The 144,179-nt window shown below is 29.2% G+C and overlaps 7 protein-coding genes and 1 long non-coding RNA gene across 10 annotated transcripts in view; 2 read left to right on the top strand and 6 right to left on the bottom strand.

The window, feature by feature from the left end:
* The window catches only part of LOC136989008 (growth hormone-regulated TBC protein 1-A-like), a 34,487-nt gene extending 1,482 nt beyond the window's left edge, over window positions 1-33,005 (bottom strand). Inside the window, exons 1-8 of the mRNA XM_067287026.1 lie at window positions 32,869-33,005; window positions 20,842-20,993; window positions 17,995-18,041; window positions 15,322-15,433; window positions 14,531-14,652; window positions 11,165-11,325; window positions 6,194-6,302; window positions 5,217-5,402 (exon numbers count right to left, since the gene is read on the bottom strand). Coding sequence (XP_067143127.1) covers window positions 5,217-5,402; window positions 6,194-6,302; window positions 11,165-11,325; window positions 14,531-14,652; window positions 15,322-15,433; window positions 17,995-18,041; window positions 20,842-20,993; window positions 32,869-32,891 — 912 coding nt within the window. The 5' untranslated portion in view covers window positions 32,892-33,005. The remainder of the gene's footprint in view (window positions 1-5,216; window positions 5,403-6,193; window positions 6,303-11,164; window positions 11,326-14,530; window positions 14,653-15,321; window positions 15,434-17,994; window positions 18,042-20,841; window positions 20,994-32,868) is intronic.
* A 1,983-nt stretch (window positions 33,006-34,988) lies between these two features.
* On the bottom strand, window positions 34,989-41,845 carry LOC136989118 (monocarboxylate transporter 12-like). The gene is made up of 7 exons (XM_067287217.1): window positions 41,738-41,845; window positions 41,388-41,614; window positions 41,167-41,310; window positions 39,949-40,388; window positions 39,391-39,787; window positions 39,198-39,323; window positions 34,989-35,130 (listed from the first exon to the last, which is right to left on the bottom strand). The coding sequence occupies exons 1-7, from the start codon at window positions 41,755-41,757 to the stop codon at window positions 35,000-35,002; spliced, it is 1,485 nt and encodes a 494-aa protein (XP_067143318.1). The 5' UTR covers window positions 41,758-41,845; the 3' UTR covers window positions 34,989-34,999.
* A 3,023-nt stretch (window positions 41,846-44,868) lies between these two features.
* Window positions 44,869-48,387, bottom strand: LOC136988975 (monocarboxylate transporter 12-like). The gene is made up of 6 exons (XM_067286992.1): window positions 48,298-48,387; window positions 47,842-48,220; window positions 47,223-47,366; window positions 46,067-47,137; window positions 45,863-45,988; window positions 44,869-45,755 (listed from the first exon to the last, which is right to left on the bottom strand). Exons 2-6 carry the CDS (start codon window positions 48,086-48,088, stop codon window positions 45,571-45,573), a joined length of 1,773 nt encoding a protein of 590 aa, XP_067143093.1. The 5' UTR covers window positions 48,089-48,220; window positions 48,298-48,387; the 3' UTR covers window positions 44,869-45,570.
* An 11,946-nt stretch (window positions 48,388-60,333) lies between these two features.
* LOC136989144 (guanidinobutyrase-like) lies at window positions 60,334-67,533 on the bottom strand. 2 transcript variants are annotated; one of them, XM_067287240.1, is made up of 7 exons: window positions 67,284-67,533; window positions 66,107-66,232; window positions 65,781-65,965; window positions 65,512-65,712; window positions 65,307-65,463; window positions 62,507-62,601; window positions 60,334-60,524 (listed from the first exon to the last, which is right to left on the bottom strand). In XM_067287240.1, exons 1-7 carry the CDS (start codon window positions 67,450-67,452, stop codon window positions 60,405-60,407), a joined length of 1,053 nt encoding a protein of 350 aa, XP_067143341.1. In that variant the 5' UTR covers window positions 67,453-67,533; the 3' UTR covers window positions 60,334-60,404. The 2 variants fall into 2 exon arrangements, with proteins under 2 accessions (XP_067143341.1, XP_067143342.1); XM_067287241.1 differs by having other exon boundaries at window positions 65,307-65,451.
* Window positions 67,534-74,710: 7,177 nt separating this feature from the next.
* Window positions 74,711-78,755, bottom strand: LOC136988967 (protein MMS22-like). Its single transcript, XM_067286984.1, has one exon. The coding sequence runs from the start codon at window positions 78,519-78,521 to the stop codon at window positions 74,958-74,960; it is 3,564 nt and encodes a 1,187-aa protein (XP_067143085.1). The 5' UTR covers window positions 78,522-78,755; the 3' UTR covers window positions 74,711-74,957.
* A 3,155-nt stretch (window positions 78,756-81,910) lies between these two features.
* On the bottom strand, window positions 81,911-87,467 carry LOC136988985 (protein MIS12 homolog). Its single transcript, XM_067287002.1, has 6 exons — window positions 87,102-87,467; window positions 86,963-87,030; window positions 86,794-86,892; window positions 82,439-82,579; window positions 82,224-82,344; window positions 81,911-82,134 (listed from the first exon to the last, which is right to left on the bottom strand). Exons 1-6 carry the CDS (start codon window positions 87,211-87,213, stop codon window positions 82,040-82,042), a joined length of 636 nt encoding a protein of 211 aa, XP_067143103.1. The 5' UTR covers window positions 87,214-87,467; the 3' UTR covers window positions 81,911-82,039.
* A 284-nt stretch (window positions 87,468-87,751) lies between these two features.
* LOC136989048 (fanconi-associated nuclease 1-like) lies at window positions 87,752-142,535 on the top strand. 2 transcript variants are annotated; one of them, XM_067287134.1, is made up of 16 exons: window positions 87,752-87,888; window positions 93,573-94,153; window positions 99,631-99,771; window positions 101,290-101,482; window positions 103,030-103,167; window positions 113,610-113,708; window positions 124,143-124,277; window positions 129,974-130,118; window positions 130,191-130,271; window positions 135,256-135,414; window positions 135,486-135,645; window positions 135,743-135,942; window positions 139,128-139,223; window positions 139,318-139,446; window positions 141,353-141,458; window positions 142,123-142,535. In XM_067287134.1, the coding sequence occupies exons 2-16, from the start codon at window positions 93,607-93,609 to the stop codon at window positions 142,146-142,148; spliced, it is 2,355 nt and encodes a 784-aa protein (XP_067143235.1). In that variant the 5' UTR covers window positions 87,752-87,888; window positions 93,573-93,606; the 3' UTR covers window positions 142,149-142,535. The 2 variants fall into 2 exon arrangements, with proteins under 2 accessions (XP_067143235.1, XP_067143234.1); XM_067287133.1 differs by having other exon boundaries at window positions 87,766-87,866.
* LOC136989114 (uncharacterized) lies at window positions 104,116-105,559 on the top strand. The gene is made up of 3 exons (XR_010882860.1): window positions 104,116-104,364; window positions 104,574-104,675; window positions 104,974-105,559. It is a non-coding gene; the product is annotated as an uncharacterized lncRNA (long non-coding RNA).
* Window positions 142,536-144,179: the final 1,644 nt, after the last annotated feature.

Below are 144,179 nucleotides of genomic sequence, written 5' to 3'. Positions count from 1 at the left end.
GCAGCACATGCAACAGTAGCTATGTTGGAACACTTTTGTTAGGAAATAATGCATTGCCCTCCATATCACACTGATTTGTCACCAGCACCACATTCAGTATATATTTTGACTCTTTAGCAAAAATGCATGAAGTGAAATTGCATGCAATGAGGGATACATGTACTGTACTGTACATATAAATATGATTTATATTGTAACATATATGTTTTAAATAATTTACTGAGGAATAAGATTATTTTTGCATTGTAAAGATATGGAAAACAGATTTATACGATTTATTTACTAATTTCATCATCAGAAATACATTTTTAATAAAATGAAATGCAATCTAATTTTCAATCAATTTAATTAGTCAAGTGTTGTAAATCTGAATTTTATTTCATTTCATATAAAAAGTTGTTATAATGATTAAATTATCCCATTTGCATTTGAGATATGTCAACATCATGTATCCTAAATTCCTTATAGTTTTTTGTCAATAATAAAGGACACCCAATTCTGTTATTACTTGGATTTTTACATGATTTTGATTTAACATGGCCTGAAAAAATTCAATTTTCTTTTTACACAGTTCGTTTCAATTTAACAAATTTCAACAAATTTGTCTTTTTAAAAATTTCCATTTTATTTTAATTTTAAAATGAATATTTATTTCTTGTTCCAGAAAATTGCTTTTTATATGAAAATTCATAGGCTTTTTTTAAGGCTGCTACATATGCTCAAGTAATTTTAAGATTTGACTGTTTTTTTTACAATTTATTTGAATGTGTGAATTGAAAAATCAGTCTTTTATTTCAGCTCTATGCTGCAATTGAAGCAGTCAGAAAAAATTCAATTCAAAGTTTAACAATTTCTATTTATGATTACATTTCTTCTAAGTTATTTCAATGTAGGGCCCACCAGTGGCCAATGGATATTGGTTCACAGGTTCACATCCAACCAACAGCTGGTCACAGAGTTTTTTGTTTTCAGATGTCTAAATATTTAATAGAGGCCATTTTTCTGGAAAAATCCCTGTGCAATCTACCAAGGAAGGATGCCTCCCAACATGTTGCATTGATTATTTCAATCCAAACCAATCTTTTCAATACAGAATAGTTTTTGTATACCATTTGGTTTTAAAAGCTAGAAGTATTTTCATGTTTAATTGAGAAAGTTAAAAAATAAAATTTTTGATAATATCAATAGCCAAAAAGTCATACTATTCAATAAATTAACTTACCTTAAAGAACATCTCCCAAAGTATAATATATAAACTTATAAAAATTGAATAAACCAAAAGAAAAATATTTTGATCAACTCCTACATTACAAATTTATAATGGTTTAATTCCCCCAAAGAACACCAGAAACAGATCTTGCTTACATCAACCTGATTAAATCTATAACTGTGTTCCTCCTCCTACAGGATTTCCACCTGTCTATCTTGTTGAGAAATACAGTAGAGTGTTGTTTATCCAAATCAATTGGGGACTGGGATTGTTTGGATAACTGATTATGTACAAAAAAATATATTAACCTATCCCACGTTGAAATTTTTCTCTATTGCGTGTCACTTTGCGTTGAATTTTCATCGATTTTAAGCCGAATGAAAAGTTTTATAATAATAATCGTGGCTATTATATCGTTATAAATTATTTCTTTATTTTGTACAAACATAATATATTGAAAAATATAAAAACAAAAAAAAAAAAAAAAAAATTATATTTTGGAAGTTAATCTAGTATCAAAAACATTCAATTCAGCATGACACAGTCCGACTGGAACGCTTTCAGTTGATCGGCTTTCAGATAAATGATGCTCTACTGTATCTAATATAGGCAATACAAATTTTAAAACATTTTATAAAAGAATTTAATATAACTAATTATACACTTTTATTGTGTATTTAAAAATATTTTATTATATTTATTGTTGAGTTTATATTTTACAAAATTCTTTTATGTATTATTATTAAGTTTTTATTGTTTTAAAACAACTGTGTATTTTTATATTTTTTGCCATGTTTGTATGCTCTTTCTAGTTCATTTTCTTTTTACCTTTTTATTTAATAGGATTATTATTCATTTGGTGTCAGCAATCATCGCTTATGGCAGTGGTTCCCAAACTTTTTTGATTCTTGATGCCCTTGCTAAATCCAGATTTTCCTTATGTCAAATTCTAACAAGTACAATTTGTGAAATAGCAAAATAGTCAGTATCTTTTTAATTAAAGAATTAGGATGTTAAGTAAAAAATAAATAAAACATGTAATCAAACAAATTCAATTAATTATAATTAGTGGGATGGATGAGCCTGTTGATCACCACACATTTTCTCAAATCTTGGAATCAAACTGGACACAGCCACTCTCATTTCCTTCTCCACATTGATTTTCATGTAATGCTTAGTTTTTATCACAACGACAAACTCAGCTTTGCACAAATAGGAAGTTGCAAATGGAATTAAGATTCTCTGAGCTGAGAAGGGATATTCATCTTTTACTGATATCCAAAGTAATTCAATTAACTCCATGCTGCTAAATTTTGTTTTCAATGTATTGTTGCAAGAGAACTCAATAAGATTCTCTTCATCTGCAGCAGTAAATTCAGATGGAGCACTGGCATTAAATGGATCTTGAATCCATGCAAATTTATCAATATCATTTTGAAAATATTTCTCAAACCAGGTGATAAGCTGTGATAAATGTTCTTCAAAAATAGAGTTCATACCTCGAGAGAAATCAACTCCATTGGAAGTCAAACACTGTTGCAATAAGGGAAAACATCCTTTCCTTCATCTTCATTTATTTTTCTTTTCCATAGTTTTAATTTTTTTTATAAAAGCTGAAATTTTCTCAATTGACTTTAAAAGGTGCATGTTACTTTCCTGCAGGGAGAGATTCAGAGCATTCAGATTTTCAAAAATATCACATACGTATGCTAGTTTTACCAAAAAATCTTCAATCATCATATTTTCGGCATATTTGTGGTCTTCTTTTTTTAAGAAAAATATAAATTTCCTGTTGCAGTTCAAACAAATGAGACAAAACATTACCTTGAGAGAGCCATTGCTCTCTAGTGGTAATGTTTTGTACTTTCTTGAAGTGCTATAGTACAACAAAGACATGTGCTCAGATCCCACATCCTCACATAGTTTTTTGAAAATTCTTCCCTTCAATGGCCATTTTTATAAAGTTTACTACATGTACTACATATCCTGGTTCAATGCAGGACTCAGATATTTTGATGCATGTGCTTCCCTGTGAATAATGCAATGGGTCCACAGTGCATCAGTCTTTGCTTCGAAAGAGTGCTTGCAATCCGCCATAACATCCAGACATAGAATGAGTACCATCAGTAAAGATACCAAATGCATTTGGTCCACTCCAAATTATTTTTGGAAATAAAAATATCAAGGATCTCGAACAAGTCATGAGCCTTAGCACCAGCAGTGATACTTTTACAGAAGAGAAAGTATTCTACAATGTTATTATTATTATTATCTATAAACTGTACATAGCAAATCAAGTGAGCATCATTATCATCATCAGTGTCCTCATCCAGCTGCAACCCAAATTCCTTTCCTTTTATTTTTTCGGTAACTGAACATTGGAGGTCCTTTGCTATGTGCTGTATTCTGCAACTGATAGTGTTATTGGACAAAGGCACTTTTGAAAGCTGCTACCCAGCAGACTCACCAATCATAATGTTCACCATATCTACAGAAGCCGGTAGAATGAGTTTTTCTGCAATGGTATGAGGCTTTTTACATTTTGTGATTCTATATGCCACCTTTATTACTGACTTAATGATTTGCATCAGGTCTGCTAGATGTCACATCTTATCACATTGAATTGAAAGTGGAAGTAAAATTATGAAAATTTTACAATATTTTGCAGCACCCCTGTGAGGAAGCTGCGGCTCCCTAGGGTATTATGGCACACACTTTGGGAACCGCTGGCTTATGGCATAGTCTTTGTAATTTTGCAATAAATAAATTTGCTAATTTACAATTGCCCCTCTTCTGACTTATTAACTAAAATTGGAATACAGTAGTCTCCAAAGTTTGAGGCACTACCATCTTTAAACCAAAGTACACATACTCAACCAGAACATATAAAAATTACAATTTGGGTAATTCAAATCAAGTATGTAATGAGACACCATACACCGAAACTATAAGCATACCAAGGTTTAACATCAGCTTACAATTTATTGCATTGTGATATGATATGGTTGCCAGATAATTCCGGATATGGTTGTTACTTGCCCCCATTATACAAAACATCATGTATTTTGAAGTGCATTATTATTATTGTTGTGTTAATTACTTAATGTTGTGTTTATTATTACAAAGTAAACATGACATTATTTAACACCTTTACTTACTACTGTTTTCCATCATATATTGATACATATTCCATGTATTTCAAATTTTCCATAGTTTGAGGTTGCCTCATTCCCAATCAACTCAAACCATTGAAACTACTCTATTTTGTTTGAACACATCCTATTATATTAATTGGTTTATTGTATTATTTTTTTACTGGTTTTTCAAGTACTGTCCATATGGACAAATGGAATCAATCTTCCATTTCAGTATCTTTTTTTATATGGTTCTTTTAGACAGATTTTTTTTTTTTTCAGAAATGTATCTACAGTGTAAACACAGAATTATGTGTATATACAATATATTTGTTTTTTCTTAAAATAAAACTATTAAAAAACATAAAATTTGTTTTCCCCCCTTTCTTTTCTCTGTAAACCTTCCAAGTTTGAAATTCTCATGTTTAAAATAATTTTAAACACGTTCAAATTCCAGTTTTGAATTTTATACTGGTCAATAGCCTGACAAAGACAAAGTTTTGGTCAAAAACGTTAGTTTTTATCTAAAGCTATTCGTACTGGGATATAAAAAAGGTTTTTAGTGTGTTGATTTATCCTTCCCAGGGATTGTGCAAGAAGTTGGTTTTTTTTTTTTTTTTTTGAAATTCTCATACTTATTTGGAAGGTTTACAGAGAAAAGACAGAATTTCAGCACCTCTTATCCATATAAAATTTGTTTATTTTAGATTCTAACAGAATGTTTATAAAATTTCAAAGAAAATGTTAACAAAACATATACAAAATATTTTACGTAAAAATTTAATTTCAGTTGTTGTTAGGTATTAATTATTATTAATTTAATTACTAAATATTAAATAATTTTTGAGAACTATATTAGTTGATTTTGTTACCTGCATAAAAGAATGGCACTCTATCACAACTGATTCTTGAGTTATGCCTTTGAAAACTTCTGCTATTTCAGAAAAATTTCGTGCCTTCAAGATCTTTTCTTTATTTTTGATTATCATTGTAATACCAACCCGGAATAATATCTTTGAACCTTCATAAAACAGACAATCCCAAATCCTAAGAACAGTCTAATGAAAGAAGAAATATTATGTAATTTTATGTTATATTTATTTAATTTGCAATGAAGAAATAAAATCTTGAAAGGAAACTTGTATTTAGAATCTTTATGGTTAAATTTTAAAAATATCTTTAAAATAATTACTAATAAAACTAAAATTACATTTAATAATAAAAAACACAATATTTAAATTTTTAAATAATAATTCAGAAAATCACTTGCTTAACATATTCAGTGCCAAGGATGTCTTGGAAAGTCTTACACTGCCTCACCCAATATACTGAGGACACTCATGTGAGTCCTCAAAATTTGATTATATTAATCACTTATAAACAAAGGATAAAATTTCCCTAAGAACGTTTATTTTTATTGTTTATTGTACACTTCAAAGAATATATTTCATCTATTGGTTTTATATTAGTATTCTGTACATTCTTAGTTTCTATATATTGGGGTGCTCATAGATGTCCAAGCATCATGCTATATTTCATTTTGCATAACAGCAAAAATTCCTTTGACACTTTACATACATATAATTAAACAAAAAATTAAAAAATTAACTTTTTTGGCATATCAATAGTGAAATTGGTAGTGACTGTATTAACCAAGTTTAATGTTTAAAAATTTTAAATAGGTTTTTTACATTTTAATTTTTGGATGACTGACTAAAAAAACAGAGTTTTGTTTTCATATTGCAATTAATAAAACAAAATTAACAATTAAAGAATGAATGCATTATTATAGATACACATGGTTGCTAATGTGTTTAAGTGTTTTTAATAAGTAAAAAACAAAACTTACTTCAATTGGTAGAACTTCAGCATATAAACATATAAACCATTTTGTAATAACAATAGCCCATGCAACATTGTGTAATTTCATGTGATTATAAACATCAGGTACTTTTATTCTATAAAAAAATTAATAGTTTTATTACACAAGTAGCAAATATAATTTAATAGTTTTACAGTATAAAAAAGAAAGAAAGATGAAATGAAATGTTCTTATATTAAAATAATATAAATTCTTTAGAATTCAAAGTTATTCAAATATAAACACCAACTGAAACCCAATGCATAGCAAATAAACCTCCACAACTGCCGTAAATAATTAGGCTATAATATTCTTAATTAATATTTCCAAATTATAATCAGATTATTTACAGCAGTTGTGGGTGTCTATTTTCAAAGTTATTAAATGACAAAATGTTTTTAACTTTTAATGATGATTTGTAATTGATCAAAAATAAAGTATGATGCTTCATATAAGTACACTTATTGTATAACAAATATGCTGAAATCATTTAGATCCAATAGAGATTTTATAAAAAATTTACAAGTTATTCTATTTCAGATAATGATTTAATTTTCTTAAGTAATAAACTTATTACTGTTTTGCAATAAATTAATAAATTATTTTATGATAATTTTAAGTTTTAGTCATTCACATTGGATTAGTATTAATGGATTATGCAAAGATAAAACTCAAATCAAAATACTTATATCTTCAGGAGTCGTGCAGCATAGTGCCAAAATCACCACTTGGAAATATTTTTATTAAAGTGGTGATAAAAAATATAATACTGGCAATAACAAGTGGCGATAAAAATCCTAATCAACTTGTTTCAACATTCAGTATGAAACTGAATCACAAATCACACTTCAGGGAAAACAGCAAAATGGGAGTCCTATACACTACACATCTAGTGATTTCATGACATCAACAGTTCAGGCAGAAAACAAGGAAGTGATGATGAGAACTGAAGGCAGTTTTATGCAATTCTGCCCAGCATTTCCAGATTGGGGATTCTTTATTGACAGACAGAAAATTTGGGATGTCTCTTTTCAACTTTGATCTTTTTCAGTAGACTAAAACAAAAATTTTGACATGATAGAACTTGTGAAATACTGTTTAAACACTGTGATCAAATGTGTTATTCATTAAAAAATTATCCCAAAATGATTCCTATAGCTAACAAGAAGAGTACTGAACATTTGGGTCTCCAATTCTCCAATTTAAACAAAACTTGGTGAGCAAGTAGCCTTAAACAAACAGTTCTTGTCCAAATAATAGGACCCACTTCTCAAGTATTTTCCAAGAATCCAAGAACCTCTGAAAATTTAGTGTTTAGCTTTTAAGTCTTTGAAAGTTTTATGTCTCCAAGTGGTGATAGCTGAGTGGATAAAATGCTCCGCACTGGAGCTAGATGATGTATGTTCGATCTTTGGAAGTTTATTTCTGTTTTGTTTGTTTTTATATAACATTATTATTTTACCATATCATTATTATTATTATTATTCCTCATGTTTAAAGCATATAAAACAAGAAATTTAAAATTGTGACATCATTTCCTGTTTAGTGAAAACAAGCCTTTGTAGATTTAACTCTTTTATGTCATTAAATAAAACTTTTATTTCATCATATTTATTTTCACATAATTTCATTCATGATTACATACTATGTCCTCACAAGCGAATAAGCTTCAGACATTACTGCACATGGATGAAAAAGACAAATGATATGAAAATAGGATAGCATAGTCACAGCATTTTATTTTTTTAATTGTTAATATTATGGACAATTTTCTCATGCGCTTATGTTTGTTACATGTCAAATATCACAATACCACCATGTCTTAAAATAAATATGAAGAAATAAAAATTTTATTTAACAATGTAAGAGAGTTAATCTACAGAGACTTTTTTTATTATTTTATAGCTATGTATTTTTTGGCTAATTAATTTCAGGTATTTTTTACCCTTCTTCAGTTGGAGCATTACATTTGAATAATACAACTGAAGGAGGGTAAAAAAAACCCAAAATGTACATATTACAGTTTAAAGTTACTATAAAGTAAAAAGAAAAAAACAAGTTAAGAAATCATGGTATGATAAGTTCAAATTAATAGCCAAAAAATGCACAGCTATAAAAGAATAAAATCCTAAAAAGAAAAAAGACTAGAAGCTATAAGAGTGAAAACTACAAGACTTGTTTTTGCTAAATGAGAAATGATGTCACAATTTTTAATCTTGTTTTATAAGCTTTAAATGTGAGGAATAATAATAGTAATACTAATGCTAATGATGCAGTAAAATGATAAAGTTACACATTAAAAAACAAAACTAAACTAAAATTTCAAAGGTTCGAATCTATATCATCTAGCTCTAGTGCATAGTATCCTATCCACTCAGTTATCACTGCTCAGAGATATGGAAATTTCAAAGACTTATTAACTAAACACTAAATTTTCAGAGGCATGTTTTTGGAAAATGCTTGAGAAGTGGGTCCTATTATTTGGACAAGGAGCTATTTGTGTTTAAGACTACATGCTCACTAGATTTCATTTGAATCAGAGACTCAAATGTATGATCCTCTCATTGTAAGTGATAGTTTAATATGTTACTTTTGCTTTCCAGACACCAAACTGATAAGGCTACCAGCATCTGCATTAATAAGTAAGAAAAACTGTTGGTGATAAGTAATTTGAAGTGGTGTAAACAATTTAAAAGTGGCAAATGGTTGGCTATATTTTTAAATTTTCCAGAGCAAACCCTGACATTACTTACTAAGTATATAGCAATTACAGAAAATTTAATAATAAATCCAAATATAATGAATACATATTACCATATATCATATATTATATGTTATATTTTATAACATTATTCTGCATACTTTCTTTATCCCTATTTCATCCTCTTTTTTAAAAATAGAAATTTTTGGTACAATCCTAACTTAATTACACATTTTAGTGAGTTTTAGTTCTAGACTCCAACCAAATGCTGAATACTATTGGGCTAGATATGGCTAAATACTAAATAAATTATGCAACCAATTTGGCACTAGAGGGAAGCGTTAGATGCCATCTCTTATTAAATTTAATAATTATAATATTTAATTAATTAATTTAAATAATTTAGAACCACTGGAAGAAAAAAATTGGCCCAAAGCGGGACTTGAACCCACAACTCCTGCTTACTGTGCAGATGCATTGCCAGTTACACTATCCAGACCTCCAGTCCGATCTCCTCTTCCTGCACATACAAGCTAACGTTATAACCATCAACGGTTATTACAACATCAGTTGGGGACACATCAAGTGCCCACGTCCTGTAAACATCTTCCAAGGCACTCACAACTGGCCATTGCAAACCCTGGCAAGGCATATATAAATAACATCGCTAGACCCGATATACTATAGTATATTGGGTCTAGCGATGTTATTTATATAGCGTTTTAGTTCCAATTATTCTCTAATAGCATAGTGTGAGGATTAGTTGGTTCATCATTTTCTGTTTTTAGATCATTTTATTATAGTATAAATAAATTCCTTATTTGTTAAAAGTAAATTCTTTATTATTTCTAAAACACATTCAAATAGGTTATATTCTAGTTTTTTATTTATTTTGATACATAAATTTATAAAACTAATACAAAAAACAGATATTTTTATAACTGCCCTTTCTAAAATATGTAAAAATGAAGAAAAATGAAATCAAATGAAGAATTTCAAAGCTGCTGATGAAGAATTCACATCTCAATTCACATCTTGACATCTTCAATGCCATCTGGCAACATTGAAGGTGTGTCAAAGATGATTTATAAAGGGAGTCAAAAATAATGTATTACATAAGTATATTATCATTACTTTATGACCATTTTCATCCATTATTTAAGTACATTTATTTAACACTTGAATTTTTTCTAGTAAATACTGTATTTTAAACTAAATTCTTTGACTCTTCTTTTTTTGTTTCTATTAGAAATTTTAAAAACAAAAAAAAAACTTTATCAAATAACTTTTATGGAGGAAATATACTGTCTTTTGGCATTAAATTTATTTTCTTGACAAATTGAATACATGCAAGTATTTTCAACATCTCAAAATGCCATCCTTGGGTGAACAAAAAACACATGAAATTTGAATAGTGATTTAAAAAAATTCTTTACCTTGACAGAACTTAAGAACACATTCTAAACATAAATGCATAGTTACTGCTAGAATTTGAATGTCTGTGATAAAAGTTTTGATTTAAATTTAAAATAAATATGGAAGATATTCACAACATATATAAAATGTGGTTAAATCAAATAAATAAAATACAAAAATGGATAACTAAATTAAAATATAGTACGGGTTTATTTGTTCTTATCCATCCCACTCTACAGGACACTAACAGTATAGAATTAAGTAAAATAAACATAACAAAATTTAATTAAAAACTAATAAGAATAAAAAAATTAAGGTTTTAAGTTTTGGTAAAGTGTTAGCCATTCGTATCCTATTTGCCATCACATGTCAAATATAGGATACCAATGTCAGTATATAAATTTTTTCAGACAAAATTCATACTATATTTGGATTTAAATCTTTAATAATTTAGTCTTCTAATTTTATTTTTATGTCATTTAAACAATTTTCATTTTCTGATAATTTTGTAAAACTTATTAAATTTTTATTCAACAACAATTTTAAATAGTTCATATCATTGCAAACCACATAAAATAAAGTTCACAAAAATATTAATTGTAACAATATTAACTATTATTAGTAATTAATACCATAATGAAATTTAAATTGGAATTAATAAATTTTGTCTAATATATTACACAAAATATATTGATAATTTGTTTTTTTTTATCTCTACAACTAAGCCAAATTATTTTTTTACAGTTTAAAATTCAAATTCATTTAAATCTCAAAATTAATTAACAAGTTTAAAATTTTATTATTATAAATAATATTTAATTTAAAAATGGCAAATTACTTACTTAACTAATTCAGAAAAAACTTCTAAATCTGTTCTTAAACCCATCATTTCTTTGGTATAATAGTCTGGCAAAATGTTTTCAACTAATATCCTTAATAACCAAAATGTTATTTCTTCATCTTCTGTTATAAGCAAAAGTATTCCAGCTATGTAATTTAAACCCTATTTAAAAAAAAAAAATAATAATAATAATAAAGTATTTATTATTATAAACAAATATTTTCAATCATCACGAAAATATAAATATCCTATCAAAGCACAAACACACAAAATTGAAGCTGGGATAATAGTACTTAATACAGTGTCTTCCAAAAAGAATACTGTCATTTTTAATTGCTGTAATTGTGTTAATTATTATCTGAGAACATTATAATAGACAGTTTTTCAATGTTTTAATGTACAAGTTTCACATTTGTCCATTACAGTTTTTCAATGTGTGTGCACTTCATGTCACCCAACCAATACTCAAATTCTTCCTATACTTGCTACAGCATATCCATTGTCACTCCTCCCAGAGCAGCCAAAGCTCCTGCAGATTACTCATATTGCACAATGATAAGTGATTCTCACTTTGCATACTGCAGAACACAATGCCTTCTATATTGTGGAGTTGTCATTTTTGTTTACAGTGCTTCCTAGAGGTAGTATAACAAGATGTTTATCTTGTTATACTATATATCTTATATACAGATGGGAAATGAAACTTAGGCAGTTACTCTGTCAATTGGTGTACATCACATACTTCTTGAATAATAATTAACATAATTATAGTAATTTAAAATGGTAGAATTCATTTTAAAAAATCCTGTATTTACTAAGCATATCAAAGACCGGTAGAGATAGTCTAAATTCTTATATACTAATAATTTAATAACATGTATATTACAAAATAAAATCATTGTCATATTTAAAGTTATTTACAATATACTCAAAAAATAATGTTATTTTCTTTTATTTATCTATGTTGGATAGATAAAATCTATTTCATTTGCTAACAAAAATAATAGTTTAATAAAAGATAAGTGTTTTTCAAGCTATAAAATATCATTTTAATACATAAAAATAAGATTTTATTTAGAATTAACTCAGTTTTTTACAATATAAATGTGTTATATAACAACACAATGATTCGAACACAAGAAACCAAGATGTTGCATTTTTTATAAGTATTTATTTGCTAATTTCAAAAATTCATGGTCAAGTAACAAACTGAATGGCCAGATTGGAGATGAAAATAATATTCACTAATAGATAATTTTGAGAATAATTAAATAAATTATTTTCAAACATCCTGAGAAAATATCAGCTTAGAGCATGATTTGAATTTATAACTTTCACAGGCATAAAGTTAGGTTCATTTCCTGTTGTGTTAAGTGTGATTAACACTGGATGCAAATAGCACAAGATGTTAAGTGAAGAGAGCTATCAAAGAAATGTGAGCATACATAATCTTGCAAAGCCAGTTAAAAATTTTCATGTCAGCCAAAGGAAGTAGCAACAGCTAGGGCACATTGGCAAATACAAGTATGACTCAGCAGGGAAAAAAATGGACCTAATAATTAAAAAGATCCATATTGAAATAAAATAGTGGTATATAATTTAATTTTGGTCGCCTATACAACACAGTAAACAAAAAGAAAAATGTTAATGTGGTAACTGCAATATATATATCAAATTTTTTGAATTGTCATCTATTGGTAAAAGTGCGAAACTACAAATCACAACCATGCTTACCACTGATTGCAACATGAATGAAATTTACTTTACTCACTTCATTTGATCTGTTTGCTTTCTTTGGTTTCATGCCATTTGCATCCAGGGTAAATCAAGCTTTTTCCAAATATTTTCACATCTTCAAATCTAAATCACCCAAATCTTTTAAACATCAATCTGGTTTTAACATATAATCATAAAAGATTATTTCTAACATAACAAAAAGAAAATTCAAATGCCTAATATCCTCAATGTTGATTAAATAATGACAATACAAAGCCTACAGTTTTGTTTTATTTTATTCTATGTATTCAAGTTCTATTGTTAAACAGGGGAAGGAAATCTCATCATACATGTGACATTTCCTACTTTAATTGTAAAAAATAAATATATTCTATCAATTTCATGGCTGGATAGCCAAGTGATTAAGATGGTTGCTTACTGCTCTGGGAACCCAAGATAAAATCCAGATGGGTCAAAAAACACCAAAAATTTTTCAGTGCATCCATCTAAATATATTGGGCCCCATCCCTTACTATCTGGCTACCCCATTGTGGATTTGATAAAAAGGCTGTCTTAGTGCCCAGAGGGCAAGGAATAAAAATGTAATAGAATATAGCTGAATCACAATATATTAATTGGATATCCACCTAGAAGATTAATACAAGAATAATTGGACAGTTAAATTGGTTTTGTTGAAATTGCAAATTTAAATTTTAAACTAAGCTTATCTTTCATCTAAGTATTTCTAAATTATTTGTTATTCTAATCTAAAAAATGATCTAATTATTATATTTATTGTGAGATGATAACAACTCTAGCAATTTCTGATAACAAAATTTATTTAGCCATTAATTTCTGCATTATCACCACCCAGTTAAAATTTAATCTAAGTTTCTTATTTGTTTAACTATCTATAAATAAGTTTTCCAATGTTCATATACTGATATTTTAGGGAATAGTGTTAGATCATAATTTGTTGTGTTAATTTCATTTGATTTTACTATGGCAGACATTGTTCTACTGCAGAAGGTAATCATGATACATACTGTATGACACTGTCTACATCAGTGTTTCCCAACCTTTTTTGTGCTATGCCCCACCTAAGCCTTTCTAAAGTTCTTATGCCCCCCAACATATACATTGAACTCTTTTGGAAGGTCTCTCATTGTCGTGTTCGTTGAAGTTTTTCTTGCACTTAATTGCCACACTGTTTTATTGTAACCACAATAAAACCCAATCCTTTCATCAGTCTTTTGCACTTTCCAGTCATTGCCAAACGTGACCTGGAACACCACAACTCATGTCTGCCCACCTCGAGGTCTGGGCAAAGAATGTCCTTTCTCCTCTTTCACCGGCCTCAGGGCTTTGTTCATCTATTTGTTCTCAGTGGTTCCCAGAATTGTTAATCCCACCCCAAGGGAAAAGGGTTATAACGGGAAGTTCTAGAAGAAAAGGGAAACAAAGAACAAATAAAATTAAAACTAACTTAAATCAATATTTACAATAAATATGGCATACAGGCAGCTATACAGTTAACTTAAACTCTAGATGAGTCCATTTTCGAATTGCCCCCCTTAACAATCAAATTGCCCGTCTGTGGGGGCATGGGCCCCACGTTGGGAAACACTGGTCTACATAAATAATTCCTTACCTGACAATAACCAACATTTTGATTTTGATGAGCAAATGCAACAAGTACATTAAACAAGAGCTGTCTTTTACCATCAGGACTATTTTTAAAATAAATGTTATCAGGAAAAGTTCTTGGTATATCTAACAAAAAATGAAGTTTAATTATAATATATTAAAATCATCATAATAATTTAGTTTCTGGTTAATAGATAAAATTATTTTACAGTATTATTAAAAAGTTGTTTACCATTTAAATTATGAAGATAATAACTAAATGGAATAAATCACTAATTTTTTAAAAAAGCAATTGAAAGTTATAAAAAAGTTATAAAAAAAGCAATTATAAAGAATACTAATAAAAAAAATAAAATGTTTGCTAATTAGTGAACTAAATTTTATTTCTAGAAATTTATAATATTCATAACATTTTGTTATAATTATTATACATTTGATATATAAAAATAAATCAGGGTCTTAAAATTAAAGAAATTTTAAGCATAAACTTCATTCTGTTTAAATAATGTTAAAGATTTATAACTGTTATTTTTAATAGATCTTTCATAATGTTACAATTTAATGAATTACTATATTATGAGATTTGTTTTATTTTTCTTAAAAATGTTTTTCTTGATATGAAATGTTACGATAAATCTTTGAAATGTGTGTTTTGAAAATGATACAAAAACAATTACTAAACTAAAACCATTAAACAATTGTATTCAAAAATCTTTAGATTATTTCATAAAAACCTTTAAAATATTTATAAAATACTGTCACTTTTTTAAATAATAAGTTTTAAGATAATCTTACCTAATTCAATAGTATCAATAAGTTCTGAATTTTTTGGGCCTGAAAGTAATGAAGAATATAAATCTGGAGTTTGATCTTTAAGCTCTTGTCCTCCACTTACAGCCATCCAAATCTATCATTCAAATATTTTTTAGTAAATTTTAAAATATATTCAAACATACAAAACTATAATCAAACTATATATTTTCACCTAAGGTGGTTAAATTGTCATAAAAAATATAAATAAATAAATAAATAAATAAATAAATTTAATATTTTACAATTACCCTACCAATTATTATAATAAAAATTCATTAAGTTCAATAAAAACTATTTAATAATAATGTGAAAATATTAAAATATATTTTTTTAACTTCAGTTTAGTTTAAAAAAGGGTGAATGTTTACTATATAATAATAAAAGAGGTTATAAATATTTCTAGTGTAAATACACTCGTTTTATTATTATTAATTATTATTATTTATTTAGATGATAAAATTAGAGTGTTTATACTCTCATTTTATTAGCTACTATAAATTTTACTTGACAAATCATTTTTTACATGTTATTTAAGGTACTCAAAATATAGCTTTAAATAAAACTGAGAGACCAGGTTTCTGGTATGCCCTTATCTCACTAGATGGACAAGAATCAGTAAGATCTCTAGAAGTCAGTCCTGACACCAGTTAGGATTAAAATTGGTTGTGTCCCAACTCACAATTCTATCTAATTTCTTCGAGTGGCTAAAGAAATAATCTCAAGTGAATGGAATTTGAAAAGAATCATCATATATGATTTGTGCATGTTCGTGGGCTGACAATGGGGTTAGGCCAGGGGTGGCCAACATATGGCCCGCATAATGGGTTTATCCGGCCACAATTAATTTTTCAAAATTAACTACTTAACTTCCAATAATTGGTGGAATGGATTTGCAATACTTCTTCATGTTTTGAAAAAATTCCATTGTAGAGATTTACAACTTTTGCATTCCTCTGTTATAAATTTACACTATTTGAAGAACAAAAGACCCCCACACTCACTGAAACTCATCTGCCATTCCGCCATGTCACTCTGTTTATGCTGACCTGTGACGCACGGCACTGCCTGCCTAACAACCTTTTTTTTTTGCTCGTACATTTCTTTACATCGTAAAATGACATTGCGCATGTATCAGGAACTTGTTATTTAACATGTTTTAATATTTCGTCCGGCCTGTGAAAGAATTTTTCTTTCCAATCCAGCTCGGGGGCAAAAACTGTTGGCCACCCCTGGGTTAGGCCTTGAATTAACTGACAGATACAGTACATTAGGAATATATCTATTTATTAAATGAGCTTATAACTATCTTACATACTGATACATGGAGATTATGATATAAAGGAATGATTAAATTTAACAATCAAATGTGTGGATATCTACTTCTAAACCTCTACTAAAGTTTATGCCAACAAGAGAGAGTTTACATAAAATGATGAAGAATAATGTGATTTTATCATTATAAAGTCATATTATTTTATGAGGAACTGAGTATCGTAATCTCGAAAACAAAAGGAAGTTCCCATTTACTTAATTTGTAGATAAAATCTCTATCAAAATTTAATATTTTAAAGTAAATTTGTTAAATAAAAAATATTCTCCCAACTTCAGATTTTCACAAAACTACTCTCAATATTTTTACAGTTTTAAAGTGGTGATCTTCAAGAAGTTTTAGATTAAATGATTAAATTAAATTTATTTGTTTTAAATGAGACTTCAATAAAGTATAACTTTATGAATTAACTGATTATATAAATAACAGAAGAAAAAACAGCAACATTTCCTGTTAGTTAAGACTTGTTTGTATTTATTATTATTTATTATTTTAAATATCTTTCCTGTGAATCAGATGCAATAATCTATACCAAATTAAAAATTAATTCAGAATAAAAAATATTAAAATTGTGATCTCCAACTAGTATTCAGTAATAAACAAGCTGCATTTTGTTAATCTAAGTAAAAGTTTTAATACAAATATTTGTACTAGTTGATACAAAGTTTAAATACAGGCTTATATAGCTATCATCAGGCTTTGGAACAAAAAGCATTCAAATTTAAAGTTTATTTACTTAAATTTTGTTAGCTTAATAACTAGTTAAAAACAATTTTTAACTAGCTATTAAGATGTAGATTGTTTAGAACTAATAATGTAAATTTATTAGTTTAAACACAAATTTGCAAGTTGCAACAATAATTAAATATACAGTAAAATGTTGGTTCAGGAAACACTTGAAGTTAGCAGACAAAATGTCTGCATATCAATAGAAGTATTAATATATTTCTATCTTGATTAAGTGAACACTGACTTCTGTGAACAACAGAAAAATTTCCTATTCTTAATAAGAACTTTTTTCATGCTTTATAAAATTTGAATGAGAATTTTTTTTTCATTTTTTGATTATTTTCACTCTGTGGACACGGAAAGAGCCTTTTAATTATGGGATTTACCAGGAATGGAGTGGCTGATTGGTGAGTGACAGGGTCTGACATGTCCAGCACAGCATACCTCTCTAAAAAATTTCTATGATTTTTCAACCGCCCAGATTTGATCTAGGTGCCCCAGAGTGGTAGGCTGATGTCTGAGGCAGTTTAAGGCATCTTACGTTATTTATTAGAAATTATTGAATGTACAGTACATGTATGTATAATGATACTTACTGTTCCTCTGTGTTTCCGAGGGATTCCCTTTCTCACATATCGTTTTACTGAAATAAATTAAAATTTATTGTTGAACTATTATTTTAAAATATAATTTTTAAGAAATTTACTCATAAAAAAATAATTAGCAATTAATTATTTATATAATTAGTATTTGTAATAATTTATTTGCATTGTTGTTTTTTGTATTTGTGGTAATAAACAAATATGTAAACAATTCCAAAATATTGTACATTATAAATAAAAATATAAGAATAAAATATAGAAAGAAATATAAATCTGCTTCAATGGAAAAAATACTGACAGACAAATGTTTAACAATTTTATTGCCATTAATCAAAAAAACTATATGATGTGTAATCAACATTTCTATCTACACTATTTTATCCAAATAAGAAACTGTCACTTTTAACAATAGAAAAATAAAACTTTGATCAAAATTTTATGTGTGTGCAATGGATATAAAACATCAGGTTTAACAGAAAAATAAAGCACATAACTATCAAGATATAACTTTTAAATGAAACTTTAAACTTTACATCACCAACCTATTAAATAATATGAAATTGAAAATGATTGCTTATGCAAATGACATTAAATTATTAAATCCAAATCCTTCTGTTTTACAATTTGATCTAAATATAGTATCCTCAGCATTTTCCAAATCTAACTTAAAAATTAATATTCAAAAAACAATAATAATGTGTTACTCATTGATCCAAAATTCAAATCTTCCTGCATTTAACATTAACACTCATGGTTTAAGATACTTAAACACGTATACCTAGGAATGATATTTGATAATAATTGACATTTAAACATCCCATAGACAAGATAAATTCTTCGCAATTCACTGTGGGATATTATGGCAATTCTGCAAAACAATTTCCTCTAAAATAGTTCTAAGAAATATTTTCTTTGCAAATTTTCAATCTATTATAGATTACTGTTTGCCCATATGATCAGGTCAATGACTGCAGCTTTGCATCTTAATAAAGTTAATAAAGAAATTCAGAGTCTACTTCCTGTTAAATAAATTTCATAATTTGCCATATACTAAAAATCTTGACATTGTTCTTCAGATAAGGCTTACCTGAACTTAAAGAATAAAATATTTTGACCATATTTTGTGTTCTAAGTATTTTAACAGTTTAATACATAACTGCTGGTTCAAATTATGAACATCCCCTAGAAGAACATATAATATATCATGTATGTACACTCCCAATTACCACCTATCTATATCCCATAGATTTTATTTTTGCCTTAATGCTGAGCATGAACAGCTATTACATTATGATTTTCTGCATTATAAGAAAAATGTGTCAATGCATTCTTTACAAAACTTATTTATTTAATATTGTAGCATGAGTAATTTATAATTCCTAATAATTTAATATATCTATATGTAAAAATAATTACAAACTATAATTTTAAAAATTTTAAACATTGTATAATTTTATCAGTTTCATTTATATTTTATTGTAAATTGCAGGTATATAGTTGGAAGGGGTGTGTTTATTGTATAGGGGTGGAAATCTACTGTTTTAAGACACTTCCAATTATATGTATAATAAATAAATAAAATGAAAATTTATTACTCAACCAACTACATACAACCTTGTACAGCAGCAAATATGTTTATTAAAATAAGGTTTTCAGTCATCTTTAGCAAACCTGTTGAAGGTCATTATTCAAAAATCAAACTCTACAAAAGCTAACAGAAAATAGAGCAAAAAACATTGGAACACTGAACAAGGTTTAAATACAAAAATTAAAATTATTTTACAATCTGTTACACTGTAGTGACATGCAGAAAAAGTTTTTTAATTTTTATTTTTTTGTACTCAAACCTTATTCAGTGTTCCAATGTTTTTTTCTTCTATTTTCTGTCAGGTTTCGTGAAGTGTTAGATTTTTTGAATAGCAAACTTGATGAAGGTAAATAAAAATGACAGAAAACATTTGTTTAATAAACACATTTGCTGTACAAGGTTGTATGTAGTTGATTGAGTGATCTACTGAAGCAGTTACTTTAAGGATTAAAATTTATTTTTAAATGATAATTTAAATATTAAATACATTCTTTCAAATTTCCTTATTAAATTTCAAGCAGAACCATTGTTATGAAATCTAATAAGTATGATACGCTTTCTTAAATTAAGATATTTTTTCTTAATAATTAAATTTTAAACTTGTTTTGTAATTTCAAGTATTATTTGTATACTTGAAAATTATTTTGAATATTTATTTGATCATTCTATGTAAAAAATAATGAAGAGCCTGGATTACTTGCAAACAAACAAATCCAAACTGCAAGATTTCTATTAGGCAATATTTAAGTTATACATAAATATCTCAATAACTTCAAAGTTAAATAGTTTTTAATTTAATAAATAATTTATAAAAATTATAAAGATCAGCTCAGCATAAGACTCAAAGTCAAGCTTCTATGAACTAGAGGTATTATACTATCTTTATATTAACTGAGTTATTTGTTACAAAAGTAAGAACTTAAATATTAACATATAGGTTTTGTTTCTTCATACTGGGTAGAGCAAACTGGACATAGATGATAACTGTTCCCTAACTGTCCCATATTTTAAATCAAATCAGAAATTTTATGGTTCAGTATATTTAAGTCTCTTTCTGAATTGACTAAATTCAAAATTATTTCATATTATTATATTAAAAAATCATCTAATTACTGAAGTTATATAAAATGACTATTCTGTCTATTGCCGTTAAAAAATTTGTTAATTTCTTTGTAAATTAAAAATAGCTCAACATAATGATTTTATAATATGACAGAAAAATTATGTAATTTTTTATTATGAGAACTGAATACCTTTATATCCTTTTTTTACATTTTTCTTTGCATCTAATAAATCTTCCCATTTCTTTGCTCTTCTTGCAAGAATACTTAAATAACTTGCCATAAAGTCTTCATATGTAGAATGATCAAAATCATCTGGTCTTTCAAACCCATATGGATCAATACTGTAATAGAAAATATACTAAATTAATTTTAAATAACAATTATTATTCACATTTTACAAAATATATTGTAAACAATAATATAATTAATTTTCAATAAATTAAGAAGACAAATAAAATACAATATGATTTGTTTAAAATGTTTTGTTTAGACACACACCTCACTTAACATCATTTCATTATAACATTATGAAAAGACACAAGAATATTTGTAATCATTTACAGTTATTATCGTTGAATTTTCTTTATAACCAGTAAAATTGATTTTATGAGATGTAAAGTAAATGCTGGAGGTTGCAAACACAAACCAATTAGATCATCATTAACCAATTTATATTTTGTTATTATTTAGCCTATGGTAAAAATGGTAAAATTGGTTTCATTATATGTCTTGTTACTTAATGTCACAGTTACAAAGAACCTATCAACAATGTTAAGTGAACATTAAGAGAACATTGTATGTGCAAAAACACACTTACGTAAGAACCAGATAACCAGAGTGGTTGATATTAGGGTCGCTAACGTTTTCGTAGCCCCGTTTGGGCTCTTCTTCAGGCTTTGTAGTAATAAATATAAGCTGTATGTTGAATTTCGAATATATTTTCCTTTTCGAAAGAACAGTGTTTCGAATTCTGCCACGTGTAAACGTTCCAACATATTTTTAAATGAAACGATCGCCGGTTTGTGCACCGTGCATGCGCTTTGAAACGATGTTGATGTTAACTTTTTTAAAAGTTATCTTCTAGCAGGATCTGCCATGTTGCTGAAAGGGCCAATTCTTCTTTAAAATTGATGCACGTGGTATTACATCCTGCTCTGTATATTTCCATAGCTTCCAATAATTTGAGATATTCCGGATGGTTGGTAGTGAGGATAATGCAGGTTGAGCTAAAGTCCACCGTGACTTCTTGATCGGTGGCATATGTTGAGAGAGCTGTTGTAAGCCTTTTGTGTAATATGTCTGCCTTATGTTCTTTAATTCTTATCCCCATTGTATGTTTGGTGGAGCCAATGTAAACCATATCTCTGTTAAATCTGTGGTCTCTGAGGGGGATGGTGTATATTCCCGGTAGTCTGACTGGGTTCGAAGGATCTTTTCCATTACGGAGTATTTGGAAAATGGTCTAGCATCTTCTGTAGGCTATACGGACTTGACGTCTTTTGGTTATTGTAGCATATAACGATTTTAACCGTGGGTTAAAAGTAATAGGAATCCTTTCAGTACTGTCTTCTTGAATATTTAAGTGCCTCTCCGATGGATTGTTACATGGTTCCTGGCTATTTCTGTACTGTCTACATAATCCACTTACAAGGTTGGTGTATTCGTGGTCCACTGCTATTTCGTTTATACGTTTGATCTCCTGATTCAGTGCCTGGTGAGAGGAGGAGTGCGTAAAGACCCTCTTAACCAAAGCTCTGAAGGCCACTATTTTATACTGAAATGGGTCACAGGATCCTATCGGAATATACATGGAGGCAGTACCAGTTTTGCGATACACCAAAGTGTGTATGTTCAGCCCTTCAAAAGCGATATCTATATCCAAGAAATGGATTTTAGAGTTACTATGTTGCTCCACCTCAATTACCAGACCGTATGGATTTTTGTTCATCGCTTTAATAAATTGATCTATATTTGGTTCCGTCCTCCAAAGGATGATGACGTCATCAATGTATCATTTATAGAGCAGCATATTGGGTAGGAAGGTAAGAAGAGTGATGTTTTCTAATTGTCTGACTACCATTTCGCAAAGATCCCCCGACACCAGGCTTCCCATGGGAACACCCTTACTTTGCATGTAAATAATCCCATTGACCCAATAACTCCAACATTGTATGTGTGCGTGTGAAAAAATATATATATATATATATATATATATATAAGCGAAAAAAATGACCATAAAGTGAAATTTGTGTCATGGCTTTCGTGATATTTGACCACGACACATTGTGGTGATTAAGAAAAGCCATAACGCGTTCTGAATGTTAGCTGATGCAACCACAAATACAAAGGATAGGTTGTAACTTGTCAACGGGCACATTGCAAACACTTGCAGAGTTTGTATTGTGTTCATTCTTGACCAGTGCTACCATTTCTAAGGTAATTACCCTTTTCTAGAGTAATTTCAACCTCTCAGTAATGTACAAATAAACATCGTACTAAACCCGATAACATTAAGCCAATACATCGCCAACTGCTGTAAATAATCAGGCTAACTTTTGGATATAAATGATTAAAGATTAGAAATAAATTTGGCACTTGAGGTAGGCATTAGGTGCCATCTCTTATTAAAATTAATAATTATAATAATTTAAATAATTTAGATTAAACTGGACTGAGTGCCTTGAGTGGATGTTTCTGGCCATGGGCACAGTGTCCCCAGTCGGCACTGTAATAGCCGTTGATGGTTATGTCTTATATATGCTGGAAGAGGAGATTGGACCGAAGGTCCGGGTAGCGTAACTGGCAACGCAACTGCACGGTAAGCAGGAGTTGTGGGTTCGAGTCCTGCTTTGGGCCGATTCTTTTCTTCCAGTTTAATCTAATTTATTTAAATTATTATAATTATTAATTTTAATAAGAGATGGAGCCTAACGCCTATCTCAAGTGCCAAATTTATTTCTAATCTTTAATCATTTATATCCAAAAGTTAGCCCGATTATTTATGGCAGTTGGTGATGTATTGGCTCTCAATAATGTTTCGGGTAGTCTTATATTTGGGGTAAATCTAGGGTAAAACTACCCTGTGTTCTGATGTTATTACTCATCGCTCCACAAGTTTTGCTGGAAAAAGTTTTAGCATGAAACCATTCTGTTTTTTCCCTACAACTGGAAGGTTTTAGGATAGGACAACAAGAGCTAAAGAAATAATGCAGATTGATGCTAGGTACAGTACAGTGATACCTCGGTTTTCGTCAATAATCCGTTTGAAAACAATCAACAAAAATAACTCTTCAACATTCTTGATTCTCATAAAAAAAGACTGATTTATTAATAAAAGTTCCTGACAAAGTAATCAGTTTTAGTAAATTAGTTGTTAGAAAACATTGAAATCTCTAGCACCGCAACAGATTCTCATGAATAATTAAATGTTGAAAAGTAACCACGTCACATTTCTGTATGTGATGAATAATTTTATTATGTACTTATATAAGATGATAGAAGATAAATAAATCATAATGAAAAAGAAAGTTTTATTTTCTTATCGTCACCTCGTTATTAGTTAACATCCAGAACATGTGGGTGGCTTTTAACCATAATAAATCTGTCGCACAGTGGTTTTTAACTTTAGCAGTTGATTTTTATTTCATCATGTAGCCTATAGTATATCAAGCACCTACAAGTATATGTAGTTAGACCTTTAGCACTTTTTAGCAAAACAAAAGAAACAAATGTGTATTTTTCTCCATACATTTTATTTCTTTAAAATGTTTTTAAGTATGAAAATTAAAAATTGTAAATATAAATGTTTTGAGGCTAGAATCCATATTTTAAAGTTACAAACCACTGTGCATCGTATGATCCTCTATCATGGTTGCATCTGCTAATGTTAAGAACACATTATGGCTTTTCTTAATCACCACAATGCATCATGGTCAAATATCATGAAAGCCTTGACACAAATTTCGCATTGTGGCTGTTTTGAATTAGCAACAACATGTTGTGGTCATTTTTTTCGCTCAATGAGTGATTTCAGTCTTTGAGCCTAACATACATATATATATACATACACACACACATATATATATATATAAACTCAATAACTTTATTCTTTAAGAAAAAAATAAAACTCAAGATCTTAATTCCACTGCTTACAAATTCTACACACAAGTCATAAGGATACATGAAATTTGTAAAAACATCTAGATTAGTGGTTTTTTAATCTGGTTTTCACAATACATAATTATTTGGTACAAAACTCCAGATGTAAGATTCCCTGATCCCAAATAAAATTTATTTAAAGTTTGGATAAATTTTTAGGTATCAGGTGTCTCTTTCATACACAACAGTAAGCCAGTTAGGATGCTTGCTTCAAGAAAGCTATTACCCTAGATTAATTTTATTTAAAATATTCAATTAATATTTAACTGGCTATCAAAAGCTCATTCTAAAATTAAGAGATAGAATCATAACACAGTTACTTTCAAAAATGCATTAGTTTCAAGTCAAAAACAACTGCATCATTATTGATAAAACAAATATAAAATGAGTCTACATAATTATAGTATTTTTTCTAAAAATAAAATTGTTATTTTATAGATTTAAAATCTGTTATAAAAATTTTATGAATTTTTTGTATACATCTTGTAATATTACATTTATTCTTAATTTTAATGATCAAATAAAAATTTAGTAATTTAATTTTATTGTTCAATGATATATTCAATCCTTACATATAGCCTATACTCAGCTTACCAAATCAATTGTGGCATCAGTTTCAGTCAATCACAGATAATACAAACTGTTAATTCCATCCATTCAAAACATTAATTCCATATTTTCTACAACAAAATTTTTTCTTTAACTGAGATAATATGTAGTAATCTTTCTTTCTAACAAAAAACAAAAATCATTTCAATAATGAATAGGAAATCCCGATGCATATAATGCGATTTTTAAGGCGATCGTTGGTTACTTCAATAGGAAATCAAATATTTTTAATGGTAAAATATAAATGCTGCTATTTAGTTTGTAATACCTCAGTGTGTTTATAAAAAAATAAAAAAAACTAGAACACCATTACAGTGCAACAAACATACTTTTCAGTATTTTTTAAATATATCTAATCTAATAAACTTTTACAAGAGAATAAAAGTATGATGGTAGGTAAGTAGTTCCTACCTAACACTTTCCATTCCTTGGTATTCATAATCAAACATCTTTACTACACCAGATACATGTAAAGCTATCCACCAACCAAAGCTGAATATAATCGGGCGAGAAATGGCTATAATATTAATAATTAATAGACAATTTGGCAATAGAGGTAGACGTTAGGCGCCATCTCTTAATTTAGAATTACTGGAAGAAAAGAATCGGCCCGAAGCGGGACTCGAACCCACAACTACTGCTATCCGTGCAGACACGTTACCAGATATGCTAGCCAGACCTTCGGCCCAATCTCCTCTTCAAGCATATACGTGGTATGATCCAAAAGTTTGGGGACTGCAGTAATCTATGACAACAAAAGCATGTATTTGAAGTTACAGCATATGAAATGGATTCTATCAAACCACCTCTACGTCTTCAGGTTAATTTCACCCATGTCATGTGATTAAACCACGAGTGCTGCTGTTTTTTTCCGGAGATAGTTACCTTTGTTCTGTGACGTAATAAAAGTGGAGTTTCAAGAACAACCTCCAACATTAAATTTTGTCAGCGTTTAGGTAAAACACCTAGGAAGACTTTAAAATTGCTAAGAAAGGTGTACGGTGATTCTACCATGGCAAAGTCGAAATGTTGGAGGTTGTTCTTGAAACTCCACTTTTATTACGTCACAGAACAAAGGTAACTATCTCCAGAAAAAAACAGCAGTGTTCACGGTTTAATCACATGACATGGGTGTAATTAACCTGAACACGTAGAGGTGGTTTGGTAGAATCCATTTTATACACTGTAACTTCAAAATACATGCTTTTGTTGTCATAGATTACTGCAGTCCCTGAACTTTTGATCATACCACGTATAAGCTATAACCATTGACGGTTATTACAAAGCCGGCTGGGGACGAATTCATCGTCCACAACATGCAACCCAAGGCACTCAACCAGCCATCGCAAACCCCAGCAAGGCGTATATAAATAATCAAACATCTTTACTACACCCGATACATGTAAAGCTATCCACCAACCAAAGCCGAATATAATTGGGTGAGAAATGGCTATAATAATAATAATTAATTATGAATATTATAGCCATTTCTATATTATATATTCTATATTATAGCCATTTCTCACCCAATTATATTCGGCTTTGGTTGGTGGATAGCTTGGTATTCATTTTCACGAAATGGAAAATTTCATATTTCCCTAAATATTCATAAAGTGAAAATACCTTATTGTTAAAAATGTTGCTAAACAGTTTTCAATGACTGCCCCACAATCAAGTTTCAATTAAATTTTAATTTATAGTAGTACAGCACTTATTTTAATAATAGTGATATGAAGTTACCAAAAGAAAAAAATTAAATTTTAAAAAAATCAGTTGTAAATTCATATTAAATATAATCAGAAATTTATTATTCTTACTCAATTATAGTGCACAATATATTGTGTGCAAATAAATTAAATGCAAACTAGTTGTATATTATTGTGACATTGTTACGATGCTGGGTTGAAATTTTTAATCATATTTTAATTTTAAAAAATCATTAACTTTCAGTCCATATCAGAAATTTGTTTTGAATAAATTGGCATTTTTGGCTCTTAAGCTTTCCCTATCTGGTTTCTTATTTTCATCTAACTTCATTCTCAAGATTAAGGATAGCCAGACAGATGACATGGAAATTTGAGTCTGCAATTTGAAAATTGTAACTCAATAACCGAACTTAGGCTTTAAAGTCTATAAAAAAAAAATTAAAAAGCTAGTATCTTTTATCTACTTTGGTTTAGTAAATTTTGAACGACTTATGTATAAACTTTTAAGCTGGGAAAAAAATTGCTGATTTAAAATTACATTTGACAGCTGTCAGGTTTTTGTAAATCTTGTATAAGTACTTTGTATACCACAAGTTGGGAAATATAATGGTAGATCACGACTTTTAATTTATGATGGATACACTTCATTTTAAGCTGGCCAGGCATAATATATACCAGGGGTAAATTACATGACAAGAATCATAAATATCACCCATCAGAAATGCACAAGAGTTACATCCTCTATTATAACAGTATACAGGGTGGGCCAGTGAAAACGAAACGGCAGAGTGTTCGTGTTCATCCAAGCAAAGCGCTCGGACAGGTTGATTTTACTTTCGACGGGACATCTTTTGCAATAAAGTTTTTGCGATTCTGAATACAACAGACAACAAAAAATTTTAAAAACTCATTTATTTTGTATTAACTAAACAAACATTTATTTCAAAAAAAATGTTTGTTGTCTGTTGTATTCAGAATCGCAAAAACTTTATTGCAAAAGATGTCCCCTCGAGAGTAAATCGACCTGTCCGAGCGCTTTGCTTGGACGAACACGAACACTCTGCCGTTTCGTTTTCGCTGGCCCACCCTGTATACATTGTTCTAGTACTAATGTTCTGTTCTGGTTTATATATATATATAAAGTAAAGTACTGTTCTAATTTTAACTATATTTATAGTTAAAATACTATAGTTATATCACTATTATGTTAGGTTAAAAAATGCCTTTCTTACATACCTACTGAATGTAAGCTATCTAAAAAATCTTTGAGAAAATAGTTTAATTATATATCAGTTCCCTTTTTTTTAATCTAAATACATTATTGATATTTCTTCTCTATTACTACTAGTAGAAAGTTTGTGGGCTTGTAGTTGTAATTTTAAACTGTTAGTGTCCTAACAGTTTAAAATTCAGATCATACAAACATATCCTTGTCTTTTCATGGTTAAGTTGCAAGTTACACTTACAATTTATTAACTTATACATATGTAATATTTTTTATTAGTATTATTGTGTACCAAGTTTTGTTTTTATTAAAAAAAAATTGTTTACTTATACAAGAGCCAGAGCAAAGTCTAAAAGAGATGCAGTTTAAACATACATTTTTACTATAGTATAAAATTTAGAAAAACAATTCTTAAATCAACTTGTGTATGAAACCTAAAAGTTGTAACTACTTTTTGGAGATCAACCTGAAAAATACAGTTTATTTTCTAATGACAAAGTACTTTTGACTCAAGATTACTGTCATTCAAGTTTGTCATCAGTTGCAGTTAGGCACCTGAGGATGAGCTTGACCAGATCAAAAGTACTTAGGCATTAGATGATGAACTGTTTTCTCAGATTGGTCTCCAAAAAGTAGTTTTTTAATTTAGAAATGCTTTTCTTTTTTTTTAAATTCCATTTATAAAATGGGCTGTAAATTTTTTATACGTTATGATTCACTTTTAACTTTTTAAGTTAATATATAACTTCTTGCTGATAAACTTCATTCTAATATCCAATACAACAAGTAAACATTTTTAAAATATTGTGTTTCAACAGATTCTGGAATAGTTATGCATCAAGACATTTCATATGTTAAAACATTAAATAAATCAAAGTAGCATTATTTTTGTCCCAATCCTAAATAATACAAGCAATGCAAATATTTGTTTAACACATTTACAATTAACATTTATATTATGCAAACTAAAATTAATTTCATATGATTTTAGAAATTAATACTAGAACTTAGAGCTAAATTATCTTATATTGTGTAAATGTAACTAATATAAAAAAAGATAACATTAGCTTTAACTAAAAATAATTTAAAGTACACAATATTAAATCATTTCTATTATTAATGCTAATTATGATCACATAAATATGATCATAAAATATAAACCATGTTAAAGTTAGTAAGTAGACAAGTATTCTCTCTCATTTTTTATATAACATACATCAGGCAAGAATATAAATATTTTTCTTAATACACTAGACTGGATGATCCTGTATTTCTGGGGACTCTCCCTAGTTTTGTACATTTTTAATATTCGATTGTAGAATCAATCTTTGAATAGAGTAATTTTATTTACACATCAACATATCATCATCAATTTACAGATCCATAAATATATAAATTTTAAAAAATAACTAAAAATTCAATCAGTTTTAAACCTAAATTTCACTGATTCTGAAATTTGTCCCCAGTTGGATTGTAAATGATATGGTCAGACTGACTAGACTCTTGCTAATCTGGCCATACCTTGCACAAAGAGATGTCAGATTAGTGAGTATGCTGTATTACTGTATGTGTACAGGCCTAAAATCTGCCTAAAGAAAACAAATGACATGACGTATGCTCTCATTCTTGTGAAATTATATACAATGATAATAATTATAAATAATTATTTATTAAATGTAATGTTATAAGTTTATTGTATATATGCAGTGGTGATATTCGAAGTAGTTAACAAAGGGTTCGCTAGCAGAAAATTTTTCCCTGACAATCACTGACAAACGAAATGGAAGTTTTGGCTAGAAATAAATACAATACCTTTTCTTGCGATATATCTAATAATCAGTGGCATATTTGGAACGTAACAAGCCTTGGGCGAAGACCAGGTAACAATAGTATATTAATGCTGTAGATCTTTTTTTTATTTTTAGGCAGAGAAATTTTTCACCCCGAATGGCACTCCTGATAATAGACAGATGTCATCATCTCTCGAAATACAATATCTTTTTTATTTCGCTGTCCATAGCCCGACACGTGTTCCACAGCCCCCTTGTATTATTTTGTGCGCGTGAGATTGTGGGATCTCTCTTATGACTGGATCTAGTTTCAAAAACTCTCTTGAATCGATCGCAATTAAACCTCGTTTCGGTCGAAATTGAAACAGTCGAGAGAGATCGCACCAAGACATAGTCTCCGACCTTGCTCACAATCTAGATTGAAATGTTCGGTGCAAACGGGGTATAAGGCTCTAGTTTAGTAGTATTACAGAGTATAATACGTATATTTTAATATATTTAAAAAAAAAAAAAACAAAACCACTGAGAAATGTTCAATGTGTTTAACAAGGTTCGGAAAACTGAAAATTTTAACAACGGATTTGGCCAAACCTGTGCGAACCCGCTGAATATCACCACTGTATATATGTACACAGTTGCCAAACAACAGTATTTTGTATGCTCCATCAGTGGACAGGCTGCTTTTCCCTTGTCAGTGTTTTTAAATAATTTGATATTATCACAAACACTTTATTTAATGAGCCTAATATCAATATATATATATGCTAAAGACATTGTACATATTTTATTACAAATGACTGGATCAAACCACAAAGATGTTCCAAGATTCATTCAATTGGAAAAGAACCAAGAATGGTATTTTTATATATATTTTGGTATAGGTATGAGAATCTTAACTCAATAAGAAGTAGAACTCACTGTGTGCAGCATTTGTGCACACAGTGAGTTCTACTTATTGATATTACTTGGAATGAATAGCATACTGGACTATAATCTTAACTCAAATATGATAATTTTAAATGGCAGATATAAACTGTATGTTCAGGTCTGGTGGTTAAATCAATCATGGCCAACTCATCAGCAGAAGGAAACAAGTTACTTTTACAATTATATCAAATTATTGAGCAGTGCTATGACTTCTCTGCCTAAAATGAAGAAACATCTGATTCATCACCTAAAAATATACAGAATGTGTTATGAACTTTCTCATGAAAAGAGACCAGATAGTTCTTTGAGATTTGTGGAATTTCACAAAGATTTTTCATATTGTAAAATAGTAAGGCTGACAGTTTTGCCACACAGGCACATTGCTGTGTAGCAAAAGGAAAAGATATTCAATATGATAAAAAAAAGTAAGACAGAGATAGGAAATAAATCACAATCAGAAAAATCACTGTCCTTAATAACTGCAGTGAAAGTCAATAAACTGACCGATAGCAACTGTCACAAGTACACTGTAACGAAAGAAATTATTAACAAAGCAAAACATTGCACAAAAGCATAACAGAAGGCAATATCATGCAATATCACGACTCACACACATCAAAACAGAAGACATAATAAATCCGAGTGTGGAATTTACAACTTGTCTCTTAAAACATTTGACCTTTTTTAAATTGCGACGTTAAAGAGTACGAAGCTATTACCATACTCTCGACAGTGTTTATAGCAATAGCATTACACGATATCACATGCAGAGATAAATACCTTTAATAAACAAAATTTAATTCTAACATACGTATTTGCAACATCAATGTTAATAAAGAATTTTTTTTTGCTTTTTATGCCGTTGACACTTCTCTATCGATGTTCCAGCTATTCCTCATTCTAAAGGTCGCCAAGTACATACATAAAAAAACAAAAAAAAAAAAAAAAAAAAAGATACGCCGAATAATCGAGAGTCCGGATTAGCAAGAGCATACCGTAATATTTTTTACGTTAAAAAAATAAACACGAACTTAAATATTTGATTTATTTAAGAAATTATTCTACTTCTCAATAACACAATAATGTAATATTTATGTGAATACTTTCTCTCAACAATAAACAAACTTCTTTTAAGAATATTTAATTAAAGCATTGTTTTCAAAAACCATATTTATTTATGAAATTAACATGTAAGCACTTTTAATGGCATATTTTAATTCTTTCCTTATACCATTACGTTAACAAAGAAATCAATTGACGAAAGTTTACATGTGTACTGTACAGGAAGTATATTAATTAAATACGGTACTTCCCGCATCAACAAAAATAGACAGGCATTTGTCACACAAATTCCTTTTTATTAATAATAATAATATCAACACGATTTAATCAAGTGTAAAATCCGCGTAAATGCCTATTAATTTTCATTAATAAAATTTCATTTAATTTAAACGATCCAGATTGTTAAATTTATCATCATAAAGATCTGACGCTTGAAACAGACGGTAATAATAAGAATTTTATGGATTATTTCAAAATTTATTTCTCTGATAATTATTTATTTATAATTATTATTATACGAAAAGTCACTTTTAATAATACGTTGAATTGTAATAGAATAAAAGGGGCGTTTACTCCCGCTTCGATATAAAAACTGCAAAGTACCCGTGCTTAAATACACTTACATTTTAACGACAATGGTGTAAAATGAGAAAAGTTTTTCGCGTAAGACATTTTAATCGGTTATTCAAAATTTATTTTATATCGATGATTAATTAAATAGTTTTATTTAGTTTCTTACCTCAAGCGGCGTTCTTGAGCCATCGCTATTTTACTTTAGTACAACGAACGACCGCAAGATGGTATCGATTTGAATAAATTTTCGCCGACTTTTATGATTATTTTGTTTAAAAAAAAAATATGGTTTATTTTTTATATTACCCCGTAATAATTGGAGTAAGAGAAAGCAAAAATTATCGTAGCAAAATGTAATTTAAGTATTACGACTATTGTCGACAGTTTATTATTAATGCAAACTTTGAAATTATATTTTGAAAATTTGTTATATGCCCGCCTTCCTGTTTGAATTGAATATTTAATATTTAAAATTGAGATTAAAAATTTTAAATGAAAATTTCAATTTAGTTAAAATCTGTAACTCGTATATAACAGAAAGCATTCATATACTTCAATGTATTTCATATAAAAAATTTAAAAAAAAAAATGAAAAACAAGGAGGATAAACCAACAATAATTCAAGTAAAAGTTCCATCAATTTTTATTTTCAATAATATCTTTTTTGAAGTCTTTCCGTCCTGTAGACACATAGAGAGCCTTTTTAGAAATCCCATTATGGATTCAGACAGACGCACGACGGAGCAGTTGAATAGTGAAGGATGGGCCCGACGTAGCCGGACGGACTACACCCGAAAAAATCCTGGCGTTTTTCGACTGGTCTAGATTTGATCCCAAATCTCCAGAGCAGTAGGTTGCATCTTTGGTATTAACTACGGCCATCCGGCTGTAGTTAGTAGTCGTGTAAACCAAAAATCCGGAATAACTTCTTCCTTTTTTATTTTTTAGTTTATTTTTTGCACACACACCCTGAAAAGAAATTTTCTAAACGTGCAGATTTTCTATTGCACTAAGAGTTGCTTATTCGATTCTGAATGTTTTTATAGAGCATTCGACTTTTAGAAATGGGATTGGATTGATGGAATAAAGCAATGCAACATTTAGGCGATGCTTCCAGAGAAGACTCGATGGAAAAATGATCCTTATTTTGGTTTTAGACACATAAAGAAAGCACGGAAAATTTCACGTGACTAGTCCGTTGGCGAAGCGCTAAACCGCGACCAACTAATGCTCACAGGGCGGAAAGAGTTTTAGTTTTAATTAAAATTCCATATTGGATCTCAGAAAGCGTCAGACTATCGCTTCGGCAATCCAGTCGATATATAGATCTCCAAGAACTTTTTATGGTTTGTTGGTCTCGGGTCCTGGTCCTCACGTGGCTCCGAGTGGGTTCGCGCCTCGCCAGGACGGGCTGGCCACGTGGAGTTTTCCAGGTTTTCTCCACGTCTGTAACGCCTGAATAGGCGCCAGTTACCCATAAAAAGACCTCTCGAAAGGCATTCTCCCTAGGCAGATCGCCCAAGTGTTGTGTTGCCGTAACTTAATAAACAAACAAAACAGCATCTCATAATAAGCTTGGATAACCCATGATGACATGAAAAAACGGCTGTTTTTGTGCCCACAGCGTGGAAAGTTTGATGTGTATGAATATGTTTGTGTGAACATACATATGCAATCATCTTATGAAAAGGTATACTATTAGAATAAAATTTTGAATTTGTTTGGAAGAAAATTTATATCTTATCATTCTAAATTGTTATCTTCAGAAGTTTCAAGATAATCTGCAGATAAATGATGATAAACTGTTTTGCATATTACTGCATGAAAAATATGTGATAATGAATGACATTTATCAGTTAAATATATTCTAAATTAAATATTTCTGAATATTTGTATTATTCTTCAGTTTTAATTTTTAAAGACAATCGCAAGACCGAGCGGTCAAGGTGACAGCCTATCGTTCTGGGGGACCCGGATTCGAATCCGGACGTCTGTAAAAGGACATCTGAATTTTGTCGGGCCCTGTCCTTCACCATTTGGCCGCCCCATTGTAGGCCTGGTCGAACCCCTAATGAGCTTGCTAAAAGAGGCCCTCTTAGTGCCCACAAGCTGAAAAAAGTTTTAAAAAAGTTTTAATTTTTATATATTAACATAAATTTAAAAGACCAGATTATAAGTTTAATGTTTGATTATTGAATAAATATTAGAAGCTTTATTTATCATTATGAATGAATATATGTAAAGTTAATATGATGTAGAAATTAAATTCATATTTCTTCAATTTCTTTGCTTTCAAATTAGGGTAGATCGAAGATATTTCTGTTTTGAAAAACTGGTGTTGCAAACATGACAAAACTACTTAATAAAACGGAGATTCCAGAAAATAAAAATCCAGGTTCGAAAGATCCAGTTTGATCATATAACCATCCTGAAATAAATTAAAATATAATTATTTTAAAATGAAATTAATTTCTTAAAGTGAAAAAATAGTTTAAGAAAGCAATTAAAAATGTATAAAAAAGAAATCCTATCCTAATTTATGCCAACCGAAAATTAATTTAAACGAAAGCTTTGAAGTAGAAATTTAAATTAAGAATTTTAAATTTTCCCATTGAAAATGCTTCTGAATTGTTATTTTTATTTTTTAGTTTTAATTCTTTCTGCCATATGGGTACTAACAGAACCATTTTTTTAACTCAAAATTTTTTCAATTTAGGCCATCCAGCCAGTATCTATCACGCGTTAAGGTGCCAGATATATCACGGCCGGATGGCCGAGCGGTCAAGGTTAGCAGCCTGCCGCCCTGGGGGACCCGAGATCGAATCCGGACGGGTCGAAAAATCCCCAGGAATTTTTCGGGGGTGGTCCGTCCCCGTCGGTCCCCGTCCCTCATCACCCGGCCGCCCCATTGTGGGCCTGGCCGAACCCATAATGGGCTTGCTATAGGAGGCCCTCTTAGTGCCCACTGGACAGAAAGTTACAAAAAAAAAGGTGGCAGGTATGTTAAAGAGTCTGGGTGGACAGTTTAATTTTTTTTTTTTTTTAACTCTTTCCGCCCTGTGGGCACTAAGAGGGCCTCTTTTAGTAGGCCCATTATGGGTTCGGCCAGGCCCACAATGGGGCAACCGGGTGGTGAGGGACGGGGCCCGACATATCCGAACGGACCACTCCCCGAAAAATTCCTGGGGATTATTCGACCCGTTCGGATTCGATCCCGGGTCCCCCAGAGCGGTAGGCTGCCACCTTTACCGCTCGGCCATCCGGCCGTCAGACAGTTTAATTTAGACATGTTACTATAACTATGTGTTAAAGTGCTGCCAAAGTCCTTAGAAAAAAGCAATATAAAGATTATATAGAAATGCAAAACATGTAACAAGGACTTTAAGTTAAATAGGACACTTTAATATTTGAAAATAAAACAGTAGATTAATGCAGAGATAACATTGGATTCAGCGCGTTATGAAAATAAAACCTCAAATATGAAAACATTTACTAAAAAGTTATTAATTCAGCATTCATGTCATTGTTCTGGAACAGAGATATTATGTACTGTAAATATTTTATCATAAAATGTTTTTTTTATCCTGTTTACTAATTAGATTTTTTTTTAATTTTTAAAAATATCTTTACTTCACTAATTATATATCATTTAAAAATGTTAACTTGAATTATAGTTAATTACACTAAATATAAATCTTCAATATTATTTATATACAATAGCAAAACAATTTCTAACCAAATACTGTATTTTACTAATGCAATTAATTTCCAATGCTTATCATCGCGAATATGATATAATATTCTGTCATTTTTTAAGATGAACCATTGTGCTTAACATTTGATTATTCTATTTTCGTTATCAGTGGCACAAAATGAGTAACTCATGTCCCATTTGCTATTCTGTCACGTTTCTCAAAGTCAGTTACCAAGTTTTACTTCTGGACTATACAAGACCAAAATCAAAACTACTTTTCCAAGGTCTGACACTTTAATGGCTAACATAATAATCTGGGATGACCCAATGCGCTTTCAGCCCAGCATATACAGTAGGAAAGAACTCCAAAGTTTTCCTCCCTCGAGTCTCTTCTAACCACCTACTATTCCATATTTTAATTAATTCATTTCTAATTTGCTGAAGAGCTAATCCACCGTTCGTAAGCCAATCAAATGCTATGGCAGTAACGCGTTACATCGGCATGCCTCTAAATTATTGATAATTATTATCAGTTGACAAGTATCACTTCTACTAACAAATTAAGTATTTAATTTTTGTATACGCTGTCTTATTAAATAATTCAGTTTAAAACTGTAGATAAATTTAGAACTTACTTAAAACACATTTTAAAATGTTTTAAAACAATATTTGAAATTAAATTAGAATTTTAATTAAAATCCAAATTAATTTTTTTTATTCTCAAGCTGCAAGCAATTTTGATGTTTTATTCTAATTTTTATTTACAGTATTTTGAAGTGTTTGTCATTTCAAAATACTGTAAATAAAAATTCAGAATGAAATTCATCAAAATGTATTCATGTTTGTCATTTTTGAACTAAATAATAAATAAGATTCTTTTTATTTTCTAGTTTTTATTAAACTAATGGATTTATGAAATATTGACAAATTCATCACATTTGATTTTTTTCCTTATTTTGACTCTACATCTAATGGGCACAAAAAGAACTTTTTTCTAGTCATCAATTGAAATCAATCAGAGTTCACAAAATGTGACAATGTGCCATAACGGCTGTAGGACAAAAGCATTTGTTATCGATCAAATGTAAGAATATTACACATTGTCCATGTTCCTTCATGATTTCAATATATAAACTGCGAAAACATTAAAGTTATTCGTCAAATTTTCTTAACTAAATTAAGAGCTTATATATTTTTTAAATTACTGCCATAAACATTTTAAATAACGCCAATGAAATTACAACTCTCGTTTCAAAGAAGAAAAACAAAAATCATGTTTAAATTTGAATTTAAATATCCGATTGGCGTAGAACAGAATCGTTTCTTTAAACATCGTTCGAAACATCGAATTTCGTTATTCTGCTTTCGTTCGAAAGAAGAACAACATCATCATGAACGATCGTAGGGAAACGGAAAAGAAAAAACGCGATCTCACTCCCTCCGTGTTAGAGGAAGATTCCTCTCGAGTGAAGAGACTGACTCCCGCGGATCGAAAACTGCTTCGGAATATAAACGACGTCGTTAACGCCGCCAGCAGAAAAATTAGAAACGACATTCTAAGAAAACGTATAGGAAAGAAGAGAATTGGAAAACACGGAACATCTAGGAAGCGATCGAAGGCAAGAAAGGTCGGAAGAAGACGATCAAAATCGAAAAGGATGAGAGGGAGTAAAGAAAGAGGACGATCTAAGAGGAGAAAGGGACGAAGCGGAAGATCTCGAAGAAGGGGTAGTCGCGGCAGAAAGAAAATAGGGAGTCAGTAGAACGGCAATCTTCACCAATATATCCGAGAACTGGAAATGGAATTGCTAGATTAATGTTAATCTAGTAATCAAACGGCTCTTTTCAGAGCCACGTTTCTATTGGTAAAGAGTAGCCAAATTTATTTTAATAAACAACAATTAGTGCTTTATATGTCATACATTCAATTTTACTTTAAATTTTGAATCGTTCGGAACGTTTCGAATATAGTACAAGTTCGAACTGTTTAGCCTCCAGTGAAGATTGGCTTTTTCACTACTTAATACTTTAATTTTTATATAAATCTCAAATAATCTTTTTACTAATTAAACTTGTCTCGTGGATATATAATTACAAGTTAAAGAGTTATGGCGTGTTTCAGCAACAATTTTTATTTTCTCGGCTGTTAGGCCCTATATATAACAGAGGGAACGTATGGCGATCTGTAAAAAATGGTTCCCAAGATTTTTACATTTTTGGACTTATGATATATTGAAACGTCGACAGATAAAAAAAATTGAGAGTAATTTTAATTAAACTAATTTAATTAATTTAAGCTTAATAATTTTTGTGTTTTTGTCGAAAATTTTTGAAATTTCGCAGGGAGGTTTGTTATTAGCGGATTGATACTACTATATTTTGGTGGTTAAAGGTCGAGGGGGTGGGAAGATAACGGGGTTGTGTGTATCTCCAGTAGGGTCGGACTTAATGACGAGTTTACTCGTTATTAGCATTTACAATTTTTTTTTTTTTTTTTTTTTTTCTTTTATAAAACTCATCCCTACCTTCAAACTTAAGATTTTTAGATTTTTGTCATTTTATAATAGTTAAAAATATAAAAAGTTTTTAAATAAAATATGATAACAGATGGCGCTATCAAAATTTTAAATGTCGCCCAGAAAGTTGAGCAACTCGTTACTGGTTTGTTATATAATTAATTTAATGTATGTTTAAATTGCAAATAATTAAATTATATTTTTATAATGAACATATAGATAACATTTATTTCATTCTAAATTTTATTATATTAATATAATGTTACTTTTATTAAATATTTATACCTGTTATTGGTATACCAAAAAATGACGCTATTCCTTGAAAGAAAAGGACAAATCCAAAAGAATCTGTTAATTTTTCTAATCCAAAAAGGTCAACAAGAATAATGGGTAACAACGAAATATAGGCCCCTGTGTTGTAGTTGTGAATTAATTTTATTTTAAAACAAAAATTTAGAACAGAATTTTGCAAACTTACCATAAAATAAACCAAAAATTGCTGAAAAGATAATCATTTGAATGTAATTAAAGTAAAAGGTGCTAAGACTTATAGAAAACCCACAAACAGCTAATGATCCAATGTATAACCAAAGTCGGTTCTGTCCGCATTTGTCTGAAATATATCCAAAAATTATCCTTCCTAACGTGTTAAATATTCCAATGACAGATATAAGATAGCTTGCTTCTCTTTTAGTTGCTATGTTTTTATGTGTAATTTTTTCAACTGTGTAGATCGATACCGTTTCAATTCCCAGAAAAGTTAAAAAATTTGAAAAAATGTAAATAATAAAAATAGAATCTTGAAATATGTTAAAATTAAAATATCCTGAAAATTCGTTTCGTTGTTTATTGGGTACTTCGTTTATAATTAATATCTGTAAAACAAATAAATAATATTTATGCACAGTCCATTAATTTATAACTAATTAACAAATAAAAATGTTTAAATAAAATTGTATCGGGAATTAATAATGATAATAAATAATATTTAATTTATGAGTATTGTAATATAGATTTTAACAATTGGTTCTTGTACCTCGAAATTTTCTTTATCGTGAATGAGAGATGGGTCGCTGAAATAATTATTTGATATTTTTGAATTATTTAAAATGGAAAACGAAGAATATTCACTCAGTATTGGAAGAGATATCGATTTTCTTGGTAAAATTAAATTAATCTGTTTATCATTGTTGTGAACTGAATGAACTGAACCGAATTTCCAATTACTCTTTTTTACGCGTGAAATCGGGCTCAAAAGTGTTCCAAATATATATCCACTAAACAGAAATCCAGAAGCAAAAAACATCGCTCCTTTCCATCCGTAAACGTTAATTAAAAACTGTAAAACTGGAGCAAGAATAAAAGTTCCAATTCCAGATCCACATGCAGCCAAGCCAGTTGCAAAAGATCGGTTTTCGTTAAAATGATGATTTACAGAAATTATTGCAGCAAAATACATAAGCCCAATTCCTGCACCTGTAAACAAAAATTGTGTTATAATAGGTTTTTCTTTAACTAAATAATTGCATATAATGAATTAAAAATATATAAATGCAACTGATTGAGATTATACAGTATATGTTATTATTATTATACAAAATTTTAATTCATTTGCAATAACTATTAATAATGAATATTTTATATATAATAAAATCATTCATTTATATTTCTGTAAGAATCCAAAGTTGTGAAGCAATCAGAAAATAATCTGCACTGAAATATAAAATACATATTATACTTTCAAAACAGTACATAAAATAAACTTAAAATATTTTAAATAATTTCGAAATTTGAATGGTGTTGACTCCAGACATTTTTCTCCGGGGAGATTTTTTGTAGAAATGTTATCTTATAAAAGATTAGTGTGGGGCCCCCTGTTGGTGGGGGTCCAAGGCAAGTGTCCTTTTAGCTCATTGGATAACGCGCCCCTGAAAATTTACTTGGGATTCATGTATCGTTTGTCCAATTGCATTTACTCTATGTACAAGGTATTTTGGAGAGGTTTTGCTGAGAGGTCGGGAGGATTTTTTTGTGCCTGAGGTTTCCTTTACGTGTCTAATACCTAAATAGAGCCCAATTTCCCACAGAAAGTCTCCCGGGAGGTGTCCTTCTTGGCAGATTGTCCATGCATCGCGTTTTAAGAAGCCGATTATGGGTTAGCGGCCTTCTTAGTGCCCACAGGGCAGAAAGAGTTTTAAAAAAATCAGTTCTACTTGATTTTGAATAATCGTGCAAGCTTATTAATAAAAGTTACCTGTACATAATCCAACAGTTAAGTATAAATATGTTATATTAAAAGCTAAAGAGCCAAGTGCATATCCAGCAGATGATACCAAAGATCCTAATATGCACACAAATCGGCAACCATATTTATTTGTCAGAACTCCAGCTAATGGTCCTAAAATTATGTTAAAATTATATTTATTATACGAAAAATTTAAAGTTGATTGAATTTACTATAAAATATGAATTTACCGACAAAATTAAGCATTCCGCTCATAGTTGATGGAATCCAAGCTGTTTCACCGCTATTATATCCGTTATTGTGAATAATTTCGGAATAAAATATACCAAAAGTATAAACTATTCCATCGGAAATTATATGAATCATAAAAGCTGCAAAAACAATTATCCAATTGCATCCTTGTTCTAATTTTTCAGTTTCCAGAACTTTGCGAACTTTGTCTTTTAGATTCTGAAAGCTGTGATGACGAATTTTTCAAAATTTAGTTTAATTTTCACATTGTAATTAGTTTAATAGTATTTAAAAATTGTAGAAAATTATGAATACTTCCAATAAAAGTAAAAGGAAAAAAGAAGTATACCACTTGAATTCCACGTTCATTATTATTTCTAAGGACAAAATATTTCTTAGCAATATTTATTTTTAATAAATCAATAAGTAAACTTTGCAATAAATAGATTAAAAACCATTGTTAAGCATTCATTATTTAATATTCAAGAAATTATAAATAAAAATAGATATTCATTTTTTTTTTTTTTTTTAGGGACAGATGGATTCACTGAAGGGATGTAGCTGCTTTCTAGCCCACTCCATTAGCACAAGGCCTAACAGTGCCCGAATGGATAAAACCACCTAACACTGGATCGCGGATTCGCGCCTCATCAACGGGCTGGAACTGTGGAGCTTTCTGGGTTTTTTCACGTGTTTAACATCTAAATACGGGCCAGTTTCCCGTAAAAGTAATTCGAGAGGCATTCCTTGGTATATCATCCACATATTGCGTTGCTGTACCTCACCAGACCAAACGACACACACACATACACACACACACACACACACATACACACACACACACACACACACACACACATACACACACACACATACACACACACACACACACACACACATACACACACACACACACACACATACACACGCAAAAATTAAAGTTTATTTGTTCAAACTTTAAAACGTTATTTTAAAAAACATTTATGATAGTAAATATGGTTTATCGGACCATTCACAATACAATCACCTTGCACATGTTAATAAAAGGCATTTATAAGTTTTCAAATATTTTTCATTTTTGAGTTATTCCCAACGAGCTAGAATATACTACATAGAGTGGCTATAGCGATGCCGTGATGGAAAAAAATTGAATACAGGTCCGCCATTTTCCTTTTAGTCAAGAGGGCGTGGCATTTGTATTGTATAAAGGCAACGAGCTAGAATATTCTAACTCGTTGTGTAAAAGTGTGCAAAGGGAAGGAGGAGTTTTTTAACCCTTAACTAAGATGATGCAAATCAAAATGACTATACTTAGCTTTTTTTTTTTTAATTTTTAAAGTAAATAACAAGACATTTCTTTCTTTAACCCTTTATTTAAACGTTTTTAAACAAGACAACATATTCTGTAACGATAAGTTAAATTAATTCCTAAACATTCTTAATTATACTTTCCCGCTGTTATATATACATAATAAGCATTGGAATCGTGTCAAATTTGACCCTCAGTCTTTTGTAAATCTTCACGTTTTGAGACCTCCTGAACCCAAAAGTAAAAAAAAAAAAAAAAAGAAAGAAATATTCCGTGCATGTGTGTGTTGGCGTCTATAAGAAACGAAATTTGACATGATAACTTGTGTATAAGAAGCATTGATGCTCTTTATTAATATTAATATTATTATAGCTCCTTAATATTAAAGGAGTGGCGAGATAGAGAGTTGTCATGTGCCATATCGTGGAAGAGATCGGACTTAATGAAGATGTTATTCGTTACTAACATTTACAATTTTTTTTCTAAACTTCGTTAGTCTGATCTCATTTTCTTTATAATAATTAAATAAAATCTAAAAAATAGCTAAATTCGAGACGAAACAATCTAGATCACTGGGACTCTTGGATTTCAATTATATTTTACTAGTTGCCTGGAAATTTAGCGTGTTTATCAATGTTTGATATTATTATTATACAGGATGTGATCAAAAAGTTAGTAGACTTGAACTACAAGTAGCGTCAGAATCTTTGCCGTGTAGTGTGGCACTGTCATCTTCTTGCTGTAGATGCTAGAGTTCCGCAGCGATTCATCCGTTAGTGTACGAGCAGGTCTAACGACTGCGTGATTTTTGTGATTTTCGATTATAAAATTTGTGACGTTAAAGAACAAAGAACGTTCTCGTTACGAACGAAACTTTCGTTGACTACTCTCGTTTACTGAAAAGTTGGTGCGAGCTACCTTTGAGCAATGCCGGCCCGAGCAAACTCAGCTCCCTAGGCAAATGACTTTCACGTCGCCTCATTTAAAAAAATATCGCAACAATATAAAACACCAATGTAAAATAGAGTATCTAATTTTTATTAAAATACGTAATAAAACAGCATAGTACCTATATAAATATATTTTCTTATTTAAAAAAAATCTGCTGTCACTAACGACACGTCGTTACACTTTTTTTTTTTTTATAAAACGATATTATTTTTCTATTGTTTTTACAATTTCTCTCTTTAAAAGTTTTAATTACTAGTTTACAACTAATGTACAATAAACCAAGGGAAAATTAAACATACGAGTATGTTATTATAAGCTTTATTTATTTGAAGCATATAGTTATATTACAATTACATAAATTTCATTATCATTGCCTTGCCGCCCCCGAATTCAAGCGCCCTAGGCCATCGCCTAGTTCGCCTATATGAACGAGCCGGCCCTGCCTTTGAGTCTAGACGACTATCGAATATATACTCAAATTACTATTTTATTGAAACGTAGGCAAGATTATTTGTTTCGTTTTAAAACTATATTGTTTGATATTATTTATAGCAAATATAATGTCTGTATAATTAAGAAGTATGTCAAAACAAAAGCATCTGAGATGTAAAAACATTTCGCCAAGTAAAAATTTATGACAATTTAGACGACGGTCAAAATTTTTCTTAACAGTTTTCCCTTGGTTAAGATAAGCTTGGCGCTTAGAGGCGAAATGTAGAAAACAATAATATAGGTAAAAATCTTGTGGGTACCGCTAATTAATGTTTAAGATCTGGACTCATAGGTATAAAGGAAACGTTTTTGAAATTCTTTTACAAAATCTAATAACAAAAAAGTATACAAAATATATCAATAAAAAGTTAGAAGATAGAAAAATCATAAAGAAAATTAAAGTTTATATTTCAAATTTAATAAAAATCTAAAAGTCAATTTTATCAAAATTAAGATTTTATAAAGATATCAGCAATCAGTTGTATAAAACTGTCATTATTAATATTTTAAATAAGTCAATAAAATTCTAAGAATTTTAATTAGTCCTGTTGATTAAAAACTTTTCATTTTATTGATTATTAAAACATTTATTTTTAAAATAGTATAATTTTATTTATAGAAACATAAATGTGACGTTATTAAAAGTTATTTATTTATTTATTTATTTCAAAAATTGAATTTTGTATTTCATAATTATAAGAATACTTTTTGTTTTAATTTTAAAAATGCAACAATTTTATTATTGTACCAATATTTGTACATAGAACATAAAGTATAAGTATTTGTACATATACAATATGTCTAATTCATACGAACAGCACATTGATCATAAATTCGATGTTGACGAACACTTACATTCAAAATGGTAGTGAAATTTTACACATTTCATGACACTGTACAAATGATTTTTGCAAACTGACATTGCAAGCTCTTAAAACAACAGATAAATATGCGAAACTCAAGCAAAATTATTCTTTTAATTAGGTTAACAATGGATTAATGAATATTCGAATAAAAATTACTATACTATATTTGAATGATGTAAATTAATTAGGTAACAAAATGTATTTTTTCCATAAGAACTGATAGTTCTTTTAACTAGTAAAATTTCGTGATTCACTTTAATCGTTGCCAATAATTTAAAACCCCAAAATTTATTTCATAATTGATAATACTTTTTATTAACAGAAAATACCTACTTGGTTTCATATTATTTTTATATGTACTTTTATTTTTAAATAAAGTTTTAAGTATGATGTTTTCACTTCAAATCAGAACATAAAATACTTTATTTACATGATATACGTTGCAATGTATGTATTTGTATTTTAATTTATATGAATCTAGTGAGAAAGCTTTTGTTGTTTTTGGCTAAGTATTGTTATCATACTGTAAAAGTTTAAAATATCTACTTTTCAATTATATCACTATTAAGAGAATGTTTTCGCTATTTCTCCATTCTGAACAAATTCTTCTTGACTGCTTTTCTGACTATATCTGGCTTGACATCGTTTTATAAATGGTATTCCAAATAACATCAAGCCACTCACTGCAATCATAGCTCCTGAAACATGATATCCTGGATCATAAGAACCCGTCCAGTCATACAGCCAACCTATAAATTATTTTTAGAAAATTACTTAAAGTTAGAAATAAAAAAATAAAGTATAATCAAAAGAATAATAAAATTTCATTCTATTATATCAAATTAAAACTACTTACCTGTAATTGGTGGACCTACGAGACAAGCAATACCTTCAAAGACAAGTAGAAGGCCAAAAGCATTTGTTAATTTATCTAAACCGAGTAGATCGACAAGAATGACAGATGTAAGACTAACGTAAGCACCTGTACAAATGGAGATAAATTAAAATGATTTAAAAAATATTTTATGAATATTTAATCAACGATCTTTTATAAACATACCCGCTGTTGCTCCAAAAACGATTGAATAAACGGCCATTGATTTATAATCGGTACACAGAAAACTCAAGGACGTTGAAAGACCGCAGATTGTTAAGCATGAATTATAAAGCCAAAGTCGATTCACCCAAGGTTTATCCGATAGATAACCAAGAAGTACACGTCCTAATGTATTTGCAATACCAATTATTGATAAGAGAAAACTGGCATCTTCATTTCCGGCAATTCCAGTTTCTAGAGCTCTGTCTTTACTATATACATATGGAACGTTAAAACCGATGTTTGTAAAAAAATTAGAAAATCCAAACATGAGAAATATTATATTTTTCATTAAATGAAAATCCATCATTTCTTTAAAAGTATCTTGCATTTCTTTGGAGCATCCAAATAATTTTGTTAATGTAGATTTTGCAATTTCGGTTGTTTCTTGTTTGGGAATGGAAATAATTTGCGAATGATATAAATTAGGATTAGAACGATATTCTGGTATATTGAGTAAACTTCCGCTATAAAAAATATCTTTGCGATATAAGGGTCCAATATGAGGACTTTCGCCATTGCATTGTAGGTTTTTGTTACTTCCGGTTTCTTTGTGTGGAGTTGAATCACTCATTCTTCGACGTTCGGATACACATTCTTCTTTCGCTATTTGCATCAATAGAGGATGATTTGGCATCAAATCTGACATGGAATGACTTGGAAATGAAATAGCTCTTATTCTTCTTACTTCTAAATTTGTTTTATCTCCTTTGAAAATTCCATTTTCCAACGAAAGGTGTGGATTTTCTTTCATAATCAATACTGATTTCATCGGTTGTTTTTGTTTTTTACTTTTCATTTCCAGAGGTCTAAAAAGACCTCCAAATATACAACAATTAAGAACAATCCCGGTTACAATTAGCATAGCACCTTTCCATCCATAACGATCTACTAAAAATTCAACGAAAGGAGCTAAAGCAAAAGTGCCAATTCCGGATCCACAAACGGCAATTCCAGTAGCAAAAGCTCTCTTTTTTTCAAAATAACAGGTAACACAAACAATTGCTGGTAAATACATCAAGCCGAATCCAGCACCTAAAAATACATAAATATAAGAATTATATAAATTATTAAAATTCTAAATAGGTCTTCAACATTCAACCTTGGTGTATTTACTGACCTGTACAAAGTCCAATTGTAAAGTATAGATAGATAACATTTGGAGCAAATATGCTCAACAACAGGCCAAAAGAAGCTAAAATTGATCCTATTATCGTTACTCTTCTGCATCCATACCTATTGGTTAGCCCGCTAGCAATTGGACCTATAAAATGTTTATTGTTTATATATTATTTTAGACAAGTAAAAAGATCATCATCTAGAATACATTATCATTCTAATTCTATCGTGTTTGTTATATTATCAAGATAAACTTTACTTCTCATTTAGGTTAAAAAAACAGTAATAAATTATGTAACTTATTTTATATCTTTAATATTTTATTTTAAATTTTATATCATAAACAATAATCGTTAAAATTATTAAATTTATATGATTTGTTTTGTCATTAAAGTATATAAGAATTATCACTTTTATTAATAAATATATGAAAAAATATAAATATCTAAATAGCAGTTGTATATATAAATTACATAAAATATTTTATTTATAATTTTAAATTTTAAAAATTTATAAAATGTTTAGATTCATTAATTTAACGTGGTAAGCATTAAATTAATACAGTATAATAAATGATAAAATAATATACGTTAAATATTATACGAAATGAAAATATTTACCAATGCAGAAAGTCGTGCCAACCATAATTGACGTTACCCAAGCTGTTGTTCCTTTAGAATCGTTGAAATACTTCAGAAATTCAGTGTAAAATATTCCGAAAGTATAAGTGACTCCATCAGCAATTACGTGAATCATAAATGACGAAAACACTACAATCCAACCCCAACCTCCATCCGGAGGAACGAATTCGTCTTCACAAGAAGTATCCTCGTTTGTTCCACTTTTTTCTGATTTTTTACCACTCATTTTTATGGCAGATGTCTTGTTTATTTTTCTTTATTTCTTTATTTTATCTTTAAAAATGTGATTAAATTAAAAAGTGATGCAAAAGAATTTAAAATATTCTCTTCACTATCTTCGAAATTTCCACATTGTTCCCTAACAATAAAAATAAACACGAATTAGATTTTTAAATATAATTAAAAATATAATCTAATTCAAGTACTTAACCTTACTTCCAGAAAATCTTAGTACTGTATATCAAAACTTTCGGGAATTTATCAATGTGCTGCCGTATGTGATATCTTAATAAGAAAGATTATTTGTGACCTGACATGGTCTATTTATAATCGACATTTATATAAATATATGGTCCCTTAGATTGTTAAATTGCTGAGATTGACCAATAGTATTGAAGGTTACATTGTTACTATCCAATCAATACAATAATAACGAAAATGCGACGATAAGACGGAAGTTACATTTTGATTTTGAATAAAAATTTAAAAAGAAAAAGTATTTCAAGAATTTCTCTAAATTCTCTTAAACCTGTTTAATATCAAAAGATAAATAAACATTTAAAAAATATTTATCTTTAAATTCAACTAATAATTCTAGTTTAAAAAATTACATAACTTTTGATAAAACTTTAAAAATTATTTTATAAATTATAAAACATTAAAAACGAGAATTTTTAAATATATTCTTTAATAAAACAATAACTATTTCCATGTTTTTTGTTCCATAATATAAAACAACACCTTTATTTTATATTATTTTTAATTATTTGGAATAATCTTGATACATAGATTAACTATTTAATTCAAAAATATTGTATTCCACAAAATAAAATTAAAATATAATTTTAAAAAAACTCAATATTTAAATACTATTTACTGAATTATAAATAATACCATTTTTTAGTTAAATTATATCCACTAATACAGCGCATTTACTTTAATTTTTAAAATTATATAAAATTTATATAATATCTGACTTAATTTATTACATTAAAAGTTTTAAAACAAATACTTTTATATTAATGTTCATAAATCACATTAATATATTACATGATTTATATTAATGTTTTCTATTGAATATATATAAAAATTTCTAATTTAATCTTTAAAAATGTTTTTTCAATAATGTAAATAATGTTAAGACAATGCTTTATAAAGTAAGTAAACAAATTTATATGTAATATTTTACAATTTAATACATTGTAAAATGCTTAAAAAGATGATAAAATCACAAAGGAATTGTCAAGTTTTATTAGCAATTTATTTTAAAAGGTTAATATTAACAATAAATTATTATACTATACATTTTAATTGCATCTTGAAATTTAAATTATCGCAAAAAATGACTTATTATTGCATTTTTATAGTTTTCGAATAAAATTCAAAATATTATCTGAATAAAATAATATTTAGTTTAATATAGAAGTTATGTTTTAAAATATCTGTTAAATTACGAATTAATTTCAAAAAAATCGATAAAGCAGATATTTTTAATATGCGTTAAAAGATGATCTTAAATCTAAATTCTTACTGCTATTTATCAGTATTTTGAACAATTCGTCATGGCAAAGTCTAAGATATAAAAATGTTTGTGAATATCGTGATAAGTGTTACTCGGGGCCTGCTAAACCTCAAGGTGAAGTAACTTGTCATCACTTTCTAAACATACAGTACAAGGTGTAACGATATGACCTTTCGGCATACCATAAATGATTTATTAATTCTTAATGTAACAGAATTCTTTGAGTATAAACACAGCTGCTTCTAACAATCTTTAACTTTGATTAAAAGCTCCATTATCTTTCTAAGATAACGATTCATTCTTTAACAATCATATTGTAAACTATTTCACTAAATGATATTTGGTAAAGCATTTTAAAGTGAAATTTTTTCTTATTCTTCATTTGTTTTCTCTTCTGTAAATTATCAGGGTGATTGAAATTATTAAAAATCGATCTAATTGACTATTTATTTACCATCTTGTGTTATTAATTTGATTATTAATTTATTTCTTAATATTAAAATGTAGTACAAGGATTTTTTTAAGGAAAAAACAAGGGGATTACTTATCCATCTTCACCAATATCGTATTGATCTTATCTAAATATTTATTAATTAATTCATTAGTTATTTTTAAATACAAGGCCAAAAGTTTTTTTGAAATATTAAGATTTATCATTTGTTATTATTCATCTTAAAGCTTTAAATATAATTATTTAAAATATTAAACTGCGTTATTACTTTTTTTAATGTTAACTATATACATGTAAAGAGAGAAAAACTGAAATCAGTATCCGAAATAATTTTCTCAAATTGTTTGATTTTAAAGCTGTAGGCCTATTTATTCAAAAGATTTTGTGAAATTTACGAATTTACTTCAAAATATATCACTGATATTTACTAAATAAATAGTAACTAGAGAAATTTAGATTGTTCGACTGATAAGTGATGAAAAGTAAATTAATAATTAATGTATCTAAATGTATCTAGATAATGTCATGTTCTTCCGCATAAGACGTAATGATATTTTACACTTAATTCTTTTCATTCTTCGAATAGTGAAGCGAAAACTATTTATATATCTATAATAAAACTATTTAACGTTTTCCCTGTAATAGTTTTAAAAAATAACTTGATTTTAAGGGTAAATGCATAGCATTTTAAAATATCGAGAATCATAAGAATGTTCTAAACAAGGTTGATAACCTTACAATTAATTAAAATTATATTATCAGAGGTTATGATCTTTTATCAATTAACACTAAGTTTATAACCTTCATTATATATACAATTTACCATTTAAACAGCATTCATTCATTAGTTAAATGAAAGAAATAATTTATTAACACATTACATGTAAATATGTTATTTTAATATACACCATTAACGCTTTGTAATAATTTTTAAATCTACGTAATGAACTTATAAAATATTTAAATTAGTTTATTTAAAATTAAATTATAAATAATATATAAAATATCGTTAAAAAGTCTGCTCAGAGATGTTGGTATGAAGAATTAAAGAGACTAAATTTATCAGATTTTAATATATATTATTGAAGTAGCTCTACTTAAATCGTTCTATTAAACCAATTTAAATTTAATTATAATAATCTATAAATATACATAACTTATAAATAGATCGTATATAGGTTATATTTAAATGTGCATGTAAACTTAAGGATATAGATCCTAATTAATTGCTCAATAAGTCGTCGAAGAATGCTTTAAGTATCAAAATCTCAAAAATAATTAATGCTAAATTTAAAAAAAAAAATAATTAAAAATAATCTGAATATTATACATATTCAAACAAAAAGGAATTTGGAATAAGATATATTAAATATAAATTTTATTTACTGTTATAACTTTAATATAAAATCTGAATAATGATACATTTTCAGAATCATGTAAAAATTACATGCCTGAATATGTACACTTATTAAAATTTTGTATTTCAATGCATATTTTTATACTCAAATTAATAACAATCATTTTAAAATAAAATGTATAATATATGTTTATGTATTATTCAATAAAAACTTTGAAAATTATATAAATTTACAAATTTCCAAAAAAATTAAAATTATAAACAGGTCTTGTAATGGGTATTTTAAACTCTATAACATACATTTACAGCACATTGTTTTTCATGCTGTCTTACCTGAATCTGCGTCACATCAGTCTAGCACAAATTGATCTGAATTAATTGGAGTTTCCGCTAATGTTATAATTTGGTAAGGCCAGAGTGCCTTTGACTTATATTTCCGGTCTTAGCTGATTGATATAGGGTCGAAAGGCAAGAGTGCAGATCACAATACTGATTTCTATTTAGTATCATTATGAGAATTCTTATTTGTAGTTAATTTAAAGCTTATCAAATTGTAATTTTCGTTTAAAAAATTAATCATTTACTTTAAAAACTATTATTTAGAAAAGTTTATATTGTTCTTTCTTGGTTTTTAAATTTTATTTTGTATGAGGACGAGAAATTAATAACAAATTTAAATGATTATTTTTTGTTTTTAGTTTGAAAAAATTTATAAAATACATTTTATAATTACAATATCTAGCTTGTGCTCTTAAAAATTTTTTTCTTATTACTTTATTGAATTAACTTATATTTAAATGCGAAACTTAATTAATCATTTTGGAATGTAATAATTAAACTTCAAATAAAAATTTATGCTTTATTGTTATTATTAACATTTATTTAAACTTACCCTAGTAAATACATTTAGGTTATAAATAAATCTAAGTTCAATTATATTCTAAATTTTAACATACTTTCTCATAATGCTTATTTATTACAATATAGATTTAATTCATCAAAAATGTCTTATGTCACATATGATGTTAAACTGTATGTGTTTATAAGTTACATATATTACGTATGAACGACGTTTTCTAATTTTAGCGATAAATAAATAATGTTTTTTTAATATTTATTTTAATTTTCTCAACATTTAAGCACATTTATATGCCATGGTATTGAAAAGATCGCCATTTAAAAGACATGAATTGAAATCTTACTTTTAAGACTATTCATTATCAGACAAGATCCCCTGCTCATAATATTATATTTTAGAATATTACTTGCCATTGATTCTGAGGAAAAATATAAGTAACTAATCTTTTATTGAATACGAATGATCTGATAGGAATTGGGTTCGAATATCTATCAAATTTTTATTAATATGATAATAAAATAACCCTTTGCTGTTTTTTATATCTAAAAGAAGCTATTATTTAATCGTAAAAATCTTACGTATTTTAAAAGGAACTTATGAAGGGCATTTTTAAACAATATTTAAATTATTTTTGTACATTTTTTTAAAATCTACTTTAATTCAAAAAAAAAATAGTTTCTACATACTTTTTAAAAGTTTATATTTCAGTAATAAATGAACCATTTCAGGTCAAAAAGGCACTGAAGAAATGTGTGCGTGATGTCATTCTCGTAACTACAGATGATGATAATCTGGATGATGTCATTAAATTATAGTTTCCTAACAGTATTTTGTAATAGCATGATCCCAAAATTACGTAACGCTACACGTGGTTTGTTTGAGGAGGATAAATTAATTCATTTAATGATTAATAGGTTAAATATAAATAAATAAGATAAATTTTCTCTGGGAACGATTTTTATTAATTTACTTTGATTATTATTATTATTTTTAACTCTCTTCCCTGTGGGCATTAAGAGGGCCTTTTATAGCAAGTCCATTATGGGTTCACCAGGCTCATAATGGGGAGGCAGGGTGTGAGAGATAGGACTCAACATTGATTATTTTTATTAAAAAAAAAAAAGAATAAAATATTGAAAATTTAATTTTTAATTTTTTTACTAACAATATTTTTATATAATAATAATAATAATAGGAAATAATAGTAATAATGATAAATTGTAAAGATTTATTATTTAACGAGATAGGAGTTTAATGGTAAGAGAATTTAAAATTAATTCATTAAATTCTGTTAGTTTTATTTTTATTTATTTATTTAATTTTATTTTTATTACGTAACTATATGCTAAAATTAGATCATGTTACAATAGTATATTTACATGAATTTTATAAAAATTGTAAATAAATAATTTTAAAAATGCTATTTAAATTTAAACAGTTAAAATAATTAATTGGTTTATAATTAATTGCAGATTTGGAAAGTATAACAAAAATTAAACACTGATAACTTTTATAATTATTAAATATGGAAAAACAAAATTTGTATATGTTTCGTCCGAAGCTTGTTTCGCGACAACGTCATTTGAAAAAAGGAATCGGAAATTTGCATTTTGCACCTTTCTTAAATGCTTCTAATAAATGGATGTTAGAACGATTCATTGCTGAAGATATCAAAGATAATGAAATACAAGGTTTAGACAAGGCACTTGTAATTTCCGATATGGTCAATTTGATACGAATGATTCAATCGACTAATCCGCTTCACTATCAAGAAGAAGTGTGAGTAGGTTGTTTGTAATATAAATTTTAATATTACCTTTGTCTAATCTTTCTTATTATTACTCGCTTCTTTATTTTTTGCAAAAAATATTAATATAAATGGTAAGTCGTTTTACCATTTAAAAATGCTCGGCATTGGCAGAGTGGATAAAACCACTGAACACTGGGTTTGTATCTCATCAATGAGCTTGTTAGGTGGAGTTTTCAGGGATTTTTCCGTGTCTAACACCTAAACAGAGGCAGTTTCCCACAGAAAGTTCTCCCGGAAGACACGTTACCCTTGACAGATCTGTGTCTTATTTCATTAATCCAATCCATTTAACTCGTAAGACTTGAATAAAGTTTTTGTTTTGTTTAATTATTTTTATTCATTCTTTACATAATAAAATACAGAAAGTAGAAATTTTTAAAACTATATATGAAAAACAACATTACGTAAATGATCTCCATTTTTGCTTCACAAGCATGAACTTTTTATACAGAATTTTCATAACAGTTCAAAATTTCAGCAATTTCTTCCCAAATGTTGTCTTTAAGTTGCTGGATGGTTATGGCTTATTGACGTATTTCAGGTGCTTCCTCTAATTTCCCAAAATAATCTACTCTGTCAAATCGGGCGAGCGTACAGTGCGTATGCTCTCTGCGTTAGAACAATGGAGCAATAATTTTAGAAATATATTTCAAAGATTTTTAAGCGTTGCTTCGTCGTTAATGTTTCGGTAATAAATTTCCAGAAAACATTTTCAAAAGCTGAAAGAAAATTTTAAAATATATAATAGCAAAAAGTTACGTTTTTAAATGGTAATGCATCATGTGGTATATTATAAAAAAGTTTATTTTTATATAGACAATATTTTAATTATTTTTGTATATTTTTATTCACTTAAATATTCTTATGTACTTCTTTTTAAATTTATTTTTAATAAAATCTTTTTAATTTATTGCAATCCCTTTAAATTAAATTAAAAAGGAGTGGAGTTTTGAAGTAACACTGTTAATTTTTAAATAAATTTTTAAAAATTATGAATTTTTATAGCTATGTTAATCTATAAATTAATACATATATTAATTGTGAAAATTCAGGATGAAACACTTTCAACAGTTTCGTGTTATTGATGCCCTGAAACCAGAGGAATTAGAAGTTCAAGCAAATCTGATTAATGGAGAACTTAAATTAGCAAAACCTCGGAATCGTGCAAAGAATATCAAGAAAAAGTGGCAAACATATCCCAAAGACCAAAATTCTAAACCAAAAAATGTTATTAACTTGAGAATTAATGAATTGGCCAAACCTTTATCTCGTAAAACTATATCCTACGAACGAAAAGATCTCAAAGTATCCACAGATCAAGCTGTGTCATCTCCTCGTGTAATCGAGTTATCCAAACCTCAAACTAGAAGTCAGATTAGAAGTTTACATCGTAAGGATGATTCGACTTTACTATCCAAGAAATCTAAAGCTAAAACGAAGTTAGAAACAACGAAATATTCTAAAATACCAAAAGAAATCAATAAATCCTTCAATATTACAGAAAGAATTAAATCAGCAGAAAAAATGTCATCAACTAAAGATATAAAATCTAAAGCGAAACTTAACACGAACAAAGATTTTTCATTCAGAAATTCAAAAGCAGCTAAAGATAAAAAGTCAAAAAAAGAATTAACGAAATATTCTAATATTAAAACTACCAAAAAGATAACAGGAAAAAAACAGTTTCAAAAACAACAATTAGAGAAAAGAGAAATATCTATTTCAAGTAATGCTGAAAATATTTCAAACAAAAATTTTTCAGAAAGAAATAACACAGATAAGAAACCAAAGATAAATAAACCCGTTCAAGTAGATTCTAAAGATGAGAAACAAGAACATCTTAAAAATATTCTCAGTTCAAAACTAAAAACAAATAAAAAATCTAAGATATGCTCATCAAAAAGACTTCTTACACTGCACGAGGAAAAAGATAAGGAGGATGAAATGAATTTAATATATAACTAAATCACATTATTAATCACAGACACCGGTAATTTCATTATATAATTACTTTTCGTTATAAAAATTGTGATTCATTAAAAATAAATATTTAAATTCAAATTTTTTACAATGGTTTTTCTAAACGTATTCCGAAAATTTAAATAAATTATGAAATATAACAATTCATTATAACCCAGCTCCTATTTTCAACTAAATACAAACAACACTAAGGCGTTGTTTGAATTTAATATGAAATATATTGGAATATATTGAATAATACGAACTTCCGATCTAGTTTTTCCGAATAAAATCTACGGTTTATCTATATTATTTTAGCTTATAGAAAATGTCCACAAATCTTTATCAACATCAAAATTTTAAAGTGTAAAATATATACTGTATATATACTCGCATATTCTGAAATAACTGTGAGCTTGTGAGTGATAAAACGTTAAAATATAACTGTGATCAATAGTGAAGGTAAGAAAAGAATGTAAAAGAAAGTGAAATAACGAATTAGGCCTATTTTCTTTGCTGCTGTTAAACTACAGTAGAACGTTCAAACTTACATTCATCCCTATACCACTGTGGATAAAGAGTAAACTTTTAGATATTGAATATAAACTGTACATTTGCATAAGCACGTTTATCACATTCATATCCTTTTCCACATTCTTTGCTATTTTTATTTACTGCATTTATTTACAAAGGTACTGCATTACATGAAAGTAAGATCAGGCCTGGGGGGGTCTAAAGTGCAATGTCTTCCTGTGCCTACAAAGTTAAAAACTGAGGAGTTTTCGTAAACTTATATTTTTCTTAATAACAAAAATTTGTAGACAAATAAAAAATACTTTGAAGTTATTATTCATCTCGGTCTAGTAAGTTAAAATTAGTCCGGATTATATTGAAGTTTGATTTATCGCTTAAGTATTTAATATTTACGTTCGTAAACAGATGTCGCTACTTGCTCATATATTTCTGAAAACGTTTATTTTTCATATATTTAAATAAATATAAATTTCCGAAAGAGAAAATCGAGTTGGATCAGAAGCAAAGATTGACCTACTGTTGACTGTTTAAAATAGTTAACTGAATTTTTCTTGCGGTCTTAAATGAGCGTTTGTGTCATAAACTGAAGGAAAACGCAAACTATTAGTTCAGGCATGCTGTTTACAGTCACTGTACTTCACTGTACTATCGCTAAAACCAATATAAGTGAAGGAACAATTGCCCACTTCGGATAACGCACGTGTTCTATCTAGGGTTTCTCATTTCCTGGACTTTTGCTTGTCCCGGGATTCCGAGATAAAAGTGAACTGTTTCCCGGGATCCCGGGATAGAATTAATTATTTTTAAGATATATAAAATATCTTGAAATCAAATGATATAATTACTTTTCATTTTAAGCTTCTTGTGATCCGTAAGGTGGAACTCTACTACAAAAACAGTACTTCTCACTGAGGAGCGTGCCTCCTCCTAGCAATTTTTTTGCTTTGTTTGTTGTAATATCAGTTAGGCATGCACTCATTATTGTATAACTGTTAGGGTCGTGGAATGATTCTTAAATTGGAAAATTGTAAGATAATGTAAATAATTATACGTTCCCCTATGATTAATAAAGTGATTAATAAAGATTACTTTTCATTTTAAAGTAATTTAATACGTTCTGCAACCTCCAAAATCATATTAATAATGCTGTGTAAGATATATATTAAAAATTACCTTTGAATTACCTTTGAAATTACGTAGCAATTTTCACAAATAGAAAAAAATTATTAAAGTTTGCGGAAACTGCATACAACAAAAATGCCTTTGAATTGAGTTGAAAATTTAAAGAATAAAATGAACTTAGATCAAACTTCTAAGTTAGAAGGTAATTTTCAATATTTAAAATAAAACATAATACAAAATATTATTGTAAATTTTTATAATAAGATTTTAAAAAGCAAAGATGGTCAATACTCCGATCACTCAATCTGATTCTTATTTTATTAATGAAAAGTCCCGCTACCGAGAATGCCCTTTCCGATTCAATTGATGTGGGTGGAATCGTATTTAATGCATTTAAGAGAAGACAGATGTTATGTGTTTTTTCACCCATAGCCTGGAAGATTTCTAGTTTTTTTTTAGATTGCAGTACTTATTTTGCTCTCTAGTATTCTCGATTTGTCTATCTCGGATGCTTTAATAGAAACATCAAGCTTATAACCCGATAATTCGGCAGTTCGTTTGTCTTTAATAATCAGGTTTATGAAGAAAAACGTCATACTTGCAGACTTCGTATTCGTTTGTATCCTTGCGCAATTTGAACAACCTGGCGTTACGCAGTTATCGAAGCTACTGGGCATAGTTAAAAATTAAGACAGCATAAGCACAATTATTCCAGATATTACAGGTTCTGACAAGTAAAGAATTTTCAGAGTCCTGTCACAAATAGGCTACATATTGATTATTGACAATCTGTGACATACCATAACGAGGAAAAATTTTAAAAAAACTAATAAGTAGGTTTAAAATTAATAAATACAAATGTATCCTGACAGTTTATGAGTTAATTATACTTTCTATTGGCAAAATTTCCAGAACCTTAACACAAAATAAGAAAAAACTGAACTTTTTAGAAATTTGCAGGATTTCCCGGGATGAGAAGAATTTCCCGGATTAAAAAAACAACCGAGATCCGGGGATCCCGTTCGGCCCACTGCACCCGAAATTTTTTAGGTACATTTTCATTTATTTTGGTAAAGTATGTCGTAAAAATTATTCTCGTTTCACTCGATACACTTTAATGTCGTAATGACGTAATTGGTGACATAATTTGTAACTGACCAATCAAAAAAGTTTGGACATGGTCTACCAATTTGATTGTTTTAGTTTCAAAGATTTTTGTAATGAAGTGATGTTGTTAGTGATAAAGAATGAGTACCTTTCATCAGGCGGATGAAAAAGACACGTAATCCCTCTTTTCAAAAGAATGTCAGCCATTTTTAGTGACTGAGGCCAAGCCTAATGTCAAAGTGAAAGGGGTTAATTTATTCTTTATTTCTATAAAGAATAAATTAACTCCTTCCACTTTCGGTATACTTTCTAATTACAGGTATATAACACAGACATAAGTCTATCTATATTTCTTTTGCTAATGTAATAATTTAAATGTTTCAACCTCTAATTATATTCATAATTATTTCATCGACTTTAAATTTATGTAAAAAAATAAATTTATATTTTTACTAACCCAGCATCTGATCATGGCATCAAATACTAAGAAAAAAAATAATAGAAGAAAAGAGAAGCAATATCTTTTGGCCAGAAAAATATTTCGTAATTGAAACATGCAATAATATTATCTGCCTTATTTGTCATGATAAAATTGTGCATTTTCAGAGTTTATTACAATGAATAGAAGATTTTCCTGTAAACCTTGAAAAATATAGTATATTATGTGAAGTTTTGTTAAAAGATTTTCTGTCTTCAGAAAAATAGAAACTGAATTAAAATTGTTTAGTGATCCATTTTCATTTAATTATGTGGAAGAACCATGTGCGAATACCAGCTAGAACTCATTGAACTTCAAAGCTTCAAACTTTGAAAACTTATCATAGAAAACATTCCCTTCTTGAATTTTATAAAGAATTTTATTCTTTCAATGAATTTGATGAAATTGTCAATTTATCTAGAAAACTGTTATGCATGTGGGGTGGTACATACTGTTGTTAACAATTCTTTTCGTGCATGAAAAACATCAAAACTGCTGAAAGAGGTGGAGTGATTCTCATTTAATTAACTAGCATTCTTAGAATTAAGATTAGTACCATAAAAGCAGATATTGACAATATTATAAATGAAAGACAATGCCAAAAGTCGCATTAAATTTATTTTTATTTTGTGTGAGTATAATTTCGTGTTTTATTGTAAATAATACAATATTTTTTGTAATTATATATATTTGTTATTAAAATTTGATATTCACATTTTGAACTTTTTAAAAGCATATTACGACTCACGACTTAAAATAAAAATGATCTTTTCGTTAAATTATTAAATATTACATTAATTTAGACACTTCAAAACAATTATGGTCTCCTGAACCTCACAGGAATTTACTTAGGAATGAAATCAAAGTAAATTTCCTTCCTAAGTAAATTCCCAATGTTCCTTGATTTCTGCTAGTTGTGATCATGTAATCATTCCAGACAATATCTTGCAAAATTTGACTAAATATTTTACAAAATAATCTAAAATAAATCTATCGATTTTTAAAATATAATCATAAATATTTTAGTTCTTAAAATAAGTTACAAAAACAAGATTTCGTTTGAAAATTTTTATTATAAAAATGCACGTATGACAGAAAGTGTTTATTTTAATTTACAGGCATGTTTATTTTAATCCAGTATTAATATTTTCTTTATTTGCTTCGGACAAAGCACATAATAACTCAAATAGAAGATTTGCGGCTGTCAATGCTGTGTTTCCTGAAGGATCATATGGTGGAGAAACCTGATAAAATTATAAAAAAATTCACTTTAAATAATATTTAATATACAAATATAAACATCCAAACCCAATAGTTACGTATTAAAGTCAATCAATTTCTCTGGATTATATCGTGCTAACACCTGTTTCTAATGCTAAATTACTTAGCATTTAATTAATATTTAATTTACGTTCTAAAAATTTTATAATTTGTTCATTTCTTAAATGAATTTAATATAAAGATATTTCTTATTTGTTTAAAAATTATTCGGTTTTACTGTTATTTCTTTTAAATAATGCTCGAATATTGTTATTTTTGAGAGATTAAAGCTTTAAAACATGGAAAAATATATGAAAAATTTGTTTCACCATTAAATAGAAAAATTAGAAACTTAAGTTTTTGGCTTATTTAATTTGAACTTTGTTTTTAAAGTGCAGTCTAGTGATTCCCTCTTAATGGAAGGACCCGTGTTACAAGCTTTTTAGCCTTTGACACAGGTGTAACAGTTTTTACATTATATATTATATTTCATATTTACATTATCCTTTTATTCGTGTTTCGTATTTTAAGTTATACAGTTTACGTATTTCATTCGTAAAGGTTCATATGTAAATCAATTACAACCTATCCACTTAACAGGAAAATGAGATCTTTCCAGCACTGCCGGGTGAATGCAGGTAGTGCATCTACTCGTGTGGTTGTTCCAGTGCTATAATAACCGAAGGGAATCAATTTAAGTAGATTTGAGATAACATAAAAATAATGTCTGACCGTAAAGGATAAAGACAACGTCGCAGAAATTGATACAAAAAATAAGCTTTATTTTGTTAGAGAACATGTTCAAAACGTCCTCTTTCAGCGACAATGCAAAGATGAAGACGGGCGAGCTTTGGCGATATGGATGGCACGTAGCATTGCTGGTGTCACCAATCTGTCGTAAGCATCTTTCCAGTTCGCCAATTTCACGAGGTGCTGCTGAGTATATATCATACACTGATGCTTTTGAGTGACCCCACAGAAAAAACCCAGGGGAGTCAAGTTTGAGGAACGTGGTGCCTTGTCGTCCCATTCAACGGTTGCCAAACCGCTCTGCGAGCCACTGACTCACGTCTGTCGGGAATGAGCTATAGTTGCGTTAATGGCGAGTCATCGAGCCATTCTTCCATCATCGTGTTTAGGATGTATAGATTTCTGTCATTGATCAGATGCTGTCAATAAATACTAAAACAAAAAGTGCTCACACCAAATTCCATACAAGAAGTTTAGGGTAAAACGAACTTGGTGTCCGTATATTGTATGTTGCGTGAATCGTATAGCACACTCTGCTCAGTGATACACATTATGACGGTTATAACTGCATTCGAGGAAAACAGTGTCTCGTCAGCCCATAAACTGCAAGTTACTGAAGGAGATGTGGTTTGTCATACTGAACATTTAACATCGTGTTGCACCACTCAAATCTCTGTGCGGTATTCCCCGCATGTTGCGCTGGTTGCATGTCATCGCGACGTGATATCCAGTATATTTGTATTCACTGCAGTCCACAACCTAACCTAACTCAACCAATGCTAGAAAGATTTCTTTTGCCCTTGGATAGATGTTTAAGTGAACACTCTGTATATTTGTAACATGAAATATTACAACTATTCGAAAGACAAAATTATTATTTTTTTATTTTTAGAAGAAACAATTTTCATAATTATCGACGAATTTATGTGTAATTGTATCATTTCTACCTTTTTTCCTTGGTCCTATTCAAACTGAATTTGGATCACACAGATAATCCAGATATTATATATAGGTAACTTAATTCAAATCGTTTTATTTTGGACTGCTCACATTATTGAATGCTAATATAAAATTATCTGTCAATTAAGACACTTTAAAATTAATCTCGTTTTAAAGTCTATGTGGAACAAGTATTTTCTACACATAACATAACTTTTTTTATGAATTCTGTAGAAAAATTATTAAAACTTTTATTAAATATAAGTTTCAGATTTACCTCAACTAAATCACCACCGACGATATTTAACCCATAACTTCCTCGAATAATTTCTAACATTTGTGAAGGAGTTAATCCCGCTATTTCAGGAGTACCTAGGTTTAAATAACTTGTATTAATTAACCGTTATCAAATCTATTACTTCTTATAACATAAAACATATTTTTTAATATAACATTAGAATTTATTCCTTAATATAAAAGATTATATTAAGAATATTTTAACATATACTGTATAGTTTATAACTTATTCGTTTATTTTGTTTTAAATTTTGGCTGTACAGTACAGTAGCGTTATTTGGAAGTATGATTATAGCCCCCCATTGCAATAAACCCCTTTAAAAACCGACAAATAAATAATAAAGGAAACTCACAATAAAAAAAACAAGTAAAAACATTAAAATTCATTAGATTAAATTTGACAAAGGGAAACAAGTTTTTACAATGTTTTTAAAGACACGAAATTCTAGGAACAGTCGAATTTCTACAAAATTTAAAATATTTGGAGAACGGAAAATGAAAGATCGCCAGAGAAACAACAAGAGAAGTTAAACAACTTTTTTTACGCGAATTAAAAAAAAAAAAACATAAAAAGATATAAAATTAGGATTCAAAACGTCATTAAAATATTTGTAGAGCTTGGATTGAAATAGCGCATACGGTCGATCATGAGAAGGAAACTAAGGCGCACACACACGTTACAATTGTCATTACGAGGTAAATAACCTACTTTATTGATTGACAGATAAATTTTACTAAGAGCGTCTTGAATCTTTTGTAAATTACTTAGGAAGTCATCATCCATATTGAAAGACTATAATCAATTATAATTGTATATTAATAAAAAATAATGAACTTAAAACTTTGTTGTAAGATACTGTTTTGAAATTACTCCATAGTAACTCTCTTAACATACAAATTTTTAAATATATATTGATATGTAAAATTAAAATTAAAATAATCTACGCGTGAATCAAATTTAAATGTCATTATATTCATTATCATAATAATTTTAACAAATCATCCTAAAGAGCAGTTTGAATTTAAGTATTTTAAAAATTTAATTAATGCATTGGTTTGCAGATAAAGATTTACCGTGTAACAAAAAAATACTGCAAAATATTGTAAAGAAATTTCGAACTTACTGCCTAGAAAACACTCACTTTCCCAATTAACAAAAAAGAATAAAAGAACTTAAATTTATATTTCATTTTAATCCAAAATATTATTACAGATATCAAATGAATTCTATTCAATAATTAATAATCTCTATTAAGTTATTTTATATACATTATATTTTAGTTTATTCAAATCAGATCAATAATATAATCAATAAAATGATTAAGAACTTTAAAACAATAAGACAGTAATTTGAAGAAAACTAATACAAGATTCAGAAAAATCAAGTTATTAACTTAAATTCATATATTTAATATGTAAATATGTTTAAGGTCATCACTTAAGTATATAACTCGATAACCTGATTGAATTTATTTTAAATACATTTTATGATATTATAACGAACATTTAAATTATTAATAGAAATAAAGTTATAGTTTATAAAATATATATATATATATATATATTATATATATATTTCTTGAAAAACCTATTACTTATTTTATTACAGCCTTGAAACTTAGTACAGTATTAGCTTCAGCTTTACAGTATATCTATTTTTGTAGTAATTTAATACTTAGTTTGTGTTATTTCTTTGAGCTTTTGCTTAACAGTGACAAATACGTCTACGTTTAGTCTACGTTTTGAGTCTGTGATTATAATATTATATCACCTGAAATAATTTATTTTCTTTGACTGAACTTTCTAATTTTTCCCCCTTGTTTTTTCACATTTGTCATTGAAAATTGATTGTTTTCTTGAATAAGATCTTGGTACAAATGAACCAATATTAAATTAAACGTATAACTATTTACAATTTTTTGTAAATTCTTCATCTAGTCTTAAATGTTTTTATATTAACGAACGAGCGCAGATGAATTTTCTCTCTTAATCATTTAAGCTCCATCTAAAATTAGGCTAAAATATACGGGAGAAACGGAGTGATTCTTAGATATTTAAATAAAATAAATGCTCTCCGCCTCAAATTAGTAGTGTTTTGTCCCTCTACACCATACTTTTCCTGTTAGCAACAGAGTTGTGCCGCAACTGCTTTCGGGGGAATATTTTTGAATTGAAATAACACGACTTCTGATTTTTATCGGAAGTTCGTATATTGTTAATCGGGGTCTCCTGCCACTAATATTTTCATATCTTGTCTCGGCTTTCATCTTTCTAACTCCGTTGTTGAGATTAAGAAAAGACGGACAGAGAGACGACAGTGAGCATTTATATGTCTACAATTTTTTCAAACTGTAGTCCAATAAATAAATACGATAAGAATAGTTGGTTAATTTTTAACTTTAGTGAAAAGCGTTATTTGAATACGACGATAAAATTTAAAATTTGAAAATAAAAATATAATAGGCCTACTGATCATTTTCTGCTATCTCATTTCAGTGCCCTCTGTGCATTCACCTGGAACCTAAGCACCCGCTGCACCTGCCTAGTTACGGCATTGTGTGCGAGAGTACATTTTAAAAATTCAAGGGTTGCGGGCAGAAGAAAAAGTTAAAACTAACTCTCTGTTCTGATGATATAGACTTTGGATCAACATTAATTTTATTTCGATCAAAAAATAGTAGCATGAAAGTTTATGAATGTTAAAAACTTGGAATTAAGTTAAAAATTTTAGAAGAAAATTTAATGAGGCTGTTATAACTTTCTGGTTTTTAAAAATTTACCTGTTCCGGGAGCGTAAGCCGGATCCAATGCATCAATGTCGAGACTTATATAAACAGGTCCTTTACCAATTTGATCTCTAACCTCTCTCATAAGAGGAACAAGAGATTTTTGCCAACATTCTTCAATTTGAACAACTCTAAATTTCTGAAACAATAACTATTATTAATTAGAAGTATAATAAATAATAAATTATTCATTTTTTACTTGTTTTCTTGGCCATTCGAAGTCATCAACAGCATAAGTAGTTCCTCTTAGACCAATCTGTACTACTCTTTTACAGTCTAATAATTCTTCTTCTACTGCTCGTCTAAATGTCGTTCCATGAGCTATTTTACAATTTAACATGGTATCATTTATATCAGCATGAGCGTCAACATGAATTAATCCTACAGGACCATAACGTTCCTTTTATTTAAATATTAAATTAGAATATTGTTATTAATAAATCATTAATAATAATTTTTAAAATTTACCTTAATTGCTTGTAATATAGGATACGTTATAGTATGATCGCCTCCAATAGTTAATGGTCTGCAACCAGTGGATACTACTTTTAACATTGCCTTCTTGATATCTTTCACGGCCTGTTTCAGATCATATATTGTAACTGATATATCACCAATATCAGCAATTTGGAGGTTTTGAAATGGTATCACACCTATGATAGATTAAGAATTTTAATATAAATTTATATGCAATAAATATAACTAGAAACTTTTATTATAATGAAGCATACATATAATAAAAATGTCTTTAATTTTGAATAAATTTCAATATACATAATTATAACTGTTGCTACCTGTTGCTGCATTACATATCCGAAGCAGAGCCGATTCTGCTCTAACTGCTCGAGGTCCAAATCTACAACCTGATCGATACGATACTCCCGAATCTAATGGAATTCCAACAAAACATACATCTAATCCTAAAATTTAAAAAAATGAATATATATATAAATATATACAACTTTACGTCAAAGGAAATTCTTATAGTATTCAAATACTTAAAAAGATCTTTATTCTTTCAAACGAATTCGAGTGGTGAGAAACGATTCTTTGAAGTTATATTAACTTGTTCTTTTGGTTAAAAAATAAATTAAAAAAGCGCAAATTTGTCATTTTTTTAGTGAGAAACGAGAATTTTAAAAAGTTTTTATAAACATATCTATTTTTTAGAATATTTTAATCTTAATGTTGCAAGTTTTTAATGATACATTAAAAACTTGTAACATTATATATGTTATAAAGCAACATCAATATTTAACAGGAGCAAAATCTTTATTCTCCTGTTAAATATGGATCCTGTTAAATATAAATCCTGTTTACGCTCGGTTTATGCTCTCTACTCATCAGTTATTTAAACATGACTGATTCAGAATTCAAAAATAATTTTTAAAATATCGTTTAAGGTATTTGAAATTTACTTTACTGAAATTTTTATTATTAATTATTTCAAAATATATATTATTTTCTATTATACAATTTGAATAAAACTATAATCGAAGTATTGTTTTTTATACTCTTAAATCGTTAAGAAAAAATCGCTTACTGGAGAAATATTATTAATAAATATTCTACAAATATAGTACGTAAAATATAGACACTGATAAATATAAATGAAGTAAATTTTATATTTCAGATCAAGCAGATAACAAAATAGCAATCATTTAATCGGAGTGGAGTTTAAAAAATATCATTTATGTAATACTATAAATAAGTATAGATGTAAGTGTAAATCCAATAATATAAATAGCATTATAAAAAATATCTATTCATCATTTTACATCAAAATATTCTTTGATGAAAAATAATTTTCTAATTGTAATGACTTTTCTAAATTCTTTTTTCCATTTATCATTGAAAGTTGATTACTTTCTTGAATAAGATCTTAGTAAAAATGTACCAATATTTAAATATATAACTACAATATTTGGAAATACTTTTTTTTGTATTTTAAGAGTAGTGAATTATAATTACCTTCTGTCGAAGTCTGTAAAGGTAATCTCATAAAAGTAGATATGCCTCCAGCACGTGTCAACTCATTACCCGAAATTGGGTAGTTACGAACAGAGGATAAACAACGACAAATAAGATCTGAGTCGGGCTTAGTTTTTAAAAAATTGAACAGAATTCTTTCGATTGCCATATTTCTCTTAAAACGGTCTTTATACTGTAAACAATAATCCGATAAAAGCAGTGTACATGTATTTGATATTGGCTACTGTAAACGTATACAAAGTGAATGATTGCGCTTGCGTGCTAAATTAGAGAATATAATCCTATAGCAATTAATACTGTTTGAACTAAAACACTACACTCATGACACCTTATAAATTTGCAGCCGTGTTTATTCGGTACAAACGAACGTTTTCGAGTCGTGTTTAATCGGATCCTTCTTCAGGAAATATCCGAAGAAGGTCGTTAAACACGACCGAAAACGTTCGTTTGTACCGAATAAACACGGCTGCAAATTTATAAGGTGTCATGAGTGTAGTGTTTTAATAAGATATGCAGTCTACGATGAGTTACTGTTTGAACTTATCTTACAAAATATATTTGAATTTCTGTTAATTTAAATTAATTGAAGTACTTACTATAATATCATTAATTTAAAGTAATTAATTACTATAAATTAACTACATTAAATTAATGAATTTAAATGACTTAATCAACAATCCAGTTTTATTTGTAATCTACTAAATTTTTAAAACAATCATTATTTAAGTAAAAAAATGTGAATTCACACACACTAACATTTTTTTAGACGATGTCATTTAAAATTTCTTTTTATACAGATCAATATTGTTGATACAAAATCAGTTATGTATAATCTCATCTCCGGGCTCCTGGCCTTATGATAATTTTTCCGGGTTGCATAGATTTTTAAGCATCAGTAAATAAAACGAGCAATTATTTATTGCGACATCGTCATAATGCCGGGCTTTAATTTTTAATCACATTCTAAATTTATTCAATTTAAAATATATATTCTGATCTCAAATTTGTAGTGTCGTGCCTCTGTACATCATACTTTTCCTGATAACAACAGAATCGTGAGGTCATCTATATAACTCCATTCAGGGGAGAATTTTCGAATTGGAATTCACCTGACTTCCGGTATATACCGGAAGTTACTGTATAGTTAATCGGGGCTTCCTGTCACTAAAATTTCCATATCTTGTCTTGACTTTCATCTATCTAACACCGTTCTTGAGATTAAGAACAGGCAGACAAGCGGACGACGATGGGAATTTGGGAATTTATAGGTCTATTTAGGTCTACATTTTTTTTTTTTTTTTTTCAAATTGCAGCCCGATAATCAAATTTTCGAAAGTATTTTATTCCATTTCACAGTTGTTTCTTTTTTTCCTGCATGTACTGTACAGTACGTATACAATACTCTTAAAATTTTGATGGTGTCATCTGTTATCATATTTTATTAGAAAACTTTTTATATTTTTAACTATTATAAAATGGCAAAAACCTTAATTTTGAGAGTAAGGACTAGGGTTTATACAAAAACCGACTTTTTAAAACACCGGTTTTTCGAATCTCAACTTTTCTATGAAATCGGTTAAAACCGGTTTTCGAATTTTTACCCCAAATAAGTTGTAAATAAGAGATGTTTACAACTTATTTAAAAATTTTTTAATTTATTTAATATTTATAACATTTCAAAAATATAACAAAATATAATCGACCAACGTCTACACAAAACAAAACAAACAAAAAAAAATGCTAGGATATTACATTAAAATATAAAATTTACTCCATAGAAAACCATTAAAAAAACGAATAACAATGAATGCCTGCAAAATATTATTTTATTTCTTATTTTTCCTAAGAAAATATGATTTTAGAAAGCAAAGAACGTCTATAAATCTATTGCTCAACCGTGTCTTTATTTTACACAAAATTGCCAGAAACAGAAAAAATTCTCTCGCTGCTGAGCAGGGTTTAATCGTCTTTAAAGCATTAAATAATAAATCAAAATTTTTCGTTATTCTGTAATACTAAACTATTTGTTTAGTGTCCTAGGGCTGGACGAAGTCATTTTTTCAAATTTTTGAAGATATTTATGTAATCAATCTCGCGCGACCCGATTCTGGGGCTGTATTCGCGAAGGGTCGCTTTTATAAGTATGGTTCCTTTGACTTTTTTGCTCCTATGGATAGCTCTACAGCTCTGATAAGGTCCTAACCGTCTGATTCAGAACTTGAATTGAGCCGAATTTTAGGCGTAGGTGGATTTTTTGTTTTGTCGTTAGTTTTATGAAGCAGTATTTAACAATATTGAAAGCAGTATGAAGCAGTATTTAACAATATTCCCGTTTTATGCCTTTAGACGATTTTGTTTGAAAATGTTGATGTTTTTAATCAAATAATTAATTAAGTTTTATGTTTTAGGTATAGGCTCAAAAACCGGTTTTTTTACTTGGAAAACCCAGTTTTCAAATTATACAAATTTCTTCAAAACGCCGGTTTTGAGAAACCGGCGTTTTGAAGAAATTTTAAAAAATGGTTTTGTCGGGTTTAAAAACCTACTATGGTTTGTCGGGTTTTAAAAACCGACAAACCATAGTAGGGACGAATTTTATTTAAAAAAATAATAAAAATAAATGCTAATACAATTAAACACGTCATTAAGTCCGACCCTATTGGAGATACACACAACCCCTCGTTATCTCCCCACCCCTCGACCTTTAACCACCAAAATTTAGTAGCGTCAATCTCCCTAATAAACAAACCTACCTGCAAAATTTCAAAAGTTTTCGACAAAAAGCACAGGAGTTATTAAGCTTCAAAGAGGGTGAACAAAATCATACACACTAACATCCATATATGCAAAAATTACGCCCGAATTTTTTTTTGCATCTTTCGACGTTTCAATATATCATAAGTCCAAAAATGTAAAAATCTTGAGGACCATTTTTTGACCGATTGCCATACTTTTCCTCTGTTAGGCTATATATAACAGCCGGGAAAGTAAAAATTGTTGCTGAAACACGATAGAACTCTTCAACTTGTATTTATCTGTCGCAGGGATATGATAAAAGTGGGGATTTGGTCAAATCCCTAAGGGAGATGATCAATTTACTGAAGATGTTAAAATAAAGGTTCGATATTGACAATTAAATGAAGTGATTTGATCAAATCTCTAAACTGGTTTCGTGAGATGACAAAAAACGAATCAACAAAGTAAGAAGTACTTATATGAAAAGATAGAGATAACGCCAAGTTTATTTATTTTTATTGAAACACGTTGTAGATTTGTGGCACCTGGAGTTACAGAGGACGTTAATTTTTTACAGGCACATCTATTTGTTTTACACTGTACCATGGGTTTTTCACAAGAACATTTCTTAAACCCTTGACCTCCGAATAAAGATTATTTTCCAGCAATTTCTCGCAAACTTAGCTTTATCACAGTTGCACAAATCATTACATCACGATAATCGCGCGCATTTATATTTTTCCTTATCATGCCACACTCGCTCAAACACGTCCTGATAGTTTCACTGAACTGTTATTCACACACAAATTCGGTTTGAGTCTGATTTTGTCCTGTATTCAAAGCTATTATTTTGATAATCGTACAAATTACAAAGAAAATAAAATATAAATGAGCGCGATTTCGTGACGTAATGATTTGTGCAACTGCGTGCGCCAGAGGTCGCCGGCAACTAGCCTGTTGAAAGGATGAGGGGACGGGTAACTAGCGCAAGCAGTGCTATGCAAGTCCTGACTTTTTTATTTTATGTTTTCACTAAAATAGTACAGGGATTTGACCAAATCCCCACTTTTATCATATCCCTGCGACATATCCACCAGACAACTTTAATTAGTAAAGATTATTTGAGATTTATATAAAAATTAAAGTATTAAGTAGTCGAAAAGCTAATCTGCACTGGAGGCTAAACAGTTCGAATTTGTACATTCGAAACGTTCCGAACGATTCAAAATTTAAAGTAAAATTGAATGTATGACATATAAAGCACTAATTGTTGTTTATTAAAATAAATTTGGCTACTCTTTACCAATAGAAACGTGGCTCTGAAAAGAGCCGTTTGATTACTAGATTAACATTAATCTAGCAATTCCATTTCCGGTTCTCGGATATATTGGTGAAGATTACCGTTCTACTGACTCCCTATTTTCTTTCTGCCGCGACTACCCCTTCTTCGAGATCTTCCGCTTCGTCCCTTTCTCCTCTTAGATCGTCCTCTTTCTTTACTCCCTCTCATCCTTTTCGATTTTGATCGTCTTCTTCCGACCTTTCTTGCCTTCGATCGCTTCCTAGATGTTCCGTGTTTTCCAATTCTCTTCTTTCCTATACGTTTTCTTAGAATGTCGTTTCTTATTTTTCTGCTGGCGGCGTTAACGACGTCGTTTATATTCCGAAGCAGTTTTCGATCCGCGGGAGTCAGTCTCTTCACTCGAGAGGAATCTTCCTCTAACACGGAGGGAGTGAGATCGCGTTTTTTCTTTTCCGTTTCCCTACGATCGTTCATGATGATGTTGTTCTTCTTTCGAACGAAAGCAGAATAACGGAATTCGATGTTTCGAACGATGTTTAAGGAAACGATTCTGTTCTACGCCAATCGGATATTTAAATTCAAATTTAAACATGATTTTTGTTTTTCTTCTTCGAAACGAGAGTTGTAATTTCATTGGCGTTATTTAAAATGTTTATGGCAGCAATTTTAGAAAAAATATAATCTCTTAAGTTAGTTAAAAAATTTTACGAATAACTTTAATGTTTTCGCAGTTTATATGTTGAAAGCATGAAAAAAAAAAAAAAAAACATGGACAAGGTGTAATATTATTACATTTGATCGATAACAAATGCTTTTGTCCTACAGCCGTTATGTACTGTCACATTTTGTGAACTTTGTTGATTTCAAAAGTTAATTCTCCATTATAATGAAATTTTTTCTGATTTTTTTATTTTATAGGTTATTTAAATAAAAATCTTTCTGGATACAAAAGATTTACTCTGTTAAAATTTAATAATGATTTTAATCAATTTTCTGCGTTTTTGACTGCGTTTTAGTAGGATACGCCCTGAGAATGCACACTAAGAAGGGATTTTTGGAAATTATCCCCGCGGTGCAGAGGGACAGGGTTAAGTATTATTTTAAAGAACTCGGCTTTACTGTACTATTTTAGATGCGGTTTTTTAAGTTTTTGCAGAAAATCGAACATATTTTCAGGCCATGTAAAAATTCTTTAATTAATCTCGGAAGGGGCGACCTAATTCTTGCACCCGATGAAAACGGGTAAGATCGGCTATAATGTAATAATCTTAATCTTCGCTATCGTTACTTTTTCCCGAGCAACGCCGGGCTCATCTGCTAGTAAATAGATAACGAATATCAGTCAAATCGACAGCTAGCAGCCGTTTTGACATATGCCTTTCCTTAACTTGTCATTGTATTGTCTCCACTTCAACGTATATGAATTTAGTAAAAATAGAGCAAAAAATAATGAACGCAAAAGTAGGCAAATGCAAATATTTCCTAAGCAACTCTCTCTATCACACACAGAATGTAAAAGTAGTCCAATATTACTTAAACAACTCTCTATCTATCACACATAGCACACGTTCCGCACCGGATATATACCCAGTTCATGCAAATGCTAATTTTTAATTCGAATCCCTATTGTCACAACATAATCCTTTTCAATGATAATAAGTAACTATAATTGCTGTAAAAAACAATAATTCTCTTGCCTGATTTACTTTTTAAACACAAAAAACTGAACTAGTATAAATGCAAAAATATTATACTGATAGATATATATGATTCACTGATTTAAACACAGCACAGCCACTTGCTACTTCTCGAGACAAACTAACGTTAAAATCAAATATTGTCAATAATTTAAGCTCAAAGCAGAACTACACGTGCAATTGTCTTTTATGATAATTGCCGCTCAGCTTTTAGGAGCAGTCGCGTGGTATATTACAAACAAAAACAATAGCTTTGCGCTGTCACGTCAAAAGCCTTTTGGCGAGCACAGGCCAACAATGCATCTGCACCATATAAACCGAAATCAAAGGGTACCGAAAGCACTTAGGCAGAGGCGTGCGATAAATCATAAATCGTATACATCAATATCGGAATAACATAGACCAATATAATATAGAAAAGCGTTGCGTAAAAATTTTTAATTATTGAATGGTTCAAATATTTTGATTTCGCTGCTTATGCCGTCCCCTTGCGTTGCCGCTTCTCTGCATCATAGCACGGCACGGCCCTGAACATCTCATAAAACTAAAACTATAACATAGAAACTATTAGCGAATACATAGGTTAAATAATATTACTTTTTAGGATGGGTACACAACAGTATAGAGTACGTCCCTTAAAAAAAGTACGTTGTAAAGCATTATTGTTTTCTATTAGTAATCACATACGTTCAACGTGCGTACTTTTTAAGAGACGTATAATACATTATCTTATTGATGTAATCAAGTTACATCGGACGTCGAAACTGGTCAACCAACGTCATTGCATAAATAAGTGCAAGTGCCACACGAGCGCCAAGTGTAACGTCCATTTTGTACAAAATGTCGAATGATACTGAAATGTTAATATGTGAACTCGATAAGAGATCATTGTGGGATATTGCACACTAACATTACAAAATGAAAAGAAAAAAAACTCAGCGTAGATTGATATATGTTCAGGATAATAATTCATCGAAGGAATTTTTAGACATTCTGAAATAAGGGAAAAAAAACTTTTAAGAATATTCTGTAAGACGCTTAAATAATAAAGCTGGTAAGATTTGCTCGATTTTCCCGGCACTCAAAGGGGATTAAAGAAACCATTAGGGAGTCCGATAGTTTTCAATTATACTATAATATAAAATTTAAGTAATAAAAACATAAAAGGAGTAATTTTGTTAAATTATGATAAAAATCTCCATTTAAAAAATATTTAAGTTTAAGATACTGTATACTACGATACTAGCTCAAAGTTAAAATAATTATATGATGCCATCTGTTGTGAGATGTTATTAAAAAGATAACTTTACATTATTAGAATGGAGAAAAAAACTTAATTTTGCTGATAGGGACGTTTTTAAAAACATTGTAAATGCTAATAAAGAATAAACTTTTCATTAAGTATCTCCCTGCCTCGAGTTCCTTACTCCAAAATCAAATAGCATCAATGCCCCTTAGATACAAGTTACCATGCAAAATTTCGTTTCTTCTTGTCCCCCAGCCTTATAGTGAGATATCAAATTTGTTGAGAGTTCATTAAGTTTTAATAGCTTTATTAATTTGTCAAATTTTAAATGAAATTTAAGGAATACTGAATTTCCTATTTTTTAAAATTAATTTTATTATCTAATTTTAAAACAACCACCATTTTTTCAACTATTGTGTATGTATATATATATATCAACTTTTCATTTTTCTATTGAGACTATTGTCTATGATTTTATACAAAATAAAGTATTATACAGTAAAAATATAACATATGGTTTACAAAAGTAATTCATTCTTTTCCTATTTTCAGATTTCTAAGTAAAAATTATTAAACATTTACTAAAAAATCTTTAATATTGATAAATTTTTACATATGTTTTTCTATAGAAAAATAGCAAACAGTTCAATTATTATTTATATACAGTATAATTATGGTTTATTATCTTCTAATTTTTTAATAATTAATGAGAGTCCATGTCTTAAAGATTGATCTAATCCAACACCTCGTTTCTTTTCAATTATCTGAACTTGCTTTAATAAAATAGGGATCAAATCTGTAGAAAGCTTAGGAAATTGTCCAGATAAATCCTGCATCAGTTTAAAGACACGATTTGTCTTCCATGGTAGATTATGTTGTAAAAATGTTTCTAGAGAAGGTAACAAAAAATCAGTCCTGAAATCTAAACCAAGTTCATTTTCACAAGTTTTAATCATTTTTAAAATGAATTCCATTAATTGTTGATCTGTGAAATTATCTTCATTTAATAGCAATTGATCCAAAAATGATGGTAGTAACTTTGATATTAAATTCTTTTTCTGTGTGAAATTTATGTAATTAAAAAGTTCAGTAAGAAAAAGAATACTTAAAGAAAAATGTTGATAAGAACTGCCTCCTCTTTTAATAAAATGATCTCTTATAACTTCAATTACAAAGATCATAAATTCACTTGCAACTGTAGAAGGTAACTGTATTAAAGTTTTAAGCAAAGGATGAATCTTTGCAGTAAGATTTGTTTTATCACGTTTTATTAAAAATCGAGGCAAATATTGGATGATAATATCCTTTAATTTCCTCTGTATATAAGGATCGGTAGAAAAATTCATCTTTGTTAAGCCTCGTACAAATGATGCCATATGTTCTTCAATAGATCCAAGTAGAACAGAAGGTACTTCTTTATTTTTGACATAAATCACATGTGGAAGTATGACAGTATCTATTAAAGTTGGTAATATGCAATCTGGTTTTGACTTTACATATAAAACTGGGGCACAATGTTCAACAAGAGAACTACATAAATTATAAATATGAGAAATCATTTCTCTAGAAATATTAGTAGGAGTCTTTAACAAAGCTGTCAATGATAAAACAAAATCTTGTAAAGCATAGTGTAAAATATTTTTCAATGCTAATTTTTCTTCTGTTGAAAAATTGGGAAATTTGCAACAAAAGTGAATAAATAACTCATCATGCTTTTCCCCATGATAATCAATTTGCTTTAAAAAGTTAGATGGTTGTGGCAACAAAGTTAATAACTGAGTAAATTCTTGCATTTTTTTTGATGGTGGGATAATACATAAGCAACAACGGAACCATGATCTGATAACAATATTACATTGAACTGTAGCAAAAGAACCTAAAATTTCTTTCTCTTTTAAGATTATGCATAAATAATCACATATCATATCTGCATTAATTTTGAAATTTGATCCAAAATAGTTAAATAATTCTGAAAAGTTAAGTTTACTATTTAAAACAGGTATTTTCAGCAAAATCGAAAAGTAAGTTAAAGTAGAGGTAATCAATGCAGTCTGAGGTAAAGGTGAAGGAGTAATTGCATGTCCATAAAGAAATGGAAGCACATATTCACATATCATACTAAAAATTTTAATATAATGATCATGAATGGATGATTGAATTTCATTAAATATTATATTTGGACATTTGTTTATTTGGAAAATCAAGTAAAGTTTTTTCAATACAATTTCAATTGTTGATAATAATGGCCCAAGACTATTCCCTTTACATTTAGATAAAAGAATATCTAAACCTTTTTCAAAAAGTAGATATTCAGATAGTGTCAATGAGTCACTATTATGTATTACATTTTGAACACCTTCAAAATATGTATTAATGAGTAACATAAGTGAATGCTGATTTTCATTTTGGCTGAAATTAATACAAACTTGATTAAAATGATCACTTATATTGTTTGTTAAAGGTGAGATGTCGATATTTCTTCCCTGATATATTGCCATCAAAGTGAATATGGCCTTCCAAGAAATCATTTCTTTATTAATTCCCATACTACCCTTGCGAATTATGACTGCTAAATCACACAATTTCGAACCAATATCCGATAAATCTGTAGTGTCGGCAAGAACAAGAAATAATGTAAAACAATTAAAAATTCCTATTTCTGAGAGTTCTTTCATCCGACGAGAATGAAATTTGCTATATACTCTACCTTTAATTTGTCGCCAATAATTATTCTTATCACTACCAATTTTGCTTAATTGTAAACTTAGAAGACGTAAAAATATTTGAAATATTGTATCCGACATTTTTATTTTATCTTTATTATTTACTATTTCTTTAATTTCTTCTAACCACAGCTGACTTGATTTTTTTGTAAAAGCCATTGATTGAATACCAAACTTTAATTGAAAAGACTCATTAATTTTCTTCAAAAAATAATCAATTATAGGTAGGATAATGTCTATATTTGTTTCCCAACTGCTACACATTATGTGACAACAATGAAGAATGCAACGTATTTGTGCATCATCATTTTTTTCTAAATGAGCAGATAATGATAAGTTTATTAAACTTTGAATACTAGAATAATTTCTTTGAATTTTAATATCTGAAATATAATTACCAATAGAATCATATTTATATAAAGATGCAATATGTGTTAATAACCACATACAAAATCCAATAGGATTAGTACTCTTAAATGATTCAGGTTCTAAAATAAATAATTCTAGAAGAATATCATCATTGTCCACATTAGGTAAAGATGGTGATAATATTCTTTGAAACAAATAATGAATGTGGTTCCAAAAGCATTTGTTTTCTTGTTTTTGTCTATAATCCAATAAATGAATTATCATAATCCATATTTCATAGATACAGGTGCATGTAAACGGTGTTACAGTTTGATAATCAGATGGCAATAAATTATTATGACAATTTACAGCTACAAAACATAGATCCCATAGTAGTAGTAAAATTACCTGAGAAAAAAAATCTTCACATCCAGGTATTAAAGGTCTCGAATAATCAACCAGTAGGTTGAGCTCATTCTTTGTCACAACAGTATCTATAACATACAATAATTCAACGGCCGACCACCAAATATCCAAATATAAATGAAAAAGATGATATGCCGAAGTAGATGCATTGCCATTCTGAGATACTCCCAAACAAATGACGTGTTTAGGTAAATCACTGATTCGGCCAAGAAACATCAACAATCCTCTCCACTCTTTTAAAAGAACTGTCAACAAACCCAGAAGATTGAAAGTTGTGGATGATGATAAATATTTGTATTTATGACTAGTCAAATTAATAACAAAAGCTTTTACATGATGTAAAAAAGGGAAGAAATTCTTTCTGATATGAAAACATTCAGATGAATTTATACCAAATAAGGAATTTTTAGAAACTTGCTGAGTAATAGCCTGCATCATAGATATGTATTTTTTAGCCATTGAGACGATTGATTCCAAATGATTCACGATAGATGATTTGACTATTGTCATTCCAAATACTTCACAACATTCATCATCATTACTGTAATCGTATAATTCGCTCCTTAATAATCTATTAAAATAACCGCTTTTTAAATAACCATCTTCGTTCAAATCGCAATTCGTCACATTTACAGTTCCTTTGCAAGAGAAATAGCGAAATGTTCTCGGAGTGCATTCTTCCAACGGAGGCGATGATGGAGGCGTAAGAGCTGAAGAATCACTCGTTAATCCCTCCATTTTTACGAATTTTCCAAATATCTGTATATATTATTTTAAGCACATTTTAACTTATCTTTACGAATCGCAAAACACATGTCACCAAGAGTCGCCATTGTCGATTTTTACCGCCAACGTTTCTTATTGGTCGAGTTTAATCATCTCCCGTAGATTTCGATTCGTGTGATTTTAATAAATTAAAAATATCACATGTAAATAATTACTTAATAATAATAGTTATAATAAATAAATTTTAAGATAATGCTAAAAAAAGTTTTTAAATTACGCCATCTGGTGTGATACTCGTTAAATTTCCACTGAACAAACGTAAGAAATGTGATATTTGCTGATAAATATTTCGCCGAATTAAAAATTATTTGATCAAATAAACAAAAGTTTATTTTTGTTATAAAATAGCTTATATGTTTGTGAATTAAAATGTTCTGTCAAATTTACCGTAAAATATGCAAAATTTAAATCAGATACAGTACAGTACTAATTTGAGGTGGAGAGCATATACAGTATTTTAAACGAAATAAATTTAAAATATTATTAAAAATTACAGCCCGGCATTGTGACGATGTCACAATAAACAATTGCTCGTTAATATCGTATTTAATAAACGTGAAAAAATCTACGTATCATTTAAACATTTTAATCCAAACAAAAACATCTGAGATTAAAAAATTATGACAATTTAGATGACAGTCAAATTTTTTTCATAAGGGGTGAACAACAGCTGGGCGACAGTTATCGGCAGCCTGATAGTGAGGGACGGGCCTGACATATGCAGACGGATCACCAACGAAAAGACATACCCGGACGGACTTGATTCCGGGTCCCAGAGTGACCCGTCCGGACTTGATTCCGGGTCCCAGAGTGGTGGTTGCTGCCTTGACCGCTCGGCCATCCGGCCGTCAATGTAAAAATGGTTAATATTTATGAGTTATAAGGTATGACTTATAACTCAAATTATCAGTTAATTCCATAGGGTGCAATCTATACAACTTTCGAACTTTTATACTCTTGTATTAATGTATAATGTAATGTATTTTTAATTTTATGTAATTGTTCTCCGTTTTTATGTATATTTGTTAATTTTGGAGGGTAGATATCAACTGTTCTTCAAAACTTTTCTATTTGGAGGGTAGATATCAACTGTTCTTCAAAACTTTTCTATTTACTTGTAAAAATAAATAAATTACGTAACGTGTATAAATATGTTTGTTAACTATAAAATGGGGTATTTTTTTAACTCGTTTAACTATTAATAATCGTGTTTCAATATCCATGATTATTTTTGTAATTAATCAAATGGTGTCATAATACTGTGCATCAGATTTTGAAAATACAGTACCAAACCATCAATTTTTCTTATTTTGATTTGCATTTCAACAGATTTAAAAGTATTCTTAAGTGCTGATAAGTTTATTATTATGTTTTTAAGATCTTAGACATATAAAAATAATCACACAATAAAATTGTATAAGCATTTTCCAAGTAAAACAGTTTTTGTTGATCGCACGTAGACTAAAATTTCGATAATTTATTTTTGAAATTTGTTTAATTTAATATAATTAAAATTGATTACTATTTAAGAAGTGCTATTGCGATTATTGTATTTGTGCTACGATTATGTGATTCAGCACGATTTTTACAGAAGATATGTTTGATATGAACCAATCACATTCAATATAATATATAACTCATAATTTATGTACAGTACAGTACTTTGCGTTGCAGTTTTATTCAAACAACAGTGGCCAATATTTCTTATTTTCCATGTTAGTTGACCCCTTTGCTAAATTTCTGGCTGCATTACTGGGTAGTATTGACTCTAACTTAGAAATTGACAGAAAAATTGAAATATTACATAAAATTAAAAATACAATACAGTGGGTGACGGGTTAACGAACATAATGCATTCCAAGGACTTTGTTCGTTAATCGATTATCGATTTACCACAGGTTTTTATGGGAATTTGATTCGCTCTGGGGACGTAGCAAGCAAGTATATATGTAATAATAAAAATACATATATACACAGTCTTGCATTTTTATTAGATGTTTTTTTTCCGTTTGTGGGAGTTAAAGAATCTGTCCAACGTCGATTGCTTCTCTTTTCTTCAAGATTTTTCAGAAGCAATTAATAGCATTGTAATTGCAGCAATCTCCAAGCCTATTAACCTCATTTTGGTCTGGATGCCCATTGTTCTGACATCCACCCACTTCCTCAAAAGATCTTTAATTGCTTGAGACTTCTTGATATATCTTCCATAGCTAAGACTGTTTACTGTAGACCTGTTCAAGCCATACTGCTTAGCAACATCAGACATCTGCCCACTCTCTACCTTGGCTATTATCTCTTGCTTGGTTTCTACGGTGAACACAGTTCTTGACACTCCACTCTTTTTATGCTCCATAATATTATCAGTTTCTTTTTTAAATAATAAGTTCAGAAAAGCACTTACAAAAATTCAGAGAACAGAAATCAACTAGCACACAAAAAATTTAAATGCAAGGCCAGAATGAAATTTGAAATTAAAACATTAACGAATATCCAATGGGACAGTTAAACCTTTGCCTTTCGTAAATAAAAACCAATGCAAAACTTAAGGAGTATCTGCCCGACAGTGTCGTGAACACTATAAAAAATTATTTGTGAAAAAGATAAACAAAAAGCTGGAATTACAAGGGAGAGTTTCAAATTCGGAAGAATACTATCTGATTGGTATTGGGTTCAGCATCAATGCTGACGTCTCCAGAGCTCCAAAAAGTTTCGAATTGTTACCTGGAGACAAGAGAAGACCAATCAGTATTCACTATTTTATGTTGCTTCTTTTTTTGTATGTTCTGTGTTCATTATCCAAACATAAAAATCTTTCGCAAAAGTGTTCGTTATCCGAACTGTTCGTTAACTGATCACCCACTGTATTATTATTCTGCCCAGGGCTAGATTTAACAATCAGAGGCCTGTGGACAAATTTAAAGGGGGGCCCCATTGTGAGTAGGCAAATTTGATCATTTAGAAAATTTACACAAAATACTGTACTTTCAACTAGATATCAACTAGGAAGTTGTAAATTTCATTTAAAAATAAGGTTATTGTAAACATACATATGTTTTATTGTGTAAAACTAATTATTTTAATTTAATTGAAAAATACCTATGTAAAATTTTTTCCCGAAATTTTCTGATGTTTCATAGGTTTTTTCCCTGGTTTGGTTTTCTCTGCTGTGGCCCTCATGATTAGGCCGCACTACGCTGTCGCAGTAATAGAAAAAAAGTTATGTTTAAACATAGTTTTGTGGGGGCCCTGGGCAGTGGCCCCAAATGCCCTTATGTAAATCTAGCCCTCATTCTACCTAAGACTAAATTCTTACATCACAATCACATTGTTTAACTAATATCTTGCATGAATAAGTTTTGTGAAGATTTTATTTTATATATATCTGTTCACCTACACCTACATTTAAACATTTAAAATAAGAGTTTTATTTATACAATTCTGATGATGAAATTGAATATATTTCATTTTATCTACTTCAAAGATGCTTGTTCCAATGAAATGACGGCAGTAGCAAGTTCATTGGCTTTGTTTACTCCAAACATAAATGTCTCTTTCCAATTGTCAACTAAAAAAATACAAAATATTCAAAAATAAATAATGTTTAATCATTCCTAATATATAAAATGTAAATTAATAATTAAAAATAATACTTACTTCCATTAGATTTAGCTATTTCTTTCATTTTGTCTAAATAATCAGAAAATTCTTTTAATTTCTCTTTCATAACTATTTGGTCATCTAATTCTTGTTTTAAAATTGCTTTCTTTTGTTGATTCTAAGAAATTAATAATAATAATAATAACATATATGTTATTATTTAATTATTATTATGATTATCTCTTATAGTAATATGAAAATGCAAAATCTACTTGAATTATTTTCTGTTTTAATGTTTCAATTTCTTGTGAGAGATGGTTATGTTCTTCAACAGAATGAGAGTTCTGATGAACAGAATCTTCTGGTAAAATTACATTTTCAGGAATATGAAGAACATTTGCCATTAAATATACCTATATAAATAAAATATAAGAAGAAAAGAAGATAAAATTATTTTTAATAACTGAAACTCAAAAGAATCCCATTGCAACATGATATTAAAATTTTCTCAAATTGTCATTACATAAATACACTTAAACAGATTAAAAAAAAGCTTAAAAATTAAACAGAATGAGTGTCACTGTGGTGAATTTACTATACAACTATATAATAATTTGTAAATAATAATTTGTTATGTAATTTATAATAAATAATTGTACTAAATTATAAATCAGACCTAATATTAAAGAAGCAAAATCAATATGAAATTATTTATTGTGACATCACCACAATGCTGGGCTGCAATTTTTAATCATATTTTAAATTTATTTAATTTAAAATATATTCTCTCCACCTCAAATTAGTAGTGGCTTGCCCCTGTACATCATACTTTTCCTTTAACAATAGTCTGCTGGTCATCTACCAGTAATGCCTTTTGGGGTGAAATTTTTGAATTGAAATAACATGACATTGTTTGAATTGAAATAACATAAGGTTTCCATATCTAGTCTTGTCTTTCATCTAACTCTGTTCCCAAGATTAAGAAAAGATAGGACAGATGGAATTTATAGGTCTACAATTTTTTCAAATTGCAGACCAATCATTATAATCAACATTCTTATAAATTATTTTTTTATAATAAATGTTTATGATTGAAAAAAGTAAAAATTCCAAACCTCCATCAAAATAAACAGAGTCCCACTAGTCCGAACATCACTAATCTGAACATGTTTCAGTTGGTGGAGAGGAAACTTTTCAGCTCGCAAAATATATATTTTTTGTATTTTCCAGTTGAATTTAAATGGTATTAATGGTACGAAAAAAATTTAGAGTACCAAAAAAAAAAAAAAAAAAAATTGTATTTTATTGTAATACTGTACAATATTAATAAGTCAGTGTTTGACATGGCCTATTAAAACAGCAGATCTGTACAGTACTTACACAAAAAAACAAACAAAAGTCATTGATGGTGTTGGAACTATATAAACTGAACATTTTACTGCTTGCTTCTGCATTATTTCAATTATTCGGCTAATCCGAACAGGGCTCGATCCCAATTAGTTTGGACTAGCGAGACTACTGTATATATAGTTTTTAATCCATTAATAGATAATATTTATGTTCATTTAAAACTTTCATTTCAAATGTTTAGTTTGACCAAATATATATCATCAAGAAATATTTAAATAGATATTTTGAAAATAAAGTATATATATTACATACAGTAAAATGTTATTTCGACATCAGATAATTCGAAGTCAAGTCTAGTTCCTGGCTGAGAGAATAGGATTTTGCATATATTTTAGTTCAGATAAATCGAAATACGTGTACAAGGAAATTCAAAGTCATTATCTAGTCTGGTAAACCTGCACAAATATCATTTAATCTGAAATCTCGCATCATATTACATGTTTATAAAGAAAATTTTCATGCCCATGTAGTATTTTCAGTTTTGGTTTTACCAATTATAAATTGTTCATTTATTGGACATCTGTTCAAGATCATCATACAGCATTGTCAATGCAGGGAGAATCTTTATTTTTTATAAAAAAAATCTGTTTGGCATTTAATTATTTTGGGCATTTTTCACAGAAATCTATTGTTTCAATAATTCCAAAGATTAAATAAATGTCTTCATATTTACAATAGAATGCATACTTACAGCTTTAGCTGTTAATAGTTTGTTTTCATCACATCACACGATTTTCGTAATCTCAAACTTAAGACAGTCATTTCTTTTTAGAACTAACCATTGGTCCTCTAGACAAAATTTGCAAGCAATTCTTATTGAAGCATTTAAGCTTCTTGTGTGTTATTTTCAGATCTTACTTTGAATGAAGTTTGGTTACATTTTCATTGTTTTTATTAAGTATACACCAACTGACAGTTTATCCAAAATAACTAAAATTACTAACTAATAACTCATAGTATTAATGCATTTGTAATCAAATGGATGAAATTATATAAGATAACTCTTGAATAAAATTATGACATTAAAAAAGATTCAGATAATTTGAACCCAGATAATTCAAAATTGTGTTATTTTGGTCCCTTAAGTTTCGAAATGAGATTTAACTGTTAGTTTTTCAACAAACCAAATCTTTTTAAAATACATTTTACAATACATAACTATTCAGCAAATTCTTAAAAAACTATTTCTTCAATTTTTCTAGAAAAGTATTCTTCTAAAAGATGAATTATTTGATTCCAAAAATGCTTAAGCAATTACAAAGAGACAATTTTAAAGGAAAATTGAAAGAATTCAGAGTTAAGTAAAATAAATAATTTAAAACAAAAACAAAACTAGTTACAAGACTTATATGAAAGAAGGACTCAGGACTGTTCATTCATAATGAAATATAATCAAAATTAGATTGTATGAAAACCAATTCCGACTATTAAATTTGAAATTTACATATATGTTATGGACTAAGCAATTAATATGGGCATTATAAACAATGCCCAGTCATTACGAATAATGACAAAACATTATCAGGCATTGTAATAAATTTCATGTTCTTTATCGTGATTTATCATATTGACTGGTCAATATGAATACTGCTAACATCTGTCAGGCAAAATGATGATGATAATGATACTTTGAAAAATGATCATTCAACAAAATATTACATTTTTTTACACCATATACCAAAATGACATTCCGAAAGTTTCATTTAAGTTGATTTTTATAACAAAATAACATTAATTATTAACAAAATGATTTAACAAAAAATATTAATACAGTTAAAAACTGGAATATTTTTTAAAAGTATTATTAAGTGAAATTTTCACAAATTTTGTTGAATGTGCAAAGTAATTGCCAAAGTTACTAAATAGAATCATTATTAAAATAAATTATGTAGTGTATGTTGATTAAGAAAAAGTTTAATGTAATAAATATACCTACATTAATATAAACCTCATAATATGAACAAGATTTTCTTAAAATACTTTGAAATAATTCATAAAAATAATTTGTAATGAAAAAAGTGGACTTTTTTGAAAATCAAATTGCCCAAAAGGTAATGTAGCTTTATGCTGGTTAATTTAATAAATTTAAAATCAATATTTATCAGGCTGTGCAGCCATTTTAGTCATTATTCATAATGGCCAGGCATTATGAATAATGACTTATTAATCACTTGGCCCATAACATATATATAAACTTTTGTTAAAAAGTTCAGATATAGAAAAGTTCTTTAGTGTTCATGTTAAGATAAAATTCATCAAAATCATAATTCCTGTATTAAATATCATTATTTTGTCAAAAATATAAATAATTCAATATTTACAATTTGAAAACATTATAAATTCTATCATAATAATGGAAATTGTTATGCATTTTATTTGATATAATAATGGAATAGTATATATATTTTATTAAAATATTTTACTTTATAAAAGGAAGTTTGTTTATTGTTGTAAACACTGTTTATAAAGTTTACTTTATAAACAAAGTCAAATGGGCTTAATTCATGCTTCAAACGAGACAGACAGATCCTTCTCAGAGCTGTAGAACATACCCAAAAGGAGTAAAAAAGTCAAAAGAAACCATACCTCTACAAACAACCCTTGGCGAGATACACCCCCAAAATCAGGTCGCACAAGATCACAAGTAGCGTCACTCCACTCAGACCATTGTGTTTAGTCACTTAACCCACACAACCATGCCGGCTTCAAGTAGCCAACTCGACTGTTCGTGGAGTACTCGATGATATATATAGCTTTAGGGGCTGGGGGACTTGACCCCATCCGGGCACCGAGGTTCAAGCAATAGCAAGCTCCAAAGTACACAACTACATGCAGAGCATCGGTCAAGGCACGCCATCGCTCACCTCGACAACACAGAGAACAGAGAATAGGCAGTATACCGATACACATTAAAAACAGACCTTTGGAGGCAAATATCTCGCAAAGGGTCGCACATACAGGTACGGTTCCTTTGACTTTCCTTCAATGTACAATTCTTGGAAGTGCGAAACCCCTCATTCAGAGCTGGAATCTTACCATAGAACGGATTATGTTGTATTATTCATCGAATATAGATATAAAATTATTGAGATAATTATGAAATAATTAGATGTTTCAAAGAACACGATAATTACTCATTAACAACTACATAACATTAACCCATTTATTTTTCTTGTCATATTCTTAAATTAATTAAAAAAAAACAAAATCTGCTTACTTCTAATTTATCAAGAGCTTTATTTAAGTATTCTGTCAGACGTTGGTGAATAGACTCTGATCCGACTTTAATCTCTTCTTCTGTCATTACATCGCCATACTAGTTATAATTCAAACAGATTAATATTTAATTCGTATTCAAAAATGTTTCAGTTCTTACAAAGCATTACCTTCTGCGAGAGATGTTCTTGAACTTCGCTCAGCGAATTCCGAGTGTAATCATAAATCGCATTATACACTAGAAAAAAAGAAATGAACGTATATTAATATGTGCGTGTATTTCTGAGGAGATATTACCTCACAACTTACTGCCATCAGTAAATGCCCTGGTAGGAAAGCCAAAAAACTGGGCTTCGTATTCTGCTTCGTTAAACTCTTCAATTACCGATCTCGAAAGACTACAGTTCGATAGATCTTCCATTTTGAATCAAAATTTCCGCCTTTTTGTCTTCAGTGTTGCCAAATCGTAAAACTTTTTTGAAATTGATTTTAATTTTACGCTATTTTATATTCTGACTTTTTTTACATTTTTTCGTCTGTTTAATTAATTGACTTATATACAAAATTGTAATTCAGAAAATATCAATATTTATCAATAAAATATAATTATGTCGGTAGAATGGAAGCAATTATTTTTAAAAAGGAGTCACATGATAAGAATTTTTATCCGTAATTTAACAAGTTTATCTTAAAATATACTTTTTTTTAAATGCAAGTTTAATAAAATAAAAAAAAACGGCCGAATAGCCGAGCAGTTAACTAATCCTACCTGAGCGGTGTCAAATTACCGCTCTGGAACTCAAGAAATTTCGGGGGTTAATATCAAACTTTCGATTTTTATGTGGAAACCATTTTAGATAATTTTTTTATTTTGTCATTTTTATTAAAAGGTAATTATTTCATATTTGTAATTTAATTATTAATCGATTATTGTTTTGTATACATACACTAAAGGTTTCATGGATTGGCAACCTGTTTCATTTACGAAACTTATCATGATGATAGCTTCGGAGAGGAAGATTTAAATTACTTAAAAACGTTTTGTTTAACTCGTAGAAAAATATATAGCGAAATGTAAGAACATATTTAATAATAGGTAGCTAAGTTTGGCGTCAAAATAATAATGTATTAATAATTAATTTTAAATCACGTGAAGTTTTTAGGGGCTGTCCATAAATGTCAGGCCGGTTAGGGGAATACATGAGGGTGTGTTCAGAGTGTGACGATACGTTTTACATTTATAATTAATTAGTATCATAGTGCTTTTTTAAACCAGAAGATGGTAGTCAAGATCTTGATTCTGACAACATTGAAATGGACTTGAATGACAATATAACAATCACTCGGCCCACCAGTGGCCAAGGGGTTTCGTTCTCTGAAAACTGGGAGTTCGGTTGTGGGTTCGCACCTCACCAAGACAGGCTGGCCATGTGGAGTTTTCCGAGTTTTCTCCACGTTTATAACACCTGAATAGGGGCCAGTTTCTCTTACAAGACCTCCTGGAAGGCATTTTCCCTCGCATAACATTGCGCCCCAGAGAAGGCAACGGGAAACCACTCTGGCTGTAACTTTCCCTTGAAACACCTCGGCATATTACTAACTTACTAACCTACGCCAGGTGTCGCCGACATCAGGAATCTGATATGGCATACACAGAATTTCCCTTTGGTTGATAAGCTCTTGACTTATGAACTTGATCTCAACTTTCCCGTGCTCGGAATTTGACGAAAATTTATTTCACACTTTAAAAATAAAATAGTCCATAAAACAAAAAGCGATTTATAATATAAATAAATTTACATTTTAAAAAGTTGCAATATAAAATCGTAAAGTTCCCATTCTATGGCAGGAAAACTTTAGTTTCTCACAAAAAATGACAAGTACAACTATGCTGCTATATTAAAAAATTGTAAAAAATACTCCGTCCCAAATATCTTAAATGTGTTTGAAAGATCAGTTGGTTGATTATGTTTCTTGGCAAATTGCTAGACTAATTTAGACTTCTGGAATTTCACAAAAGTAAACTTTTAAGAAATGTGTAAGTCGAATAAATAGCTTGTGACTTATTGTTTTTAGCTGTACATATGATGTAACACAATCTGTACACCAACGGTAGTAATTGGGACTCATCATATTCATTATATTGGACTAGAGTATTATTCCAAGGAGAGTTTTTCTCTAACTTCAAAGCCAAGTTCACACATGCAGCTGCCACAAGAGACGGAGAACAGGGTGCAAGATCATATTTAACAATTGTAGTCGCCATTAAATATTTTGCTACAGAGTGTGTTCTGGTATCAACATTACCAATGTTGTAGTATATCCTCAAGAAATACAATGGAAGAGGTCTTACTACAGAAATGTCAAAAACACTTGACATCCAAATTTCCATTGCTAAAATTTGTTCTTTTCTACAGCATTTATTTGTAATGTCTTCCAAACAACATAGTTGTATGGGCCATTGTTCTTCATATTTTGATGCAATGAACATGGCAGTGGCATGAATTTGACAAATATTTATAATTTTATTTACAGAAATGTTCCCGTTAACCTTGAAATGCTATCCGATTCGGCAATTTTAAGTGATAGAATTTTAATTAAATCTCTTTCCTGTCACTCTAATTTACATTACCTTATATCAGTCGTTCTCAACCTGAGGGTAGAATGACTCTCTCACAGGTTCCTAAGACCATCGGAAAACAGATATTTACGATGGTCTTAGGAACTGAGACCTCGCTCCTCTATCCATTTCCAGGAAGATCCACCCACATGCAGGTACTCCCACATACGAGTACCCAGCATAATGAGATCATCGCTCCAACCGTACCACATACACCCTGTACAAATACAGATGTATGTGACAGGGTTGGCACCATAATGTACTTATGCAGACCAGTCACACATGTGTTGAAAGCAGCAGTATTGGAGGTAAAACAACACTTCATGAATTATAAGGGGCCGTCCATAAATTACGTAAGGGCGATTTCGGCCATTCTAGACCCCCACCCACCCCTGTGTAAGAAACCGTAATATTTTCTTTGATTCCCCCCTCCTTTTTCCTATCTTATGTAATATTTAGGCATGATTTAAAAATAAAAGATTTTAACAAAACAAATTTTTTTTATGAAACCCTAAAAATCTTAGGTCCAAAATATATAATTATTAATTAGTTAATTAATATGTACTATTATTTATAAAGACTTTATGTGAACAAATTTAAAAATATAAAAATTTAGTAAATTCAAATGAACGATTTATTTTAAGAACTTTATTTTTTAATTACCAACAATCTTTTCGTTATTATCATCATTAATCAACATCATAATATTCATTTTTATATTAATTTTAATTTTCACAAAAGGACGCAAAAAACTTTGACAGATCGACTAGCTACTACACGTGTAAACAGAAACGTCATACAAAACAAAACGAGAGAGAAACCACCATACTGCCTTTCTTCCCATGATAAAAAATGTGTAGAACTTGAGTCTGCTACTGTTGTTATTCTATCATGTCACACGAGATGGCATTGGTACAACGAGCGTTCTTAACAGAAACCGTCAAATTGAAGCCAAATTCAAAACTCCACCACTCAACGAGATCAAAAAATAAGAATATTACGTAAGACGAGATCCATTAACCCCCTACCCCTGAGTAAGAAATCGTAAGAAATCCTTGACCCCACCTACCCCAAAATACCTTACATAATTTATGGACGGCCCCTAATTACTGGGTAAATGTAAAATCATATAGTGTAAAATCATCAACTAATTCAACAAGAAAAAAATATTTGTACCATGGGAACTTAATCTGAATGCTGATCAGTCTTTTTATATTCAGCTGTAGTTGATGTGAATACTGCCCCCTTGTGATAGTAACAGGTATGTAAAAAAAAAAACAACACAGAGAATGGTAAACTGTAGGAAACTTTAATGAACTGTATTGACTGAACTATGCCATGTATCATCTTTTGTATTATTAAAGCTATTGTTGTATATTATTTTCATTAGCAAACCATTAAATGACAATGACAATGGATTGTGTAGAGAAGAACGTTAAGAAAAAAATATACTGAGGATTTTTTAGTGTGGTTTTACCTCGGTAATTAGAGCAGAAATTGAGAAACCGCAATGTGTTATTTGTTGTGAAGTTCTATCAGTTGAATCTATGAAGCCGAACAAACTAAAATGCCATTTAGATAGCAAGCATCTGAGCTTTGCCGGCGAGGATACCAACTATTTTAAAGCAAAGCTGGTGGACTCAAGAAAGCTAGACTTGGCACTGGTGGCAAGTACCACAAACAAAGTGTAGCAGCCGTTGAAGCTTCATATTTGGTGGCAATCAGAATCACCAGAGCTATGAAATCTCACACCATTGCTGAGGATTTACTGTTGCTAGCAGCCAAAGACTGAGTTATGATCAGAGATGAATTTGTTACGAAATTTGTGCAATTTCCTTATCTAACGACACTGTCTGCAGAAGAATAGATGACATGTCTGCTGATATTCTTGATCAGGTAATCCAGGAAATTAAATCTGTTCCACTTCCAATATTTAGTATCCAGCTTGATGAATCTATAGATGTTGCAAACTGTTCCCAGTTACTGGTTTACATGAGGTATATTAATGATGGCGAATTTAAAGGTGAGTTTATTTTTGCAAACCTCTTGAAACGACAACTACCTCACATGATGTATTTGACACAGTTCATTTCTGAAAGAGCATAAGATCTCTTGGGAAAAGGTTTGTGGTGTTGGCACAGATGGTGCTCCAGCTATGCTATGATGTCGATCTGGATTTCAACGTTTGGTACTGAATGAGTCACCAAAAGTCATCGGAACTCACTGTATGATTCATCAGCAAATATTAGCAACGAAGACACTGCCATAAGAGTTACAAGAAGTAATGAAAAGTGTCATAAGTTCTGTCAGTTTTGTAAAAGCAAGCACTTTGAACAGTCAACTGTTTTCGTAACCGTGCAACGAGTTGGATGCACTGAACAATGCTCTGCTATTTCACACTGAAGTGAGGTGGTTGTCGAGAGGAAAAGTTTTAAAACGTGTTTTTGAGCTTTGTGGTGAATTTAAAATGTTTTTTAATCAGAAAGCAAGACCACAGTTCAAAGCTCTTTTCAGTGATAAAAGTGAACTACAGAAAATAGCTTACTTGGTTGACATCTTGAATGAGTTAAATTAATCACTACAAGGACCAAATGCAACATGCCTCGATTTGTCTAAAAAGATTCGATCATTCCAAATGAAACTTCAACTTTGGCAAAAAAAATTGGATGAAAATAAAATTTACATGTTGCCTACCTTATCTGCTTTCTTTGAGGAACATGACATTGAACCAGACAAAAGGATTACAATGATAATTTCTGTGAAAGAACATATGCACATGCTTGTAGACAAACTTTCGACGTACCTTTTCCAAATCTACCTGACACCCCATTTGCACTTGTCGGAAGCTCATTCACAGTCAAAGTTGAAGAACAATGTCAATTACAAAATTTTGGATCAAGTGTTTGCAGTCATATCCTGTTCTGTCTGAGACTGTGTCATGCCTTCTTATTCCATTTCCAACAACATATCTTTGTGAAACAGGGTTTTCCAGCTTGTTGGTTATCAAGTCTAAATACAGAAGTAGACTTGTGAAAGATGATGTTCATTCTGCTCTTGCAAACACTGCCCCAAGAATTTCTGATCTGATGAGAAAGAAGCAATCTGAACCTTCGCACTGACGTTGGCTTTTTACGCATATTGTTGCAAAATGTAGCAATGTAGTTTACTGTTGTTATATTAAGACTGTTACCCATGCTACACCATGCTTCAAGACAAAATTTCATTTATTTATAATTACAAATAAATATTTCACAATATATAATTACATATTGTTTTTGTGATTAATCACTATGCTTTAATTATGTTCAATTTGTAACAATGAAAATACATCCTGCATATCAGATATTTACATTACAATTCATAACACTAGCAAAATTACAGTTATAAAGTAGCAACGAAAACAATTTTATTGTTGGAGGTCACCACAACATGAACTGTATTAAAGGGTCGCAGCATTAGGCAGGTTGAGAACCACTGTCTTATATAGTACAGTATTCTAACATGTTTACCTTGCTTTTCCATCCAGGATTTATTTAAAACTGGGATTTGTTTTTAACAGCACTTTTGTTCTTTGGGGTTTATTTGATTATCATATTTAACTGAGGAAAGATGATAATTGATGAAAATATATTTTGAAAATTTGCAAAATAATTACAAATATTCTTGGAGTATCTCTACTATTACAAGCGTATGTAAAGAAATGGTTCCTTTATCTAGTATTGTATGTGATTAAAACTATTATTGCAAATATGTTAGGCTACAGTATTAATGACTATTGTTAAGGAAAAGAAAGAAAAAATATTTTGAGATTTCCTCTGTCAGAGTAATCAGGTAATAAAACAAAAGCACAAATCACTTCAATAAAACTCAATGGGATAGAAATATTGTAATATAGAATACAATTATTCTGGCTTAATTCAGATTTATAGTTATTATTTTATACCAGTAATTTAATTCACTTAAATCAGTTGATTATAAAGAACTTTTACGTTACATTTGTAAACTGAAAAATAATTTATAACAAAAATGTATTAAAAAACATTAGAATGCATATTACGATTCTAAATAAGCTTCTAGATAATCTGATTTTCTTATATTTTAATATTTTCAGTTTTGGTATTGTCATATTTTTTAATAATAAAAAATTATTATATTTTCAGATTTCAAGCATGATTTAGTAAATTTTACTGAAATATGAGCATCTTGCAGTTTTTTAAGAAGAAAAAAAATGAAGTATCAGAGTTTTCATGTACTTCTAGTAATACTAACTCATCAAAAAGTTCCTGCTATTTTGTTGCACATAAATATTCACCTACAGTAGAACACGATGATGATGATGGATTAAGAGAAGCAATGACATTAAGTCTTAGTTCTCGACTAAAGTTAAAACGAATGAGGAGTTCTGAAGCAATTAATGTATCAAAAGAGAAGAAAATATATAATGAGACAGAAAAAGAAACCTGCTTAGTATCCGAAGAAAATAAAATTTTTGCAAATAATTTATTAAACAAAAACATGTGCAAATCTGAAAATGTTACTGAAGAAAATATTTCAATGGGAAAACATTCAGAATTAGAAAACTCTCCTGTGAATAAAAATGATAATCATGAAATGAATAACGTACCTTATTATTTGAAAAATTTTAAATATATTTTGGATTGTGTGTTTCAAAATGAAGATTTTGCTAGACTTTTTAATGAAGAAGATCAAATTATCATACAAAAATTTAAAAGTTTATCAGGTAAGACTTATTTGGATAATTTAATAAGAATAGCTTTTTATTATCATCCTACAGAAAAATATATATAAATCATTAAGATTTTAATAAATATTTTATACAAATGGGGGGGGTGCTCAGATCATCACTGTGGTTGGTGACTTTTTTCCTCACTACATCCAATTTTGATATAATTGTTAATAATTGGAAACTGTGTAATATTTTCAACTAAAATGAAGAATCTCAAGCTAATCCTACTATTATTATTATTCTCCGGAATTGAATTGAATCCAGGACTGTTGCAGAAAACACCAATGAAGAGAGGTAGACCATCAATAAATCGTCTAAAGCAATCAACTAACAACGCAATATCATCGGAATTAGAGACTAACCTTATCACAGACTATACCGAAATAAGAAGAACAAAGTTATCAACTCAGACAGGTGAGAAATCTAATTTAAACCCTTCGACAGAGCTAACAACTACGGAAACAACAGACATTTCAACTACAGACCTATGGTTGAAAATTGTAGAACTTAATACTATCAGTAATGAAAGAATAGAGAAACAATTTTCATTTATGCAAGAGGAAATTAACGTAGTTCATAGTGAAGTAATTAACTTTAAAAAACAATTGCAATTTATTAACAAAAGAAATGAAAAGATTGAATTAGAATTAACCAAATTGCATAATGATAAAGAACTGATGCAATTTAAGATAGATACTTTGAATAATGCAATAAATAATAATAAATTAATAATATGTAATTATGCAAACAAATTAACAGATGTAAATCACAAAGAATTATTGAATTTCTTGACGCATTTTCTAAAGATTACATGCAATGAAAATGAAGACATAAAATCTATCTATAGTATACCTAATTCTAAAATTAATATTAAATGTTTAACTCTGAAATCAGAACAACTGAGAAATAATATTTTAATGACATTTAATAGATTGAAACAAAATAAATTACTGGGAGCGTGGCAACTTGTAAATATGACAGCCGATTTAGTTAAAAACTCACGTAATAGAAGAAAATCACTATTACCATATTATATTGATTTAAAAAAATGAGAAGTTCAACTCAAATTATGAGATGATTATCTGCTAATAAATCAGCAAAAAATTACATACAGTTTTATGCAAAATCAATTAGTATATTCTGATGATTTTTTAGAATATACCCTACAAGAAAATTTAATAAATCAGAGATCATAATAAAAACAAAAGAAAATAATGAAACAAATAAGAATGGAAACCAGGGAAATGTACAACTAAAAATAACAAACTGGACTGTCAAGGATTAATAAGGAAAACTACTAGTAACGACTTCTTAAATTTATTAAGAAATACTGATATACTGGATATTACAGAAACCAGGATGACCTCTCCAATCAAAGATTTAATTAAAAATAAAGAAGAATACAAAATTATATTGAGAATAGCACAAAAACCAGATGGCCCAGGATGTCCATATGAAGGACTAAGTTTGATACTAAAAAGAAATATTGGAGAAATAAAATTTATTCAGTAAACCACTGATTATATAACAGTATTATTACAAATTACTAATCCAGATACAAAGTTTCTAGAAAAAAAATTGATAATAATCATGCTGGTCTGTATACCACTGGAACAACTACAGACTTTAAATGATATTTTTAAAGATTTTGAAAAATGGAAAAATATTACCCCATATGTTCTAATGATAGGAGATTTGAATGCTCGAATAGCACATAAAATGGACTTGGAATATAGGGGACCAAATATGCTAATTCAAAACACACGAGAGTCTAAGGATAAAAAACATAACAAATTAGGAATCCAATTACTAGATTATACTTACCAACTACAGTTATATATATTGAATGGAAGAATAAAAAACGATTATCCATCAGAAATAACTTGTATAACTAATTCTGGATGTTCAGTAATCGATTTAACAATATGCTCTGAATTATTGGCAGATCTATGTACGGATATACAAGTTTTAAACTGTGACTTATCGGATCATTTTTCTGTAAGAACTTCTATTGAAGTGGCAAAAAATCAAGTTTACAAGTATAAACCCGTACCCTACCAAGTAACTTACTATAACTATCAACAATATCGATTACAAATTAGTGAAAGAATTAAATACATACTAAATAGTGGACTAGAAGATGGAATCGACAAATATTTGCAATTGGAAAATTCAATAAAACAATTTATAAAAATACGTAAAATAATACAAAATCTCATATATTTAAAAAGCCTTGGTTCAACTTCGACTGTTATATTTTAAAAATTAAGAAGAACAAAACCTTATCACTATTCAGAAAATTCTATACAAACGATTCATTTAATCACTACAAAAAACTAAAATCTACATACTTTAATCTACTAAAATCCAAAAAGATAAAAGATATAGTTTCATATCACCTACCTATGAAAACTATTTAAAACTGAAAGAACAGTCCCAGAATATGCCATAAGAGCAGAAACGAACAGACTATTCCCTTTTTTCTGATCAAATTCTACTACAGATTAATAAATATCAATGATGACAATATAAGATTTATACATCAAATTATGTGTACCCAAATCAATGATTCAAATTCAAAAACAAACACATGGCAATACAAATTTAATATTATAAAATACTTCAATCATTTGGTGTCTCAAGCAGAATATTTGATTATTCAGATAATAATTGGAAACACAGCTATACACTAATGATGGAATCAGCCTTATCACAGTCTATTATAAAAGATCAAAATTTAATAATGAAATTGATTTATCACCCTTGGTACTTGGAAACTTTAAATATACCTACAGATTTGAACATCTTATCTGCTAATATAAACATGAATATTAAATGTTTACTAATTCAAATCAGACTTAACAAATTTTCTTTATTTATCAATAATACTTATATAGATTTTTCTGAAGACTTCTGTTATTGGTGCAAATCCAGGAACTTTTCATTACTTCATTTGTTTAAGGACTGTTGCATTAGAAAAATATCGTAAAAAATATCAAATCATTGAAATAATCCACACGAACCAAGACTTAAACTACAGAGCTAGGATAGGTAACCTAACAATAAGCAATATGTTTAAAATAAATAATTTTTTATTCAAATCACAAATGAACTAAAACGATATTGAATTAATTGAAAATTATTGTTGATTCATTACTTTATTATCTAAATTTACTATGTAAATGTAATATGTAGGGATAATAATTTATTTATATGTTCATATTTGTTATCAAAAAATTGTATAATTTACTGTTGTGTTGATAGATTTGGCTAACAAAATAATGTATAAACTATATTTATAAACTTAAAGATATTTATAATACTAACCTGCTGTAACAAGGTTTTCCTTAATACAAATATTGATTGATTGATATTTTATACAAATCAAAAATGCTATGTTATATCAACAAGTGATATGTTTTTAATTCATAAACTGTTTAATAAAAATTATTAAAATGGAACAGATATAACAATATGTAAAAAGTTTCTTCTTCTAGTTATGAAACTAGTGATCTTTATTATGTCTCTCTTAATTATCCACAATAAATGGAGACCAAGATTAAAACACTAGTTAAAATAAGCAAATGAAGTGGTGTGTTTTAACCTTGGTCTCTGTTTGTTGTGGATAATTAAGAGAGATGTGATAATCATCACTAATCTCATGATTGAAAGTGATGTGTTTGTCAGATGATGATATAGAGCAAGCATATAGACATCCATGATGATTGGAGTACATTTATTGTAAAAAAAAAAATTATTTCTGCTGAAGTTTATTATTATATGATGATTTATTAATCATATGATAAAACAGTAACACATTCTATATATGAATATTCAGTATATTCATATGTACTGTACATTACAGATGTTATAAAAATAAACCGTTTATAACTAAAATGTTATTTTAACTATAAAAAATATTTAAAACTTCGTAATTCAAGGATTAGTCTGAAAGTTCTGGATGTGGAAAATGTATTGGGTATACAGCACATCAACAACATTGTGTATGTAAATTCAATTACTTAACATGATATCAAGAGATCACAAATTGTTCATTCTGTCATTGCCTGCAAGCACATAAAATGGAAGTGGTGCCATTTTGACTTGAAGAAACAATGGAGATGACTCATGAGAATTTTTGGGTGATGATGATTTATGATTTTAAATCTAGTTTGTCCAAGTCAATGTCTCTCTCATGATTCCTTACCATTTACTGTTTTATGAATCTATAGGCATGCAAAAACACTTCTCAGTTAAGGTCCACTCCACTGTATTTCCATAAATCTTTCTCTAACAGAAGAAACTGTCATTTTCTTTGTTCTCACTTTCCAGACACTTGTCCATCACAGACAAGTTTTTTTGTGGTTCAGTAAACTTTGGCATGGCAGAATGAGCCTGAAAGATAAAGCTTGAAGTAGGAACTGTATCTGGGTTATAAATTATCTGGGGGTCATAGTCAGGAAGGATCCCCAAATAACTTACAGGAAGATTAAGGACACCTTGCAAATTGAATCAGTAGCAGTGTATGAAATTATTCATGCACACACACACTTGCCTAAGGAATTTTTCACATCACTGAGTGCCAGATTCTCATTGAAGAGCAAAAAGACTCTTGTGAAATGGTGTTGTGAAATGATTGAAAAATTTGCAAATGGAAAATCAAAATGTTTCTGAAATGTCATTACTGGAGATGGAACATTTGTCTATCAGTAAGACAGAAACAAAGCAGCAAACTCAAATTTGGATTTTTCTAATGAGGAAATTTCTCTGAAGGTTAAGCATCCAAGAAGTGTTGGTCAGCAAATTGTGACCATGTTGTTTGGAAAAACTGGACATATTTGCACCATTCCACTCGTGGGGGGAAAAGGCTGTTACTGCTGACTGGTGCACCACTATTTACTTAACCAAGGTCTTTGAGATGATTTGCAAGAGGTGACCAAAGACCAGACTGTGAAGTCTTCATCATCATGAAAACACATCTGCCCAAATGGCCATGAAGATCATTGAGTTTCTGAATGAATCAAAATTACAACTGGAGTATGATCTATCCTTTAGTCTTGATCTGGCAACTTACAACTTCTTTTTCTTTTCAAAACTGAAGGAGGGCCTCTGTGAACACCATTTGGGTTGCTGGAAGTTGCTGTAAATGCCTAGAGATTGGTTGGTGACAACTGAAGAAGAATGGTCTTTGTGTTTCCAGTAATGGTTTGACCAGAAGAACAATTGCATTCAGCACCATGGAGACTACTTTGAGAAATTTTGAACAATGTGATAAGTTTTATGCAAAACTTTTCGCTTTTCGTGTATCCAGAAACATTCTGGTGACCTTTAAAATTATTACAATTATACAATTATTAATATTATAATGAAATACTATATTAGCATTTAGAAATTTTTATTGTTTTAGTGCTTTTATGAAATTTATTAATAATTTATAATCAGCATTATTTATTCTCATAATTCATTTACAGATCCAGAACAGAAATTATTTGTTCGACTATTTCAAAGAAAGAATAAGTGGTTTCGTTCTAGTAAATTAGATTATTCAGAAATTGCAACTAACATTAAAGCAGTTTTACATAATTTGTACATAAATAATTTTTTGTTAGATGGTAAGTATTTTTATTCTGAAAATTTATAATAATAAAAATAATAAAATAATTTTTAAAAATGCTAAATTATTTCATAATAAGGATACTGTTTCTAGATTATGCAGTTTTAAAATTTTAAAATAATTTTTATTTTTAGTAAATACCATATTTACTCGCATATAAGACGAGGTTTTTATTCATTTATCACAGCTTCAAATTCCTAGGTCATCCTATAAGCATGAGCATAAATTATTTGCGTTTTTGCAATAATTTTTGTGAACATTTTGTGTGTATTTGCATTTTTTACCAGATGCTTACCCTCTTGTATTTAAGAACATAAGTATTTTATCTGGGTCCTTGTATATTGTCAGGAGTAAAGATGAATAGCAATAGGAAAAATAGCTTTTGAATTGAATTCCAGATTGAAATTCCAAAATCACACAGAAGCCCGATATAAGTTTGAATTCATTCCCAAGTGAAAACATGATTCGGAAATCAGAATTCAGAGAAACTCGTAAGTGTAATCGATGGAGAGTGGATTCGACTGTTAAGAATAGGAAATAAAAGGTTCCTGATTGTCCAGCTTTACATGAACAAATTATGCTGTTGATTTTACGAGATTTTTCCTTGGTTTGAAATGCCAGTAATTTTTGTGGGACAATGTTGTGCATTTACATGTCTTTGAAGTTTTATTTGTGATTAAACGAAATAAATTTAAATTGCATTAATAAATCTAATTTTCTTTATTTTGAACTTTAAAATGACACCTCGTCCTATATGCGAGGTCATCTTATATGCGAGTAAATACGGTATTTAAAATATATATTCTCCACATCAAATTAGTAGTGTCTTTCTCTGAACATCATACTTTTCCTGTAAGCAATTGTGTCATGCTGGTCATCTGTCTAACCCTTTTCAGGGGGAAATTTTTGAATTGAAATAATGTGATTTTGCATTGGACATTTGTATATAGTTAATGGGGTCTCCTGCTCTTAAGCTTTCCATATCTGGTCTCATCTTTCATCTATCTAACTTTATTCTCAAGATTAAGGAAGGACAGACGGATGACAGTGGAAATTTTTTCAAATTGCAGCCTAAAAACAAAAAAGAAGGTTATCTAGTTATGTGATGGTCTAAATGACTACAAATAATTATAAGTCATGTAATGATCAAATCAACAGATAGAATAAACATGATATGATTCAAAAACAAACTCAGCAAACTCATAACACAAAATTAAAAAAAGAAAAAAAATGCATTTTTTGCTTGAAAAGGAACAGCTAGATATTGTAAGTACAATGAGAGATGTGCAGCTGCAAAAATAAAAAATGCATGGTCATTTGGACCAATGTGCAACCTCAAGGGTTTCAGAAGTAATTTCAATACAAATATGAACATTTCTGATAACTAGTTATCAGTGTGTAATAAATGAATAGAATATTATTTGAGTTATTTAACTTTTTAATTTATTCTTAAGCTGAAATCAATAATTCAGAATCATATAAAATGTTAATACAGTATATTGTTTAATTATTTCAGTTAAAAATATTGATGATGTAGAATGTTCATTGAACTTATTAACAATCCCTGAATTGAGAACGCTCTGTAAAATGTTCCAAATAAAACTTTTTCAAAAAGGAAAAAAAGAAATGATAGCCACATTGATTAAACAAGGAAGACAAAATAGATCAATTTGTTCATTTGGAGATATTACTAATGTACTTCTAAAAAGGTATTTATACTTTTGACAATATTATAAATTAATGTATACAAATAAGCAAGTAATTACTGTATTTACTCTAAGATGCATCTTAATTTGTATGTACATATGTACCGATGGACTTTTTAATAGACAACTTGAGACAAATTTAAGTCAGCAGAAATGTTCAGTATTTATTACAAGTAAAGTAAGTTATATAATGGGAACTGGCTTCACAGTCAGTCATTTAAGTGGTCATCTCTCTGTAACAGCCAATTTTTGAAAGTACTGATATTTTTCTTCTATTGATTTCAATGAGAATGTTTGGCGATTGAACGTTTGAATGCTTAAGGCAGCCAGCTGTCAGCAATATGCTGCCATTTTTTAAGTTAAACTAGGTAGCTGGTTAATTCAAACTGAAAAGAATAATTACATTTAAAAATAATAATAATTAAAACTCTGGCCTTTACACCAAAATCAAAACCAAGTTTGTTGAAGAAGAATTATCCATTCACATTTTTGTGTGAGAGTTTAATGCTTTTTCAGAAAATTAGTCTTTCTTACAGAATAAGATTTAATTGTTCAGATTTTTTAATGCAGAAATTCTAAAAATATGTCTTTAAAGTTAAATTAGTTACAATTATGTATAATCTAATAATTAAAAGTAATAAAGTAGTGCATCGATTATCCGACCCTCGATTAACCGACCGCATATAAGACGAGGTTTTTATTCATTTATCACAGCTTCAAATTCCTAGGTCATCCTATAAGCATGAGCATAAATTATTTGCGTTTTTGCAATAATTTTTGTGAACATTTTGTGTGTATTTGCATTTTTTACCAGATGCTTACCCTCTTGTATTTAAGAACATAAGTATTTTATCTGGGTCCTTGTATATTGTCAGGAGTAAAGATGAATAGCAATAGGAAAAATAGCTTTTGAATTGAATTCCAGATTGAAATTCCAAAATCACACAGAAGCCCGATATAAGTTTGAATTCATTCCCAAGTGAAAACATGATTCGGAAATCAGAATTCAGAGAAACTCATAAGTGTAATCGATGGAGAGTGGATTCGACTGTTAAGAATAGGCAATAAAAGGTTCCTGATTGTCCAGCTTTACATGAACAAATTATGCTGTTGATTTTATGTTGATTGTTAGTCGGCAAATTTAAATGTCTGCTAGTGATGTGGCGCTACAATATTTGGTTATGTCTTGGCTACTTTAATATTATTTTTGTTAAATTTTTGCATGTTTTAGCTGGCAGCACTCTCGACCATGAAAGAGAGGCTAGTATTTAAACCAAGCTTAATACACTATACTAATAATGTATATTTTCATACTTTTCAGTTATCCGACCAACCCCAGTCCCCAATTGAGTCGGATAATTGATGCTCTACTGTAATAAGTAAATTTTTATTTCATACAAATTTATTTATTATAATCTGAATTTTAATAAAAATTATTTGGTATATTAAATAATAATTGTAAACTTTGTTTTATTACTAAATGATCTTTGAAATTCATGTTATTAGATCATATTAGTTTGAAATAATTATTAGATAGCAAATTTTTTTAGAGCTAAAAGTATTGCTGGAGATTGTTACAAACTTTATCCTGAAGCTAGAGAAGTTTTCATTCGTGTGATGATATTGTTCTCCTTAACAAGTTTAATTGAAAATGAAGATGAACCTGGTGGCGGCTTACAGCAACAATTGTAAGTAATTAAGCAATGTAATATAAAAAAATTGACACGTTAGAAAGTTGAAAAATTTTGACATTGAGTAAATAATCCAGAAAAACATTATAAAATCATGATAAAGTTAGTGGTAAAAGTAATTTCTTAATTAGCAGTTTGTAATTTTACAGTCCATTAAAGAATATAGAATGATTGATATAGATAGAGAATAAAACCAGTTTTTTCCTTATCTAAATTTATCTTACAAAGATTTATAATATGAGAACAGTAAATTTAAAATATAAAGACAAAAATAAATTAGACATATAATGTTAGAATGTTACAGTTTCAAACTTTTAAATATGCTTAGTCAAATTATTCTTTACCCTTCAACATACACTCAGAATCATTGAATATTATACAACATATACACCTTATTGCTAAGAATCATCTTTACTACTTTAACATTTTCAACCTGATCAACAGGCCATCATCAGGTTATCAGTTTACAGGAACATTTACAATCATTCTATAATAGAACCAATATGCAATAAGAAATTCAAATTTAAAACAGTTTGAACATTTGGTTAAACATCAAAATATAAAATATAAATAATATAACTAATCCATTAAATACATAAACTGAACAAATCAAAATAGAGTAGAACAAAATAAAATAAAATACAAATACAAATATAACATAAGATATACAATTGCATCAACCACGTGCTATGCATCAGATTTTATTAGCCATTATTGATCATATATTTCTAAGCCTGTGGCATCCTTGTAGTTTAAACATTTGCCAGTCAGGCTGGATTTATAAATTTCAAACTTTTCAAAACTTACGGTGCGTTTGGAAATTCTAACTGGTAATACAGCGGTAGTGGTACCTGATGTCATCGGTCATAGCTGGTTATTCCAGGGGCGTGACGCATTTCTAAACAGACTGGTCATTTCGTGGTGAACATGGCAGTGCATTCAAATCGAGAAGAGACAATTTTATTAATTCTATCAATGCTCTTGAATATCGATTTGGAGGCATATGAGGATGACGATTTGGCAAGTTCAAGTTGATCAGAAGGTGAAAATGAACTTACAGAAGTTGGATGACTATCGCAGAAAACTCCGAAAGTGGAAGGCTACGTGGAGGAAATCGTTTTGCGATTTTCCACACAAACATTTAAAAGCCATTTTAGAATGACTCCGGAAACAGTTAATGTCGTTGAAAACATGGTAAGTTTATCAAATATATTAATTTTGGTAAAAATTCAGAATAGGCGGGAATTAATTTGTTCTCTGTTTTATCGCTTGACCTTTATTTTACTTTCTATTTAAAAACATTAATAATTATTAATGTTTTTAAATAGGAAGGTAAAATAAACTGTTTTATTTCCATTGTATTAATTAATACAATATTCTATAATGAAAATAAATTGTTTTAGATTTCAGAAAAACTCATAAACAAGTGCAGCCGTGGTCGTCAGACATTAGAGGAAACAACTTTTAATGACCTTGTGGCTAACTGTAACTCCGGAATCATACAGGTAATCAATTTTGTTTTTAAGTGTTATAAAAATAGATGTTTATAGATGTATTTTATGGTAGGATTGCTCCAATAACAGTAGGAATGTTAATGTCATTTTAGATTTTAAGAGACATTTGCTTTGATAAGTGATTCATAAAATTTTACAATTGCATTAAAAACTTTTTTGATATTTAATTTTTCTATTTTTAAGATCATCTTTTAGTTTGATGTCATCCATTCCATTGATAAGTGAATCAAGAAAAATGCTTTGTTAAGCCAGTTTTTTATTAATAGATAAATATTATTTTTACTTTCAGATCTGTAAGTGATCATTTTAATGTGTCTAAAGCCACATTATGGTTTACATGTAAGAAAGTTTGGGAGGCAATTTCCAGTTTGTCTGGCCAGTTAATACGTTTTCCATCAGGTGATGAACTTGAAGCTAATGCTTCGTCCTTCAAAAAAGCATGAGGCTTTCCTGGTGTGATTGGCTGCATTGATGGATCACACATACCAATCAAGGCACCAATAAATCATCCAGAATCATATATAAACAGAAAAAATTTTCATTCACTGTTACTCCAAGCTGTAGTGGATTCTAGGTTTGTAAATCATTCCTTTTGTTTCAGTTTAAATTTAGATTTTAAATTTAATTTCATTGACTTAACTATATCATTAGGTGCAGGTTTATAGACTGCTATGCAGGGGAAGTTGGAAGTGTCCATGATGCTCGTGTATTTCAATGTTTAAATTGGGGAGAAGTTTGAGTACTCTGGTTCCACCAAAATACCATCTTTTAGGTGACTCTGCATATCCCCTACAAGAACAGTTAATAACTCCATTCAGAGATAATGGACATTTAAGTCCACAGCAGCTAAATTTTAATCTAAAACACAGTAGAACGAGCCTTTGGTTTATTGAAAGGACGTTTCAGCAGTGGCGTGCCGTCATTGGAAGCGATGGAAGCGCCGATTCCACCTTTCAATGACCTTCCCTTGAATTTTATAAAATATAAATTTTCATATTTTAACGTACTTTGAATTAATTAAAATTAATATTTTATTATAACTGCATTATGTATCTTTTACAAATTTCTATACTACATGTGAAAAAAACGATAAGATTGCTATTGTATATTCGAATAATTCGGTGGCGGAAGGAATGTCGAAACCGGGTCAGTTTCCAATCAGCCAGATTATATAGGCATTAGCACATGCGGTTTACAGTGCACCAACCTCACCCGGTTTAGCTGGTAGAAGCGACACACTCGTAAAGAGTACAGCTTTATATCCCGGAGCGGTTGTGGGCTGTTATCCGCCTGCCTGTCAACTTCCAAGCAGCCAGATTATAGGCATTGGCGCATGCGCTTTACATAGCACAAACTTCACGGTTTAGCTGGTAGAAGCGACACACGCGTGAAGAGTACGCGACTTTATATCCTGGAGCGGTTCTGGGCTGTTAGCCGCCTGCCTGCTAGATGTTCGGCCGATTATGTGAATCATGAGCAGACTAGATCAACAGCGGGCAACCCGCCGCGGGCCAGCTACGGCTGGCGAAAAGTTTCTATCCGGCCCGCGAGATCTTTAATAGATTATTAAATTGGAAAAATAACTAATTAATAGTTATTTTTCCAATTCTTTGTAATTTTTCGAAAACGATAAGAGAAATAAATGTAGTAATTAACTTTTTATTTATTTATTTCATATTTGCAGACTAAAAAAATTACGAGTCACAAGAAAGCGTCAATTAACTACTACGGCGCGGAAAAAAACGTAAAATTTATTCTGGCCCATGTTATAAAAAGGGTTGCCCACCCTAGACTAGATTTATAACAACCCAACCGATAGGAGTTTACTGGCACGTTTTTATGATAGTTCTGTATAGTTGACAGGAGTTTAAAAAAACTCCATTAAAATATTTGATATATTTATTCTGCGTTTATTCCACTCTCCCATCTTATATTACTTACGGATTTCAATGTTAAACCGGTGATATTACGATTTAGTATGTCCCATCTGTAAGGGGATGCAGAAAAAACGTGTACAATTCTAGTACAGTGTTAAAAATTAACTGTTACTTTGGCAGCATCATTTACAACCAAATTTAATGAATGAGACGTACAGTACATACAATGGTACAAAAAAAAAGCTCTAGAATTTATTTTCCTTAAATTTACGATTTATATATCCGTTGTCATAAAAATTTGTCTTTCCACTGTTTTCCCAAGACTACAGATATTCAGGTAGAAAGTAACTGGTTTCGACTTATTTCTACTTAAGAAGTGACTAAATAATTAAGAGATTAGGGAATGGGGACATAAATAAAACCCTGTTGAAAGAGCCAGAATTTTACTTCAACAAAAGCTTAACAGAACCAATCACTCGCTCAGTACAGTGGGAAACTGATTTCCGTGTACACCTGGTATTAAAACGAATTAGTTAGAAAACGAATGACTATTAAGTTTAACATAGTTAGATTTTTACAGCTACGGTGAGAAACGTTTAAAATTTACAACAGCCCTGTGGCGTCCTTTGAGATATACTAGTGATGCGACAAAAGAGGCATTTGACATTGACCGGTATCGGCACCCTCGGGATTTGGCACGCACACACTCACTACACACCTACCTGGACCGTCACTAGTTCCATCCATTAGCTACTCGTATCAAGATATTTGACTAAGTGGATTGTTTTAAGATTTAAAAAGTAAAGAATATTTTATGTTATTTTTATGTACGTTTCTTTACAAAGCTATATTTTAATTATAATTTTATTTAAAAGTATATTAATACAATCGAACAATACATTGTACCAGGTATGTATATCCACCGCACATTTTATTTCACCGAGTAAGTTTTTATAATTTATTTTTAATTTTAGCCCTTATATCGTGGCTAGCGATTCAGAATGTAATTGTGATATTAAAAATACATTTAGAGAAGTCTACAGTTTTTACTGGCTTATCGAACAAATGAATACGAATGGACCCTAGACCAGTGATTCTTAACAGGGGGCCGCGGCCCCTGGGGGTCCATAAGAAGTTTGCCGGGGGCCGCCAAATTATGCAAAATTTCCTTCAGAATATAATAAAAAGAAAATTGATGTATAATCCGAATATCGTATTGAAAAGTGAAATAAGAAAGATAAAGTTTTCCTATTTAGTTTTTATTTATTTATTTTGTATTTCTTCCTACATACAACTTTGTTAGTACAGAAGAAATAAATGTAAATATGCTACTTACACCGCAGTATTTACTTCTTTTATTCCAAAGCAATTTTAAGAAACTATTAATGCTTGGAATTTTAAAAATAATTAGGAAAAATAGTAGGCTTTTGAAAATTTAAATATTTTTGCAAAAGTTATGCAAAATCCTTACGACAAGTGGGCGTTTTAGTTTTAGTTTAGTTTTAGCATCGACATTGGATCGATTTATCGACATGTTTCTTATTTTATTTTCTGTTAAAAATTAATGAGTTTTCATGTTTAATTGTGAAGTTTGAATGTTATTTAAATAGATAATGAAATAATAAAGTTATGATTTACATTTATTATATAAAAAATAAAGCAATAATAAAAAAATCAATTTATTATAGATAAATTATCAAATTATCAAATATAAATTATTATTAAAAAATGGGGGTCACAAAAAAATTATGAAATATTTGGTGGGCCGCGAGTATAAAAAGGTTAAGAACCACTGCCCTAGACCATCACTGACGTGCAATTAACTGATTGGCTGGAAGTCGGCTTCTTACAGAAACACAGCTTCCCTGTCATCAAATGTCATGGCACGCCACAGAAGTTTGAGATATGTCGATATGGGCAACCCTTATCTCATATCAATGTTTATTATGGCCTGCTGCATTTTACATAATATTTGTCTAATCTATGATGGAGATTTAGACGACAAAACTGTAATTGTAAATGACAACCCTAGTGAATCTGTATCAGATACAAGTAGTACATGTGCTCAAGCACAAAATAAAAGAAATATTTTAATGAAAATGTTGTAAAAATCTGTTTACAACATACAGTATTGGTGTTTATTGTTATTTTGGTATGTTGTAAACTGATTATTAAAAAATAATTAACAGTAACAAATCTGAAATAAAAAATTATAAAATAATGTTGTTGTTGTTAGCTGCCTTGAGTAATACATACATTGCCACTGTTTTTTCAAATGAGTCTCATCTAATTGGTAAAAAATTTTTTGTGTTTAAAGCATAATGCAGAGAGAGAAGATTTTGTCAACATTTAATAGAATTTTTATTTTACAACCAAACTCTTTGAAACACCTAACAGCTCTTTGTGGAATTTCATATTATCCTCATGCTGTTTCCTCCTTAATTCTAATAGTTCAGCATGTCACTGTTGTCTTTCTTCCCTAGATTTTTCCTTTAGTTCTTTGTATTCGTCAAACCATTCTGACTTCCGCTTACGCTTTTGTGGGAGTTTGGGAAGAGAAGAGACAGTTGATGTTGATGACTCAATCCTGATGTTTCCCGAATCTTCCGAATTGCTTTCCACCATGTCTACATAAAGATAATTATATATCGTAATGTGACATTCAGACAAATCACTTACTCAAAACCTGTAAAGTTGAAGAGGAACTCTCAAAAGTAACAGGTGGTTCAATATCTGGCCGCTGTCCGAGAATCTCATCCATTATGGAAAAAAATTTCCAGTGGCTTCTTCCTCGGCCAGTTTGCTTGTTCCCATCTTTAATTTTCCTATAAGTTTTCTTTAAATTTCTCCATTTTTCATCACATCGATTACCTGTGACAAGGTAATTATTTTCTTTCAATGTTTGTGAAATTAAACTCCACACCTGAAAGATATAAATTTTAGGTCAGAGAGTTATAATTTTTTTCATTTTGGTTTTTATGTTAAATTTTAGCTCCTAACACAGAATTTAATAATTAAATACTTATATTTTAAGAATGACTGACTATTTTCATTAAAAGTTTTGAACTATAATAGGTTGAGGATTAAAATGTTTGTTTAGAAGACAGTTAAACTCTTGTCTTGCATAGTTTTTAAAAAGTTTTCCTCTACTTATGGGTGATTTCATGCCAAGCATCAGTTATTACATTTTTAATGATTCCACTGATGTATATTACTTTTCATTCTTACATAAATAAAAAAAAAACCCTTTTTAGACTTGAAATGTACATAGACTGTTTGTGTTGCATTGCTCTATTGTACTGTACAGTACTTGATATTAGCCAGCAATATTGTAGTACTGGTCATGATAAATTAATATTTTTCTCTCTGCTCTATACTGTTCTGATAGAATTTTTTTAATAACCAAGGTTTTTTTTAATCAATATCTTATATGAAAAACCATATGGATTAATTGTTAAACAATTAAGTGTTAGACATTATGAGTGAGGACTTCTAATGAATAAGTAATTCCTTTAACTACTCGAAAAAGAATAAATAAATATTTACATACCTTCTTGCTTGGCCAACAAATATTGGAAAATTTATTTTCATGCTCTTTATACAGTGAAATCAGTAACTTTACAGCATTTGTTGACCAATGACCATGCTGTCCTGTCTGTCTCCCCATCTGTTAAGGCTGAATTTTGTGACGAAATTGTTTTTTGAACATTTTGTTGATCGCTTTGTGGGGCAGATACATGTTCCGAAACAAAATGCTGTTTTATTTCATCCAAAGTTATAAAATCTCGGCTTTAATCTCCACAATGATACACTGTGTCTGCCATTTTGTAATTTAATAGAACCACTAAAACCTCTTTGACACCTGGTAACTTTGGTAAGTACCGCAGGACAACTGGTGACATCATAACAGTGATTTCTAAATGCGGTTAGTTATTTAGGTCACATTTTCTAAACGCCTTGGTAACTACTGGCAGTTACCAGTGTTACCGGTTACAATTTCCAAACGCGCCCTTAATGTCAGAGACAGTGAAAACACCAGTGTAACAATTCTGGCCTCAGCCCATTCAACTATTGAACCATCTGTTTGCACCAGCCTGGATAGTGCTGTAGAATAGTCCCTTGTTTATTTCGTACATGTGTTTCTTAAGCCTTTTGTTGAGGTTTCTAGTGGTGACACCCTTTGTTCAAACCTAATTGATCATTTTTATATGGTATCTTGTATACTCCAGATTGTTGTTCCTTCTTGATCATATCCTTGTCATTCCTAAGCAAGTTATACACTGTGGGAGCCCTTTTGTATAGTAATCATGTGTTCTTATAATCTGCAATTTCTTTCATAATATTTGAATGTTGTAGTTTGGAACAAAAGTTATTGAAGAATTAATAAGTTCTTACACTGATCCTAGCAAAAGGAAAACAAAGAAAGATATGAACAACAAGGTAACTAAGTTCACGTACAACAGAAACATGTCAAATATTATGAAAGAAATTGCAGGTTACAAGAATACAAGATTACTATACAAAAGGGCTCCCACAATGTATAACTTGCTTAGGAATGACAAGGATATGATCAAGAAGGAACAACAATCTGGGGTATACAAGATACCATATAAAAATGATCAATTAGGTTTGAACAAAGAGTATGTGGGTGTCACCACCAGAAACCTCAACAAAAGGCTTAAGGAACACATTTACAACATAAACAAGGGACTATTCTACAGCACTATCCAGGGTGGCTCAAACAGATGGTTCAGTAGTTGAATGGGCTGAGGCCAGAATTGTTACACCGGTGCATTCACTGTCTCTGACATTAAGTTTTGAAAAGTTTGAAATTTATAAATCCAGCCTGACTGGCAAATGTTTAAACTACAAGGATGCCACAGGCTTAGAAATATATGATCAATAATGGCTAATAAAATCTGATGCATAGCACGTGGTTGATGCAATTGTATATCTTATGTTATATTTGTATTTGTATTTTATTTTATTTTGTTCTACTCTATTTTGATTTGTTCAGTTTATGTATTTAATGGATTAGTTATATTATTTATATTTTATATTTTGATGTTTAACCAAATGTTCAAACTGTTTTAAATTTGAATTTCTTATTACATGTTGGTTCTATTATAGAATGATTGTAAATGTTCCTGTAAACTGATAACATGATGATGGCCTGTTGATCAGGTTGAAAACATTAGTTAAAGTAGTAAAAATGGTTCTTAGCAATAAGGTGTATATGTTGTATAATATTCTTTACCTATTTGGAAAATTCATCATATATTTAGTGCAAAAAATAGAAATAGTTTTATCATCATCATCAATCTTTATTAGTATAAAGGGTGGGAGCCCTGTTACTCAGGGGCTAAGTAATTACAATTATCAAAAAGAAAATCTACATTTTACAAACAATAAATTGAAAATTTACATCAATAAATATTTTCTTGAAAGTTCTTAGATCTTATCTATTGTTTGGTAGTTACATCTTCCTTCACAATTTTAAATTACAGTTATACAAGTTGTACAGCTGCTCCTTCGTTGAGAGTTTATTTAGGTTTTCTCTAAAGTCTTGAGTTGAACTTTGCTGTATTATATAAGATATTTCAAATAACTTTTGTATTTGAGTAAACTTCTCACAGTCTGTATAATATTGAAAAGTTGCTGGAGTCACATCAATAACAATTTTTATTTAAAAAGTTTACATATTTATTTCCAATGAATAATGAACTTTTATTTAAGCACAATTGAGTTATTGATCTTTTAACATTTATTTTCAGTGGGTAGTTTGTATATGGTTGTAGCAAAGAAATTTTTAGTATTTTTGGATACCATGAGTGATATTTGGATTGATATAAGCTGTTTTGATCTTTGTTTATACTTTGTGATATTGCAAAAAATCAAAACTAGAAATAATTTTATTATAAATTATATTGAAAATAGCTTTTACAGATTCAGAAACCTAATGCATGATTTCTTTCATATTTAATACATAAACTGACAATGTCTACTAGAATATGCTATTTAGACTAATCACTTATTTTACTGATAACTGTTGTTGCTAGCATTTATATGTAGGTAGATCCGAAAAAAAGGTTACAAGCAGCAGCATTTGAAAAGTAATTAATGTGGAAGGAATATTTTTTCTCCAGAGTGGAGACAGATGGTACTAGTTGTCTTACAGTGGTTGTGCAGGTAGGTAGTGTAAGTTCGCTGATGCGTCAGAGTGATTGAAATTGCAAGACATTTAGAAAAGTGGTCTCTCTTGGAGGTGTGAGCTGTGATTCGTTTCCTATGGGCATCTGATGCAAATGCCCTGGCATGTTGAGTGATGGTGTCATCCTCTTGCATGACAATGCCAGGCCTCATACTGCTTGTGAAACTCAACAATTGCCGCACAAAAGTTCAAGTGGAAAGTCTGGAGCCACCCTCCATACAGCCCAGATTTGGCACCCAATGACTATTTCCTTTTTCTGAAAATGAAGGAACCAAGGAACAAGGTTCTCTTCAGCGATGTGAAAACAGCTGCCAAGAACTGGCTCAATGGGCAGGGACATGATTTCTATCAAGCCGGTTTATACAAGTTGTCCTGTGTTCAGATAAATGCCTAAATAGATTTGGTGATTATATGGAAAAGATTAATTCAAAAAAAAATAACTGAATATATGGAAAAGTGATTGGCAAGTATGCCTCTGAATTCCCTTTTGTATTTTCTGTCTATTATTAATAAATAATTTTTTATTACCTTTGTAACCTGTTTTTTGGATCCACTCTCATACATATATGCTACATTACTGTCATTATGCATATCTTCTTAGCATTACATTAACATTAATATATATATATATATATTTTGTATTTTGTAATATAAGCAACCAGAAAATTATGAATAATTTTCTAGTTGGAAAAAATTTGTCTATTCAAATTTACAAAACATTTGCTTAGAATAAATGGTTTTAATCATAAAATTAGATTTTAAAAATTAAATAACTGTTTATATAAGTATATAAAAGCATATATATATATATAAATATATATAATTTTTTTTAAACAGATATACATTACTCATGGTTAATACAGGTAAAATTGTATTTCCTGCTTATAAAATAAGTCAGAAAACAACTCTCTTCCAAACTAGAAATGATCTCATCATGTAAGTAAATACTTATGAATATTGAAAAAAATTTTTTATATGTAATATAGATTATATTAATACCTTTTGATTAATACATATTTTAATAATAATTTCATTTTATTGTTTAATGGATTGTAAATACTTTTAATAACTTTTAACAATAATTAATACATATGTAACAATTTAATTATTTTCAAAAAGTGTGTCATGCATTAATTCATGATTAATCAACTAATTGTATATCTTACAGTGAAAGTGGATTGTACAGTGAATGCAATCTATTGCTAGTGAATTTAAAGTTTCTCTAAAATAATCAGTGAATGTGGAACAAATTTATTTTAAAATAATAAATCTATATTCACTAGTGATTGTTTACTCTTTCTAGTATGTTTGTTTATTAATCTTTACAAGCTGAAGTTGTGAAAAGTAAATTTAAAATAAAATGAAAAAATCTTTTAATTAACATTCTTATTTATTGCAGCAAGTCAAAGAGTTATGACATTTAGAAGTGCCATTCTTCTTGCATTTACATTTCATAGTCTGGCATTTCAAATTGCAAGAACATTTAAAAAAGCCTTATTCTGTACCTCAAGATTGGGCAGATGCAGTCATTATTAAAGTAACAGTTTTGTCTAAGGAACTTTACATTCAGTGATCAATTTTTCAGGGCAAGCCAAAACTAGATCTTGTAAATGCTGTAGTACAGATTCACTGATTACTTTAGTAAAGGTGTACATTTGCTACTACTACAGAAAAACCCAAAGGTCTCACTTTCATTTGAATGACTCTTGTATAAACATAATGGCATTATCATCAATTAATTTACAATGGGTAATCAAATTATTAGGGACAAGTAAAAAAAAATACAGATTTTTTTAAAATAAGTAATACAAGTTTTTCTAACTTTTTAATCAGTATTTTTGTTTGTTTTATGTGAAAAACAGAAAAATTTATGTTTTGTAATTCTACCTATTGATGGTCAGTGAATGTAATGTACATTCACTGACCATCCACTTTCACTGTAACATTTATAACATAATTATTTGAATTTTTATCATATATATTAAAAACATAAAGCTTTTCAAATATATGCTTTTTGTGTAACCATTGTGCAATTTTTTTTTTGTTGTGATTTGTTCCGTATTTTTCTTTAGAATATATAAAAAAAAAGAAAGTATGTAATAATTAGAGAATGGATTTTAAGGTGCAAAAGTATGGTTGGAAACAGGAGAAAAAAGGCTCTGAAAAAGTATACAAAAAGGTGGGAAAAAAGATATTAATAATATGCTTATTCAGGTCTAAACCAATTACATGAACATTCTTTATCCAATACTATAGCAAATATTGTAAAGTAAACATATTTATGAGGTAGACATGACGTTTACTGGGTTTTAACCAACTTGTAATACTGGATTTCACACAACATTTCTATATTTTTGAAAGTAAGTCACCTGCACTTTGAGCTTAGGAGAGTCCTTGTATGTGGAGAAACTGCTCAACATCAACTGAAGCACCTCTTGTAAGCATTTGGAAAGGGAGTTCAAAGTTACAAAGGTTTCCATATCTGGACTGTTACTCAAATTTAATTCAAATTTAGCTTTAGCAATCTCTCAAAGTTGCCCCTTAGTCATCAACTTTTTCCACTGTTCCTCCTTCTCCATACCTTCTTTCAAACTCTGACTCACAACAGACAAATACTTGTAGCCATGTATTGTGAAAAGTTCCAAGTCAAACTTTGTCATTGAGCAATTGTTGAGACTTCTTGATAGCTGCTGCATCTGTTAAATCTAGGGCACATATGATTTTTTTCAAAGTTTTTGCACAAGACTACTTATCCAAGTACCTCACCTGGTTATGACATGGAATTGTGGTAGGTGGAGTCCAGTGACTTCTTGGTATAACTTGATGACTGGTGGTTTTTACAAGAATCTTCTTCAAAGCAGCAATGAAATCATTTATTCTAAGTTAAAAGTTTAAGATCACTGTCTTTTGGCATTAATTAATAAAGTTTTGACAAGTAAAGCACAAAAATGAATGCAAAGTATCTTACAAGCACTTTCAACATGTATAGAATATCATCTTCAAGGTGAAATGAAAACAAATTTTAGAATGTTGTTATAAATTTTAACATTATAAATTTTAACACAAATTTTAACACAAATTAACATTAATGTTAATTTGTACTAATTGGAACACACATGTTAAATTTAAATGGTGAGACATTAAACTTGCACATTCAATTAATGAACAAACTATAATTGAAAATTATTGGCAGCTTGGATTTTATTTTTTAAAAATTATTAAATAGTTAAACCTATATTTTTGGGAGCTCTAGAGTGGACTTATTACATGGCTTCAATTTCTTAATAAATAATGTTTTCCAGATAAATAAACAGTTCTGGTCCTCACATTGTAAGAGGATGGAAGATTCATTCCACATGGGTGTAAAATAATGATTGAGAACCCTTCTAGATGGTTCTGTGTAAATTTGATAGCACACCATTTAAATTTAACATGTGCATTCCAATTAGTACAAATTAATGTTAATGTTAAAATTTATAACAACATTCTAAAATTTATTTTTTGTTTTGCCTGAAGAAGACATTCTTTACATGTTGAAAGTGCTTGCAAGATATTTTGTGTTTATTTTTGTGCTTTACCTGTCAAAACTTTATTAATGCTGAAAGACAGTGATCTTAAACTTTATCTGATAAAAATCTGGTGTGACAAAATAATAATTTCTTTTATAAGTCATTTACCATACTGTATTTGTCCCTGATATTTTCACAAACATGGTGTAATACATGTACATGGTTGGGGTTGCAGTACATGACCTTCAGTTGTTGGAAAGCTGAAAGCATATACACAGTGTATACAGTAGTGTGCTTGATTGCTCATCACAATCTGACTTTTTTGCATTGTATTGAATGTCATGGCCACATGTTCCCTGTATGTTCCCTGGCCACAGCTTCGTGCAGGAATGAATGAATGAATGCATTGCTGTGCAGGCATTTGTCTTCTTGAGTTGGTATATCTTAAAAAGCATGGGTTTCACCCATTCACCAGATAATGGAAACACCAACATATTCAATATATATCTTTGCAACTCATTGGTAGTTTTATGTAACATGAATCCCACTTCATGCTTGCTGATCACCTCTCTTATTTTCCTGAAAAAATTCTTATAAATTGGCTTTATGTAATTCTAAGGGTGCTCTCATCCAGTATTGACCTGTGCATGTACAGTACTTCTTGTGGAATGATTTGAATGCAAAATTGTTACCTTGTGGACTGAAATTCCTGATTAGATTAATGCCATGGTAAGATCTGCACTGAACTTCTTCAATGACTGCTGCTTTTCCAATTCTGAGTGAAGGCATATATAAAGGTAGTTTGCTTAGGTTTTGACTTGTGAAGTTTGATATTCTTTGCATGCTTGCTGTGCTGGTTTATTCTATCTTTTTGATGCTTCTCACTGATTGCAATATTTACATCTCAGATATCACATTAAAGAATGAAACTATCAGTTTCAATGAATTGCACCCTGAATTCTTCTGAAAGAGTGTACTACTTTCCCTTTTTAACCTTTGGTACATTTTTATTGTGAACAATGGATTTTGGTTCAGACTGGTACAACATTAACACAACCAACTATATAAAGCAACTATCCATCACAGAGTTCAAGACCAGAATCAAATGTTCTCTGTTTCTGAGCCTTCTAGGCACAGACTTCATAGAACTGGCTAATAGACTGCTACTGTTTGTCAAAGTTTGTATTTTCTCTCACAGGTTTTGCTACATTATCTTGGGAATTATTTGGGGTTACAATGGTGGTAAATATATCATTTTACAGCTTTTTATTAGCTCTACAAAATAAGTGTATGGGATTTTATGTAGCTGCTCAAGAGTGAAAATAATTTATTTTATTTATTTATTTTTTGTCCAGTCTTTTAAACCTTTTCTCACTTTTCTTTATTAAAAAAGGTACTAAAGCTTCAAAGAGGAGAGCAAAGGGAAAAAATATGCTAATCTCACAAAAAGGTGCAAAAAGATTAAACAAAGTGTGTTCATTTTACTTTATTTCAGGCCCCAAAATACATATCTTGAACTATCTGTATAAAAACAGCTATATTTTTGGAAAAGTGCTGCACTTTAAAATCCTTTCTCTAGTATATAATAATTGTTACATCAATTGAAATCAGTTTGAATGCAGCTTTATAATTGATTTTACTTTTAGCTATTATTAATTTTTTGTCAATAATCTCTTGAAAAGACAAATATAAAATATTCTATTATTTATCACCAAATCATGATTGTATGCTAAATGTCACCAGTTCCAAATAATCAGTTTTAATTAACTATGTTATGACTATATTGATTTGTTTATAGTTGATGTATAATATAAATATGTTTTATATTTCTTCTTTGAAATCGTGTTTTGTTGATTGTTGGACTATGAACCCAAAGTTGAGTTTTAATTAAACACTTGGCGTTATTTCCATCTCTATTTAGTTGATACGTGCCATTTGCACGTTTCGGGCATAGAGCCCCTCATCAGTCAACTAAACAATACAACAATTAAAATATTATACAAAGTATTTTACCAAACAAAAATAAAAATAATACAAGGTATGGTTCTTACCATTATCATATTTGATCTGCTATGCATACAAGGTTTAAACACTGACGACACATGTATCTTATTTTTTATAAACTGAGTAATCTCTTTTACACACAATAATATTTATATCTAGTATAAAAACAATGTATAAGAGTATAAGTGATATATAATAAGATATTTTTAAAAAATGTAAAAATTCCCTAAAAACACTGACCAGAAGTAGATTAACAGGTTACTTGTTGTACTGTACATAATCTTTTGCTTATTTTACGATATCCAGTTATCACAATATCTAGATGTAGACTATAGCTATATTCATATTACGGAGTATAATAAGTGATTTTCCACAAGGACGTAAAAGTTCGTTTTCATTAGTGTCTTATGGCTGTTTTGGCTTCGTTTTCTGCGCTGTGGCATAGTACAAATTTGCATACTTTCAGGGTTATTATAGATGGTTAACAGCGATGTAATTTCTTGCAATAATCACAACTTATATTAATACATACAGTGTGTTTTACAATATTTTTAACCAGTTTTCATTTATTTTTACGCTTAGATTTTTATTAATGCAATTTTTGGCGGTTAGGATTGAAACACTTTCTTTAAATTTTCTGTTATACATATTCTTTTCCTTGTATAGGATTTGAACGTTATTTTTGTCTATGTTGCAGTCGTTAAGTAAACAGTGATCGTGGAAAACGGAGTTTAGTCTATGGTATTTGAGGTCTGCAATGTGTTCTTTTAATCTTATGCCTAGTTTTCGTTTGGTCTCTCCTACGTAGAAATTAGTTGTGTTGCAGGTGCATGGTATCTTATACACTACATTTCTTGTTCTGTTGGGTTTTGTGGGTCTTAATCTATTTTGTAATTTTTCGTATTTTGGAGCCAGCTTTATGTTCATTTTTTGTAGATCTTTGTTGATGTCTTCATATAGTCCCTTTATATATGGAAAGCTGATATATTTTATATCTGTATTTGGCTTCTTTGCTTTATTGTTATTTATGTTACTGTTTATCTTATTTTCCCAGTGATTAATTAAACTGTTGGGGTAACCATTGAGAACGAATTTCTTTTTTAATTCTTTTGTATGGGTATGTATGTCTGTCGGGTTGCTGGTTCTAGTGATGATCTATATATACTCCATTTTGAAGATGTTTTGTTTTATATATGAAGGGATATTAGAGTCGTATCTGATTGTTACATCTATGGAGCATGGTTTTTTATAAGGTTTAAATTCTAGGCTGTAATCGTTCCTTTTAATTGTAACATCTAAGTAATTTATACTCTTATTGGTTTTGTTCTCTTCTTCAACAGTAAACTGTAGGCCTATTTCTTCGTTTATGTTGTTTATGATGGTTTCTATGTTATTAATCATAGTTTCTTGGTCATCATATATTATTAAAATGTCGTCTACGTAGCGTTTGTAAAATTTAATTCCCTGTATCTTGCTGATTTCTTCGTCTATATCGATCATTACTAATTCTGCTAATTTAGGTCCAACTACTGAGCCCATGCTAATCCCATCGTTTTGAGTGTAATATTCGCTTTCCATTTCAAAGTAGTTGCTTCTGTACGAAAAGTTTAATAAGTCTATCATTTCTTGTTCTGCGTTAAGTTGTTTTAATTTCATTTCCACAATGTCCCATGTCATTGAGGGGTACATATTGATAATGTCTAAGCTGGCTATTTTAAAGGTATTTTGTATTGTTACATTTTTTATATCTGTTAAAAGTTCTTCTGTACTGTATATTGAAAATCTTGAATTTTGGTAGGCTTTCAGTTTTTCTTTTAAAAATTTTTCGAGGTTGTATAGCGGAGTGAATTTAAAGTCTATAATGGGTCTCACTTTTTCGTTTGGTTTGTGAGTTTTAAGTTGGATGTTGAATTTGGGCGTACGATCATTGTCATTATTCAAAATAAATTCGGTTTCTCTTTTTGTCAGTTTTTCCGTCTTCTGTAAAAGTGTGATTCTACTCTTTAGTTCTTTGATTATAATCTCTTTTGGATCTATTGGGAGTTTTCGAAAACGATTATCATTTACCAGTTCTTGTTTTTTGCCTTTTACCCAATCATTATCCACGAGAATAATCTGCTTAGATTTATCTGCTTTGATTATCTGTAATTTGTTATTAATTAAGAAGTTTTTTGCTTTACTAATTTTATCTCTATATTTATAATATTCCTTATTCTTTATAACTGTTTTGCCTTTTTCTTTTTTTATGTATTTCTTTATCTTATTACTTAGAGTCGCTTTTGCAATTTGTGCTTCCATTTCTGGTAAATTATTACAAACTCAATCTAGATTTGGGATTATTGTTAACACCTCCCATCTATTAGGGCCGTTAAAATCCAGACCTTTACTTATAGTGTCCAATATATCGTCAGGGACTGTTACTTGAGTTTTGTTTATGATTAGAGATTGTGCCCAATCATTTTTTTCGGCATTAGTTGGATAATCGAACCTTTTTTCAAGTTTTTTATACTTATTAAATTCATAAGATCGTAAATCTTGTATCTGGTCTCTTCTAGTTTTTGGTTCGTATCTAGCATTTTTATCCCTAGATTTTTTAAGTTCACGCTTTAGTCGTCTTAATTTAATGTATTTGTACTTAATAGCCGATCGCAATATTTTGAGATTGAAATATTTCCTATTCCTTGTAGTGATTGCTTCTGCAATGGATTTAGGGGGAGAGAGTGTTCTTAAAGGTCTATTCTCTCTTAGGTGTGCTTTAAGGAAGTCTAAATCAATAAGGATTTTTTGGATCTCACCTTGTATCTTCTCAATCATGTTACTCCAATGAGATGGCTGTATTATTTTCTTGATGGAATTCGCCGTTTCTGTAATTGAAATTTTCTATTTCTTCTTTGAAACCGTGTTTTGTTGATTGTTGGACTATGAACCCAAAATTGAGTTTTAATTAAACACTTGGCTTTATTTCCATCTTTATTTAGTTGATACGTGCCATTTGCACGTTTCGGGCATAGAGCCCCTCATCAGTCAACTAAACAATACAACAATTAAAATATTATACAAAGTATTTTACCAAACAAAAATAAAAAATAAAAATAATACAATCTTATGTCACTGGTCTTTAGTAGTAGTATATTTTTGTTTATAGCACTGTTCTAATGATAAGTGAGTAAACATGGTTATTAAATTATTAACTAATTATAGATTTAATGTTGAGTTAATGATGATGGTTTATTCACAACTGATATATGAACTTTAATAAAGTTAGTTTCAGTGCAACTAGAATACTTACCTATGATAAATTGCTGTTTTGGCTCATTTTCATACTTTATGTTGCTACTGATGTAAGGATGTTTCAACATGCTGGGACACTTAAACCATTTTTTAGCAGGAAATGATTTATATGCCATAAATCATTTACAATAAATAAACAATACATTACAATAAATAATTTTTCCATCTGTTTTAAATGTCTAAGATCCAAATTCCTGTACATACTTTCTTAGCAATTCAACATTATAGTTTCTGCTGTTTTACTCATATTGTTAGTTGAACTGAACTTGATCTAATAGAATCTTTTCTGGTATGCTCCATGCATGAAATTTGACTACTTTACTCATAGGAAATTATTTCCCTAATATTTAATTGAACTGTGAGGATCCAGAAGTGGTGGTTTTTTTTTTTTTATATATATTTATATATAATTTTAAAGACAAGATAGTCTAGAAACTTCCCCTTTTACTGTCTGTTTCCCACCAGACTTAACTGTCAGCAAGTCCTCCCCCTTACAATGACCCGTGAAATTATTGCAATTTGGTGAGAAAGTTGACACTTAACTTTTGTCTAAAGGGGAAATTTAAACAATCGAAGGAAATACGAAACCTTTGAATCGACTTTGTTTACCTTTCATTGGCCAGCTATGACACTTTTGACATGTCATCGCTACCAAACAAACAGTCACATGGTCAGATTCCCACACTAAATTTCTTTATGATGTGAGTGCATCGATCTTCGGAAGTTACGCTGGAATAGATTTAACTTGTGACTTTTGTCTCCCTTAACATCCCATCCGGATATGCCACCCAGACTAGATCCATGATCGGTTTGCGCCCGTTGAACAAACAGGAATCCAGAACCATCGAGTTATGAGGTATTATACTCTAGATTATAAACTCTCTCTCTCGGTTGAATATAGCTTAAGCCAGTGGTTCTCAATCTGTGGTTCGTGGAACACGGGGGCTCTGTGAAGCCACTTCAAGTGTTCTGTGAAAAAACAAATGTACAATTAACAATTGTTGTAAAAGAAAATCAATATAATGTAAAATAATTTTTGTATGGGAATGTAATGAGCAAACACCAATGTCGTCATCTACTAGACTGAGTGCACTTGATTTCAAAAAGATTGCCACCCCTGTTTTAAAGTTTATGTATTGTAAGTGTTCCATGGAAAAAATGTGAAAATTTAGTGTTCCCCAATTTCAAAAAGATTGAGAACCACTAGCCTAAGCTAACATTCGTATATAGCCTAGATCATTGATCCCATTGATAGTGGCTCCAATACGTGTGCTTGGGAATGCATTCAACTAATTGTAATCTGTATATAATGTATCCTATGCTTTATTTTTGCATATTAAATTCTTTAGTTAACTTGTCCCACTGTCTTTGGTCGGAGAATGGGCAACTTATAAAAATATCAACTTATCAACTGCTCTCCCCATTTGTCAAATAGTCCTCCTATTTCACCTTTAATTACAAATCATGAGTTAGGACATGATAAATTCAATCCTAACTGGTGTCAGTCCTGACAGGAGAGGGATATTTTAGGAGTTTCCCACCTCCGACCTTAAACAAACAGAAAAAGCCATCCAGTGACAATTGAGCGGTCTTTTCCAGACCGTTGCCAATCAAAGGGAGTTTAAACCGATATCCATTGACCCCCTGGCTTCTCACAGAACATTATATTTAAACAATTTTTTGAAAGATTTAAATTAATGTAAATATAAAATATAATACATGGCCGACGGTAATACATTTAATTCTTGTATAAACATATAAAAAAAACAATGTTTAACAAATTACTTTGCTTTTCGTTTATTCATCCGTCGTTCACTACCAGTTGACAAGTCCACATTTCCACAAATACGGAGGCGACCTTTCTTTGTAGGCTGCTGCTGCCGTAACAAAAAGGAGTTCATTTTTACCTATTTTACATTTTGTTACAGTGGAAAAAGAAGACAAAGAAAGGTCGCCTCCGTATTTGTGGAAATGTGAACTTGTCAACTGGTAGCGAACGGCGGATGAATAAACAAAAAACAAAGTAATTTGTTAAACGTTGCTTTTTTATATATTTATACAAAGATTTAAATTAACATTTTATTAAATTAATAAATATAACATTTACAATAGTTTTAATCTAATTAATTCAAAGAATTTTGAGAATTTGAAAAAAATGAAAGTTTCCATGGCAATGCAAAATATGTACAGTACCTAGTGGAATTATAAAAGAATGCAAGTTAGACAATTCAAATTTTTACTCTCATTTGTAATTGGATTTTGGAGTAATATTTCTCACACTTGCAATCATGCAAACAACTTATAAAATTTATAAAGCACTGTTTTAGTCCTGAAAATAGTTAAATCTGCAAAATGTGCAGTAAAAGTCATAAACCTATATTTTTATTTGCGTTTTTAAAAATATGCATTATTGGACAACCTTAATTTGATTTACTTGGACCAAAATTATGTTTATATCAAGGTTTTATTATAACATTATAGCATTTAAGCAAAAAAGCATGCACATGCATGTAAATCTAGTCCTTATAAATCAATATTTTTAAAAAATATGAATTTATTTCCTTAGGTATGTAAATGCAAAACATCTTGAAAGTGAAATTCTTCAAAAAATGGAAAATAAGAAGTTTGAAGATGCTTTTCAATTGTTTAATAAAGCAAAAGAAGATTACAATCACTATAGTTCTCAAATGAAGAATGAAAGGTATTTAACTGATAAAAATCATATATCATGAGAAATACATATAGATAACTTTAATCTTCTAATGTACAGTACATCAGAAGATAATTTTTAAAAAATTACTAAATTGAGAAATAATAATAATAGTTTTATATAAAGTTAAATTGTAAATTTTAAGTTAAAAAAAAAATTTGAAAATTATTAAAGGTGAATAAAATACGTGAATTAGAAACTTTTAAACAGAGTTATATATTTTGATTTTATTCTCTCAAGATTATTATACCACTGATAAAAGTTTCAAGTACCTATTGATTTTAGATTAAAAAGAAAGATGTAATAGAAAAAACTTTTGATTTCACGATATCAGATGAAATGTAAACATTACTTTTAGATATTTAACTTATTTTCACAAAAATATCATTTTCAAAATTACATAATTTTCTATCTTGGTGCATAAACTTCATACTAAAATATATTTTTATTTTTATTTTTATTTTTTTTATTTTTTTTTTTGTAACTCTTTCCGCCCTGTGGGCACTAAGAGGGCCTCTTATAGCAAGCCCATTATGGATTCGGCCAGGACCACAATGGGGCGGCCGGGTGGTGAGGGACGGGCGACCCGACATATTCCGGGGATTACACGACCCGTCCGGATTCGATCCCGGGTCCCCCAGGGCGGCAGGCTGCTAACCTTGACCGCTCGGCCATCCGGCCGCTATAATATATTTTTAAGTTTACTAAAATAATAATTTGTTGTTAACTTTTTCATTGCATCATAATTTTGTTCTTGCATTATTTCTGATAATTGAGTATTTTAAAATTCTAAATTAGCTTATTTGTCAAATCTTTTTTAAAATTCATCTTTGTGATTTAAATGTAATTTAGGAAAATATTGTATTATTTTCATTAATCCAAGTAAACAAATTTTTTAAAAATAAGTTTTTTTAATATATTTTTTTTATTTATTTAAGCATACTGGTTTCACTCATGATGCGAGGAATACAAACATACAAATAATCATTACAAATACAATAAAAACCACAATAATACTGTAATTAATGAATTATTACAGAAAAACAGAATAGACACACAAATATAATACAAATTTTACAAAACCAACACTAAGTAATAATATTTTAAACAAAATAACATTTTTTTGTAAAAAGGGGCTGGCGGAAATTACAATTTAATAAAGTAAAAATTGCATTACAAATACTAGTTGTATCTTCCTTGCTCGCCATGTTTCAATGGTTGTTCCATCACCTGGAACAACCATTCTCCATTGCAGAGATAATGTTTCTTTGTAGGTGTATGGCGAGCAAGGAAGATACGACTAGTATTTGTAATGCAATTTTTATTTTATTAAAATAACAACATAATCAAAATTGTAGGGAGAACTATTCAAAAAAATAAAGATTGATAAAAATATGAGGGTTATTGATAACCCCCATACCTCAGAAGCATATAACAAGGACAAAGTAACAATTGAATAAAAAATCCTTAGAGAATCACTCATATTACATAATTTAGCCAATCTACATATCTGAATAACTATGTCAGTTTTAATAAAAGCATTCCTTTTAGAATCTGAATGTGGGATTTATATTTTCCATTACACTTAAATATGACCCAGATATTTATATTGCGAAACTACTTGTATTACATCATTTCTAAATCACCATTTATCATACTTAGAAAGTTTACCTCCATTACGAAAAACAACGACTTTAGATTTTATGAGATTCAAACTCATATTATTTTCTAATAAATACTTATCTAAAATATTAATAAATCCCTGTAAATCTCTAATGGAATTGGCAATCAAAACTGTATAATCTGCATATGCCAATATTTTAACACTAGTACCATTTGCATCGATACCTTCATAATCAGAATTATTTAACCATTCAATTAAGTCATTTAAATATAAACTAAACAAAACAGGACTCAAAACACAACCTTGTCTAACACCTGTAGCTGTGAAGAAAAGCCTGGAGCAAAAATGCCCTATTTGATTCTAACATTTCATTCTCTATATAATTCAGCAAGAAAAGAAACAAATTTAAAACTCAAACCATATTTAAAAATTTTTCTTCACATTGAGTTCCCATCTACAGTATCGAAAGCTGAAGAGAAATCCATAAAGAAAGCATATACTTTATGCCTTTTTCCCATTAGCGTCTTAGTGATGAGAGTATGCAAAATAAAAACATTATCTATAGTAGAATATTTTTCTTGAAAACCAGTCTGATTCTCAAATAAGATATCATTTAAATTTAACCAGGTTATAACCTATAATGCAGTATACTACAAAAAATTTTTGACACACAGTTTAGCAAGGAAATTCCTCTATAATTACTAGGATTTGATTTAGAGCCATTTTTATACACTGGACACAAAAGGGTACTCCCCCAATCCTTTGGCACTACCCCAGTTATCAAGATTCTATCAAAACTTTTAAATAATATTGGATAAACAGAATCCATCTTCCAAAATTCTGAGGGGATACCATCGATGCCAGGCACAGAACCAACTTTTACTTTACTTAAAACATAACTCAACTCAAATTCTGTAATATCCTCACCCGAAGTGTCATCAGACCAAGATAAACACACATTAAAAACTGACAAGTCTACAGTATAAGGAAGTAAAGAACCATGTATATTCATCCAAAGAAATATTCACTCTACTATTATTATTTCTAATTTTACACAAATTCCAAAACTATTTATTAGTTTTGCAGAAAATATCTGAATTCTCGGCCATATACAAAAACTTTTTCTTCTTGGCTAAACAGATTTTCTTAACCAAACTATGAAATAAAACAAATATTTTATGATGTAATTCCAATCCACTTTTCTTAAAAACTTGCCAAGCTCTATTTCTAATCATTAAACAATAATAATAACCAATTATTAATATTGATATGATCTTTTGGTTTAAAATTCATATTATAGCAATTAGCAATCTTGACAATTAACTTAATTATGTGTGATAAGGAAACAGACATACTTCCCAACAAATGTTTCTCAAGATCACACACAAAACTGTTCATAATCTCGTAATTCCAAAAAATCCTTTCATAAAAAATGCCATTATTATTCACTTGAGATTGCAATGGATTGTCTAAACATAGTACTAAAGGAAAATGGTCCAACAAACAACAATCATCAACAAAAAAAGACTTAACACAACCCCAAACACAAGGGGTTATTAAACCAAAATATTGTTTTGGTTTAATAACCGAAGATCCCAAACTAGAAACAAATGTATATTCACCTGCTTCATCACCTAACATTCTTCCATTTAACATTATTAAATTTTTATTGAGGCAGTATTGAAGCATCTTTTGACCTCTACTATTCACGATAGTATTCTTGGATATCCTACTTCTCTTAGCAAGATAAATACCAAAAGCATCACTGGTGTAGTCAGGGATAACATTTCCTTCACCCACCCGCACATTAAAATCACCAAAAATAATCAAGTTAGAATCTTCATTAAAGTGAAAATTAATTAAAATCTCAAAAATTTTCTGCCTACTTTGCTCATGCATATAAACAAAACATATCAAAAATTTACCCATGGGAAATATAATATCAATCAAAACTAAAAATTTATCTCTATAAATTACTTTATAAGAAAAACTTACTTTTATAAATAACAACCATCCATCCTTAAATCTACCCCTATTACAATCCCTAAAAGCATCACCAATAATACAATTATAATCTGATAAGACCTCCAAATTACTTTTATTAGTATTAGAAAAATAGCAGGTTTCAGATAAAAAAATTACATCAAATTGCAATACATACTTCCAAAATGAATTTGGCTTATTTTTAATACCAGCGCAATTCCAAGCCATGATAGAGGCAGACTGGGCCAGTGATTGCTATGTAGAGATAGGAATAATTTTACCCAATTCCTCATCAAATCCGTATTTTAATCTATCAATAATTACTTTATCATAAGTTAAACGAATATTATGAGCACCTTCAGATTTCTTTTGTCTTCCAAACATCCTTAACTTATACCTAATGTCCCTTAATCATTGTGAAAAGTCATTGTTACGAATACATTCAAATTACGAAACTCAAAAACTGCTTTTTTAAACAATAATTTATCATTAAAAGAACTAACCTGACAAATTATTATTCTAGGCTTATCTCCAAATTTTTTACCTACTCATCTAGCATCTACATATTGCAACAGAAGTAAATTCAACTTATTTGTAGCAAAAGATTTAACTGCCTCCAAGGTGTCTATTGCTGATTCTCCAGCCCCTTCCTCCAAACTGTGTATAACTATATTACTAATTCTACATTGATTATTCATATAATCCATCTCTTGTTCCATATTCGACACTTTCTTGTGGACACTATCAATAAGAGAAGAACTCCCCTCCTCCAACCCAACTGAACCCACCCTTGCCTCAAAATCAACAAGTGCCTCATCCACATTCTTAATCCATTTTGTAAGATGTTCTGGTCACCTTATAAAATCCTTCACTTTACTATTAAGAGCTACATGCATACGCAATGCAATAATAAATGAACACCTTCCGCTACATCAAAGCTCTGATTTTGTAATAATACTACAACATCCTCATCTTGACTGGGACCACCCATTCTAGGTCTACTTGGTGTTCTCTCCAGAACAGTCGGAGAAAATGTCTTCCTCTTTACTCCTTGAGACATAATAAACAGAAGGGCTTGCCTAAAAACAGAAGAAAAATTAATTATCATGTCGAAACAGTAGATAGTCTTCCCTAAAAATAAGTTCAATATATTGACTGTCATTGGTTTTATAATGTATATAATAGTGACTATCATCTTATTTTATGGGATTAATTGAATAAGGTTGTTGGACAAGGATTATTGAATAAGATTTATTGACTGTTTAAATAGACATTTAATAGAGATGAAAATCTGATAATAAATGTATGAAAACAAAGTTTAGAAAAATTGAAAAATTTTAAATAACAACTGTTTAATGTTGAAATAATATACTGTAATAATAAGAATAATGTTGTTGTAATAAGGAAAAGAATAAAGTACAGTAAGATCCCACTTAATGCTTGGGATATGTTCTCATAAGTTAGAATGTTAAATGAAACAGTGCTGAACAGACCATTTAACATGTATAGGCATGGATTAAAACACAGACATAAGTATAACAATATTGAACTTTTATTCATGGTGCATGAAAAAGTAGTTCTGATCTCTGGCACTAGTGTATCACCATTTTCATAAAATGGAATCTTTTAAAACAGATTGTAACATTTGTTTTAATGTGTAAAAATCTGTTTTGTTGCCTGTGCTTTTTTTATGTCACAAAAGATTACATGTTATGAATAGAAAAATAAGAATGGATTTAGATGGAAAATGTTGATACTCTTCATTCAAAGTTAACATGTTTGCATTATTTTAAAAAAATCCAGCAATGAGTTTCTTAACTTTTCTGGCAATATTTAAAACTGTGTGGGGCACCATCTGTTAAGAGATTTTATTTAAAAATCTTTTTATATAATTAATTAATTATAAAATGACAAAAATTTAAATTTGAGGTAGGGATGAGTTTTATAAAAAAATTGTAAATGTTAACAAGTAAAATCTTCATTAAGTCCAACCCTACTCAAGATATGACACATGACCCCCCCTCTATCTTTTTCTGTAAACATTTTTTTGAATTAATATTTACTGAATCATATTTTTCAGAGATATTGAATTGCCGACATTCTTGCGAAATTTCACACCCGGTCATGTATATATTCGATGTTTAACTCATGGTGTTGATATTCTTCAAAGACTTCGAAAATATAAAGAAGCAGTTACACTTTTAGAAGATTTGTTGACTCAAAAAGTATTTTTATTCTTAATATTAATATTTTTGTTTGTTTAAAATTATTTACATTTTTGTTCTTTTCATATATAGACTTATAGGCAAGATTGTAGGGGTTATTGGTGGGATAGATTAGCTCTTAATTTAGACCAGCATTTGAAACAGCCTGAAAAGGTAAAAATAATTTATTAACAAGACTAATTAAAATTAAAAAAATAATCAAATAATGAATAATTTTATATGAAATTCATATGTTTGATTTTACTTTTGATATGAATTGTTTACTTTAATTATAATGTTTAAAAAATTTAATTTGACTAAAGATTATAAAATCATTTTCATTTCCTTCTATATCACTGTGAACTGATTTCCATTAAATCAAGTTGAATATAGTAAATTTGAAAATGAATTAGAATTATCTTTAAACAAATTAATTGATTAATTATAAAAGACAAAGATCTAAATAACACTAAAAATTCTAAGTTTTAAAAATGCCAAGTTTCAGAGCCTTAAACAAGCATGTACACAATGATTGTTGGTAGAATATGCTTGACTTCATAGTCATAGTGTATCGTATACAATACATAAATATTATATGAAGCAACACTATCAGAAATTTAAGTTCTTAATACATATAAATATAGTGACCACTCATTATACTCTCTGTAGTACAAAGAACATAGCTACATTATTTGCATGTTATTCTTCTACTGTAAAATCAACTGATTCATGCCAAACTATTTTATACTCTATACAAAAAAGTGGGCTACTTTTTGGTTCCCAAGCAAGTACAAAAAAAAATTACCAGATCATGGAATTAAAAATTTTATAAACAGTACTGATTCTGGGTAGCTGTATCAGCTAGAAGTGCTTTTGTGGGAGATGACTTTACAACAAAAAATATGCTCAGGATTCAACAGGTGTCATTTTGTGTAAACCAGTAAAATCACCTACAAGGGCCATGTGGATAAAAAAATTATCAAATGCATATCTTTCTTGAAATAATATTCCACGATGTTACCAATCCACTATTTTCCATCATTCAAGCAAGCTATTTACTGACTAGAGCTTAAGTCTGGCAGTTTGACCTTCAGCTGTGTTTGATCATCAGTAAAAATTCTTATAGTAAATTGAAATAGTATTATCTCCTCTAAGACCTTTCCATCATAGGAATTCCTTAAATAGTACAACTATTGACAGCTTAGCTCTCGACTCATGGATACAAGCAAGTCCTTAAAGCATAAGCTTCAAACCATCATGACAGTATGAATCATAACTACTATAAATGTTGCATTCCTCCTTTATAATTTTCAATATAAGCATTAAGCTAAATATGATAAAGAAACTATTTCTAATAGCCTAAAATGAAACAAAACATAGTTATTCTAAAAATCAAACTTTTTTGAAAATTAATCAAAATTCTTGTAAATTTTTTGCTTAATATTGGATGAGCATAGCTCAGCAAACATGCACATTCAAGGGTCTTTTAATTGAATTACTTAGCTCATTATCTGGTTGTCATTAACAGACTAAGTTGCATTACATAGTATTCAAATTTTTATTCACATCAAAACATTTACCCTTAAACATCATCATCATCAGACATTACCATATTTTTGCCCTTAGCACAGGGTAAAAATATAAAGGGCAGAAAATTAAAATCATATATTTTGATAGAAGGAAAAATGCTCTTTCTAATGAAGTATAAAAGAAAAAGTTTAAGATACCCCACATGGCAATATTTGTCTCTGAATGTTGGTAAAAGTTGAGTTTTGAAAATTTTTTGTACTTTTCAGTGGGCATATTTCTAAAACTATAACAGCTATAAGCTTGAAATTTTATTCAAATAATTACCCTCTTATACAGTTTAAAAACCCAAAGTTTGGCTTTAAAAGAGTGTTTAACAGGCAATTGAAATGATGCTTTGGTTTCACGAGAATTAATTTTACTCAAACTTTGATGAAGATTTGTGAATAGAGTACTTTTTATTAGAAGTTTTTGTTAGCATATCTGAATTTTCCACTTGAAACTGTCTTATGCTAATATGCTTTAATTGCTTTTAGTCAATGAACCATTGGACAACAAAGTTGGTTGTTTAATCACTGAACATGTAGAGGTGACATAAGGTGTCTTCACATTTGGGCTTATATCTCAGGAACCATGCAACATATGGGGGCTAATGTTTTGCATGGTTTGATTTGAGGTCCTTAGCTACCTCTGTGCTAAATTTCATTGAAATCTGGGGAAGTCAAGCTAGAGACCTTGACCACTTGCTGCTGACACTGTGAATGGCAAGTATTATTGAAAGCCATTGAATGGTATCAATGTACCAAATACAGTTGACAGCTAAAGAAAATTACTATCTCACACAGATCTGCATTAAGATGACATTATGGGTTCAAATTTGATGTGATGCATAACCCATACTAGATCAATCAAATATCAACATTAACCCGGAAATATGCTTTGAGTAACTTTGTTCATTCCAAATTTTAATAAATTTCTCGAACTAATTTATCTTAAATAAATAATTTTTTTGGCTACAATGAACTCAATAATACATTCAATTCTGTATATATTTTTGTTTAAATTTTTTCTGTTATCACAACAACCAGTCAGATGATCTTCATTTGCACATGGAAGCTGAGAATTAGACATGCATAGAAAAGAAAAGAAGAAATATCATCTGCAAGAAGGAATGTGGAAGAATTCAAAATTTGATGATATTTGATTGCATTTCTTCTGTATTGAAGAACATGTTAAAATTGAATGTGAAAAAAACCAATTTTATTTTGAACTGTGACAGTAGTAGTTGTGTGCTAATTAGATTTTTCATCTTTATATTAAAATTAATAATTTTGGTTTGATTTGGTTTAATTTTGGTTTGAATGCATTATTTCCCTCCATAATGTTGAGAAATTTTAATGATAATGAATTAACAATGATATTAAAGGACAAATTATAGCATTATTGAAATATAATCATTTCAATGAGAATAATACCTTGTAAATTTGATATCCATCATAAAACTGTTTCAAATTGGATATGTCAGTGGCAAGAACACAATTTACAATACAAAAAATATTCAGTGGACCAAGAGAAATGTCTTTGAGAAGTTAACATTGATATTTGATTGATCTAGTTTGGGTTATGCATTACATCAAATTTGATTCCATGACATCATCATAATGCCAACCAGCGAGAGGTGAATATTTACTTTTGCTGTCAACTGCATAATAATGAACAAAATAATATTTGTACAAATGCAACATGGAAAATGTAATAATAATTCACATCATCGTTTGGTCCTATATTTTACTGTGGAGGGACACCCTTTCTTGATAGCTAAATACCAGCTTTGTTCTTTATCCTGCACAGAGTATAATTTGAACTATATAATTGAACAGAAAGTTCTTGCACTTTTTGGAACTTTCTAGAATAACTTTTTCTGGAACATTCTAGAATGTTCCATGGTAGTATATAAACAGGTCAGGGTACATGCTATAAGAAAATACCAAATCCAGTTCTCTCACTCTCCTTTACCATGACCAACTAACATCTGCTAACCAAAGAGCAAGTTTGCCTGCTCGTTTATGACTATCATTCCAACAAAAAAACAGCCAATTCTATCACTAACATCAATGCTGCATTAGGCCCAGACACTGTCGCCAGAACTGCATACAATTTGTATGAATGCTTCAAAAGTGGAGATCCCTAACTCAAGAAGATCATGCTCTCTGTCTTCTGGGATTCTAAAGGAATTATCATGTTCAAGCTGCTGCCGCAAAATACAACCATCAATTTCAACTTTCTACTGCAAACAACTTGATGTCTGCAGCAGAAACTGGCAGAGACCCACCCAGAACACCAGAACACCATCCTGCTGCATGACAATGCATGGCCACATATGTCTAGGCAGACTCGCCAGAAGCTACTGGACCTGAACTGGGAGGTCTTGCTCCATCCGCTGTATAGCCCTGACATTGCATCTTCCGATTACCACCTGTTTGCTGCTCTCGACCGTCACCTGGCTGGCAAGGAGTTCAACAATGAAGTCAACTTGAAGGCTAGCCTGACCAACTTCTTCAAGTCACAGCCGCCAGAGTTTTATCAAGACGGCATCTATTCCTTGCATAAGCGTTGGCAGGAAGTGGTCAACAACAATGGTGATTACATTGATGATTGAAGTCAATTCTGTGCATAAAATTTTCTTGGCTAAACAAAATGCATCCAAAAGTGCAAGAACTTTCTGTTCAATCAGATAATTACATGGTTGTTCAGATAAAGACAAATACATATGCTTTTAAAAAATTTTATGCTATATTTGGTACATATGTTTATGTTAAAATGTAGAGTATATATTTATTTTAAAAATTTGTCACATTTTTAAGAAGCAAGCAAAATATGAATTCTTTTTGTTTTTGTCTGGAACATCTTTTGGAAAATGAATGAAATTTGTTTAGATTAACCTGAGTTTGGGTTAATGAGAGCCCACTATACAGCCTATATAGAAAATTTTAGATAAACCTCATCGGCTTTTCTGTTAAAATTACATATTCATCACACACCTTTTTGATTTTTTATTCAATCAAAGCAAAATTTCCTGGAATGCATTTTGGCCTGTTCAAAAGCCTCTCTTCAGCCAGGTAACTTATAAATACATTTGACATTATTGTGTTATAAATAAACATCTATAAAAGAATCTGACAAAGTAAAAAATACAATATTCATAAAAATATTGTACCATAATGTCAAATGTATATATAAGTTACCTAGTTGAAGAGAGCCTTTTGAACAGGTTGAAATACATTCTGGGAAATTTTACATTAATTGGATAAAAAAATCGAAAAGGTGCATGATGAATCTGTAATTATAATGAAAAAGCCAATGAGGTTCATAGTTATTTATTGCAAATTAATTGATGATACAGACCAGAAGCTTATATTAAGCTAGAATTTTAGACCTTTTTTATTTTATAAAAGTTTGTAACTTAAAGGATTAATAATTGATAAGAAATTTTTAATTACATACTAGAAGGGAGACTATCCGATTTTCTTTTGAACAATTGGTTTGAGGTTGATTTTTTGAATAATATTTATAATCGTTAATATATCATCTAAACTAAATTAATGATCATAGTTATTTTAAATTTCAACAGAGTATTTCTGTAATAGAAAAAGGTCTAAATGATAAATTTGTGAAATATGGTCATCGTTTGAATTTATATAACAGAGCTAAACGTTTGAATGATACTCTACCTAAAAGACATAATTGTTTGCTAAATAATTATGAAATGAATATAAGAGAGATTCCAAAGGTAAAAATTAATTTTACAAAAATTTGCATATTTATTTACGTACTGAATTGCATTTAATTAAATTTTTATAGCTTGTTATAAAAGGTCGTTTATTACCACGGATGATACCTGGAAGAAAACATTTGTTTATTTCTTCTACCTCATCTGATTCTCTTAGCGAAGGGGATATGGCAGTACTTTCAGTTGAAGACTTAGCTCTTGAATATTATCGTAATCAAGGATACACACAGGGTATGAAATTAATTTAAAATATTTAGAATTGTTATATGATGACTTTATTGTGAAGTAATTTTTTTTATAATTCTGTTAATTATATTTTCATTTCTAGGTATCCACGGAGAAGGTCCAACATTTGTCAGTCTGTTTTGCTTATATTTTTGGACTGAGATTTATGAATGTGATATTCCAGATGTATTTCTTTGCCCTCATCAAACACATCCACTAGATTTAAATTCAGATGCCTTTTTTCAAAGCAGAAAATTAGAAATTGAAAAACACTTAGAAAAATTAAAACAGTTATCTATTGAAGTAAGTATAAAGTTTTTAATTTTAAAGAAAACTTGAACTTGTTTATAACACAACGCTATAAGCCCCTTAGTGCCATTTTGATCTAATGTAACTTTTCCACAATCTTGGAAAGAAGTTTGTTTCAATGTGATTTAAAAACAGGTGGTAGACTATCATCAACAAATTATAGACCTTAATAAAATACTTAAAAAAACCAATGGAGTCAGATAATCAGTCTTTACCCAATTGTACTAAAAAAAAAAAATTATAGACCTGTTGCTTTGGTTAATGGTGAGACTGGATTGAGGAAAATAAATAGTACAAAAAGTATGCTGTTAGTCAGTGGGTCTAATAATTTAGTAAGGTAATGTAGTATCACATTATAAATACCTAGGAATTTATTTTACATCTGAAGGTTCATTTTTCTTCATTTGGACAAAGTTAGCATTGTGGCAAGATCAAATATTTCAAATGTGATTAATTTACTAGTAAGAATGAAGATTTTTTTCTATCAATAGCTATCTTTATCATTTTGACACACTTGTTAAATCAAGTTTTGGGTTATTTATTTCCTGTCTAGGAGGGAACAGGAATAGCTTTGCTTGATAATTTGGATAAAGTACAGTTATAGTTTTTTTAATGCATATTTTATTTAAATCATTGTTTCTGGACCTCAAAATAGAGTTGAACTTGGAAGACTTTCTCTTTTATTTGGTTTTTCTATAAATTTATTGTGCTTTTGGATTCATCATCTCAATCTCTCTGAAAGTTACATTGATGAGATTGGTATCTAGAAAGTTGATTGTTGTTAAAACAGATTATACAGAATTTGTTACTTTTTTGAGTTTTCCTCTCAACTATCCCAGTTGGCAAACTTCTTTCTCCAAGATATACTGCTAGTACTAAATGATATTTTATGGACTAGAGGTGTCAATTACATTTCAAAGAAATTGTCTAGTTACTCTGTGTATATAAACTTTCTTACACTTGGGTTTAAACTTTAAAATAAAGTCACTAGTCATGAATCTTCATCTAAATAAATTTTTAATAATCTTAAATGGAGAAAAAATAATAATTTAAACAATTCCCCTTGTTGTTACTGCTGAATGTATGTGAAAAGTATAAAAGACCACTTCTTTAATGCATGTGTTATGTTCACAAATTTATTATATTTAATATATTTAATGCTGTTTTGTTTCAGTTTTCTCTATCATGATTTATTTGTGTAATACTACATTATACAAGTGTATAAATTTTTTGTATTGTCTTTGACTTTATGTTAAAAGGTATATTGCTATATCAATAAAATTATAATAATATAATACAACAATATTATAAAAACAATTTCATCATGTTTTAAATTTATTTATTAAAAATTTGATGTCCATAAATTTATTCAAAAATTTCTCCACAAATTCAAAATTTAAATTTTATGTTAAAATAAATTTTCTCTTAAAGCAATCATTTGTTTTTTCTCTGCAATAAAATGTGGTTTTTGAAATATTTCTTATTTGAAAATTGAATAACAAAGACAGATTAAAAAGTTTGATATTTCAAAATTAAAAAATCTGTGTATTATTTCCAGTTAAATGATTAAAAGCAATAATACAACTTAAATTTGCAGTTATAAACAATTGTAATCTAAATTTAAATGATTTTAACCTTTCCAGTGAAGAATAATAATTAAAATCGGTATCTTTTTCAACAAAATACAAATAAAATACTTTAAAATGTTTACTTTTAAAACTACATCAAATTTTTCTTCAAAAATGTTCTTTTTGATAGCTACCATATATTTCTGCGGATAAGACGACCTTAAGATAAGATGAGGTATAAATTTTCAGCAAAGTTTTATAGTTTTAGCATATATCTGTCCTATAAGACGACCCCCAAACTATCAGTGGCCTATGAATTTAGTTTAGATCAGCGATCATCATCTGGATAATAATACTGTATAGCGTATACAGAATTATGTCCTATTTGTAATTTTTCGAATAAACAAATTTTATTTTCTGCCTTGCTATTATTGCAAACATTTGCACTGATTTGGGCATTCAGGTAATGACCTTGACTATTCACAAAAATGTATGGGCTGTTCTATTTTGTGGACCTGCCCTACTCTCTACTAGTAAATAATTATGGTTTGTCTGTTTTTTATAATGGTTTTAATTTATATAAATTTCAATCTACTTTTTTGTATCTGTCCTATAAGACTATCCCGGATTTTGGGGGCCTTTTTTATGATTCAACTATCATCTTATCTGCAGAAATATATGGTATATTAATCTTGTGCCTAGAGAGCATAATTATTTTCATTGAAAAAAAAATGATCTCATTAATTCACATAAAATTGTATCAACTGTAAAATTGAAAATTTTTCCTTTATTAAGAACTGAAAAGTTAGCTAATTGGTTTTTAAATTTTATTATCATAAAAGTATTTTGCAAATGATAGAATTCCATTGCAAATTATTTACCATGATAAGTTATATTTTCACTGTGATTATTGTTCAATGAAAATATCATTATATAAAGTTGATGAACTAAAATAATATAATTTCAAAATTATATAACATCATTAAAAATTAAAATGTAAAATAAGTTGAAAAATAATGAAAATATTTTCTAATGATTATATATAAATTTTATTTTGAAAGAGAAATGTTATTAAATGTTTGGTTATTTTATCAAAAAAATAAGTTTTTAATTAATAATAATTATTAATAAATATCCTATTTTTCTATAGTCTGTAGCTTTTTTCATATTGTAGTTGTGCTGTTTACTAGAGAGCATTTACCATTACTTAACATTACTATTAGCCCTTACACCGATTTGGGTATACAATTCCTATTGTATACAATTATACAATTCTTATTGTAGATACTTACTGTTAGAATTCAACTGTTCTTTGAGAATTGGGTGCAACTATTGTTTTAGAGTGACTATTAATGGGAATACACTAACTTTTTCACTTTATTTTTACTTCAGTAACAATGTAACATAACATTTTATTTCAACATATAAGAGTGACAATGCTAAATAGACTTTGCAGTTTGTCAGCTTAAAAAAACCTTATCTTCCTTCAATAGACAGTGCATTGTCTATAACTCTTTTCATATTGGAGCTGTTATTAGAATAAATATGGTAATTATTAATTTTTACTAAATAACAGTTTGATTTGACCCATTTTTTATGGATATATTTTAGGAAGTAATAGAATTTGGAAGAATTAACTGGAATAAGCATAAAGATAAAATGTGTCTAATCCAGTGGGATAAATTTATTGACTGGGAGCAAGTAGAAGTATGTTATTAATGTTCTTAGTTTTATACAATATATATATATATATATATAATACGCAATTATGGATAATGGGAAAACTTTTTCATTTTTTTAGAGTCTGATTAGATGTCTTGGTAATAATCTTCTAGTTGGAATTTGTAAACGATTAGCTGAGAATTTTCGACACTGTCGAAGTGGAGCACCTGATCTTGTTGTTTGGAATCAAGATGAATTGAAAATCAAGGTGAATGAATATTTCTGAATATATTATTAAGTACAATATATTAAATAATATATAGTAGTAACATGGAATTCTGTCTCATCTCAAAAAAAAAAAAAAAAAGATTAAAATTACAAAAAAGGTTAAATTCAAAACACAAAAATTAAAAATAATTTAAAAATTGAACAGAACAGTTAATTTTGACACTTGATTCATCCACTTAATTTTTACTTTTTATTTCTACTATCCTGGTTTTACAGAATATAATATCCAAAAATTAAACCTTTTGCCTTTTTATAATAAGTAATAATATAAAAATGATTTTTACTTTTTCTTACACACAATGAAGTGGTATAATAAGACAATAGACTATCAATACATCCACTTTTTTAAATATTATATTTTACATTTATATCCAAGACATGTTTTGGGTATAAACCCCTCTTCTGTTGGCTAAAAATATGCAATTGTAAATACTAAAATATTATTAAAATGCTCTTAAAATTTACATGTCTTGATGTACTGTACATTCTTTCCTTCTTTTAAAATTACATTAATTTTAATCTTTACAATTTCCTACAAATCTTAATTATTAAGTTAACTATTTTTACAGCAGTTTTTATATTTAATATTAGAATTTTGTTTTATACCTTTATAAGCAGTTTAGTAAATTTTAACAAACACAACAATTACATTATGTTGAATCAACAATTCTACACTAAAAATTTCCATTTTTCATTTTTGACATTTACATATTAGCTTTTACATTAGTGTTTACATTTTATTAAAAATAATTTTAATTGTTTTTAATAAAGTCTCATAACAGATGATGTCACAATTTTAACTCTGATTTGTATCTTAGTGTTTTTTAAACTTAAATATTTTTTAAATACAGAAATTTATCATAATTCAATAAAGTATTTCTTTTAAGCTTTTATTGTTATTTATGTTTTCTATCAGTATAATTGAAAATTATAGGACTTTGTGGTTCCTGTAACATGTTCAAATGTTGGAAAAGCTGAACAAGAGTTTTTGCCAGCTTTTTATATAATTTAATTATCCAATAAAATTAGTCTAATTCAATTATTTATAAAAAAAAATCAATTCTTTTAAACAAAGAATTGTATTATTTATGAAGAAATGTAATCATTTGAAAATTTTAGTAGAATTGGAAAATACAGTCGACTCTCTTTAAAATGAACTAAGCAAATTCTTGCACTAAAGCGAATTTTGTTGTCCTAGCACACTAACATTGTCATAACATTAATTTTCACAAGATAAAGTGAACAAAAATTTTAACAGAATTGTTTAAACCAAACTGTATATTACCTTTACAACCCCCAAGAAATAACCCTATTTCCAATAATGGTTGCTTTTTACACTTTTCAATGTGAACAATAAAAAGTGGTACTGTAATAAATGTTCTATTTTGAATGGAATAGATTTCCTTCTTATAGTAAGAATGCCTAACCCTTTAAACAGATATGGTCCTGTAAAAAAGTTTGCATATTGGGAAATGCATACAGTGATGCCTAACAGATTTGTGCCAAATTTGACTCTTTTTTTATTCTTTTGGTGCCAGAAAATATTTTATATTTTTCCAAACAATTTTTGACAGAAAAAAACCATGGATTTCTTTTAGTTTTGTTTAACCATTCTGATATACTACTCTACACTTCAAGGGTTAATATCAAGTTCTCACAGATTATATGTTAATATCTTTTCAGCCAGTGATGCATATACCTGTAATTCATGCTCATGCTTCTAGACATTGTTTTTATATATCCCATATTTTGTCTATTTCTTGAAACTACATATAGTATGTAATATCAATTATTTTAGTGAGAGTAACTGATTTTTCTATTTATAGATTTTTCTTTAATATCTGCTTGATTACCATTGTGAGATTTTTCTTAATATTTATTTTTAGTTTGTTGAAGTGAAGGGACCTGGAGATCAGCTATCTTCAAAACAAATTTTATGGTTGGACTATTTGTTATCATTAAATGCTGATGCAGAAGTATGCTATATACAAGGTATATTTTAGCATAAATTAATATGAACTTAAGTTTAATTTTTAATTTAGATTAAAAATTTATTAAATCAAAAAAGGATTTTATCGACTTTTTTATTTATGAACAAATAATTTAGCTAAATTTTGAAAATTTTGCAATTTTGCAACATTCTACAGCATTCAATGAAATTTCTCTTTAATGAATTATCTTAATTTTCAGATACAATGAAAAGATTTTTATTCTTAAATATAAAGATATTTGGTAGAAAGATTTTACACAAATTTTTTTAAAAAACTGCATCAGTTACTCTGTTAATTTGAATCGTTTAAATATTCATGCACAGTCATAATAAGCAATATTTGAAATTCTTGAAATATTAAATGACCAGGAATTTAAGAAAACTATATTGCTTTGCTTAATTCAGAAAAATTGATTTAATAGTACTGTCTGTTATTCAAAATAGTTGTTTATTAATTATTTGTATTCAAGATTTATTCTCAGTTTATAAGTAGAGTTCTGAGAATTTAAGTTTTGTCCATAAAAAAATTGAACTTTTAAAAGTAGGAAAAATATCTAGAACCAGGTTAAATTATTATATTTATTACTAAATCAAAACTATATTTTAAATGAAGTAAAATATGTTTTGAGTTAAAGTATTGCTTTTTCTTTTTTTTTTTTTTTTTAGCTATAAATTCCAGGAAACTGAGTTGAAGAAAATTGTGTATGTATGCATTGTATAAAGGAATAATTTTTTTGTATGAAATAAAAATATATATTTATATAACTTAATTCATTGTAAAAACAGTTCTTTTTAACAACAAAATTAGTTGTAATTTTAGAATTTAAAAATGCTCCTTTAAGTGTTGTACATTAACACTTTATAGCAGTTGAGTTCTGAAATTATAAAAATTTAAAAGAAACCAAGTTAGAAGAATGAAGAAATTTTTAATATAGTTAAAAGGAATCATTTTGAGAAACTATTTGTATATTCTCTCAGAAAGTTATAAGAAATATTCTTAAGATTCTTTTAAATTTATTACATTTGAGCATTTTTAATCCAGTACCTTTGAGGCATGAGAAATTACAGATTTTGCTGTACTATAAGTGAAATTTGATGTTTTTTTATTCAATGGTAACTTTCAAATTAATAAAATTTATTATTTTAACAACAGATTTTACTAATTCATCCAATTTTGCACTTGAATGTAAGAAATAATGCCAAATATTACATTAAAAAATTTCAAAAAGAAATTTAACATAGACCTAAAACTTTACTTTTAAAATGGATATGATATAAACTTTGGAAAATTGATGAACTTCTATATTAAAAGATACAATCAAATAACAATATAAAACATGAGGAGCAAAAATACAGAATAATCATATGTTAACAATGATAGGAGTTTGAGAGGCACAATTTTGTTTACCCTCTTTGAAGCTTAATAACTCCTGTGCTTTTTGTCGAAAACTTTTGAAATTTGTCAGATGGTTTGTTTAGGGGATTGATGCTATTAAATTTTGGTGGTTAAAGGTCGAGGGGTGGGGAGATAATGGGGATAGTGTGTATCTCTGGTAGGGTCGGACTTAATGACGATTTTACTTGTTATTGGTATTTTAAAATTTTTATAAAACTCATTCCTACCCTCAAAATTAGGCTTTTTTTCATTTTATAATAGTTAAAAATATAACAAAGTTTTTTAAATAAAATATGATAACAGATGGTGCTACCAAAAATTTAATATGTTGCGGGGAAAGTTGAGCAGTTGCTGGTTTATTTTTTATTTTTGATTCTGTTCATATCATTAAATGTATTCACAATAATTGGAAAACAAAAAGATCTGAAAATAAATGCATTAAATTTCCTGATATTGATGATGATTAAAAAACAGTTTAAATATTTGGAAATAATGTATGAACTGGAAAACAATCTTTAGTGAAATACGGACATTTATATTTAACTAAAGTATTATATCCATCGATTGATGATGATAAAAATCAAAATGTTAATTTAACATTAAGAATATTTAACGAAAAAGATATTTCTGCTTTGAGATGTATTGCAAATAAAAATCCTAGTATTTCCAGGATATGAAAACAATTGCACTTTTCTGCATATCTTTATAATCTGGTGTAAAATTGTTAATGTTGGTAATGCTTTTAATGCCTAAAGATTTAATGATAAATTCAGAGAACCAATTAAAAAAACAAATACAGTAGAACTTCTATTATCCAGACTAATTGGGGATGAAGGTAGTCTGGATAAGGAAACATCCGGATAATCGAAAAAGTAATAATTGACAATTGTGGGAACGCCGGGAGGTAGGACGGAGTCGGACCTCCTTTTTTTCGGCGAACAGGTCGGCAAGACCCACCTCACTGTCAAGGATGGCAAAATTTTTATGATATCCCGACTCGTCGGGATTGGGTAATTAATGTCAGGTCGAGTGGAGGAAGTGTGTGGGTTCGTCGATAAGGTTAAGGCGATATTCGAAATAACGAGCCAGGATAAAACAGATAACGATTTATTTGGATAGATAACCTAATACAGAGAATCTACGCATCCCGTCCCTAATCGCGTGGGGAGAGAGTTCACAAATGTTGGGGGAATCATACCTCGTCTTCTGATGTATCGACAACAATCGTAGGACGGATCGGTCGGTGAAAGGAGGGTCGGTCGTTCTTCGGCTCTGGCGGTGGGCGGAAGGATCGGGCTTGGCGGCTCGTGGTCGGCGTCTTCGGGTT

Source organism: Centruroides vittatus, unplaced genomic scaffold, assembly GCF_030686945.1.
Source record: "Centruroides vittatus isolate TY-2023 unplaced genomic scaffold, ASM3068694v2 scaffold_435, whole genome shotgun sequence".
Classification (NCBI taxonomy): domain Eukaryota; kingdom Metazoa; phylum Arthropoda; class Arachnida; order Scorpiones; family Buthidae; genus Centruroides; species Centruroides vittatus.
The sequence above is the reverse complement of the archived record's forward strand: the minus strand, read 5'-3'. Positions and strand labels throughout refer to the sequence as shown.

Bases quoted from the DNA above. Each gene is read 5' to 3' on its own strand.
- LOC136989118 (XM_067287217.1), bottom strand. From the start codon at position 41,757: ATGAACGTGGAATTCAAGTG. The intron at 40,389-41,166 runs GTAACTTTTATT...TTTTGTTTACAG, and splicing joins AACTGTTGGATTATGTACAG to GTGCAGGAATTGGGCTTATG. The intron at 39,788-39,948 runs GTACAAGAACCA...TTTGTTTTACAG, and splicing joins ACGATAAAGAAAATTTCGAG to ATATTAATTATAAACGAAGT.
- LOC136988975 (XM_067286992.1), bottom strand. From the start codon at position 48,088: ATGAGTGGTAAAAAATCAGAAAAAAGTGGAACAAACGAGGATACTTCT. The intron at 47,138-47,222 runs GTCAGTAAATAC...ATGTATTTTTAG, and splicing joins TACAATTGGACTTTGTACAG to GTGCTGGATTCGGCTTGATG. The intron at 45,756-45,862 runs GTAAGTAGTTTT...AATAATTTATAG, and splicing joins CGTAGGTCCACCAATTACAG to GTTGGCTGTATGACTGGACG.
- LOC136989144 (XM_067287240.1), bottom strand. From the start codon at position 67,452: ATGGCAATCGAAAGAATTCTGTTCAATTTTTTAAAAACTAAGCCCGAC. The intron at 65,966-66,106 runs GTAGCAACAGTT...AATCTATCATAG, and splicing joins GATATGTAATGCAGCAACAG to GTGTGATACCATTTCAAAAC. The intron at 65,464-65,511 runs GTAAAAAATGAA...AATTAATAATAG, and splicing joins TCGAATGGCCAAGAAAACAA to TTATTGTTTCAGAAATTTAG.
- LOC136988967 (XM_067286984.1), bottom strand. From the start codon at position 78,521: ATGGAGGGATTAACGAGTGATTCTTCAGCTCTTACGCCTCCATCATCG.
- LOC136988985 (XM_067287002.1), bottom strand. From the start codon at position 87,213: ATGGAAGATCTATCGAACTGTAGTCTTTCGAGATCGGTAATTGAAGAG. The intron at 87,031-87,101 runs GTAAGTTGTGAG...CTTTTTTTCTAG, and splicing joins CAGGGCATTTACTGATGGCA to TGTATAATGCGATTTATGAT. The intron at 82,345-82,438 runs GTAGATTTTGCA...TTAATTTCTTAG, and splicing joins TAAAACAGAAAATAATTCAA to AATCAACAAAAGAAAGCAAT.
- LOC136989048 (XM_067287134.1), top strand. From the start codon at position 93,607: ATGAGCATCTTGCAGTTTTTTAAGAAGAAAAAAAATGAAGTATCAGAG. The intron at 94,154-99,630 runs GTAAGACTTATT...ATTCATTTACAG, and splicing joins AAAATTTAAAAGTTTATCAG to ATCCAGAACAGAAATTATTT. The intron at 130,119-130,190 runs GTATTTTTATTC...TTTCATATATAG, and splicing joins AAGATTTGTTGACTCAAAAA to ACTTATAGGCAAGATTGTAG.